We start from the raw sequence: 110,501 nt of genomic DNA on the forward strand, positions 1-110,501 counted from the left end.
CTGGTCTATGCTCTACCCACTAGCTACATGAACATAACAAGGCTTTGCATTCAGCTGCAGCTTCTGAAGGCCATTAAGGCTATGTCTGTTACGGGAATGCTTTCTGCTTTCCAGGTACTGATGTGTAGTTGGGTGGCATCCTTATTTCATCTTGGGAATAAGTGTATTGCATAACTTCATTCCCCTTCCCATGCTCAGATCCCCTGCCTCCCAGCATCCTGGGCATACTGCCCAGGCAAAACTGTGGCACTGATAAACAGAGCAATGGTCTGCACAGTTGGTGGACCAGGACCCCTGTAACGTGCTGCAACATATCAACAGGTAGCTGCAGATGAGTCTGTGGCAGTTAGTACTACAAAAGAACACTTAAACCTCCTCTTTTCTCAAGCACCCCTGCCAACTCTTGCATGTTCAGGCAACCAGAGGGGTGCAACCTTGCTGGCTTAAACAGAAAAGCCATCATCAGAGAAAGAGGATTGAGGGACAGTGTTACATCTGAAGATGGTGTGGACAGGATAGGCTGAGACAGACAGACAGACAAGAAGGGAGAAAAAGCATGGTAGGTAGGGGACAAGAAGGTGACAGCCAGCACGGAGCATTTCAGAACACAAAGCCCAGCATATCTGAATTTCAAATCAAATAGCTGAGAATCCCACTGGCAAAATCAAAGATATTCTAGCATAGAAAAAATGTCACATGCCTTCTTGCAACCCGAGGGTTAAGTGTCTTAGAAAGGCTATTATAAACGAATGCTGCAGCCATTCTAATATAGCAAATCAGAAGCATTATTCCTATGCAACATGGCTATTCAAACAGAAAGTACAGAGCTGGAAGGGGAGCAGAGGGCTTGCCTCTTTCACTTCCTAAGCTTTGAAACTTGTCCTAGCATGGAGCAGACAGAACAGTGTCATGTCCTTGTGTCCAGGCAACTGTGCAAACATATTTCACTTGGGATAAAAGCTGATAGACATTTTTTATTTCTATTTCATGGGAAATGCTGACATTTCAGACCTTACAGTTTTAGCAGAAATTAAAATTTCAAAATGAAATGCAGTTTGTGGGCACTGGTCACCTGCTCACTGAAGCAATATATTTGTTGTGGCTCTCATAAGGGGACAAAACGATCCACGATGAAAACAACTTCCACTGGTCCATACCACTCATACATGCTGGAGCTAGCAGACAACTACTACTGACAAGTTTATCTGGCAATCAAGAAGAAAAAGTGTTTGATGAAGATAAGAGGAGGCACTAACAAAATGTAGAATGAGACTGACTGAAGAACTGAATGCTGCTGTGCATGGCAGTAATTCATCAGTACAATGAAATAGCCCAGGAGAAGCTATTACCTGTCCTGAAGGATGTTTGCAGGATTTTCATCTTCATAAAACCTTGTGTTTGACACCAAACATAAGAAAAGTCAGTGACATATCTAATATCTCTAGTTTTGAAATGTAAATGTTAGCTTCTAAGGAAGAGATACGATGAGGTTTTAGGCTTGTTGATGATATTGATGGGTGGTCCTTGAGAACAGTTCTCTCCTGGCTGCCTTTAAGAAATAGATAAACTCTTACCTAGAGAGAGAACAGCACGCTTACAGCTTAACACAGGGATCTGACTTCTTCGTGATTTGTTTCCTTCTGTGCTGGCATAGAGGTCTGAAATAATGGCACAAACCTTCTGTACTGGGTTTACATGGTATAGTGCTGGCAGTGGTTGGGGCGCTGCAGGGGTGGCCTCTGTGAGAAGACACCAGGAGCTGCCCCCATGTCAGCCACAGCTGGTTCCAGCTTGCTCAAAACCAGATCTGCTGCTGCCCAAAGCTGGGCCCATCGGCCAGGCTGGCGGTGCCTCTGATAAAGCATTTAAGAAAGGGTAAAAAACCACAGTGCAGCAGCTGTGAGAGAGGAGTGAGGAAAAGTGTGAGAGAAACAGCTCTGCAGGCACCCAGGTCAGTGCAGAAGGAGGGGCAGGAGGTGCTCCAGGTGCCAGAGCAGAGATTTCCCCACAGCCCATGGTGAAAACCATGGTGACACAGGTTTTCACCCTGCAGCCCATGGAGGACCCCGTGCAGGAGCAGGTGGACATACCCTGAAGGAAGCTGCAGCCCATGGAGAGCTCATACAGGAGCAGGATCCTGGCAGGGGCTGTGGCAGGGGAGAGGTGCCCATGCAGGAGCACTCTGTTCATGAAGGACTGTACCCGCTGCGAAAGAACCCACACTGGAGTATTTCCTAAAGAACCATAGCCTTTGGGAAGAACTGATATTGAAGAAGTTCATGAAGGTTGTGTCCCATGGGAGGGACCCCACACTGGAGCTGGGGAAAAGAGTGAGAAGGAAGGAGTGGTGGAGAGCAGCTGTTAGGGACTGACCACAGCCTCCATTCCTCATCCATCTGCAACGCTCAGTGGGGAGGTAGAAGAGTCAGGAGCTAAGGAGTGAAGATGAGCCTGGGAAGAAGAGAGGGCTGGAGGGAAGGTGTTTTTATTTTTGTCCTTGTTTTTCACCATCCTACTATATTTTTAACTGTCAATAGATAAAATTAATTTTCTCCAAGTGGAATCTGTTTTGCCCATGACAGTAATTGCGAAGTGATCACCTTGTCTTTTTCTTGACCCACAAGCTTTTCTATCCTGTTTTCTTCCCCTGCCTTGAGGAGTGATGGAGCTGCTGGGTAGGCATCTGGCAGCCAGCCAGGGTCAGCCAGCACACCTTCCACCAACAGATTACAGCTCCCTGTGTACATCGGAAAGCAACATTTTCTCCAAACCGCTAGCTGTTCTCTAAGCGTTACAGAATAACTGTCAGTGTGGTTTTATTCAGTAATAATCGGCAATTAGAGACACAAAAAAGAGTATCAACTTTCTTAGAGCATGAAAGGAAGACGCATGTGCTGTTTATCATTTGTTCCACTTCAGTCATTTTTCTAATGATTTTATAAATACAAACCAGGAACAGCAGGAACAGCTAAAGAGCAGAATGCTGAAGTAAAAACCTAGCACAGATGATATGACTAGGCATTCTCCATCCTATGGCTTGTTTTCTTCTGCTGTAAGTGATGCCTATGTTCCAGTAATATAAGGAAATGAGAATATATCTAACCAGTCAAAGGCAATGGACACTGTATTTAGGATGTATTACTAACTTTTTATATCTATCACTCTGTATCAACACCTACTTGGACCTACCTGTAACTGGATTTAAAAATTCAATGTGTAATTGTGTGTGTGAGTGGAAAAGACTTGGTTTCCCAAGTAGATCAAATGAGCATTACAGAATATATTTTACTTTTCCATTAGCAAAACAGCATGACAGGCAACTTAGTAGGAACTGCTAGTGATCACAATTTAAAAATAAATACCTTAAAGCAAAAAAAATCCCATGAGTTTATTCACGGGGGGTTTTTTTTGTTTGTTTGTTTGTTTGTTTTTAAATGAGAAATTGGCTGGGTTCAGTTTAGAATGCTTCCAGATCTATTTCTTCAAAATGTATTGAATTACTTCCTCCTACAAATCCAAATTCACCACAGATGGTTCATGAACAGTGTGTGATCCTATATTGAAATTCTCAGTTGCTGTTTGGTTTACTTAGGTACATGGGTAACCTTTGAAGTCAGAGAACCACAAATAGATAAAGTCTTAATGAGGCTATTCGTAACACTATGAAGGCTCAGAAATTTGAATGATTTCTGAGAGGACTGTTTTGTTTGTCAAGATTTGGAAATGTGTGGTAAAGAAAATTACCTTCTGTGAGCTTATAGTGTAAACATGAAAGTCTACCAAAACTGCCTGTTCACCTGTTTCTAACTCTTCATTTGCTCCTGTTAAATGATCTTAAATAATATCTAAAAATGCACAGAAATAGTGTTGTTTTAAATGCCATTCAAGCAGTCATCATAATGCTGTTGTAGGATTATAAATTACAAGAGCTTCTGTCCAGAAACTCCTACAGCATTCATGTTTGAAGATGACAGGTTTTATATGTATAAACATCTAAGTAAAAACAAGAACTGTTTTTAAAATTATTTGTTTAAAAACATCTAGCCTATGAATTTTGTTATTGTGTACTATGCATAAAAACATCTTAATCTCAGTCTTCTATAATTTAGAAATGCTGCAGTATCAGCTACTAAAAGCAGGCATGCTGCTATCCTTTTCTTGAATGCAAGACCTTAATTGCATGAAAGTTAAATAAAACATGTGGTTCTTTACCATGACCAGAGCACTTGTCTTTAAAGCTATTATTTGATTTACTGAGATGAAAATAACCATTATAGGACTGGGATGCATTCCTGTCATTGTTCTTAATACAGCAGATATAAAATGCCATACCACTAGACACGGAATTAAAAAGTGACAAGAATGTTACATGAATGCATTTACATTTTGGTGATTATTTTTTTCTTGTTGTTTGGGAAAAAAACCCAAACACACATAATTTTTAAGGTGGAGCAAACACCACAGACAGCCATCCTGATGTGAAGGCTCAGAGCCAGCATATGGAGTGGTCCAGCCCCTCTCCCCTCAATTTCCTCCCTCAGCAGCACAATGCTGCTTTCCCTGGCAGAGGCTCTGGTCCCCCACTGACTCCTCACCCTGGGAACAGGCTCACTAAATCAGCAGCCACAAAAACTGAGTAACTTTCTGCTGGTTTTCTGCACTGGCTTGCTAAGAGGTCAAACAGACAGCAGAGCAAGGGAGAACATCATCGAAGAAAACTGGTAGTGAATAGTGGATTTCACCTTTAAATGGCTGTAAAACATTGGAGTAACAGCCTTTTAACCAAACATGAGCTTATTTTCCCCAGGTATCAAAATAGTTTTTTAAAATAATCCTTTTGTATAGTAATTTTTTATCTGTACCTGTACTAGGAGGTACTGTTAGGCAGCAAAAAATCCTAATCATTCTTGCCTGTCACAGTCCTGCTTTAAGGCAATGAACATCCTAGCTAAAAGGGAAGAGAAACTGAACATCCCTTTTTGTCATTCTGGCTGAAAGAATTAAAAATATTGTCCAAACTGCTTTCCAACATTCCATAGAAAAGCATGAATATAAGCTAATTTTTTGGACTGATGGGCTTCTCTGAACTGGAAACGCAAGGACTAGCAGTTGCCTTAATATGCTAAGGGAGAGACAGCCAGCAAGGAGATGTGATTGTACCCTAAGGGCTCTAAGAAGTAGAGTGTACATTGGAAGATGTGATTTCTACAAAGACAAAACTGGATGTCTGCATAGAAACCGCCTACAGAAGGTAGGTGTATACGATCTTTCTATAGGGTTCAAGGCAACACAGTTGGGCTGTGTTCGGAAGTCATTTAAACCACACTGAAGAAACACTTCATTCGAGATGACAGCTTTTCTCTTTGCACAAAACATCTCATAAGACTACAACTTGAACAACAGCACTGAGCAAAGCATAACGCAAATGAAAGAAAGACAAATTAGTGACTCTTGCCACAGCATTGAGTTTTCCAATGGGAGAAGAATTCTTTTATAAAATAAATGGAAGTATTTTTGCTGTGAAGATGTTTTTCCAAACCCTCTTTCAAATGCAGAATGCAGCTTCCCACTTCCTAAGCACTGTTTCTTGTCAAGGATAAGTGGAATCAGTTTATTTGAGGTAAATGCCCCTTCATTTTCTGACCAGAATGGAAAACTTTGGTGTATAAAACCTGCTTTAAATGTTTGGTGTTGGCGTTAACAAGTATCTTTGCTTGCAGCAGAATACTTCCATAAATGAAAGACAAATTTGAGGGTCAATGCTTTGGTACACTATGTTAATCCAGTGTGTGAACCCTGTAGTTTTATAAACTCATTTTCTAGTTGGCATATATCGAAGTGATGCAGTGAGACAAGATGATGAAAAGACACTGCTGAAATATCTTGATCCTAGAGTAGTTCAGTGACAGCAAACAGAGGAAAAAGAAGAGTTTCATCTGAAACCCTAGAAATTTTTGCAAACCACATATTATTGGCAAGCTCTGAGGGTCCTGTGTATGCATTTTCAGCCAAAGTAACTATAGTAATCTTCTAGAGTTTTAGCGAGATTTTGTTAGAAGAAATGGCATAACTTTTCACATCTCCAGCAAAAATATTGAGGCTAAGTGTGAGAAAAAATAATTAGTGAGCTAGGAGAAGACAGTATATGCTCATTCTCTGTTGTGTGGCATTTTAGTGTGTTTATTTTTTCCTCTGTATCTTCAAAAGAGTCCTAAATCTTGTAAATCAACAATTAGATGATCACTAACATTTAGGTGACATTGAGCTGTCTTCTTGATGAACCTCACAGATTTTATGTATAGGAAACTACTAGTTTCATGAAATGTTTCTGTATTTTGTAGAGGCCATTAAAACTTTGCAATAAAACATTTGTGAAAAATACAGACACTTTACTGATGGATTTGCTAACTGATAGAAATGTAGCTAGCTATTTTGAAGTAAAATGGTAATTCTAAAAAGTACCTTGGTACATTTAGGGTGAAATTATATGTTAGGCTCCCAGTTTATGCTTTGAAGGTGTGTCACACATATTCAAGTTCTTTTAATGGTCCCTTTAGAGTTGCCTTGAGGACCACTTCCTGATGTCCTACTGTGGAACATGTCTTTATGCAGCATTTCATTCTACAGCTCATAATCACTTTGTGTAGTTCTTGCTTGTGCAAAGAACGCCATAGCTGACACCAAAATAATGGTCTATGGAAATAGTACACACAGCAATGGGGGCTGTAAGAGCATTCCCTTAGCTTGCACAAGTTCATTCTAGGCAGTAATTGGTTTAACATAGCACAGTGAGACACTCATAAGTGCATTCTCTTACTATTTTTCTTTTAAATGTACTAAAGAAAACCAGAGGCAAGTAAATAGATTCCTCATTTTACGTGAGAAAGAAGTTGCTCTATTTGATATATCTTTAAGTCCACTTTTGAGTTCTCTTCTAAAAATAACAGGAGATGCTGTAATTATCCTGAAAAGCTTTTTGTAACTACCTGCTTTTCTAAATCTTTTCCCTGGCTGAAACAGAAATGGCCTTGTCTCAGAACAGCTAATGACATGAGTTCCTCCTTTTTCATTTCTAAGCCTGTGACATATAATTTTCCTGTTCATGTAGTATCTAACATTAAGAAGAACCTTAAATAATTGCCTTTTGAAAATGTTGCCCTCTTGCACAAGAAAAAGCTTCAGTCTTCTTGTATAATATTTTCTGCACTCACATCCTGCTTTTGACAACACTTATTCAGTATGGAGAGGAAGAGGAGGCTAAGATGACCATGAATAAATGGAATGAAGCTTGGAAAATATTACTTTTCTCTCAGAGGTAAGTTTCTTGGCTTTGCAATAAGAAAACCTCTTCATGCTGCATACATAAAAATGGTGCTTAGTGACAAGAAGCTCTGATTTGCAGCCCAATACCATTGTTAGAAACACAAAATCCAAGTCCTAAGAAAAGAAGATGGGTTTGGATCCCATGGCCACTTGATTACACTGATCTCATGCACATTTATGATGCTCACTGAATAAAACAGAGTTGACTGGGTTATGTCAAATTCCAGGAAACCCCATATGTCACACACCTGTCAAGCAGAAATTGTGAAGGAACAGTCTCAAATTAAATTAAATATGTTTTAATAAAATTAAAACAGCAGGCATGACAACATTGATTGAATGTCTTATTTCAAGAAGGAATGCTGAAAGAGCTGATGAATGGTTTAAAGAAACATAGTGATGCTATTGCTTCTGCAGCAATTACTGTATTTCTTCTTGAAATGTTATTCATTAGTGCATAAACCCAGGAATTTTTTCAAAACATGAATTTGACTTTTTTTCCCCTTTTAACTGGCAGTGGAGAGAAGCACATCAGTATGACAAGCCATGTTAAAGTTTGTATAGGGGCCCTTTTTACACAAATGGCAAAAAGTTCTTAATTTAAAATGCAGAACATACACAATCTCAAACTGCTGAAAAAATATACAGCAATAAGACGCATGTATTGAAGTAGCTTCCTTAACTTTCTGACCAATGGAAGACATTGCTGAAGTCTCTGTTTTTGGTTGTTTTTTTTTTTATGCAGACCTCCACCAAGTGACAGCTCAAAACCATGATCAAGTTAGCAAAATGTACACTCCTTCTCTCTTCATTATGACTGCAATTATGCTTTTGGAAAATAGCCCAGGGAGTGCTCAACTCAACAGTGAGAATTTCCGTATCTCAGCTTCCTTGACAAAGCTTTCTTTTTTGTTCTCAAATTCTTCCTCTAGCACCTGTGTTATTCAGGAGTGAAATGTAAACAGTTAACCCACAGTAGCTCTCGCTGTTAACAGCCATGGCTGTTTATTAGAAAATTCTTTTCTATTTCATTTCTATTTCTCTTACTGAAAAAAATTTGTTTTAGCAAATTGCATCAATAACCTAGTTTTCTGGTATTTACTGTAAGATTAGATGAAGGTGAGGAGAAATAAAAGCTTGCAGAACACTCTGTTAGGCTACCTGAAGCGAAGGCAAACTAGGTTTTGTTTATTATTAACATTATTGAACTGAACTGTGGTTTTTTGTGCAATTTCTTCACATCCAGAAGATGTTGTGGCTGTGTGAACCGGGATGTCAATAATGTTTAAGTTCCTTGATTTCTGGTGTGTGGAGTTAGCAGTTCCATATCCAGAGAAGAACACTGACTGGAAAACAACTGACCCAGATGACAAGAGAGTTGCCCCAGCACTCTGGAAAAGGGCTATGAGCACTACGAGTCATTCCTAATAAAGCTGCAGCCTGGGACCATAGTTGGGTAATTCTCTACAGTGATGCAAGTGTTACTGATGGAGACTGAACCATAGAATCATTTAGGCTGGAAAAGACCTTTTGAGATCGTATTGTCCAACCGTTAACCCAGGACTGCCAAGTCCATTACTAAACCATGCCACTAAGTACCACATCTATGCGTTTTTTAAACACCACCAGGGATGGTGACTCAACTACCTCCCTGGGCAGCCTGTTCCAATGCTTGACAACCCTTTCAGTAAAGACATTTTTCCTAATATCCAATCTAGACCTCCTCTGGCGCAACTTGAGGCCATTTCCTCTTGTTGCTTGTTACTTCGGAGAAGAGACCGACCCCCACCTCGTTACAACCTCCTTTCAGGTAGTTGTAGAGAGCGAGAAGACCTCTGCTCAGCCTCCTTTTCTTCAGGCTAAGCAATCCCAGTTCCCTCAGCCGCTTCTCGTAAGACTTGTACTCCAGACCCTTCACCAGCTTCACTGCCCTTCTCTGGACACGCTCCAGCACCTCCATGTCCCTCTTGCAGTGAGGGGCCCAAACTGAACACAGCACTCAACGTGCAGCCTCACCAGTGCCCAGCACAGGGGGACGGTCCCATCCCTAGTCCTGCTGGTCACACTGTTTCTGGTACAAGCCAGGGTGCTGCTGGCCTTCTTGGCTATGAAAGAAATATCGAAAGAATACCTTGATTCTAAACAGGACACATATTTCTGTAATCCTGAATTTATAAAGCCCTCAGTTCTTGTGGTCTGTTAGGGATCACAAAGGATGCTTAGTAAGTATGGACTGGTATGGGGCGAGGCTATGGGGCCTCCAGTCTGTAAAAGCGACTGCTTTCTATCCCAACAGAAACACAAAAGGTCTGCAATTTTTCTCAGAAATTCTCCCTGTACTTGAGTATCCCGGTTGGTAACGCTGTATCTGAGCTCTCTGGCTGCTGTGCAAATGGCTATCAGCCCTCCCTTCCACCAGCCCCCAAAATGCCATTTGTAAGATGAAACTGGACAAAATCACATAAATCTGAAGCTGTTGTTCTAAAACTTGAAATTAAACCATGCATTACAGAATATATTCACCTGTGTATCTTTCTTGATAATGATTCACACTGTTATAGAGACCCAATGTGTTATTCTGATAATTACAAACAACATACCTGAGCATTCAAGCGTGGAGTAGGTCTCTTCAATAGCTTTTCCCAAGTCAAAGAATGATGTTGTGAGTACATGTAGCAACCTCAAATTAGCCTTCAAAGGGGTTGTATTTCTATACTAACCAAGTAAACATTGTACCTCCTAAGTATAAACTTCCCAACATACATAGCATTTAGAAGAATACAAGCACTGTAGTTTCTTAAAAACACAGCTCTAGGAATTTGAAGGTAACAAGTAATGTTACATTGCTATTGTGCATAAACTGCAGTTTTTATGCTAAAATTTTACGTGAGAAAGTCAAGCAGGAGGTTTTGCCTGCACGCATTGAAATTCTTTGAAAATGATAAAATTAGATCAGTTTGAAAGTCAGTTACAGCTGTGAAAAAGAAAAGCCTCTGAAGTATTTTCATGTGGCGCACCTCTGTTTACTGCACCAGTTTCAAAACTGTATTTTAATATGCTAGGAAATATAGTAACTGCTAAATTAGTTTTCTTATCTTTCTTAGATGCCTGGTATGCGAACTCTTCAGATGCCTGAGGATGCCTATGAGGGTGAATGGATCATTCTATTCATCTGGATGAATGAAGATGCTGTTTTGCTTGGTTACTATTGAAATTTGGAATATTTCAATTTTTTTCCAAATATTTCGGAATACAAGTAATAATTGCAGCTGTTTGAAAAATCTAGCTCACTTGAACCATTAGAAGCGGTGGTCATAAAGCTTGAGAACTATTGTATGTAGCTGTAGGGAGGGCAGCTACAAGTGCCTTTTATCATACGCTTAAACACTGTTCTCCCCTCTGGACGCTTCCCTCACCCAGCACACGGAACAGGTACAGCTACTATTCGCTAATGGCTGAAAACTCCTAAAACTGTAAATAGGATTTTTTTTCCCTTTCCAAGCCCATTCTGAGACACCACTGAATCTCCTCCCGAGCTGCTAGCTCCACGCAGCCGAGACGGGGCTGAGGAGAAGGGGACGGTGCCGACGGGAAGCGCCGCGCTGCGGGCTGCGCACCCTTCTCCGGCCGCGTCGGAAGGGGACACCCGCGCCGGCGGGCGGGGACCCGGGCGGGCAGCCCGCGCCCCGGGGAGCGGGGACAGAGGGGAGAAGGCCGGCTGCCGGGCCGCTCCCGCTCCGCTCTGCTCCGCCCCGACGGCGGCGGCTCCGGCTCCCGCCCCGCATCCCCGGCACGGCCCCAGCCGGCCGCTTCCCGCCGGCGAGCGGCGCTGCGGGGCGGCTGCTGCCGGAGGGCGGCCGCTGGGGAGCGGCGCGGGGCTCGCCCGGCAGCAGCCGGAGCGGCGCGGGGCGGCGGGGACGGCTGGGCGCCGAGCCCGCCCCGGCCGCTGCGGGCGGGGAAGGGAAGGAAGGGGCGAGGCTGGCTGCCGCAGGGCTGCACCTGCGGGGCCGGGGCCGCTCTGCCCGTGCCCTGCGTGGCTCCGTGCGTGCTCGGCGTGGCGTGTGCGCCCCGAGCCCCAGCCGGGAGCTGAGCCCGGCGCCGGCAGCGGGACCTCACCCCCAGCTCCGCCGAGCTGCGGAGTTGGCATCAGCAGCCCTCGGCCGCCTGGGCGGCGGCGGGGATGCTGCCGAGTCTGTGGATTTTTCTCCTCCTGCCGAGGTTCCCGGTAAGTCTCCCTTTCTTAACAGCAGCTGCTGGGGGCTTCTTTTCCCCGAGAGAAGGGCTGGAGGGAGCGGAGGAGGCGCAGCCTGCGGCGCGGTCCCGACGGCGAGCGAGTGCCGCGACCGGGCGCCGCGCTGGGCCGGTCCGGTCCGGCCGCGGGGCTCTGGCTGCCCTCGCGCCGCGGCTCCTGGCGCTCGTAGCCTGGCGGGAGGCGCTCGCACGTCTTCCCGGCTTTATTTCTTGGTGCTTTCTACCGTGCGGTACCGTGCACACTGAAGGCGGCGGATCGCCCGGCAGCGATGCTGTTTGTGGTGGCGGTTCAGTGGAGGGGGTGAAGGAACGGGCGCGTAATTGTCCCCTCTGTCACTGAGCAGGTGAGCGGATCCGCGGCGCTCAGGTGAAGATGAGCTCCTGTGTGCTGCCTAAATTTTTCTTCCAGGTTTTTGCTTTAAAAAAAAAATAGTCTACTTATTATTACATTTTATTGCGTGACTATAAAAGAAAGGAGTAAATGCTACAGGCTGAGAACCACTTAGAGAAAGTAGTTTGGGTTACCGAGTAGTCATGAGTGCAGCCAGCCACTGTGCATTTCAGCGTGCCGATGCGGGGGTGCACCGCGAGGAACAGTTAGCTGGGGATTCTGCACCCCAGAGCAGAGTTTTGGGAAACCTCGGGGGAGCTGATGAGCGGTCAGCCCCGGGAGTAGCCCTTGACGTGAATGTGAGAAGACAGAGGAGCGGCTGGGCAAATTACCTGCGAGGTGCACAAGTGTTTTGCTCTACGCACTTGGGGTGAGAGTCACAAGGTGCAGTCCACTGCAGTACATGAAACATTCGAAAGCCACTTGCTGTAAAGCCGCTTGGGTCACATTGTTTTGAATGGATCCAAAAGAAAGAAGTGATTGGATTATTGCCTAGAAATGTCACGGTGAGGAAAGGGCTCAAGAGAGGTTTACCAACATCCAGTGTTGGAAATCTGAAGTGGGACATCCTGGGACTAAAAGCAAGATGCAGGGTTTTTAAAAAATAATAGCACTTATTAGACTAATAAGTTTTTTAAGTTTTTCATCATTAAAAAACTTTAAACCAAGGATGTTCATTCTAAAAACAGGTCTATTTTTAACAGGATTTAGTATGGGGAAATCTTATGGGCTATATATAGGGGAGGCTGAAACAAGCGATCATAGTAAACCCCTATTGCCTCTATTAGGTGCATAACTGGGAAAGCTGTGCCATTTCTGAGAGTACACTCTTCAGACACTCTCTGTTTCCTTACCTTTGCTCCCCCAAATTCCTTTATACTGAGAGCAGCCCTGAGAAAAAGGACTTGGGGGTGTTGCTTGACAAGAAGCTTAACATGGCCTGACAATGTGTGCTTGCAGCCCAGAAAGCCAGCTATATTCTGGGCTGCATCAAAACAAATGTGGCCAGCAGGTCGAGGGAGGGGATTCTTCTGCTCTACTCTGCTCTTGTGAGATCCCACCTGGAGTACTGCATTCAGCTGTGGGGCCCCCAACATCAGAAGGACATGGACCTGTTAGGATGACTCCAGAGGAGGGCCAGGAAGATGCTCAGAGGGCTGCAGCACCTCTCCTATGAAGACAGGCTGAGAGAGGTGGGGTTGTTCAGCCTGGAGAAGAGAGGGCTCCGGGGACACCTCACAGCAGCCTCCCAGTGCCTGAAGGGGCTACAGGAAAGCTGGGGAGGGACTTTGTACAAGGGCATGTAGTGACAGGACAAGGGGAGGTGGCTTTAAACTGAAAGAAGGTAGATTTATATTAGCTGTAAGGAAGAGATCCTTCACTGTGAGGGTGGTGAGACACTGGCACAGGCTGCCCAGAGCAGCTGTGGGTGCCCCATCCCTGGCAGCGCTCAAGGCCAGGCTGGATGGGGCTGTCAGCAACCTGGTCTGGTGGAAGGTGTCCCTGCCCATGGTAGGGGGGTTGGAACTAGGTGATCTTTAAGGTCCCTTCCAACCCAAACATTCTATGATTTTATGAAATCAATGGTTAGCCTTTTGCTATATGCTTTTCTGTGTATATCTATATGAATTATTCCCCAAATGCAATTAAATCCAGGGGTCTCTGTGCTTCTGTTTTGCATCTAGGTGATTATAGTGAAGATCTGTAAGGTGAGAGTTGCTGTTCACAGATCTGAGTAGTTTGAGGAATGTGGTTTGTAAGGCTGGAGGTATGGGTACGACTTCCAGACGGTATTAGTGTGATTAAACATTTTAAGTGATTTAACATGTTAACATTTCTAAGCTGTCTCCAGCACTACGCTTACTGTTAAGAAATACTTATTAACACATTTTGACTTCTATAGACTTCATGGTAGTTGAAATCCTAAGTTATTTAACCAAAATTCTATGTGAGTTTTGGGTTGTAGCTGTATGGTTTAAAGTGGAAAAACAGCAGGTATGAAGGATCTCATTAAACAATTTTCTGTGTGACATTGCAGTCATCTAGTTGTTTGCCTGTCTGCAAAACATGTTCTTATTATATGATGTTCTAAATCTCCTTATCAAGAGAGATTGATTTCTTATCTGATGATTAACTGAACTGTCTGTTGGTAAGACATTTGGTCTTGCAGGGTGGGAGGGAGGAAGGGAATCCATTTGATACAGCGATGGCTGAAGGCAGCTGCAGTGCAGGATTGCTCTGTGACTGAGCACTTTGCTTCCCAGTTCTTTATTGCTATTGCCTTGCCTACATTTACTCTGCCTTCTAATCAAACTTCCTTCATACCGGGGTAAACATATTGATGTGTTGTCCCAGAGCCTGGAAACTTAGGAAAGCAGAATAGGTAAGAAAGCTGAAGGAGCTGACCTTGAAGAACAGTGTGGACCTGAGCCTAAGGGCGGTAGGTAGGAGGTATGTATATTTGTGGTAGGCACCGGAAGCTGATGTGTGCATATTTCTTTTTGGATCTTTAGAATAGTTTTTCTCATTTATTTATATAGATTTCATAATTTTTTTTATATATATATATAAAAACATACATGTAAAGTGTGTACCAATGAACATAACATACATGTATGCCAATGAGACCAAACAGCCTGGCTCTGCTGCAAAACAAAGTCTTTTTAAGCCTGTATCTTAGTCTGCCCTGGGTGTGACCAAGTGGACCCATTCTGTGTGGCTTAACATATGCTGGGACACAGCTTCAGAGCAGAATCAATTGCTCAGGAAATGCATTTATCTGGATTTTTTATGGTTACCTCAGCCTGCACTGAAAATTCTGCATAATTCAATTACTACAATCTATACCCTTTATTTTCAGTGTAACTTTTCCCTGGGTGTGCTTTTTGTATTGCTTAGAAATGTAAATGGATATCAGAAATGAAACAAAATTCCATCATGTTTTTTACTGTATTCCACAGATGAGTATTAACAGGAATCTCCTTAAATGAGCATTTTATTTATTTACTTTTAAGGAGTTGCTTTGCATCTTCAGTGCATCTCTGGAATATTTAAATTATCTGGGGCATCCCTCTTGTTGACATACAAGTTCTCTTTTTCAGTTGCTCTGTCTTGGTTCTAGATGAATTTGTCCTAGTGTTTCTTTGTGAGAGATTACCTTTCACCACAGCCATTTCACATGAGGGAGACTGGTTTTAGGAGGGATGGCATTGTACATTGGGGTAATTTGTGATCTGAGTGCAGCTGAGTTTATTAATGTGTCTCCACTGGGACTCTGGTAACTTTTGGATTGGACTAATATTTCACCTGTACAGCCTGGCAAACTGTGGAAGTAGCAGTGTATCAGCAGATGGGAGGAAGACATATTCAGAGCATGAATGTCGCCAAGTTTTTATATAATGTATTACAGGGGTGGGGACAATGCAGGAACTGTATACAGCCCCAGCGCATATCCAGGGGTTGAACAGGAGAGCAGAGCTTGAATGAAATGTTTCTTTTATATGTATGGTATGGAACTTGCAGGGTATTATCTGAATACCATAGAAGCAAATGTCCATGGTGATGGGAACATTGTTTCCGAGGATTCTGTTAGACAGATTTCTGGGAGGAAGCATTGTTTGAAAGCAAGCCATTTGTCATTTGCAGATGTATTTTTCATTTGCAGTTACTATATGGCACAGTTGATGGCTTTTTGAGCACTTGTGTGTGGGTTGAACCTGAACTTGTCTCCTTTACTTCTGAGGGCACTGCAGAACTGTACAAAAGGTCAGACTTGGGAAAAGAAGTACTTTAATTGCTTCTAAAACCTCATTCCTTTTCCTGAATCATGGCACAAAGTCCTTAGTGCCTAATGGGTTGGGGAAGAGAAAAATCAAGTGTATAAGGAACTGAATTCCCATTCTCACAATATTAAACCTGCTCATGATAATAAATAGGCTAATGACGCTAAGGATGGCAAGTGCTTATACATACGTATGACTTCAGGAAGCTAAGAGAAGTGTGCTATACATTCAATTAAATAAAGATATGGTGTGGGAATTAGTGTCCATTCACTGTAGGCACCAGTGCAGCGATGATAGTAACTGCATTATGGAGTGTGTTAACACGGACAGGCAAGAACTTGAACTTTGACTGGGAATGGGGAATCTTCATCCTGTGTAAAGTAATCCAGAAGACTGGTATGTGATGTGAGTATTCTTGAAACCTGTAGGTTTGAAACATATTTGGGTTTTACATGGGAGATTATTAGTAAAAAATTGCAATATGGCTGCCTGCAGTGAAACGTTGCATTGCGGAAGGTACTTTTTCTAACAGCTTTTTCTACACTAGCTGTTGTTTACATAACATTTTTTACTGTTGCCAACTATAAAATAGCTTCTTTGACTTTTGTCATGGTCTGGAGTTAAAGTACAAACATATACTTCTCCAGGAGCATGTCTATTGTGTGGCTCTACAGATATATTTAAAGAAGACTTAGATGGTAGAGTACTGAAAACATCGATTTTGGCATCTTTATCCAGATTAGAGCCCTCTTCATTGTTATTACCAATGTTAAGTTTTAGAGGGGAAAAATAACAAGGCCATAGCTAAGCTTTTAATAGGACTGTAGTTTTTAACCCTGTATGGATTTGAAATCCTTGCTGTGAGAACAGTATGGGAAAGTGGGATGCAGTTAGGAGAAGAAAAATGATTAATGCACTGGACAATAATAATTTATTAGGTAAGACTGAAAACTAATCAGGGAGAAGGCTATACCCTCTTGGTGTTTCCTGCTGTGAAATGATTATCGCAGCAAAGAAAGGTGGAGAAGTATGAGTAACCTTACTCACCCCAGCACCAGCCAGATGACACTCATGTTTGAGCAGGAGTGCCCTGAAAGATGGGTGTGAGGGATTCTGCATGCCATGGTGCTGCTGGTGTATGTGTAAACACTGTGCTTTCGTACAGCCTTTCTAAGTGCAGAACCTGAATGGAGGCCATTTAAGGGAATTTAACTGCACATTCTCCCAGTATTTGGGCTGTCAACATTTCACACTAGATATAAAATGCCTTTGCATTTCCTCTTTTTCCTGAATGTCTTCAGGCAGGGGTTTATTTTGAGTATGATTGTGAGAATCTTGAAAAGAATTGTTTAAACAGTATCATCCATGATAAGGCACAAGTCCCCCTTGATCAAACCTTTTCTTAAGTTTTGTTGTTGTTGTTGTTGTTTTGTTTTGGTTCTTTTTTTTGCGAGACAAGCTCTGATTTAGCAGGAATTCGGAGCTTGCCCTGAAACTGCTTTGAACCATGACCTTCCTTATGATGTTTCATTTCTGTTGTGGAAGGAAGCAGAAACATCCCAACTCTTTGTGGGACATGAGCTTTAAAAGTGCATGTTCTCAATTAAGTGTTTAAATAATGAATTTAAGATTGTTTATATCTGAGTTGAAATTATGAGCTCACTTCTAATTAATTTTGTGCAAACGTTTTAATGTTAGTTTACCGCACCTTGTTTCCAAATATGAGAAGACTGGGTTTGGAAGTAAAAGCAATTAAGACATGATACCTGCAAAAGTCTCCACTGATTTAGTGAGGATAATGCTGAGGATTGCTACAGGTGTTTCTAATGGTGTAATTTTTCAGAATAAAGTTGGATTTTGAGGAAAAGAAATGTTGTAAAGGATTTCTGTTCCTTGTCCATATCCTTCAGCTTCTGACGAGATTGTAGATGGTTTTGATTGACAGTCTACAATGGCCATCTACAATGGCTGTAGATGGTCATCTACAGTGGCCTGACCATTGTCCAAGCCTGGGTGTTGCTCCGGTAGCACCACTGTGTGAGAAAAGGAAATTCAGCTACAGTTTACCTCCCTGCGTGAATCAGGGCTGCACAACATCCAGTAGCAAAACTTGTGAATCAGCACAAGGTGCTGTATTTAAGTTCATCACTTTTCAGAACAGAGTTAAGTGTTGGGCATATTTAGAAAAAAACTACATATTTGATGCTTTTACACTTAAGAGTAAGACCTGTGGTTCAAAGATAGTGATGTAGAATTGTCTTTCAGTTTGCCACCTTCTGAAGATTGCTCTTTCTCTCCCAGACTCAAGATTGAAGGAATTGCTCCTGCATAAAAGCAAAAAAAACCCCAAAAAACCAAAAAGAGCTGTGAGTTTTGTTTTACCTTGCTTTAAAACTCTTTGCCTTCTACGGCTTTACTGAAATGACCTGGCTGAAAGTCCTCTTTCTGAGTAAGTGCAGTCTGTCTTCTGGCTCTTTCCTGTGCCTGCTGCCATCATGAAGGTTCTGGCTTCGTTGAAGCTCTGCACTCATTCACATGTTGGCTTCTAATGAGATTGATCTGAGTCAGTGCTGTTACTACATTATTTTCATTAACTTAATTTTATACATACTGCAGATCAATTCAGAGACTTACTATGTCTGTAGCATGTCACCTTAAAATGTATAGCAATATCACAAATGATGCTTTATTAGTCTGACCTTTCTCCCTTTATTTGAAAAAGTAATGTTAGAAAAGGAATAACTGTCTCTTAACCTTAAATCTGGGCAACATCATATTTCATTCGATACCGAAAACATAGCAATCAGACAATATAGGATAGATTGCAAGTTTGTTTGGGGGCGGGTGTGTGTGTCAATTTGTATCACTAGCACACAAACAGCTGGATTTGAAAACCCCATGAATTAATAAAAAAAGAGAGAACTTCAAGTGCACAAGCTATTTGTGGTAGAATAGTTTATTGTAAGTACTGTGTGTAGTACATAGTTTTTTGATTGCCCTGTGCTCAAAAGCTAGAAGTAATCGAAATCTTGTTTGATACTCTTTGTCTTTTGACTTGATATAATCCTTCTGATTCTGCTTGGAAGTAGATGGCACCTGATGTATAAACTTGCACTTTTTTTGAAGCTGCCTTTATTTTTTACATTCTCCAAAATGCCTCTCTTGACCTTCTGGTTCTTGTTAATGGTGAAGCAATGAGACCAGGTTGAAGTTTATCATTGTGACATTTGAGGAACAGAGGAACGGCAAGAGGAACAGAATGATGTATCACCACAAGGCAGTCTCCTGCAGCTAGGGATGTGACTTTCTGCTTTTTAATAGGGAATTCAAATGACAAAATAACCAGTAACAAGGCAGGGATTGCTAAATATAGCAGAGTTGCTTGCCTTGCTGTTGTCACTGGTTTTGCAGTGGAGATACTTTTCATTTACGTAAGTGTAAGCTGAAGCCAGAGGGAAAAATGACAGAGTAGTTTTTTCCCCCTTCAGGTGTCAGAGTGCTCTGTCCCTCCTGTCGTCTCATTGCATCTGGTGAAGATGCAGTGATGTTTGGCAGAGAAGATGCTGGGGCCTACTGCATGCCCCCAGGTGGCTGGATCACACCACTGACTTTGGGAGGGAGGAAAGCACAACCGTGAAATGGGTCAAGGCAATAAAAGACACTTAGAAGTTCAACATTAGAGTTCAACTACAGAAAGCTGTGGCTTTGTTCAAGAAGAATGAATATGTATATGAACATATACATAGAAAACTCTCTCAGATTGATTCACAAGCAGAAATTTTTTGTTAGGTAACTATGCAAATGTCTTCAGACAGTTATGCTTGAGGACAGCAATGAAGTCATGCTCAGTTATTAGTGCATAAATTATGTGTGAGAGAAGGCTGAAAGCTTTCTTTCCATTACTGCAAATATTCTTGAGCCTTGTTTTCAATGTAAGATCCCTCATTGTTATTTTTTCACTTTTGTCTTTCCTCCCCAAAACAAACAAACAAAAACCACCTGTAAATCGTAAAGGATAAAATACATAGCAAGACAGTCTTTCAGTATTGTAAGCAGATATTTGAACAACATTTGGGGAAAGAAAGCACTAAAACTACATACATGAGGTCTTAGAAGTGTGTTATGTTTGTGTTCCTGGGGATAAATAATTCTGGCATCCTTTTATGGGACTGTAAGGTGTTGTCTTTTATTGTAATGCTAACGTTCATACCCAGATAGCAGGTTTTGGGCAAGAGAGTAGTAGCAGAAGGATTATGCAGTGTCATGTCTCAAGGGGCAATAGGGAATAAGCAGGAGGCCAGTGACAGCAGTCTGGAGTTTTTTGTGGTTTGCCAGTGAACATGGATAGTGGAAAAAACCCATGGTCCAAGTGCATGACCCCCTAAAAATAAGGAGAATCTTTTAGTTGGTCAAAATTAGCATTCAAGCAAATGTTTCTGAATTAGCCAGATGCCATTTACTTTTGTATTATAAAATTTCTGCATCCTTAAATTAAGGTGACCATATTCTTTGCATTGACTATTAATACATTACTACTTTTCTGTTATTATTTAAGGAATCCCACAATGTTGATCCATCCAACTTATTACTGCTGCACCTCTGGTTAATACCTGCTGGAGTTTGAGGATGTTGATTTATAAATACACGGCACAGTACACCATAATTTTGGCTTTCTGCCTGTGGGCTTTGTTGTGCTGCAACAGTATGATCTTCAGTAGTAGAGGCTGACTTCTCTAACTATGTTTAGAAACCCTCTCATATAAAGAAATGTAAATGGAAGATCAGCATGAGACAATGTATAGAAAAAGTTGAGCAGTAACGATCATGACATTGTCATAATGAATTGCTGTGCGGTACTTGAGCTGTCCAGATATCTCTAGAAATAAATGGAAATTTTACCAGTTAAGCTTCTTGGGTAAAAAGGTGCGCAGTGACTCTAGCAGAGGAAGAGCATGCTTTAATGTGCTCAGGGACTGGGCTGGCTTATTGCAGCTGAGACCTTCCCTCCCCTCCCCCCCCCCCCCATTGTAATAAAACATATTCAAGTGTGAGTTTGAGGGAAACTAAGAATGGACCTGAACCCACCTGAACAATATAATGACAATTCTTTTTCCTCCAACAGAGCCATCTCAGTTTATGTTACTGGAGGAGATGGATCCTTGTATGTAAAGCAGTTTAAGCTGGGATCTCTTTTCTCCTGAAGAGTTCTGTCTGGCATAATGGATGAAGGGAGTGCTTTTAGTGTCCTTCCACACACAAATGTACATGGTTAATTCCCTCATGCATGGACACTCATATATGTGCACCCCTACACATCTGGAAATCTGCTGGAGGCTGGTAGTTCTCAAGCTTTATATGAAAATTCAAATTGTGTGAAATTGAGATATGTGCGTGTTCGTGGGGGCAGATTTTAATGACAAGCTTGAAAAATCAAAGTAGGCTTTCCAACATTTCTGGTAGTTCTGAACTGGAACAAAATCTATACAGAATAGGTTTGAGTAGGTTTTATTCTAGAGTGAGTTTAGAACAGAATGATTGTTGCAGTCACAATGGTTGAAACACAGAGAAAATAATTGCCTCAAGCTCTAGCAAAACCAGATCATTTTTCACAGCTCTAGTTTTTTCACCCTTAGAGTCTCTTTTCCAGCCCCCTGTACAATAGTTCTTCACACTCTTATTCCAGTAGAACACCAAGGCTACTTTACCAAAACACTGTTATGCCTTCCCCACACTGAAAGGCTGCAGGTATATGTGTCTGGAGACGTCTCAGGGCAGGGGAAGCTGTGACAAAAGGCAGGTTGCCCGCTTACGGCAGGTGAGCAGTCAGCCAAGCTGAAAACAGCAGAATAGCATTTAAGGTTTACAACCATTAACCATGATATTTTGCAGTGAGGTTTCATGACCTATGCTAAGTGCAGTTTTTCATGTTCTCTGAGAGCAAAGCATAAGCGTGCTCACATTAGGTCAGAAAAAAGGCGCAGTGAGGCTGGTGTTTCTGACTATGAAAGAACAGAAGAAGTGGGGCAAATACCGAATAGCTTCATTTTCCTTCCCACAATTCTCTATAACCCCGTAGCTAAATGGATCCAGTGACCCTGTGCTTCCTCAGTTATGTTTGTATCTGAACTGTTGCAGTTAATAGACCCAACAGAAGTCTAAAAGTTAAAGCAAGAGCTCTACATTTTGTGAAGCCTCCTGAATGCAGTTTCTTTATTGATACCCCAGGGTATTAGTCTTACCTTTCAGTACCTTGCTCTCTCAATCTACCCATTTAATTAACATTTAAACCATTTATAGTATTGACCTAGACAAGAAAGTTATCAAATGCATTATATGTTTTGGTGTGTGGTGTTTCTTCTTTTTGCTAAGCAAATAGTTTCAGCTCTTCCAGAAACCTCAGTTTCATTGCTTAAGGGATGACACAGTTGTTTATGGAGAAGTCTTGAAAGACTGTCCATTCTGATAAGGGTGAGAACAGATGGAATTAATTGCTTAATGTATATTATAAGTGGCATAACCAGCAATTCTTATACATCAGGTTGCCCAATATGTCTTGCATGTTGGGTGTTTTTCATTTTGAATTTATTTTGTGGCTTGGGTGGGATTTTTTCCATCCCATTCCCCCAGAATCAGCGCAAATTTGACCACTGGGAAATTTCTGTCTTCATGTATTTGGTATATCTCTAGCAAGTCTTTATCAAACTTGCAAGAGCTATGCCTTCCTCCACAAGCTTAAAATGTGCTTTTAAGAAGACAGATTGTAACAGCGTCTGCAAAAAGAGAACCCCTGATAGGAAATGCTCCCTATCCTGTTTCTTAAATTTGAAGTCCCTGTCCTACAGCTTGTATATGAATTCGTGAAAATGGAAATCGTTACATCTATGACCAAGTAAATGTGGTGGGATATTTTTCTTGCTTGTTTCGGAAATTTTAGCTAGAACATGTCCCAAAACATCAGTGTGAGTACCATGGAAAATTTCATCTCTGATAGGTAACTTGGCAAATTGTTAGGAAAATGACCTTTCATAATGGAAAAAATACGTGTTAGTTTTAAATGAAGAGGCTTCCTGGCCCACCTAATGTTACATGCAAACCAGGAAAGAAGGGACCCTATTTGCCACAGGAAAATGGAGGACTTCAGCAATTTGACATAACGTGTGCATTTTAATGAGATGTCTGGTATATGCATAATACCAGAGAGCCTCATGATCCTTGATATATTTTCCCTCGAGATAATCTCTTGAGCCAGGAGAAGAGGTTCTCCCTGTATTGGCTAGCAGCTGCAGTATGGAGAATTTCAGAGATTTGCTGTGGTTTGCATGCAGTGGAAACAGTTTCTTCTCAGTAGCAGTCTGCTGTTCCTCTCAGAGGATTATCGCTTTTTTGTATTTTTACGTGGTGAAAGAGATTCTTGTGAGCAGTGGTGGACTGCTGATTAACATGATAAAGTATCACAGAACAAAAGTGTTTGAGAAACTTTTTGAGGATTTTTGGATTTTATAATAATTTAAATGGAAATTACTTATATAGATGGAACTTTAAAAGTTTCTGTAATAAATTACTGACGAGACATGATCTGATTGAAGGGCTAGAGTGAGCCAAATAATACTAAACCTGTCTGATCTTTAAATGCCTTTAAATGAATTGTCGTAAGCTTTGCCTGATACTACAGGAGAAGAGAATACTGGAAAAGCTGATGAAAATTTCCGAGAGCTCAGCCCAAGCAAGATGTCAGAGCCGGTAAATTGACGGATGGATTTTGAGAAGTTTCATGTGTTATGTATTCCCCAGCGTTCTGGTGAACTTGACACTGAGCCCTACTTAACCAGTTCTGCAGCAGCATGGAAAATTAGTAATCTGAGTAATCTGTGTCCAGAAATTAAGTGGTCACTTAGTCCTGATTTTTCATCTACTCCAGGCTAGAGGGCATGTTTCAGTGTCTAAAAGCATTCAGATATTTCTGTTCCTTTTGTCTCCACAGTGGGTTGTGAATGATCTTCTTGTCAGGTGGTTTGTAACAGCAGTAAGATCTGCATTCAGTACATCTAGGATCAGTGGATTCATATATTAAACCAATTTTATTCCACGCCTAGAGACCTGGAAATCTAACTGTGCCTCTCCTTTTGCCTTCATGGGTAGGTCTTCCCTGTTTCCAAACATTTGGACTGAGTGTAAACAACTAAGCTGTTTTTTAAATTTAAACACAGTATTTTTCAGTATCCTGGCTTACTCCCTTCACAAACAATGAGGAGAACATCCGACGGGTGAGATCATCTCCCATTCAGCTCCTCAGTGATTAGCCAGCGACAGCCTCTGGCTCAGTCTGCCTGTAGTCCCAGAAAAATGCTAGTCTGACTCAGTGAAACAAACTGAGTTTTGCTCACATGTGGGCAAGGTGTCCTTGGCCCAGGCCACCTCCAGACCTCTGCTTTCTCTTCTTCTGATGTGCAGGCTTGTGTCTGTTGTTGTGTCATGGGAATGCATACCTCTGTCTTGAGCCATGGGATGGATGCTTCCTGTGCACACCAGGTTGTTTGGAAGGATTGGATCTGCACAAGGAAACTACATCTGGGGATTTGGCTTCCTAGTGGGCTACGAGGTGCAGCACAACAGATTTTATCCTCCCCTATTATCTCATCTGCCCGGTGTGTGATGAGCTGACTAGCTGCATTTACTCATGCAAGTTCACAAGTTGAGGGAAAGCACTTGCATTACTATGAAGGAGAAATAACGGTAAGGGAGCCCAAGGTGGGAGCTGAATGACTCTTATACATGAGATTTGACAGGTCTGCATCTCTGATGGTAAAGTTCCCCTCAAAAAAGGTTGCTGCTACTGAGAAATAAGGTCATGGCTATAAAGTAGTAACTTTTTGTGGGAATTCATGTTGCACCTGCATTCAAGCTGCATGCAGAAAATGTGATTTTTCAGGTGACACTGGAAGAACTGTGGGCAAGACTTGCATAAGAGGCTTAACTGTGGTTTGGTTTTTCATTAACGTAATGAATTGAATCTTAGAATAACCTTTTGTACTGATGCATGTGAAACTAAAAAATTAATTCTCTGAGGTTTTAAGCAGTGCCTGTAGCCCATTGCAGTGGTGGGCCATTGAAATCCTGTCGTAGCTTGAAAAAAAGTAAAAATATATCACCACCTCTCTGTGTGCACACCAGTCCTGCAGAGTTTGTTTGTTTATTTATTAATTTTTGCATCTGGTTGAACTTTCATTATCTTTGTGCATTCAGTCTTTTGGTGTACCGCTAGCAACATTGAACTACACAGTAGAGAGAGACCATCCACTCATTTTCCACAGATTAGTGACCATTACTGTAGTATAATTAAACTTTGTGTATCTCTCTATTAGTTTATCACATCTACTGGGTAACAGAGCGAAAATACATCAGAGTTAGTTTATCGTGTCTTGGTCATAAAATCCAATGATCTAAAGATTGATCCTTTTCATAGGAAAGTACATTTCAGCCTGTGCCCCTTTTCCTTCCCCCCACTATGCATTGGAGAAAGTGCCCAAGATCTAATTTAATTCAAGGAAGGCTTAAACTTTTGTTGTTGCTTGATGAAGTAGTATCCCCTGCTTGAATGCCAAGTTTCCTTATGGCAGGAAACCTTACTGAGGGTGTTATATGCAAACAGCTCTGCATCCTGTGGTCTCTCCACAAATGCTTGAATTCATACTGTGTGTGACCTATGGACTGGCATAACTGCACCGCAGAGCTGCGTGAGCAAACGGGCTGCTAAACAATACTGAATTCGGTTAGAAAGTTCTTCCATCTGCCATTCTGTATTGTTTGGAAATGTACCGTGCTTCCATTTTTAAGAGACTATTCAGTATGGCAACAGGTAGTTTATTTATAAATTTAAGATGTGAAGGAGTGGAGGGAGGAAGGCTGAGGCCAAATATATTTGCTAAAAAGAGTTTCTAGGACTCATCATTTAAGAGGGGAAGGAACTGCCCTTTCTATAGGTGATCTAATTTATTATTTGAGTAAATTCTTGCAGTAATGGATTAAAGTACTAAAGACAATTTTGTCTTCAGATACTATTTTTAACAAGTATGTAACACTGAATGACCCCTATAGAGAGAGTCTAGGTTCATAAAAGGGGTCAGGACAGCCTCTGTTCTTGTTGGGGTTGGTCTGTAGTTTTTTGGATTGAGTTTGAAACAGCTGAGAAGTAAAAGGTTCAATAATTTGTTACTAAGCACACAGTCCCCTCAGATTGGAGGGGAATATTTTATCTTTTGATCTGCTTTTAATAGCCTGAGGTGTGTTCTTTACGAGGGTCTGCTTTTCGTTCAGTAGATCATGTGTGACAAAGGCAAAGCTATGTTGCTTGTTGTTAGCTTCTGGTTATATTGTCTGCTTTCAAACAGCAGTTTGAAACTGTAGTGTGTTAGCTAGATTTTACTGCCTCATCATGAGCATTATATGCCCTAATAACATTCGATCTAATTTTGAATTTTTGGGGTTTGATTTTGCATCCTTTTAAAAAAAGCTTATAAAAACAAAAGCTTATAGAAACTTATATTCCTTAATGTCTTCCAAGAAGATGTCATCTCACAGCTGGAAAAGCCATTTAGTTTCTGGGAATGGTTTTCTTAGTGTCTTGCCATCCCTTTGTTGGAAATGCTTAGATTTACAATAGTGCTTCTGCTTTTAAACAAATGTTGCAGAGAACAGTTTCAAATTTCCCGTTGGTTTTAGGTGCTCTTTTGAATTTGAATATAGAAACATAATCATGTTGCTTATAACCAGTTTTCCAGTTCATCAGTTTACATGTGTCACTATCGCTTTATATTGAACAGAATTAATTCTCTACAGCTCTGTAATGGTGTATGTGTGCACATATATAAAAATATGTAATGGATAAATTGATTTCTTTTCCCATGAAAAAAGATGTTTTGTGCCTTTTTGGAGGGCATTGGGAAGACTTTGCAAGGAAAGAAGAGGATAAGCGAATGGCTCTTGTTCTCTGTAACAAGGTGAAGTACTTTACTTCAGGGCCTGACACAAAGGTGCTGGGAGTCCGTAAGTTTCATTAAAATCATATGGGATTATGGATGCTCAATATACTTCAAAAATGAGGCTGTCTGTAACTGGAGTGTCCAGCTTCCAAGGTACATTAAATTACCAAAGTAGTTCCCTTCCACATAAGTCCTGTCATTAACTTAAAGGATTTTTACTTTTCTATCTAAAACTTAAGATAATAAATCAAAAATACTATTTAGATCAGTGTTTGTAAGGCACTTGGATACATATGTACAATATGGTAGGAAAAGTTGAGTCTTTTATTAATTGTGCATTCAGGAGTGAGAAAATGTGCCACAAATGAGGCATGGGCTATGTACGGAATGGTGAAATTTTGGGCATTTACCTTGCCTTTATCTTTCCTGTCTTGAATGGAACAGGAGTCCTATGGAAAATAACATTTGCGATTGCGTATTTTTAAAACTTTCTCATATTGCTAAATGAGGGGAATAAAAATTGATACGTTTTTAAGGTGTTGAACAGCTGAAAGTCTAAACAAGCTGAAGGCTGTGCCTAAGACTTTATGGCTTAGGGTGTTTTATTTTGTTTCTTGAAGAATTCCAGGAATAGCATCCACAATACAGCAACAATGGCCTTAGGGGTTTTGTGCACGCACACAAGCTTAGTTGCTAGGGTTGGAATAGTTTTGATATTCACAAGTGGTAAAGGCAGGAATTGTTATGGAATATTAACTTGGGATGACCAGAAGGTGTTTTTGTCAAGACCTTTTTTTTGTTTGCATTTATTTACCCTGGTTTCTGGGAACATTACTTTAGGGGCATTAAATCTATCAGAAAAATACGTGTGTTTGAGTATGCTGATTTGCAATAATGATAAAGGAAAATAAAGATGTAGATAGAGTCAAAATCATAGGCTTTTCCAAAATTGGGGGTGGCTTGTTCTTCTGTCATAAAATAACAGGCTTTCAGTCCTGACATGTTCTTCCTCTGAAGTCTCTGAGGGGACCCAAATGGTTGTCAGTACCCAATAGTCTACATGTGGAAACACGGGGCAGTATTTGCTGGTGAGTGGTGTTTCAGTACCAATGGACCGGGAAGATCACTTGATCTAGTATTGTAATAACTCACAGAAAAAATTCTGTCTTTTTCCTCAGCCATCTGGGTTTACCATGTAGGGAGACATTTTTTTCTAGATTTTCTCAGAAGATAAGCTATTCTGCCCCAGACAAGGGGCATGCATGAATCCTTTTGAGAATGCCTGCTAGGTTGAAGAGCCTGAGCGATGTGCAACAGCAAGCTGATACACTATTAAATGTAGGGAAAGTAACAAAACCTACCCCAAATCTCTATGCTCCAAGTCAGTGGTCAAATAGATAAATCTTACTAACCTTTCAACAGTCCCAAGCTAAAACTGTCCTTATCACTCCTGTATACTCCCTGAGGTCGTCTATTAAACTATAAGTTGCTGCACATGATATCTAAGAAGAAATGCCTAACTGTGGAACATGAATATCCCACATTTTACCGGTGGGAAAAAATGTAACTCTAATCACACTGAGAAATTATTAACCAGGCTTTCATAAATGTATCCTTAGCTTCTAAAACCTGTATTGGTGAATAAGCAACTTGGCTTTACAGGTCGTGATGGGCTGATTGCTGTAGGTTGGCATGAGGCAGCCACAGTGGCAAGGGGTACTGCTATTAGCCTCTCCTGACTGTGTCCCCGTCATCTCGGAGAGATGTGCTCTCCTGGTGACGACACACGGCCACCATTCCTTCCATGCTGGCAAACTTGGCTGCCTACTGTGTGTACGCTGGACCGTCTCAGAGATGACGTGTCCATCTCTGAAAGACCTTTCATATATTTCCTACTAGAACTGTGCCTCCACTGTGCTTTCCAGCTCAAACACAGACCAGTGAGTAGTTTCACATAATGATAGGTTGTGGTATCGTTCCAAGTGGCACAAGCTGGCTGTATTGCAAATGCAATCAAAAGGCCAGAACATTTACTATGCAGATTGCTGGAGTAAATCTTGGCCAAAAGGAGGCAGAAAGCTGCTACAGAAAGGTCAAGTTATGATTAATATCCTGTGAATGCAGCTCCGCACAGTCTTTCCCCTGAATAATTTATCTTGTAATTTCACCTAAAAGCTAGTGTCCCAATAAGATGTTGCCTGTGCCCACCACCTGTTCTTCACAAAGCTTGAAAGAGTAGCTCTAGGATGGATAGAAAGTCTGGAATCCCACATTCAGGTTCTTGAACTCTTTTGCTTCTAGCATCACTGGAATTACACATCTAGCTGGAAAGAGGGAGAGAGGTATCAGGTATGGTAACAAAGGTAGTCTGAAGTGAAGATAAATGGTTAAGGATTTGTTTATGTTTGAGTAGGAGCTGCTTCTTGAGGGCTTCTGTGTCCTCCTGCTGTTTGTGCAGCACCCGCTAGTATCACTTTATGGAATTGCCTTGTCAGGTCATGGCCAGAAGGGTAGATAAGAAAGCTTTGATCCTTTTCTTATAGTCAGCATAAAGTATCATAGTGTAGTGTTTGATAGGTAGCCTTTAAGTCTGGAAAATTCGGATTGCTAGCAAAGACTGCTTGAGGCCTTGGGTCTCATAAGGTATTTCTGCAATGGAAATCTGTATCTTCTGTCATGTCCTATAAAGCTATTTTTAGCAGTTACATCTGCTTCCTTCTAGTTTGGAGCACTTCCCACACTGATCCATTGTGCTTTGAACTTCACTCCTCCAGCTCTGTGCCTGGCTGCTGCCTGCTAGCCACTTTTGAAGACCACTGCCAAATCTTTGCTGTTGCTTTTTGTGCAAACTAGACTGAAGCCAGACAGCCTGTTCAGCACTGGCAACTTCAGCTGCATGCCCTTTTCCCAGGAGACATGCACCTGAGGCACTGCACGGGCTCTTCCGAGAAGGCAGAGAGTTTTAAAACAACGAAGAAAACCATCCCAGATGTTCTCTTCCTTTGATGAGCAGAAGGAACCTGTCACTTTGCCTGTCGTACAGTGTATGTAAAAGGATGCCGATCCTGTGTGTGCTCCTGTCAAGCAGTCTATATAGGTTTTTGCTGAAGTTTCTCATTGGATTCATTGGGGTCCTAGTAAGATCAGGTGGCAGCACACAGTTCTTCTCTCGCTGATCTAAGTTCTGGTCCTCAGCCATAGATGATATGCATGGCTGCTCCCCACAGACCGTGTGCTATTACTTTGAGCTGTCTTGGATAGATATCTCTGTTACAAATCTCAACTTGGGAAGCAGAAGGAAGCCTCCACATATTCCGTACCTCCTCTGCCCTGCTGAAAGTGATCCTCAGGACTCTGGTAGCTGATGCGCAACCCAGTCTTCAGATGGCAGCGCAACCTGTGAAAGTGAGAGTACATTTTCTAACTGGATTTTGGTGAGGGTTCTTCCTGCCTGCTGCGAGAATTTTGGAAACTGATATGCTTACAGACAGAGACTTTCCAGTCATGCTCATTTTGAGGTAGGCACACAGGGGCAACATGCTGATGTATTTCATGGTAAGGTTTAAACCACCTTTATTTGCTGTTTGTAGAGAAAAACATTGTAGCATTTTATTTAATGAAAAACAAAACAAGGCAACACTCCAAGCTCATCTCACTTTCTGATTAAGCTGTTTATATCCTCTGGTAGGTTTCTGGACAGGTGGCTTTGTGAATAGCTCATTTTATACTGTAAATGAGAAGCAGGATAATTTTGCTCACATTTTGTATGCCTGCACTTGAGGTAGTTGTGCTGCATCCCCTTCACGGTCAGTGGAAAGAAATGGATGTCACTAGACAAAGATTCCTCTGTCCTTTTCTAAAATCTTCTCGTGAATATGAGGTGAGTCATGCCCTAGAAATGCCTGTTTCTCTCCATTGCTTATAGAGTGGGGCTCGATGACTGGGTCAGAATAAGTAAGAGAGCTGATAGAATAGAATCATAGGATGGTTTGAGTTGGCAGAGACCTTGAAAAATCACCTAGTCCAACATCCACCTCTGTCCCCCTGCCTTGGGCAGATGTCTCTCCTAAAGTTTTTTTACGCCTCTGTAGAGATGTCATATACTGTATGGTAACATACCTTTCGTGTGCATGAAAACAGACTTATTTCTTTTCATTAAAATCTGAATCCAGTTCCTTTGCTAAATCAAATAGAAAGCTATTATCATGCGTAGCGGAGGATGAGTGTTATTACACCATACTGTTTTTGCAGAAAGACAAACAAGCACTTAGCATCTAACGGGCTGAAATAATCGAGAACTGGATTTCTCACCTTCTACGCACACACACACATGACATACACACATTTCCTCATTCAAAGCACTCACATGCAAGGTACGGGTTTCCTTCTCCCCAGACCCAGAGGGCATATCACTGGCTTGGTGGATGCTTTTCCAAATGGCTGCTCTTCTAAATGCTAGTTCCCTTTTCTCTGGCTGCAGCCTGGCTGCAGTTCCTCAGCAATCTTCCTGCAGCCCCCTTGCAAAATGCAGATATATTTTAATTTTTCTTCAGTCATGAAGAAAGCAAAGTCAATGACAGAATTTTACCTAGTGGACTAAACTTCCGATTGATAGTCATGAGCTTTTCTGCAAATTGAAATATTTGATAAATTCAAAGCATCTTCTTTGGAGTACTCTTAATTCAGCACAGTAGTGAAAACATTTGAACTTGAAGACTTACAAACAATTTTTTATTGACATTTTTGAAGAATCCTCACCCATTTCTGTAGAACATACCTGCTTCTGTTTTCTATAAGAAATTTGTGTTGGGGGGAGGAAAAACAACCAAGCAAACCTACTAATGTTTCAGTGAATAATTTGCTGCAGCTAAAAGAAACAGATACTTTTTTGTGAGAACATCTGATTAAATAATGAAAATAATCCTCTTGGTTTATCACACTTTTTCTGTTTTAAGTAGGGTGAAGCTTCCTGTGATAGTGCTGCAGTACAGAGCACTGCCTCAGGGATCTCTCACACAGTCAGTCACACATGACGGCTGCTGTCCAGAGCAGCCTCCAGTCCCGGTGAACAGGGGATGGGGTGTTTAAGGAGGATGGAGACAGGCCATAACCAGATCACAGAGCACCAGCTGCTGACCAGTAACAGAGATGATAATGGCTTCAGGTGTCCTGTGTGTGTTAGTTCATTCCTGTCCCACGCATCCTGGTGTCAAATGCAATCATGTCAAAACTTTGCATGTACTAATTTAAGTTCTCCTAAACTCACTGTGTTGGTAGTTGTAAGAAATGCTAGCCGTTAGAAAGAAGGATTGGGACACTTGCTGGCATTGTACTTGCTTTCTATTTTTAAGAGAACTCAATATCAAGAAGTGATTTCTTGCTCCAAAATGCCAAGCCTGTGTTAATGTGGGGAATATACCACAAAGTATAGAGACACAGGGCTCTTAACTTAAAAAGTATTAAGTATAACTTAAAAAGTATTAACGTAAAGTTCAGTACTGAATGAATACTGCCTTCATACACGCTGTGACTATGCAGTAAGACTGAGATGACTCAAGCCCTAAGTCATATTTTCATGGATGATTTAACATTGTACAGATTTTTTTTGCTTAACAATAGCAAAAATCTTTTTTCTTCCTTCGTTCGTTGGTTCAGTTCTGTTTGGCTTGTTTAATTTTGCAAGCTGACGCATTGAATTTTATTTCCATTCTTACCCTGGGAGGGTATAATCTTTTCTGATTAAATGCTCAGCCAGGAAATTGAACCACGTTTACTCAATGATGAGTAAAACAAAAGGAAAAAGTTGCCACCCTGTTGTGTCATTCTTCCCCCTCCTTGCCTCCTGTTTGTAAGTATGTTAGCTAAAGCAGTGTAATATAGAGAAGATTATTAAATATTTGTTTATTCCAAAGCATCACCTAAGAGTTAAATTCTCTCATTTCATTGTTTTGTAGGATCTCTGGGGAGGTTGTGCTTGTGTTCACAGCTGTCTGGTGTACTCTACCTTTGGTCTGTTCTGCACTTGCGTCCCTGCCTGCATGGATGCTGCCTTTCTCCCAGCATAGTGCACTTGAAAAATAACATGAGGTTGTCGGGGTAGCAGCCAAACAGTATACTCAGCAGGGAGTTACAGTGGGCAGTGGTGTTCTGTGTTGCATGTGGTATGTAACCTGACCATTTGGGCAGCTGTGTGAGCCTAAAATTCTATAGCAAGGAAACAGAAAATGTCATTTTTATTTTTCTAAAAATGCTTTTTCATGTTACTTGAAGATTTTTGTAAGGGTTGAAAAACAAACAGGTCTCCGCCTGTAGTAGGAGCATGGTGTAATGAATGCTTAGGCTGGCTGCACTGAGCTTAGTCTTAGCTGTCTTATTTGTATTATCAGGCATGTTAATTTATTGTTTTTTTACCCAGTAAGGTGGAATACTTCATAGACTCCATAAGCTTTAACATTATTGGTTTTGTCCTCAAACACATGATTTTTGAAATGTTATTACACTAGTGCTAGAAACTAGATACAGCTTGCAGGCATTGACTGTGGCTGGAGAGAGATCTGCAGTCCTGCAGGTATATGACAATTTTGCCAAGACATTACCAGAAAGCTGGAATTGTGCCTGACCTAAAAAATAAACTGCTTCTGAATCCATTGTTTCTGTTTGATTAATGAATCTCAGTTTTTCTGATTATTATGAAGTCAAACACACTTATACTACGTGTCTTAGGTAGACTTACAGAATTAGAGTTTCAGCTTTTCTCTCGGCTTTTGTTAATTCCAGTGCACTGATACACATTTGTGTGATGGTATTCTGTGCTTTTAATGTCTCTTCAGACAATGAGGCTGCCACTCATACGTGGCCCTTGCTTTAATGCAATATAAGAATTGCCAGTTCATAAATTTTCCTGTTCCTCTATCTAAAGATCTTTGAAATTTGTTCTTAACCAAATAATCTGCTTACTATTTGCACTGTAATACTGACTAGAGCTCTCACTCAGTCTAACCCGTGTGCCATTAACTGAGATCACATTCAACAAATCTGGTTTGATTTTCTCTTTTTGCCACTTGATTTCAGTGTCTTGAGTTGCTCTTCCTTACCTTGCAAATTTACTGGTTTTGTGCAACAAGTATTTCCAGGTGCTTCAGTACCTCCTGGCCCTTAGTTTGCATACCTGGGCGTGTGTACTCTGCAAACACATCATTGAGAAGTGAAGCTGGTTTTTCTTGCTCCTGTATACCGTATTCTGCAAGCAGTATGCTTAAGTTAAAACAGAAAGAGACACAAGCTGGCCATTACATCTCAACATGGCAAGCTTTACAATTGGTACAGGTTCTTGGTATGATAAAAAACTTTATATGTCTTTCTGCCATTTTATTAGACTTAATGTTGGCAGTCTTTCCCTTCCTTCCCCCGTATTAAGCTTGCATACAGCTGTGCATCTCAGAAAAGATAAAAGATAACTATGAACATGGACCATGTTTTGGTGGTTGCCTAATGATGTCTTACTTTTGAATTTTATTTCAGTCTGCCATGTGAATCAACTCAGCATACACGAGACTTGTGTGTTTTAAGCAGCACATATGTGAAATGTGCTTCTTTTCATTTGAGTGCCAAAGCTGGGTGCGTTGGGCCAAAATCACCAGTCTGTGATACACAGCGTGAGCACTCAGCTGGGAGGTGGGAACTGTGGCCTCCTGAAGCATGTGTAAGAGGCAGCAGTGCCATCAGTCCTGCTCCTGCTGAGTTTCCAACTGGGCTGTTGTCCCTTATGCAGCTTTGGTTTGGGCAGTGGTTGGTGCCTTTTCAGATGATAGATCCCAGCTTCTTATGTGATAAAAGTCAATTACAGTGCACCATGCCATGCTGCATTTGGCTACTGTTGGTGCCTGTCCCGGAAACTCCCATGCTAGTAAATATGTGTAGTGCAGGCTACATTTCTCTGCTGGCAAAGAATTTCCCACCAGCAGTAGGTGAAGGCTCTGTCACTCAAGCGATGTGAAGTGGTGCCGTGATTCCCATGCCACTGCAGTCAGCGCACGTGGAAAATGCTGCCTCTGTTGCTGAGTCACTAAATTGTTCCACATACTGGCTTCTGGCTAAGTAAACATAATGGCTTAGCGGTGGGAGCAATTTCTTGCATCAAAGAATTTGATAATAGCACCATTGAAGAAAAGAGGATAATTCCTCTCCCTTCATCTCGCTTCCTTTTGGCTCTGCCCCGTGAGAGCAGGATGCTTCTCCTGCTTGCTGAGGACATGGGGGAGAAATGAGGGGAAAACATTCTGGAGTGCAGATGAAGGTGTTGGTTTGCTGGGTTTGGCAGGATACATGCGGCAGTGACAGCAATGCTCGCTGCACCTGTGGTAACTACAAGTGTCTCTGATGGCAGTGGATTCATTGTGTGTCCTGTAGCTCTTACCTAATATCCCTCACAACGATTCCATTTGGAGGGTGCTGTATTTCTAATTCTTACAAGCAGCTGGCTATGCTAGCAGTTAGCAAAAATAAATGGTATGTTCTTCCTCACTGTAATGCTTTTTCTCTTTTTCTCTCCCCTCCCCCCCACCCCCCCCCCCCCCACCCCACCCCCACCCCCCCCTTAAACAAGCCTTAAGTAATTCTTTTGTCTTAGGAGGGTGAGCAAATACTCTCTGGATAGGTGTGCTACCTATATACAGTGGATGCAGGTATACTGCAGCATAAACTGCACCTTACTATTCACTTGTGTCTAATTTTGCTGTCATGTGCTAGTAAGAGTCTGTTATTTCTAATGCATCTTCTCTGAACAATAGCTTCAGAGAGGAAGACTACATTCAAGAAATCCCTTTCTACAGGGATAAGAGAAGTGGGGAAAGCACATGGATAGTCCCAGTGAGCAGTTTTACTCCTTTCCATGAGGCAAGAGAATGCAACCACATACTTGAGAGGCTTACTGTCTTGCACTTGAGTCACTTCACTCATTCCTCCTCCATTACTACTTCCTTTGCAAGTATAACATTAGATCATTGTTTTACTCTGACTTAAGAAATTAGTGCTCTATCTACATACTGAATGTAGATTAGAACTAAGCTCATTCTTTTAGAGGGCTTTGCATTTTTCCTGTGTGTTCTAATTTGCATTTTAGTGCTCTTCAATTGCTCTGTTGAGTGAAATCTTCACTCAGTTTAGGATGAAAACAACTACATTTCCTAACCAGCCACAGGGCTGCTTAATAAAACATCAAAAGTCTCTTAAAAGGAACATTGTTGCTTTCTAAAAGCTAGCTGGCTGGTTTTGTTTTTAAACCCTAGGTGGGTTCATAATTCAACTTTTGTCAGCTAATTCATTCTTGACTATTTACAGAGAGAGACAAAAGTAGTGCAGGAAAGGAGAAGAGCAAATTTTCCTGTTAAATCTTAATGTGAAATACAAATCTGGTCTCTAATCATGTGTTCTCTAAAGCAGTCTTTAGTGGTAGCTTATTAAAAAAAATATCTCATTACTTATTACTCTCCTTTTCTATAGAGCAAGGATTCCTGCTGGGTTAACAACTATGTGTATAACGGAGATGCCCACCACTTGCCCTGCATATATGGGTGCTAAACCAGATGGTTTCCTGCTGTGAGGCAGGTGATGCTTTGGTATGTCTTGTACCAGCACATGGCAGAATGAAGGCAGTGTTACCAGCGTCAGCACAAAATTTGTCTAATCAGACAGGAGTGAAGTAGGATGCAGGGACAAGGGGTTTTTGACTAGACCTGAGTCACGTAGGGTAAAGATGCCTGCACTATTTTCAGTCCTGAAAGACAGCCTTGCAAGAGTATTATTATCTAAGAAGTGGGAAAACTCGGCTTATGCAAAAGTTAACTGCTGCTAGTGCTTCAGCTGGCTTGGGGCAGAGTACTGCCTCAGCAGAGGTCACGAGTGTAATGTGTTTGGAAGGGATCTTGTCTGAACAAATATGAGCTTCTCTTGAGATAGTGGCTGAAGCTTCAGCAGCTAGGCCGTGGCTGGCTAGGAAATCTATTGCTTTTGAGTAGCAATTTCATAGTGCAGAAGAAAATGTGGGAGGTGAGTCTGAATCTTAATGTCAATTAGCTGGTTAGTACACTTATGTTAGATAGCCTGCGGATGGAGAAACTGTCTATCTCAGCATCAGATACGTTGCTGCAGTTACGTGCTCAGTGTTGTGCTGGGAATTGTGCTTCCCCAGCAAGGCAATGAGGGAAATTTGAGGATGCTGGGGTTTAAGGCTGTTATTGGTGGGTTTTATGCCTTGCTAATGCTGAGTATGAGATCATTAAGCAGGCTGCTGTCCCGGCTCTTTAGGCAAATATTTTTGCGAATTCACAAGATATTTTAACCTACCTAGAGCTGGTTGAACACATAAGCAGGTAAAATGGCATTTTATGACAGTTGCTAAATCCCACTGTTACTTGACAAAGGCAGTTAAAACCCGCAAGATTTTTGTCATAAATAAGACTAAAGGATCTATTCCCAGGTCTGTTCCATAAAAATTAGAATTGTGATTAGAATAAAACTTCAGTTGATTATAGTCTTTCTCTAAGAATAGATTTTACTACAAACATCTTTCTGTTAATGTGGGTAACATGAATCTAATTTGGGTCTATCTGTCTATTTGGTAAACATAATATTCTGCATTATTCTCTATACTGCAAACTCTAACATAGTTTCTGTTGTCTTTACAAACAAGACTGTAATAATTTCTATTCAAAATTCACATAGTTCACCTAAAAGGTTGACAGTCAGCATGACATACCAGAATTTTGTGGACTGGACCACTGTCCAGAGAATCTCCTCTGGTGTTTCTAAGCCAGTTTCATCTGGCAAGGAAGCCAGTGGTAACTCAGAGATCAGCTGCAATGTCAGGTTGTGCCTGTGGGCAGTGAGAATAATTCTTCCATTCTCCCCTTTGTTAACCTCTCGCATGCTTCCTCCACTCTTCATGCCTTCAAACCTCTTTCCACCATCTCTGGTGCTAACCCCTATATCTAACTTCCACATCTATTGCTGAGCATAACCAGGGGCCAGTGTTGATTTGTGGCTCAGAAAGATCTCTGTTCGTGTGGGATTTAGATCCCACCTGCTTTCTGTCTGCAAGTGTTGCCTCTGCTTCCAGTGGTGTGTGTTCTGTGGTTTAGGATTTTCTCACTGGTGAAAGCTGTAAGAAACTTAATGGAATCATCTTTCAGCTCATCTACATCTGGCATAGGAATGTGTAACACCCTCTTAAATTTTAAGTCCATCTATTGGTCAGTTTGTGAACTTATCACCCTTACCAGTGCTTAGTTCTGCTCTGGAGTCTACATGTTTGACCCTATGCTCAAGATGGCTGCTCCAGGTGGCAAATGAAATAACTGGATTCCCAGTTATGGCATGTCACCTTAGTAATTTTGGATTTCATATGTGTCTCCCTGTATTGATAGAAAAATCTTCCAGGACAAGCAAGGATAGGCGATATGCTTAACCAAAGAGAATTTTTGTGGCTTTCAGATATTGTGATAGGACTACTAACCTCTTCAGAGTTAAAAGAAACAAGCTCAGAAAATGTGGCCAGATGTCAAGTTAATTATTTGAACTGTTTTTTTCTCTGCCCTGGATTCCCAATACCAGAATACATCTTACAAAGTAGAGTGTTCTTGTCAGCCTCCATATCGTACCACTGCACTGTTTTTCTGCAAGAGCCCTAGTTACCTGTATCACATCGTCAAGACAGTAATGGTGCTGTCAGTGACCACTTTTAACACTTTTGTTGTTTTACATTTCTTGTATTGCTCATTCTTTCTCCATAACCTTAGTTTTCCATTTTTCAATAACACTTGGCACTCTTTCTCAGTTAAAAAAAAAAAAAAAAAAAGCCTGTCAGAATAATGCTGTGTGTCACCTACGCTACCCCTGTGAGGAAAACTTGTGAACAGAAGTTTGGAGCACCTTGACCAGCCAAGTAACTTAGCTTGTCCTCCAACGGCTGAACTTGGCTCTGTGGGATTTATGCCAATGGCCATGCTCCACAGCCTACCGATGTTAGGATCTGTATGGGCTGAAAGTACCGTTTTCACCAGACATTTTGCTAGGCAGTTCAAGAAAGAAGCTAGCCTGGGTAGAACAAAGTATAATTCACATGTTGGATTTCATCCTTTCACTTACAAGTAACTTGGCCTTATGGCAGTCATAGAAACAACATTTTCAAGAATTTAAGAATAAACATAATGGTCCAGTGTTTGAGTTTCTTTGTATGAAATAAACACAGAGAACTAAACTATTTTTTCTCCATGTGTGTTTTTATTATTTGACTTTTATATATGTAAGATAGCAACCTAGCCAGAAGTAGTAGTCTGTGGTTTTTTTCCTGACTTTCAGTAATAGTAAGTTCATAATTGGCAATCCTGACTTGTATTTCTGCCTTGCATTGATTTGTTGTGTGCTTTCAGTTCATGTGTGACCTTTGTCCCATTTTCTTACTTGATGAATGTGACACTGATCGTTGGATCTGTATTACAGAAACAGTAAGATTTATATTACTGCTTTATTAGGAATAAAATAGGTAAAAATATTTATATGACAGCTATATATACTTCATGATTTTTTTTATTAATTTGATTCGATTAATTAATTAAATATTAACTGGAACAGGTTACAAAATATCAGAAATTCCCATGCTCATGTAAAACTAACATAAGAAAAAATCTCCTTTGAACTTGAATTGTGATATTTGTATCCTTTACTAATAAATAGTCAGATAACAGAGGCAATGGGGTGTTTCAGAACTCATATTCTGAAGTAGTTGGTGAAAAGCAACACAAGAATTTCACTTGATGTCATTGGCAACAGTAGTTGCTGCTTCAGTGGATGTTAGGAAGAGAAACAAAAGGATATCCTGTCTTATATCCATAGTTGTGTTAGACTGTGAATGCTACTCCTTCAATTCTCTGTGCTAGTTATCTTTGTCAAAACCTTTCCAAACTGTTGAAAGCTAGGGAAGCAAGGGCTGCTTTAAAAAAAATTAAAAAAATATTGAATTTCTTAAAAGCTGCTTTAGAAGAACAAAAACCAGCCATGCATAATGTAAAATAAATATGAATTAAAGCATATATGCTCACATATATATTTGCACTTACATATGATGATGTGGATGCATTTTTTGTGTATAAATGGGTTAATGTTTGTATACTGTGTATTATATGTGTATGCTTCAACACACAATGTGCATCTGTTCACACATCTTAATTTTTTTAAGGGAAAGTGTCTTGGAGGTCATGCCTTGTTTTGATATGAAATTCTATGTTTACTTATGAGATTGTGAGGGCTGGATGTTCCAACCAGTTAATTAGAAATTTTAGATGTTTTCCAAGTAGCTTCCTGGCGACCCTTTCCAAATAAGGTCAAGTTTAGAGCTGCAATATGGACTAGGGTGTCTCTTCTGGTTTTGTTTGACAGTGGGTTTCTGTTCAGAAATGACCAAAAAAAAGAAGAAAAAAAAAAAAGAAAAAAAAAGTTAAATTTGTCTTCTGGGTAGCTCCATTGTAATAAGTCACTGTAAGTTCTAGCTGTATTTACCGGAAGGGAATGGGCATTTCTAGAACATGTCATCCTAAATTGTCTGCAGTAAGTGGATAAATAACTCCTTGAAAGTTCCTATTTCTCTGTGTTGACAGTGAAGAGAGTATAATGGATGACTTGCAGAGGTGCAGATGTGTAATTGTTTTGAAGTGTCTTACCCGTAGTACTGTCCTCTGAAGCCCTTCCACTTGTTAATTTTTACTTTTCCTTTAAAGCAATCTCAGGCAAATGAGTAGAATCATTTCTCCCCCTCACCAGCATGCTTAGTACTGTTAGGATGGAAGTATTACAGGGTGAATATAGTCATTTAAATGTATTGCAGTAGGAAGATAATTGCAGAGCCCTTGTGGGAGTATAATAATCAAGCATGAGTGAGTAAATAAACAACAACATAGAAAACGTGACATATAAGTAGCCTGTGAGATAACCTGGCAGTCTGCAAGCCGTTCTTTGGTGGCTTTCAAACAGTTATTAGATTAAGCTTTTCTCAAGTCAGACCGTGATAGTAATGCCAAAATCACCTACACTTGTTTGTTTTGACTTTCAGGTAGTTTGAAAAAAATATGCCCGGCTATCTTCTGGCTCCAAACTGCAATTATGCCAGAAAGTTTATTCTGCAGATGCTTGTGAATGGATCCTGAAGACCAGCAGTGTGCCAGTGAGCGTCGGCCACGACACAAGAGCATTCGCTAGCCAGGAAAATGACGAGCTTTCTTGAGGAAGAAACAAAGAAGAAACCTTAATTTCTTGCATAGTTGGAAGGCAAAGCAATAGAATCTTGACTCTTGGTTAACTTAAAGAAACATTTTTCAAAAATACCTCTGGACTGCGTGGATCTTTGATGCAAACGTGCCTTTGGACGTGTGCAAATAAATCATTGGAAGAATCAATTGGGCAAAGGAGTCATTGAAAGAGTGGCTGCTGAAGAATCATGACAAAGCACTTGGAGATCATCAATTTGTCATTTTTGCTGGAACATGAAAGGGAAACAATATTGGGAGTATTGAAGAGAGATGAGTATCTGAAAAGAGTTGAAGATAAAAGGATAAGGTAACCCTTTTTATTACTGTTCTTAAAAATATGGTCCATGGTACAGATATTTTTGTGGTACCCAGTGAAGATTTTCTAGATGCCTCAGGAGAAGGATGAATGTTGGGAGGTGGCACAGTTAATTACAATCAAAGTCAAGTGTTAAAAAGGAAGCTGCTTGCTAGTTTGGCCCTCTGTAAAAAAACCCTTGTGTTTGTTGCTTCAAGGCGAAAGAGTAAGAAAAAGTGTGAAAATACACAGCAGAGGTTTTAAAATTTGAGATTCTGTAGATTTTAAATTTTGAGATGGAAGGCTTTAGTAAGGCTCTTGAACTTTCTTCCTCTGAGAGGAGGTACATGCTTTGTGCCTCCAGAGCTGCAGGAGGGGAAGTTTGGAAGGTGTCACAGGGAGAGAAAGTAGGCGCCTGCCTCTGTGCACCGGCCCGTGCAACACGGGGCAAAGGTGAGATAGTGACCTTTTTCTCTCTGTTGCAGTGTTTACAGAATAGGGAGGAGGAGGGACGCTTCATTTTTCAAATGTCTTAGATTTACTAATAAATAAATAAAACTAAATATCTCAGGTATAGATCTGAAAAGTCATTGATGGGAGAAGTAGAGACTCAAGGTGTTAATACAGAGTCCATGTGTTCTTTTCTGAGGGGAAAAAAAGGTAAAAGTCAAAATTCAAAGAACAATGTGTGGAGGCAGGCTGAGAGTCAGCTATTTTAGATGACTCAGAGTGGGTTAGTTATCGGTTCTGCAAAGGTTCATATGCTTTTCCAGTATGTTGCTGTTGTTACTTCCTCTCGCTTCTCCCCACTGCCCTCTTAAACTTTTATACAGTGCTGGTTCTGAGAAATGGGCTTAGCGTGGATGTATGCAGCACTTGGTGTTGACAAGGCTGCTGAGTGTCATGGATGACAAAGGGAAGATTTTGAGCCTTTGCTGGTTTCTGTTCATGTATTCCAAGGCCAGACTGCATTGCTCTTCCCATTGAGCTGCTAAAAAGCATTTTAGACACAGTGCCTTGCAGAGACGCACGCTCAGCGCTTGCTGAGGCTTTTTTGTCTAAAACTATTACTTGGAAATCCATGCAGAGTTAACCTCCTGTTTTGGAAGTCTTTCTACCTTAAGAGAACCAAGTCTAAGTGCAATGCCTCTATTGGTGTGCAGCCCATTTAACTGCAGAATATTGTGGCTCATCTAAATGGAGTGGGCTAAAACTGGTTGCTGCTTCTGTTGCAAGACTGGAAGGAAAGATGTTTCTTTATGGCGGTGTGGGCAAATTAATCATTTCATCTCCTTGATGATTTGTCAGATGAAGAAGAAAACAGATGGAGCACTGTTTGTTCCAGGCATTGTGCTCTGTTTTGTAATAGGTTAAACATTTCAAAGTCAGTATTTCAGTTTTCTAAGGTGGTGGCCTTGGAAACGTGACATGTCAGTAGTCATCGATCAAATGCATGGGTATGAAGTGCAATGGTGTATCAGACCACTAGTGTCCCAACCCCTCAGAAAGCTTTCTTTTCTACTACTGTCATTTCCCAGCCTCAAGTGGAAAGCTGAAACTCCTGAGGTTTTGTGGGTTTGGTTTCTTTTTGTTCTTTTGTTCTTTGTTGTTTAGGGGTTTTGTTGTTTTGTTGTTTGTTTTTTTGTTTTGGTTTTTTTTTTTTTTTTATATGATGCCTTACACCCTCTAATCTTCTGCTTTTTTTTGGCACTACTGGAAGTCACTCTGCCAAATGTACTGTTTGAGAACCCAAGACACCTGTGAGGATGCAGTTCAGTAAAGTGGCAGGCAGTATTGCCTAATCTGTGTTTTGGTACAAATGGAAAGAGCACCCTAAGAAAAGGCTGAAAATGAAGTTAATCTAATGCCAATTAGGGTAACGAATGATGCAATGTGATGCTTATGCATACTTCTAGCACCTATATATGAACCAATTGTTTTTTAATTCAGAGTATATTTGGAGAATTGCCACTAGACCATACTGTGCTTGATAATGGTGGAATGTAGTCTATAAAAGACTGCTGAGATGTACAAACTGTAAAGAATTGGGTGGGTAACTGCTCCCTAGGAGACTTCATAATTTTTTGTTTCTGAATACAGCCTGGCAAGGATATCTTTAATTATGTCTTATAAGTATACTTCAGAGGAACATTTGTTGTCTTTGGAATTCCATTTGGTACAATCTGTTATATATTATATCGAAGTACTTTGCAGAAGAACAAGTCCCTTTGTATTTATTTTCAAGTCATTTTTCATGCTGGCAAGATGCTTACTTCTACATTGTACTGAAAAAATTTTATTAGTCTGTTCCACTCTTTCTGAATCTACCTTGATATTTCTTTTCTGTTCCTTGTTCATCTTCAAAAGCCATCATAACTTGAAAGGATCTTTCTGTTAAACATGAAAGCAACAGTAAGTGTAGGAGGATGTCCTAATAATGAAATTGTTAAGAGTTATTTCCACTAATACGGCTCATGCTTGTGTTCTGGAGTGCAGTTGGCTATTCTTGTATTTTTACTTGACGTACAAATATTTCACCTACATGTGAGAGAAACATGTAAGGCAGCAAGTGCTCTTTCTGTGGTCTAGTTTTAATAATACAAATAAGGAACCTGCTTAATAAATATTAGGGTATATGTTCTTAACTTTAAGTGTGCATCTTGTGTGACTGGAAATTTGCTTTGAATATTGATTTAAAGCTGTTAGTAGATTATTTGTGCAAATAACTTACAGTGTTCTAAACATTGCTCTATGATGTTTTTTATGTTGGCCAAATGACCATCATGATTATTTTCAAATGTTAAGTTTATTTAGATGAAATAATTAAATTACATAGAGCTAGAATAGCTAAAAATAGTGAACTTGACCATATTGAAGGTGAAAACGTAGGGTTTTTTTTAACATGTGAGTTGCTGGGAGAAGCTTGCATCCAGGTGATGTCAGTCAAGGCATTCTAAACTGAATGGTTTGGGCTGAAACGTGTCTTCTTCCTTACTTCCCCATCCTTCTACTATTTCACTATTACAAAATAGTTTTATTCTTTTAGGACCCTTTTTAGGCAAACCTGTATCACATTTAATATGCAGCGTCACAAGTTATTAATCATTCCTAAATTGAAAGCATGTATTTGCCAGAAGAGGGGTGTACCACATACGAGGTGTGTTTCATCTAACTGTTGTTTATTTGTTTCAGTTCCAGCAGCAGCCCCACTGCATCCTTCCTAGCTGTGGCGTTACACAGGGAGCTGGGTCTGATAGTCATAGCATTTTGCATTTGAAGCTAGCTCTTCATCTCAACCTCATGCTATCACAGAGCAAACACACAATACACACTTACTGCTGATGTATATTGCTCTCTTTCCTTGACTATTTTCCTAGACACCATTTAAAACACAAAGGTTCTTCTCATTCTTTACCAGGCAAAGCTGTAAACATCGTGGTTTTAGAAGAGGAGATACCAGCATAATAATTGTTGAACTGAGAAAGAGAAGGAAAGCGCCTGTTTCTTCCAAGGATAAGGCTTTTAGTGAATTATTACTTGAATCATTCCCTCAGCGTTTAGGTTGCCAAAGGCTGTATAAGAACTGCACCAGCCCCAGATGTGTTTTGACAAGGAAAGCTGGCGTTCCTGTCTTTTCAGTTAACTAAAATGGTATCTCCTTAGAGGTCTGAAGAGATCCATAGAAGCAATTTAGGGTATTAACTTCATTACAGTATAGGAGAAACTGTTAGCATGGATACCACCATGTGGTAACTACGGGCAAGTACTTTAGAAAAAAAAAATTGAGTAACGGGAATGTGAAATTGACTTATCTACTGAGTATACATTTGGACTTGTTTATAAGCACAAAATGATTTCAAGACAGCATATAGTATGGTATATGATCTGTGTTTTTACGAGGCTGCCTATAAATATTTGAAGAAAGAGCCCTTATGTTAAAACATATTGCTTATCCATACGTGTATGGGAAGTTGGGAAGCTGCTTATCTGGCAGCTATCTCATTTGCCAAGTGGATTTAACACTTTGTTATTCCTTCAACCAGAGACTTTTCCATCAAAAGTGGTTACTTTGCCAGTACTCTAAGCGTAGAGATGCCTATTTTGCTCTGCAGTGTTCTTCAAAAATGAAGATCCTCTATTGATGAAAGAATTTCTGATGGTGACTAATTCTCATACCCTGGGTACAATTTGATCTATCAAAGACTAGTGAGAAGCTAATAAGCAATATGCATTTTATTTTTTTCTAAATCTTAGTAACAGATTTAGATGAGACGATAAGGGAGTTACTCAGAAAAAGTTCTGTCTGTGAAAGTTTGTCATTGTTGTAATATTCCAATATAACTTCAGTTCCATTGCCTCCGATCCTTCTGTTCGCTGGGCTCTGTTCTGCCATTCATTATGTCAGTTCTCTTTTCCTTTGCAAATTCATTCTTTGCCTTTGCCTGTATCCTTTTGTTGTCACGATATACCCCCCTATTCAAATATTCTTAAGACAGTTTTCATTGTACAGATCTGTTACATAAGCAAAATGTGAATATCTGTGCTTATAAAATAAGAACCTGAAAAATACTTCAGCTACTCAAATGGCTAAATTTTACAATGCAAGGAGAGCTCGATGGAAATTTGTAATAGCCCATCCCTTTGTGAACTGTCAATATTTACTGTTACTTTCCACATACTGTGTTAGACAGTGGAGGGAATCCGGCTAAGTTTGGAGGAGGTATTGGGAATCAGTCTGGAAAGGAGTTTCCATTCTCTTTCAGCTTCCAGAAGTATGTTGATACCAGTTCCTGCACAGAAAAATTCTCTAGTATCTAAATTAGCAGCTGCACATCTTCAGAAGGAGTATGTGTCACTTATCTGTGTAGGAAGCGGAACTTTGTTAACAGCACATGCAAGACTGGAGCAATTTCATATATTTAAGCTTTTTACTGGCTGAAGTCTTTAATTATAGTTGGTTAAAGACAAGTTTTTGATTTTTTTTAGTGTAATTTTTATGACTCTGAACTCTGAAAATTTAGAATGTGAAAATGAAATTAAGAATACCTGATGCATTTTAAGATGAAAAAGGTTTTTGAAATGGGAAGAAAGAAGGTGTAGGAGAAATTTGAAAATCAAACTGAGGAATCGTGTGTGCCATTGCATTTCACAGTGGTTTTTCAAACAAGAGAGAGGAGATGAGGTAGAAAAAATTTTCAGAATAAAAAGCTTTCCAAAATCCTAGTGAAATGAAAAAAGAATAAGAAAATCAGTTTGGTATTAAAAAAAAAAAAAATTACCTGACTGAAAATGGATCGTGCTTACAGTTAGAGGCATTCTATGTCTCTCGTGCCTCAGAAGATAACATTCGTTCAGGTGAATGGCTTGGGCAGCGAGTGTCTTGCCTCTTGCAGCAGTATAACTATTCTACTTTTCTGTATTGGGGGGAATAAATGTTTTCTAGGGTAAAACATGCTATTAAGAAAAAAATGGATCTGTTAAGATTTGTCATTGCTTCTTTCTGTTTGCAGGATTATCAGGGTTTGGGAATGGTCCATCTCTGGAGGCTGCATTTGTGAGGGAATGAGCGCCTTTGCCTGCCTCATAACTTTCAGTGTCAGTAGGGAAGAATCAGACCGTTTTAGGGCCTCTTTTTGTGCCTCTTGCAGGTGGTGGGCAATGTGCCAAGAGCCATGACTGCTTGCTGCTCCTTGGTTTGTGTTTTGTAGAATTGTGGCCCTTGCTGTCTGCATTTTTTCATTTTTTCCCTCATCTTTTCAAGGCATCATGTTTTCATATTTATTTGTTAGAGGGACTTAGTCTAGGATCTGAGTAATTTCTCAAATTTGGTGTTGGCTGTCCTTTTTTTCTCCCTGCTTGGATATCTTATGTGGGCTTTATAGACCCCATTCAGAAAGGCTTAGACTAAGTCATTCAGTGTTACCTGGATTACTAGTTAGAATGGAGCTCTCCTCCAATGCACTTAACATATTTTCAGAGACAGTAGAGGGATCTTAATATAAATTCACAGTTAGAGGAATGGTTAAATATTCTTCTGTCCCTGGCAGTCACAAATTTCTTTTTAATAGCTATCTTCTATCAAACAGCTGTTGTAATAAATAGTTTAGAAACCTCAGTGTATGATAAGATCCTTTTTCTCCAGCAGCATATTAATTTGGCTTCTGCTGAGTTTATTTTCATATTACTAGGAGAGGATTGATAAAGATTAATTCTCGTTCAGTATTTGAGATTAAATATATCTAACTGCATTAATTGCATTCCTTTAAAATTAAGATTTCAAATCTTAGAATGACAAAAGGGAATTGGGTGTTTATAATGCAGCTGGTTCCTCTCTTGGGGGATAAAGAGTAGTGGCTACATGCTGTACTTATTATCCCTTTTCAATATTGTGTAACTAGTGCAGATAGGCTGTGCTTGTTTGGAGGCTGTTACGATGATAGATTTTTTTTTTCAGATGACTCACCCACCTTCTCCTCCTCTTCCTGGCCCTTGAGACATTTCATTTTTTATTTTCTTAAGATCAGAACATATTTGTTACAGTCAATCAGTGGTTCAATTCAACAAATAGTATAGGGAATCCCAAAAGAAAGCTCATATCCAGTATATCTGTCTGTATATTGTTTGCTTGCTGGTTTAATTTTCTGGTTTATTTGTTTGATTAAATGAGTGGAGAAGCTGTGGGTTGATTTATTTTATCTCAGTTCCCTGAAAGTCATCAAAGGCAGCTCTGTATTAAAAAACATGAAAACAAACACTTTTCAGAATTCATGCTGTTAGCAGATCAACTATCATCTGATAAGAATTCAAGATTTTGTATCACATAGGCAGTGGAAAATAGTGTTGCAATCACCACTACTAGGTAGTAGGAATAATGCCTTTTTAATGTCAAAATAATACTGGTAAGTTTTTCAGCATGTTGATCTCTAAGCAAGCTTTTGTATAAAAATGCACTGTTTATTGGTTTGGGTTGATAGAGATTTCCTTATTTAAAATTTGAACTATTTAATATGCAGACTTTGTGCCCAATGATGCTGCTAATTAAGCACAAAAGACTGTGATAGTTGCAGGGAGGAGGGAGAGGGCTGGAATGGAAGAGGTTCAGTGAAGATTTTCTTTCAACATTAGACACCTGGATGCAGCTGGAGTTCCTGAAATGCAATGGGTCACTGTTGATTTTATTTTTTTTAAGTAAAAATTAACCACTGGAAATAAATCTGGTACAAAAAATGAGCCTTTGCTAGTTCTTAGTATTTTAACCCTTTTAAGATTTGAGGATTAACAATATTCATCTTCTGAGTTACTGTGACACTTGGGCAAGGTTCAGGTGGTTGTTCTACATGCAGATGTTCCAGTCCCAAAAAAAGCTGGGACCCAATCGCATGGTGTTCACATGGGACACAATCCCATGGTGACACATTAAAGGACCAGAAAATCACTGGGAGTAGTCAGCACAGCTTTACGAAGGGGAAGTTATGCTTGACCAATTTGATAAACTTCTGTGATGGAAATGACTGTCTTGGTAGATGAGGGGAGGGCAGTGGGTATTGTCTGCTTAGACTTCGGGGAAGTCTCCCATAAGATCCTCATAGATAAGCTGCTGCTGGGCTCCTTAGTGTAAGAGAGATGTGAGTATACTAGAAAGGGTCCCATGAAGGGCCATGAATATGACTAAGTGACTGGAGCATCTCTCATATGAGGAAAAGCTGAGAGAGCTGGGACTGTTCAGCCTAGAGAAGGGAAGGCTTAGGGGGATCTTATTTATATGTATATATATATAAAGACCTGAAGGGAAGGTGCAAAGAGGATGGAACCAGGCTCTATTCAGTGATGTCCAGAGGCAGTGGGCACAAATTGAAACACAGGAGGTTCCACCTGAACATCAGGAAACACTTTTTCACTGTGAAGGTGACTGAGCCCTGGCACAGCTTGTCCTGGTAATTTGTGGAGTCTCCATCCCTGGAGATAATCAAAAGCTGTCTAGGCATGGTCCTGGGCAGCTGGGTCTTAGTGGCCCTGCTTCAGCAAGGGGCTTGGACCAGATGACCTCCAGAGGTCCCTTCCAGCCTCAGCCGTTCTGTGATTCTGTGACATACTGGAGCAAGTACAGTGAAGGCAGACAAAGATGATTAAGGGCTTGGAGCATCTTATCGGGAGAGATTGAGATAGCTGGGACTGTTCTGCCTAGAGAAGAGAAGGTTCAGGGGGATCTTATCAATGTGTATGAATGCCTAATGGGCATTAAAGAAGATGGAACCAGACTTTTCTGAGTGACGTCCAGTGAATGGGCAAGAGTCAGTGAGCACAAACTGAACTACAGGAAATTGCATCTGAACAGAAGAAAAAAATGTTTTTTATTGTGAGGGTGGTTAAACACTGGATGAGCCTGCTCAGAGAGATTGCAGAATGTCCATGTTTCAAATAGCTGAAAGAATCCAGGGCGACCTGATATAGCTTACTGCGCTTTGGAGCAGGAGGGTTGGACCAGATTGGTCTCAAGAGATTCCTTCCAACCCTTCCTCAACTGTCCTATGATTTTGTGTTGTGGACTTCAGCACTGAAAAGATGAAGCTTGTGCAGGGAAGGAGCTTGTGCTTCAAGCAGTTGGGAAGTTCTGGCAGTGTATTTTAAAATAATACTTCACTGGGGGCAGCATTCAGGGCTTTACTGAATGCTGGTTTTAGAATGAAGCATGTGACAGTGGGTGCGTTTATTTGTAGAAAAACTTCCAAAGACCTTAGCAACACTCGGGACAGTACACTGTAAAAGTAGTTCTTGCAGATGCTCTTCATACCCTAATGCTGTGACTTACCTTAGAGAATTTTCAGTATTAATAACTTAAACACATTCTTATTTAGAACCAACTATTTTATTGAAAAGATATGGCTGTATGATGAGAAATAATATTTATCTGAGAAATTGGGTGAGCCCAGGTGTATTTATTTGACTACACTTCTCTAATTTTTGTGCCACAGAAATGTTTCCCCTCTCCTTTCTTGTGTTTCAGGGAATCTAGAAGGACTTGTAGCATTCAGTTGCTTATCTTGAACTCTTCTGCTTACAATTTCTCCTTTCTGACTGAATTACCAATACTCTGTTCATAGCAATCTGGTCCAGCTAGCTGAAAACAATGTCTGTGCTCCAGCTGAAATGTCTCAATGTTAACAGCTTATATCATGCTGTCAGAAGCCCTCAGACTTTGTTGTGTTTTTCTTAGTCCACAGTGCCTGAATTCTCTTATGTTTCATTGTGAATGAGGGAAGGGAAGAGGAAAGCCTGTCCCTTCTGGTTGCAAAGAGAAGCTTGAACATATCCAGGGAACTGAATATGATGTTTTAAATTTTTGGTATCATTTTAGTATTGAATCAATCATATGACTCAGAGGGGAGAGGATTTTGAAATTATTAAAAATTTCCAAGATTTTCAAATGCCTAAGTTGACATTATTGTGGATTGGTGACCCCCTGAAACTCTGGTAAGAGGCAGGTAAACAATGAGAGAACATTTTGTGCACAGAGTGTTTAAGGCTGATCTGCTGTCTTCTTCTCCAGAGTCTACGTTGTCTCCCCAGTACTAGTGAGCTGGTTTTGCTGCTGAAGGAGACTCGGAACAAACAAGCCGATGGAAAGGGGGGAAAGTAGGCTGTGGTGGGCTGACCTTGGCTGGCTGCCAGACACCCACCAAGCTGCTCCCTTCCTGACCAGGACAGCAGCAGAAAATAGGGTGAAAAAACTCGTGGATCAAGATAATGACAGGCCAATTGCTTATCACTTGGGGAAAATGTATTTAACTTGTTGCCACTAAAAAAAAAAGTAGGATTCAGAGAAACAAGGACAAGACTGAAAATACCTTCTCCTCAATACCCCACTTCGCAGGCTCAACTTCACTCCTTTGTTCCAGAGACTTCTTTCTCCTCCTCTGCCCCAAGTCGTGCAGGGGAATGGGGAGTGAGGGTCAATTCATAACGCTTGTTCTCTGCTGCTCCTTCCTGCTCACACTTGAAACCCCTGTTTCAACATAGGTCCTTTCCACAGGGGTATAGTCCTTCAGGAAAACTGCCTCTGTCTGGGTCCCCCATGGGATGCAGTTCTTGCCAGGAGCCTGCTCCAGCGGGAGCTCTCCACAGACTGCAGCTTCCTTCAGGGCATGCTCACCTGCTCCAGCATGGGATCCTCCATGGGCTGCAGGGTGGATATCTGCTCCAGTATGGTCCCTTATGGGCTGCAGGGAGACAACTGACTTCACTATGATCTCTGCAGGCTGTAGGGGAATCTCTGCTTTGGCAGCTGGAGCACCTCCTCTTGCTCCTTCTTCACTGACTTCATGTCTGCAGGGCTATTTCACATTTTCCTCACTCCCCTGTCTCAGCTGCTGTGCAGCATTTTCCCCCCTTTCTTAAATGTGTGATGACAGAAGTGCCACCAGTATCGATGATGGGCTCAGCATTGGCCAGTGGTGGGTCTGATTTGGAGGTAGCTGGAACCGGCTCTGCCTGAAGAGGCACAGCCCCAATTTCATCTCACAGAGGCCACCCCTGAAGACCCCCAACTGCCAAAACCTTGCTATGCAAACCCAGTACAGATGCAGAGATAGTTTTGTGGGGGCAAGCTGAGTATAGCTGAATCTATTAGTGCTTGCCTGTTGTGTGTAGACATAAACCATAGCTGTCACCTCTGTATCAGTAACTTAGACCAACTGTTTGAGCTGACCTATGAGAAGTGAGTAGGAAAAGTGAAGCGACTGAGGTGCCAAAGAGGCCACATGGAAGTAAGGAGCAGTCCCAGAACTCCAGTTGTGCCGCGTGTCTTTTTCTACTGTCAGCTCACAGGGAGAAGGTAGAACAGAAATTGGTGCGTGCAACTGAAGGTGGTGATCCATGTGGCAGGTGCAAACTGGATCTGCCCTTTCTCTTCTTTTTCATGGGTCCACATTTTCCGTGCTTGAAAGTCTCCTGACAGCAGCATCCCCCATTGCAGCTCTAAGCCCTGTTCATTGCGTGGACCCAGCACAGAGGCAAGTGGATGACTTAGGCATCTTCAGGAAGACAAAAAGTAGGTGAGAGGGACAGAAACACTAAGTATTGGCCAGATTAAGAATTCCTGATGAAGAAGGACATTCAGCTGTGACAGGGGATTCTTGGGGGTAAACCTGGAAAGTGCTGCAATACCTCTCAATGTGTGAAAACACGATCCAATCTTAAATTTTCCTAAGATCAGTTGGTACTAAAAGTGGCTCTGCTAAAATAAAAGGGCCATGTAGCACAGTACTTTGACAAATTCACATTGCTGAGAGGGGAGACAGTAAATCAAGTGTTTTGTGAATGTTGTTTGATATTTAGTGAAATGTAAGTGAGCATAACCTCAGGGGTAATTAGATGTCTTCACAAACATTGAAGGGTGTATTTGTTACTCAAATGGATAAGTGCGGTATCTCTTTAAAAATACCGTGGTCGAGGGTGCTCTGGTAGCAGGGTGTTGGTTTGGGGTTGGGTTTTTTTCCCTTAGCTCTCAGTCCAGAAGCAGCAGATTAATTGACTTTTGCTGTTTGAAGGCAGGCTTGTTTAGGAGGTAGATCCAAGGAGGGGGCAGCAAACCTGGTGACCATCTGCCTTCCCTGTGCCTAATGGCAATATTGCAGTTCACTTGGTAGTTTCTGTAGTGTAGGTCACTCGCCTGCATTTGGAACTGGCTGATTGACAGAAGAAAATGGATATATACCTGTAACTAAGTGTATCTCTGCAGGACGTAGGCAGATGTAAGATGTGATTGATAAACTGCCAGACCAGTTAGCGAAGTGCCAAGAAAAGCTGTGAGGCCTGGGCAGATTTTGAAAGCTATGGCATGAGAGCAAGGCTGTTTGGAGTGAACATGGGAGAAGGGTGCAAAGCAGAATCAAGAAATCGCTTTTGGACAGAGGCCAGCAGAGGAAAACGCTTGACAGGATTTGTAGTCACTGCCTGGAGGGATTGGACAGACCCTTTTTCAAAAGCTGTCAGAGGTTGAGCATCTGCAGGCCAGGTGGCTGCAGAGCAGCTGCTGTTCATGGCATCCCAGTGGGAAGCAAAATGCTAGCCTTTTAGCGAGGCAGCGTATCCACAAACAACCTAATTCTGTCAGAGCTTAGTCCCTGGTGGCTTAAGCAATGTTCCCAGTCTTCTTCACTGGGCTGCAACCTATTATCTTTTATTGGTTTTATCTTCCCAGCGGTCTTCTTTTGACATCTTTTGATTGATCTTTAGGTGAAGCCAGTAGCCAGTTTTGTTTTTCTTTTTAAATCCCCCTTAAATCATATATGTGTATGCAGAGAATGTGATTTCAGTGAGTCCGAGTGCTTCATGGTAGAGGGACTCTGGAGTCTCTTGGCTGATGGCAGTGCATGAAAGAGAGTGTAAGGAAGGGTGAAGTAACGGGGACACAGCAACACTTGGGCATGTAAAACTGAGAGAACTTAGCAGCTGCTGAGCTGGGCCCCTGAGGAGGAGGTATTCTGGGGTAGGGTGGAGTGCAGGAGGGGTTTGAAAGGATGGAGCAGGGGTTATCAGGGAGTCAGGAAAGTCAGATGGGCATAGAAAACTGCCTCTCCTGTCATCCTTCCTTACTCTTTCTCTTAAAATTCCTTTTTTTTTTGCTGTTGGAAATACAGTAGTTACCTCTCACGGCTATTTTCTCATTAAGGACCCAACTCATGCACCATTGAAATTGCAGCCTTCAAAATCTGTTCGTAAATGCAAATATTTTTATCCTGCAGAGTCAGTTGCAGAACTAGTAATCCACAAGTCACGTTATTTATACTGACATTCTCCTTTTTTTTCTTTTTTTCTAATTGTAACATCACACCATGACACCACTATCTATTTTGATGTTTTGGTTTGGGATTTCTTAGGCTTTGAATAGCCAGTGCAAAATTGCATATGTGTTCCTAGCTAACTCTATGTTGGCATAGTATGAAATGCACACTAATTACAGGAAAGATTTTCTCCTTTTCCTTCTGTGGATGCACAGGATAGTCCCAGTTTTAAGCTGCTGTCAACCTGGGCTCAGCATGACTTGAATTATTGATGAGGGACAAGCAAAGATGGTTTACCAATTGTGCAGAACTGTTCAGCTGTCTGCAGTTACTTATAGTGATCTACCAAAGGATTTTCTTGACTGCATGTCTGAGATGGAGGATAGATTTATTCTTCTTTGTCCTACGTGTGTCAAAAAATACAGCAAATATTAAAAAAAATAATAATTGTATCGTACTTATTTGTGTCTTGTAGTTTTTAGCACTAAATCTCACTTGTTAAAAAGTTACAAATCACTGAGATGTATCTCCAAATTAAAAGATTTTATTTTCTTACTTCTAGGAAACTGAAAAATGAGCTTCTGGAAATGAGGAGGAAAGGTGGAAACCGTCATTGTCAACAGGACAACAGCAGGGTCTGTGTTCGCTGTCAGAAAAACCTGGGCTTAATCTTTGATAGAGGAGACCTGTGCCAAACCTGCAAACTTCGAGTTTGCCATAAGTGTCGTGTTGTAGGAACTGATGGACAGTGGAAGTGCTCGGTGTGTGCCAAGATTGCGTAAGTTGTGCAGCTTTCATAATTACGTTTAGGGATTACCACGATGTAAATAATTTTGTGCTGATGCTACTGTTTTACATCTCCTTAGCACAAAAGCATATGCATAGCAAGTACACAAGGGAAGAGGCTTATCTGGTGGTTTTATTTGCTGCACGATCTTGCAGTATCTTTTTTCCCAGTTCCAACGCGCTTGCTTCATGAAGAAAGCTGCAAGCATCACAGGTACTAAGCTGTTGGTGGGAAGTATTCTGAAAATGATAGAAAATCAGTTACAAGCAGGGACAGGTCTATTAGCATTCTGAAGATATAAATGTAAAAATCAAATAATTCAAAATTAACAAAACAGAATTAAGTACAAGTGAGGTCTGTATGTTCTGATTGACATGATAGGTGGATTTGTAAGGAAAGAGATGTAAAAACTGTGAGTCCAAGCACTTCAGTCCATGTTTCTATCCCTTTTTTCCCCCCCGTGTTTATAGTAACTGAATATCTCTGCGTGAAGAGAGAGGGCTGTATTTATAATGTCTGTTAGTGAGTGTTCTAAAGTAAATTGTGCTATGGTGGGAGGTAAAACAAAAGGTGATTAGCGCATTTCTCTCAGTTGGAATATGGAGCATGGGGAATGGAGGGAGGAGGAGGGTAGCAGATCACGGTGCTGAAAAGCAGAGAGTCAGTATTCTAACACAGGATATCAAGGGGATAAACAGAAAGATATTTACTTGGTGTGTGCTTGGAAGAATTATTCACTTGATTGATATGGTAATATGGGTTTTTGCAGCTTGACTTGGTAAGATAACTATGAAGGAAAGGGGAAATGTTATTGTGGAACACAACTTGGTTATATATCCTGATGTAAGAACTGGGTGGTATAAGAAAAAGACGTGATAAAATAATCATGTTAAAGGGGGGAAAAATCAGAGTAATTTCAGAGGGACTTCTTTTACAGATCATCATGAGACCAATGAGACCAGGAAGATAAGACTTTTTGTAAATTCTATCAGCGAGTGAACTCAAATAGCTAGCTACATCAGGCTTTGGCTACCTAGAAAGTGAAAAATTAATACAGCTGAACATGGCCTTTAGAGTTTGTGTCTTCTAATTTAGCTTTGGAAGGTTGACATCTATTTTGTGCTAGATGCCTTAACCTTCTCTGCAGCCAGTGGGCCACATCCAGATGACTATGTCTCACCTCTTGAGATGAAACATGTAAAAGTTCTTGATTTTGTGAAATGGTTTTAAATTGGTAGAGGCCTGGCTCTGCTCCTTATCATTTACTTCAGCTGGTTCCTGAGATGATCTCAGTGCAGTGCCTTTCAGAAACCGTGGGGTGCAAGTGAAATGACCGAGTCAAGAATGGCAAACACAATACTACGCTTCAAAAATGAAGAAAGGAAGAATGGAGGGATTTGTTGACCCTGTCAAGTTACCTTTAATTTCTCTAAAAATGCTGAAACAAATGATTGCTGTGCTGTTTGAAAGCCAGGAGAAGAGGACAAGGCAATGATTAAGAGCTGGCTTGAGAACAAATAATGTCAAAATCAATTTAATTTCTTCCTTTGATAGGGTGACAGACCTTGTGAATAGAGGAGGATCTGTTGATATCTTACAGCTTGACTTCTGATACTTTCTCTTGTGCCATTCTAATATGCTAATAAACAAGGGGAGCTATGCCCTGGAATAAATTCTGTCAGTGTGATTGCAGAACTGCCTGGAAAATTATAAAGCTCCATTCTCAGAGTAGTTATGGACATTTTGTTGTCAAAAAAACCCCAACAACCAAAAACCCAAACCAACCAAAAACCAACAACAACGAAAAAAATGCAGGCAGTGGTATAGTGCAGAACATTTTCTGGCTTTTCACTGTTAAGTATTTTAGTTAAGGACTTTGATGCAGCAGATGAGTTTGCCAGTTACACCTGCAGGTGACACAAAGCTGAGAGATACTGTAGGCATCCTGAAGGACAGGATTAGAATTCATAGGGATGCTTACAATTTAGAGAAGTGGTTTGAAGGAAGAGCATATGGTGGCTCCCTACGGGTATGTGGAAGTACTACATTTGGGCAAAAATGCAGCTGCAGAAATATAGAATGGGGATAAAAAGAACATATGCAGCTGTTCCTTAGGAAAAGATCTGGGTATTGTACTGAATGAAAAGCTGAACATGATTCAACAGTATTTTCCATGGTAGAAAATTCCAGCATCACACAGGGATGTGCAAGCAGAAGTATAGCCTGTAAAATACATGATGCAATACTGTTTTATGTAGAGTACCTGCCCGGTTTTGTGCAGCACACTTCGTGTTGGCCAGTTGGAAAAAGTTCAGCAGAAAATAAGGATCACAAGCCTAGCACACCGTATGTCTAGAGTAATGGAAGGAGTCAGAAGTTGATATAGTTAAGATATAAAGAATCACTAACAGAGGCTGAAAGAAAAGCAGTGATTAAATCGACCTATTGAATAAGTTCACTAAGATATAGCAAGCTTTATGAGGCACCTGGGATATAATAGACAAGAGAAGTGGGGTAACGGAACGTCGCAGTCAAAAACATATAGCGCAGAGAACAAATGAAGTTCTATAAGAACAAGTAGTGCACATGTTCCCCAAGAAAGTTCCGCTGAAGTTCACCAACTTGTTGACCACCAGGGGTCTCGAAAGACCCCCAGCAACGAAGCGTGCATACAGAAGTGCCTTATGCATATGCAAATCATTTCAGGGAATAGTTGCTATGTATATTAGATTTTGGGGAAGTATGATGAATATGTATGTTTTGCTGTAATAAATTGAGGAATGCTGGTCAGGTAGGTGCGTGTGATTTGAGATAATAATCTCTATGTGCCCAGTGCTGCAATAAGAATGCCTGCCTTCTAAACTTACAAAATGACATCTAGAGGGTTTTCTCTTTGGCGTTTTTCTGGTATCAGAGTGTTTGGCCTAGGCAAGAGAAGGCTGAAAATAACTGAGTTTGAAATCAACAAAAGGTAGCTGCATCGAGGACTTACAGGCTGTTCTATGAACTCACTTTGGACAGGAAAAGTAAAGTGATACTTAAATTGCAGTGAAAGGATTTTGGTTACATGTTATGAATATTGATATAACTTGGAAAGGATGCAGAATCTTGTTTTAAAAACAGGTTGGATAAACCTCTCTCATGAGAGATCTCATATCATGGAATGATATGAGTAAAGATGATCCTGTTTTGGGGCTAAAAGATGGATGAAGTGATATAACTTCTCAAAACATATGCCACATCTACTTGTGATTGTGCTGCAATTCTGTACGCCAAGAAGTGGTCTTAGCAGTCATCTTGGAAATTAATTCTGGTTGAAGCCTGCCTTGGTTCTGACAAACTGTGGTATAATTTGCTTGCAAAGTGCTAGACTTGGCAAGTGCTAAAGTTTTGTAGAGGTTGGGTATCTATATTAAATTAAAATATCTCTTTTCCTTTTTGTTCCTATGCAGTGTTTTTGCAGGACTGTAGTGACAGTTAATGATCTGTAAAATGCCTTTTATGCTGCTGGGAGTACACAGAGATGATATCTTCTGTGTGGGCAGCCTAGAGATAGAAGTTTGAGATAGGTATTTCAGTGAAATCACTGTGCATAGTTCTAATTTAAATTCATTCAGTTCTGCTTTCCTCTCTCTCAAGTGAGAAATGCAGGGATAATCGGGATTTTTAGGCTTTTTGAATTACATTTGAAGGAGGAGCTGGTTAAGTTAATGCAAATAGTCTTTGGCAAGATTAAAAGGCAGTAGACAAGGAAAAGAAAATAGGAATCCAGAGTTAAGAGACAGTTGTGCTGTATAAGTAGCAAACAAAAGGCAAGAGAAGGGGAAAAATCTTTTAGCTCTGTAGCATTGATCTGCATAAAGTGTTTGTGTCTGTCAAATTGGATTGTTTCATCACACTAGTGGCTTTGCAAAAAGTGTTAGGAAACTTTTTTTTTCCCCCCTTCTCCTTTTCTTTTAGCAACCTGAACCTCTCTGAGTGAGGCTAGGTTAATGTCCGTATCTGTAATGACTCTGGCACCTGCTATGCTGTTCCATTTTCAGAGCCAGGTTATGCTGTTATAATGTATATGTATGTTGTCATACATACTGTGAGACCCTTAAGTGGCTTTCATGAACTCTTCCCAGTTTTGGTGCTGTACTGTTTTTTGTCTGGTCTTGGTGATATGCTACTTCTTGTCTGTTCTCCCAAAATTATCCTCAGAAATGCCTATTAAGTGCCACTGGAGGAGATGGTGATAGTAGTAACCTGTACAAGTCCTGTTATATAGTCATCAATTATACCTGCAGGAATATGTTCAGAAGCAAGTTTTTCAGAACTGTTGGAAAGCCTACTGCATTACATCTGGTGTCAGCGAAGCGGGTCTGGTACTGGGTGTTGAGTATGTTCCTTCAAAGAGAGGTTGACAAGTATTACAGAAATTACTGCAGGAACTCCTTGAATTACACAGATAACCCAAACTAATTGCTGAAACAAAGAACTTCTTATGTCAATAAAAGAAAATACAGGTAATATCAGCCAACTTCTGCCTGGTGATTCATTTCACGCATTTTGACCTTTCCTTCCTTCTGAGCCTGTCCACTTATAGCATAGGAGTTTGGGATACCTTTAGTACAGCAGAAGGACATTCTGTCATATAGCCTGGGATCAAATGTTATCATTGCTTTAACATTTATGGTGGTTTATGCCCAGCTACCAAAAAATCAAAAAAACCCAATGGTGACAAACTACAAGTAGGCTGACTTTGACCTGAGGAGGTAATTTCAAGATGTTCATTTGTTAAGGATATAGTGAAAGGATTTGTTAAGGATATTGTTTTCTGAACAAATTTTTAAAAAATCACATGGTAGCCTCATCGTAGCTGTAGGGGTGAGATATCAGTTTATTTAATAATACAATCTGTCTGTTCATCTGTCAAGAACATCATCTGGCAACAAGTGACTCTGACTTCTCACCTCCAAAATAATCTTTAAGCCATTTCATCCGCCATTTCTCCAAAGACTTGCTTCTGGTGATGGGGAAGCTCATCACAACATATCAATTGCATTCTAAAACACTTTCAAAAAGAGAATTAGCAAATTTGAGGAAAGACATTTAAATGTCAATAGTGAAAGATGTTCAACAGTATTTTTAAGTGTAACGAACTGAGGTTTACATATAAATTGTCTTAAAATTTACAGTTACTGGAAAAGGATATTGCCCTTGAATGTCCCTAAAGAGAAAGTTAGTAGATTTTTTTTTCCCCATGGGAGTTATTACCAGCTAGAATACAAAGTTGCAATATAAAGCATTTAAAGGTCAGGAAGGGTTAGAGCTAAGTCTTCTGCCGAATTCTTAGTTCTGCAGTTACTGAGGGCAGACCAAAATAGTTTTTATGCAACTGTTTGATGGTCACATTGTTGTAGTATTTGATGAAGTAAATGTAGCAATGCACTTGATGAAAGAGGAAGCTTTCTGCTCCATTCCCTGCATACAGGGAACTGATGTCATCAGGAACTTTCAAACATAGTTGCTAAAAGAAAACCTTTCCATTAAGGTTACTTTTCCCCCCTGAATCTTCTTAAAATGTGCTTAAAATTCTGCATCTAAAATGATCAATAGGTTGAGGGAAATCAAGTTCTTCAAGCAGCCTGCTGACAAGCTGATTTTGCATCTTGGTGCTGTCTGTGTTTCTTATTACGAATGTGTCTAGATATCTGCAAACAATGCCTTCATTTTGATTGAGTTCTTCAGCCTCGGTGGCCCAAGTTATTACAGCAGAACAAAACAGTAATGAGAAATTTTTGTTCATCTTTGAAATAATTGTGTTGTCTTGAAGTGTCATGAAAATTCATCAGTACCTTAGTAACATTTATTCCCATTAGGAGCCTAAAAATAAGGGCATTTCAAATGGTTTAGTATGCAAATGCTTTTCAGATTTCTTACAATTTCTTTTTATTTTAGAAATTTCTAAGCAAGTTTGCCTTCTTTTAACTGGGTCAAATTTTTCTATTTAATAGCCTTACAACATAATAAAAATTCTCTGGAGTTAATTTATGTTACAGAAATACTGTATGGAATTGAATACATACAAAGATGAGTGTGTATGTTTTGGTATGTTCATGTATAGACTGCATTTTATTCAGCCTTTGGTCTTGGCATTTTTTCCAGATTTTTCTCCCAAGGTGAAAGTAAGGTAACTTGAGGAACAGGAGAGGGAAAGGAAGCTAGGCTAAATCTCTTCCCTCTGCTGTGAATGCGGGTTAGGCTGGATGACCAAATGGATAGTGAAACTGTTTTACCAATCTGGGTTTTTTTCCCCAAATAAATGATTGAAAGTAACAATTGAGACTTTCCATCTTAAATGGAATTTTTATAGTTGGGCATTTAATCATGAAATGTCTTGCAAAAATGAGAGTGGAAAATAACAGGCTGAGTTTTTGGCAGGGATAGGCCACAGGTTATGTTCCATTTGTAAACTAAACAGCGTCTTAGTGAGGTTAATCCATTTAGTATGGGATCATAGAGGGAGAAGGAGCACGGAACCATGATGTACTCCCTCTCACATGAAGACATGAGTAGGTGGATCAGTAATTAATGTATGAGGACTTTAGCAGATACCTAAAGTATTTGGTACTAAACCTAGCTACTTGCACGTGATTTTTCTTTACAGTTTTCCTAGCCATTTTGAGTATAGGAAAGAGCAATCATGCAAAAATTGCTGCTATTACAATTCATAACAGTCTTCCTTCTTTCTAAAGCTACTGGATTCAGCATCTGTTGCACACCTTAGAAGGCCAATCTAAACACTGCTTTGGTCGAACACATACTTATTTTTTACTTTGTGTATGCTACGTGCTGAGAAAAGAAAGTTAAGAAAATGCATGCACATACTGTGATTTTTAGTCAGTATAGACCTTGGACCCATTTTAAAACCAGCAAAACCCAGACCTGAAAGCACTGATTTGATGTACTGTTGAGTAAATGCCCTTGCTTCTTTTGCCACTGAAACAGATATTTAGATGGGAAGAGTTCATTTAAGTCCTGCATCAGAAATAGAAGAAAGATGTACTATATCAGTAGGAAAGGTAGTCTCCCCTTGTCATAATTATAAATGCATGAAAATAAAGTTATTATAAGACTGTTTAGGTCTCGCTTTTCAATTTTTGATTCAGAATGTCAAATGCAATTAAGAAATTCAAACTCCAAGTCAGAGACTTAGGCGATCATTTAATCTGAATTCATTTCTATTTCTGTGTAGAACAAAAATTATTTTAATAGGTGCTCCTGACATGTATGAATGATTAAGCTAACGTGAACACTAGTCTTCGTGTGAATTGTTCAGTACACGTGAAAAAACATCTAATACTAGCGCCCTAGAAAATCAAAGCTGCAAAGCTTAGTAGTTTTCCCTGATTTCTTTAGAATGTGATATTTTTTGTAGAGGTGATCTGCTGGGTAAGGATGTTTTTGCTGAAGAGGGCTGCCAGCTGAAGGATCCCAACATTGACAGCAACATTGGTGATAAGAAGGATGAAGGTCTGAAGTGAAAGCTGAGGCCTCTCGATTTCTTTCACGCGATGCTTGCAATGGGTGGTTATTGATGGCTGTTGGCTTTTTCCCTTTTGCTGTGGATAACAGGATTGGCTAGAGAAGTGAAACATTTGACTAAGACAAGGCCATACTCCCTTTATTTGCTGTGTTTCATGCCTCGCTTGAGGGAGTCGTCTGTGTTTTACCTCAAACCTGGTTCTCTTCGTGAAATCAGAGCAGAATGGGTGTGGGCATCCTCAAAGTAGCCCTGCCAAGGAGTTGGCACCTCACTTTAAAATATGGATCTTATTACTGCTTAATAAGGTCAGTCTGATGAATGAGATGGGCAGTTCAGTTTGCCATCATTAGCTGAACCAGCACACTGTTCAGCTCCATCACTGTAGTGGCTGTCATGCTCCCTTGCCCACTTGTGCCTGCAAAAGGGTTTGATCGCATCCTCCCCTTTCTTTGGGGGTCCAGTTTGTGTTTGCCAGAGCACACGGCAATGATCCTGAACTTCCTTGGCCAAGTAAGAGGGCACCAGCTACGTAATTAGGGGGTATTTAATGGTGGCAGGTTACAGCCTGCAGAGAGAGATTATTAAGAGAAGTAGGTTGCTTATTTATCCTTTGCCAGAACATACAGGGGTCAACTGTTGTTGCCCAGACTAACCTATCTCTTCCCTGCACAGCTTTATGCAGCTGCGAGGAAGATGAGTATGGGGCTAGCAGCTACTATTACAAGGAGATGACAAGAGCAAGAGAAAGTCCTTCTGCACAGTAATCCTTCCTCACTCCCAGCCTGGTGCCAGACCTTCCCATCTTGCAGCCTGCTTTGGTCCCAGAGGGGAGGTGTAGGAGATGTTGTTCAAATGGCATGGGATGGAGTGGGGATGGAGAGAGGGAGACTGATGGTGAGCTCTAAGCTTGCGGGTGACCTATATTGTACCACAGTGAAGTGGAGGAGCAGAGGAAGGCTCTTTCCCAGGGAAGGATGCTGGGGGAGGACCTCCTCCCTCCACCAGCAGCACTGCCACTGATCCTTCCTTGCACAGCCCAGCAGCCCTCCATCCTCTTCCTTCCTGGCTTCCTCCCACAGCTGCCCCAACCATCTATCCCTTAGCTGCAGCTCCTTTGATCACTCCAGGGCCCATGCTCCTCCTTGAGCCCTTGGTCTTGCTACTGCAGGGCTGAATCTCCACATCAGATTATAAGACTAATATATGGTAAAACAAGCAGACACACTGGTCTCAGCTACTGTCCTGCCCAGGCTGAGGTCCTCTGGGCACTAGTGAATCAGACGGTACCAGACAGGTTTTCTTTCCCTCATCGCTGTTCACATCTGGCTAGAAGAAGTAGGAGATGGCTCCATGGGGACCCCGTAGCAGAGGGCTGGGCTGCCCCTCCATGAACTGCAGCAGCCCAGGCAGGTGGCACAAGTTGGGGTCAGGTGTGGAAATAATTGCAAGTTTTTGCTTGTAAGAGCCTGTAGCTTTGCATGGGGCAGCTCCCCCTCCCACTGCTGGAACCCTAGGGTAGGTCATGTCATCTCCTTCAGGTTGTCCTGTGCTTGGAGGAGTGTGAAGGTGCTTATCTGGGTAGTGAGGTGGGGAGTGCCCTGTCTGGCCTTGATCAAGTTAAACATTACTGGTAAGATACTGGAGATGAGTAAAATCTCTATCCAAGAGGAAAATGGCACTTGTGGAGTTTTATGGTCAAACCTGGGAGTAACTGAGGGGGAAAAAAAGTGAATGAACCATGCAGTTCATATTGCAATGTGATACATAATTTATATTGCAGTGGAATATGATGGTGTAGTCAAAGGCCTGAAAGGTTTATGGTTTGATAGAAAATATTAAACTTGCTGTAAATCTTGGTATAAAAATAACTGCACAGAGAAGTGCCTGCTGTAAATGAATTGTGAAAATACACATTCAAAGAAAAAATGTTTTTCATACTAGCCGGACTGTGCATAGATTCTAATGCAGTGAATCCTTTCCAGTGTTTGTGTCTAACAATAGTAATTTTAAAATTCTGAGCGGAAACGTAGAGATTTTGTTAATGCCTCGCATAATGATGGATTGTGGTGATGAATTATAGAGGGTTTTGTCAGTAGTAGTCTGCAACAACAAGATAAGGCAATAATCTTTAATTTCTATGCTTGTGGGCATGTTTTGGATTTTGATTTTTTTTTTTAATGACTCATGCAAAGGTGCATGATTCATTAGTAGGTTAGGAAGAACTGGTGATGTTAGGGTCTTTTTACCAATGGCAGGATCCTATTCTGTGATTTTTAGTATTTTCTCAAGTAAGACTCTCCATTCAGGCATGACTCAAAAGTAATTTAATAGTGAAGATATTGATCAGTGCTCTAAATACATCTGTAGTAATTTTCACGCCCAAGAGACTAGATGATTTCTTTTTTGGTATGGGTTTGAAATTAAGTTTCCTTATTGAACAGTAAGCAGGAACATGTCTGGAGCTAGATCAGTTTTAAAATTTTTTGGTTTTTTTTTTTAGTTTGTTTATTTGCTTTTTATTTGAGTATTCATGATTAGTAGCTTTTTGCCATCAACTGTATGTAGTGAGGCACTAGAGATGGTGATGCTTGACCATAATGAAACCGATTCAGGAAAAGGCTAATGATCAGCATAAAAATATACCTATGGAAAACAGCAATGCTGGTTAGGTCAGCTAAGAGAATTGAAACCAGAACAAGCAGCGTTATCCAGAACAGTACAAAGACAAAAATTCATTGCTCTGAACCTCTGACACATAGCTAATTCATAACAGCATTGTCATGTGAAGAAACTACGTATAGTGGCAGCATATGAAACTCAGAGATGAAAAATATATATAGGCCTGCAGCAACCTATATATAGGTTATATAAATATGTATGTGTGTAAGTCCATGAACTGCTGACATGGCTGGCAGGAGCTGGGGGGTGGGGGGGGTCTCCCTCCATCCACTGTTGTTTCTACATTTCTTGCAGATTTTAAGAGATATTGAAAACTGTGAGGTTGAGTAGTTCACTATCTAAAGGACTAGGGAGATGGTATATTACGTGTTTTCTACAGAAATTTGGTAGTTTTTTGCGAACTGAATTTGTGTACTGAAAATTGTTTTTCATTCACAAAGCAAGATGATATTTTTCTGCTACATGCCCTGCTGTCCCAAGCTTTGCAATCTATCTTTTCACTTTTTATTTTGAACTGTGCAAATGTTGTCCAGAGTTTGTGAGCCTGATGGCTGGATGATGACCTAAAGGTTTAAGCAGGAGTTTTGGTTGGCCAAATTTGTTAATGAACATATATCTCTGACTTTTTTCTTTCCCCTCATATAGACAGCTACGGATAGTCACAGGAGAATGGTTTTTCGAAGAGAGAGCAAAGCGCTTCAAACAATCAAATCTTCTTGGAACTGATGTTGTCAGACAGTCTATCTTACGCAGATTCCCAGGTAGGGACCACAAGAGACAGATAGGCTCTTGCTTAATACATTCAAATCTTGTTTCCAGAGTGTTTGACTTGTATTGTATTTTATTCTCCACTGTTGAATATGTAAGTATAATTAGCATTTTAATCTTAATTGATTTCATATTTGGGTATTACTGTGCAGTGACTTGTGAATGATTAATATATATGAAAGGTAAGGTGAATAAATATTTCTGTGTAAAGAGCTACTTAAAATATCACTGTCCAAACAGGTGGACAGTATTATTCAGCTGCAAATCCAGCAGCTGAGGCTCTAAAAGTTCATTCTCAGTTTCTGCCAGAAAGTTTGTCTGTATGCAGAGATCTAAAACCAGCCATTTTTTTACTGTAGCTCTCTTATTTGTGATGGTGGTATGTAAAAGGTATTCCATTTTTCTTCTTCAACTCTGAATAAGAAAGATAAATGCTAACTCCTGTGCTGTATGCTGGAACATGGGCATCCTCCAGACTACTTGGTACTTCTCAATTCTCTCTTGACTTTCCTTTTGCCTCCAGTAAATTGCACCTGCACTTTTAGGTACAGTAACCAGTTTGGCTGTCTTGACCCTGCACAGCAAAAGTACCACGTCTGCAAGCTGCTGATGGTACCTTGCATGGTATCACAGGGTCACTGGTTTAAAAAACAGGAGTTTTGCCTGAATGCTGATACTTCTGTCTTCACTTAACTACATTACTCTGCACACAGAAGCTGTTACTGACGTAGTCTGTTTTCAGATGTAGCATTTATCAGTTTCAGTAGGAAGGTGATGGGCATGGTTATTTTGTAGGGGGAGGGACTGTATTTACTGTCATTGGAAAAATGCCTGCTGCAAATACACTGCTTGGCAAAACGCTGATCTTGCCAATATTGCTGTGCTTCGGAAGCTGTCAGACCAGCAAATATCTTAATGGTCTTTGGGTTTTGATATTATGCAGCCTGTCAAACTGGGTATTTTGTGATTTGTTACTTTGTTATTTGATAGGTATATTAAAATGCATTTAAGCCATTTTTCCCACACCTTGCTCCTAGTTGAACAATGTAATTAGGAAAGCATTGTTTCATTTAACACAGGAAATACAGTATGCCACAAAATTATATTTCAGGTCGTTTGTCTAGTAAATGATGTCAGTGATAAATTTGGAAGTGTAGTTAAAGACAAGAGATGATAATGAGAAACATTTCAAGCTATTTAAAGGTTTGTTCCCTTTTTCAAAAGGAAAAGCCAAAGAACCCCCCAATTTTTTTCATGACACTAGCATTGGTTTTATCTAATATTGAAAAATGGAAAACCTATTTTTCTAGGTTGTTTGACATATGCTGCATTTTTTGTGCAAACATTAACTTTTTTGTTCCTTCCTCCTCCCATGAAGACACAGTTTCCAGTAAGGATGAAGGAAGAACATTTAAAGATCAACCCCAAGAGAATGAAGAAAAAAGGCCAGATGGATCAGTCTGCTCCACAAATGGGCATAAATCAATCTTCAGTGGACCTAGAAAGATAGGGTAAAACCTTTTCTTTGGGAAACTGGTAAATCGGGTAACAGCTGCAGATGGTTGGATGGATTTTCTTTTGAGTTCCTCCAGTGTTCCACATCAGTCTCAAACTTCCCAGGGTTAGAAACAGCCTTCGTTTAAAAGCATACTTACTATAATTAGACTGCTGTTTCCTAGGAATTGCAGCAGTAATTACTCTTCAGCTATAAAGGTAGCAGAAAAAAGGCAATTTTACTCCTGGATTTTTCTTGTTTATACTCGGAAGTAACAGTGTGTCCCTAAAGGCAGGCTCGCTGAAGAAGCAAATGCAAAAAGTAGTATTTGGAGGACCTGGTTTTTATGTATACTAGTTGTTTCTGCTAACAAGTCAATTTTCCTTTAGCTTCCATAGCAAATGCAATTTAACAGTCAAGCAGTGCCCCTTTTCTCTGTGTGACAATGAATAAACAGGTATGTTGCTGGTCATCTTGCAGTCTGTGACACGTGTAACCCAATTTTGGCTATGCCCTTAGAGGAGTTCTTACTTACTCTCAGGGGACATGGACAGATACATTCACTCTAGGGCTGCACGAGTGGTATCTGGGCCTAACTTGAGGCTATTGGGCGAGTGGGAAGAAAAATCAGATGAACATTCATAACATTGTTTCCATATCATTGGAAAACTTTGTTTCTGTTGGAAGACAAAAGACATTTTGTTATGGGTCTTAAATATAGGGTAGGTAGCTTTCTACAGGTTTTTTTTACTTCTGAGGAGAGCTGAGTATGGAATTACTTATTCCAGTGACTCCAGAAGTTAACATGAATGATTTATGTCTCTTTAATATTGGGGAAAAGAGCATCAGAATGCCTCTGGCTTCTCAAATTAAGGTGAAGAAAGAACCAGCTTAGGGAGTCTAGTAGAACAGGACTTAGATGTTGCTATAAATCATGCTAATTGGTAGCTATATTAAAAGTGCATTGAAGTTTACTTTTCTAATCCTCGTTCAATTTAAATCCTTTGTGCAAATCTATTAGTCATATTCCCCTATGAGGAATAATTATTTTTTTGTAATTGTCTGTTTATTTTAGTGGTGTTCAGACTTTTTTCAGTTTGTGGTCTGAAATGTTTTCTGGTGGTGACACTCCCCATAAAGGAAATCTAATCCTACAAGAATTAGGCTTGCTTCCAAGTAGTTCATTATTCCTCCTCCTCTTTCCTTGTTCCTTTCTTCCTAAGGTTCCACATTCATTTATCTTATGAGTGGATTTGTTTTAGCAAAGCTATTTTGTGGCCAACTGCTGCTGACACTTAGTGTCATGGGATGACTTAACAATCTATTGTTGTTTGTAAGTCTGTGAAGAATACTGCTACTTTTCAAAACTTTATTTCATTGCTTTCATTTCTGTCTTTTTAGGCCACACGTTGCAGGGTAAGGGGGTGATGCTATGTTTTTGGGAAACAGAGCGTTTGGGGAATTGATACATATAATTCTAGAAATTGCGAAGCAATCTTGAAGAGAAAATACATATAGTGTAATTTGCTAAGGGAAAAGACACGTACTTAGTAAAAAGTAATTTGCTGTGTATAAACTGCAAAAAAACAAGGACAGAGGGGAATTTTCATAAAAGACACTTCTTGTTCAAAGCTCGAAGTGCCCATGTCGAGTAGGAGGGATTTTTTAATAATTGTGTCTTAAAAAGCAGTTTATAGCAAATATGATGCTTTTTTTGTTCATATGAATCAGTTTAATAACCAGATTTGGTGCTCTATTGACCTTTGTATTCAGAGTTGTCCATAGGTCAGACAGATTAAATTAATAAAATGCACATGCCATGATATTGCAGTCAGGCTGCTGTTTCCTGGGAAAAAACCTTACAACTTTTAAAATCTTTTATTGCTTGTTTCATCAGGAAGGTAATTAGGGTGGTTACCAAAGGAGAAATTACAAATGCAAAGGATGAAGGTGAAAGAAACACGGGCTCAGAAGCTGAAACCCAAAGTCTGCGCAGTGGCAAGTCAACACCTTGCTCTGAGAGGTGAGGAGCAGAAATGTGGTAAAGCTCATGCCGGGATGGACCTAAGGGTGTGTGCCAGTCCTCTGCTTTGCGTTGTGTTTTTGAATGCTCAGCTTCAGTAGTAGCTGAGAAGCAGAGCTTATGGTTAAAAAAAAACAAACCACAACAAAAAATCAAAAAACAAAACTAACAAAAAAATCCCTACCCAACCCCCCTAAAAATTATCTCCATCTATCTTCCTTTTCTCTCCTTGTGTTCAGCTGGTGATTGTTGTTGGTACAATCTCCTTTGGTTTTTGAGGCCTTTAATTGATGAACTGTGTTCATGTTACAGAACTGAGGCCCTTTGTTCCAAAGTGTTTTGTCAGTAATGACATGTTAATTGATTGTAATTTATATTTTCTTCTTCAAAGGCTCTGTTTGCCCTTCTTTTCCATGATTATTGTCCCAGTTATTTCTAATAAAATTCCATTTATTCTTCTGGGCTTAAGACATCTCAGTTATTGCCTCTGATGGCATTATAAAATGCCAAGTGCAACATTATTCTCAGGTCCCACCTCCAAAATGAAGCAAAAAATAGCTCACATTTTTCTTGTTCAGTTGAATAATCTATACTGGGTGTAGACCCGCATTCTTTTCTCAGGTGCACACACCTAGAAATTTTACAATCTGGATTGAAAAATTATAATAATTTGCTGTGAGATCAAATAGAGATTTCTAGCTCTAAATCAGTGATTCTGGGAGACTCCAAATAGATATATAGGAACACAGGATATCAGATAAAATGAACATCGTGAAGTTTAATTCACCCACAGATGAGCCTTCTTGTTTAAGCAAGAGCTTGCTTCCCTTTGTTACCTACAATTCAAAACCCCATTTGCTGGACATTCTGCAACATGCCCCAAGTTGATGATGACAATCTTCTTGAAAGTTGGCAATTTGATTTTTTAATTTTTTTTTCCTCTGATGCTGCCATACATACTAGCTGAATCAGCTTTATAGCTGGTTTTCTTCTTTAATTCATACGCAGGTTACTAAGGGTTTGGGTTGGTGGGGTTTTTTTGACTAAGCTAATTAGGCCTTCTGTATCTAGCCAGATGCCTACCCAACTTTTATGAGACCAGGAGTAGTATTTTTGCTGTTTTTCTGGATTTGTTTTGCTTTTCATTGAATAGAGATGAGTGAAGGATCTGAGACAAAACCTCAGGAATCTGGTGTCTGGGCTGCTTAACACTAAGGTTATGCAGATTTCTCTAAGAATTTAACAAAATAAGGACAAAAAGGATGCTTGTGAGAGATCTCTGTGGCTGTTTTGATGTGCCAGACTGCAAGAAAGTTATCATGTAGTTAACCATAAATGAAGCAAAATAATTTTGTCCATGTGGTAGAATTCAGTACCTGATACAAGCTTTGCATACAGACATAGAAGGATAGAATGAAATAGTCAATAAAAATAACCTTTCTGTTTGATTTGCTTTGCTTGACTTTCACATAAATCATCCATTTCTAGCTTTTGCCCAGAGCCAGGGTGTGGGATTTATTAAATTAGGGGTATGAGGTAGTTATAGCAGGTTCCTTCACTACCTGTCATCTCATCCTCTCCTGGCCAAATCGGTGTCTTTTGTCAAAGTACATAGTAACCTGGCTGCATTGCCAGGACATGTTTTATTCTGGGGGGTGGGGGAAGCTGAATTATTCTACTGTCTATGGAAGATGTGGCACTTTCTAAATATTAGTTTGTGGGAGGATTGAGGAGCAGCTTACATTTCTTAGTAGAGGGATGAAAATTCCTGTCTTGTATGCATAGTTAAATACTTAATTATGTATCTGAGGATGTTTGCTTTAGTTCATCTGTTGCCAATTTAGAAAACTGAGTAGTAGTTATTAAAAAATTAATAGCAAAGCTTCCCAGACTACCCTCCATAATAGTTTCAAGTTTCAAATTAAAAGAATATAACAGCTTGTGACACTGTAGCTGTCCTAGACTTTCCTGCATATTTCTGATTTTTGTAATTGCCCTCATCTTTTTAGCTACATTGCCAAAACTGGTAACATTTCACCTACCAGCAGGGAAACCAAGAGAGAAATTTTATTCTTTCTAAACAATTTTGTTTAAAAGAAGGTGTACTGAGCTGTCAACAGGGGAGTCCCAAGCGATGAGTTCATCTCTTCAGCTGGTTCATTTCTATTCCAGTAAAAATGTTTACTGATTTTGCAGCTGACCAGACTGGGAGGCTGCATCGGGATACTTCCAGGGGAAATAATATAGGCATTTCAGGTTCATCTACACAGGCACACTCCCCTATTGTACTGAGGTCTTGTGTACCACATGGAAGTGCCTGGCATAGTCACCTTGTAACAACATCTTTTATTTGTTGTCTACTTAATGTTTGTATAAAATGTGTTGAACCTCTCTCTAATAACAACTGAAGTAAGGGCAAAGTACAGAAGAGGTCTGTTTAGCACGTTCAATGTGCAAGTGCTCAGTCTGACTGATGACCCCTGCAGAACCCCTTGTAACATGTTTTTCAATCTTTTATTCCAGCCTGCTATTGCTTCTGAACACTTCTCTTGATTTACATTAGTTTACACAGTGAGGGAAAAAAAATATCTGTAACAACATTTTTTGTAATGGGAAGTCACAACAATCCATCAAAAGTGGTGTGACATGCAATAAAAATCCAGGTTTTCTACATTTTGGCTGCTTTCCATACACTAGCAGATTTGGAAATTAAGGTGTGTGCATCTAAGTCTGATAGCTTTGATAAAATATAGATGACAGCCAGTAACCTTGATTTTTCTGACTTTGCAGCAGCAAAGACACATCTTTGTGGGAACAGCTAGGACTAAAATTCAACCACAACACGTTTAGTAGGATTTGTTGATCACTAGCTCATCAAATTAAAAAGTAGTAGTGTGTGTATATGAAGTGCACATGCATAAGAGCATGTTTATTATGCATTATCTACTGTTTCCAATGTACAAAATTAGATAGTAATGGTTAAAAATGTTACCATATGCTCAATAAAAGACAAAAATGGGGTTGCACAACATTCGTAGACAGTCCTGGTGTTCAGAGTTTTCCTTTGTTTTCCTTGTTTTCAATAACTCCACCAACATGGATTCAGAGCCTGTGCTCACTGCTCAATGTAGTGGTGAGACAGGAGATGTTGTGTTTCAGAGTGTTTTTTTCTCAGTTCAACAGTAGTTCTGATTAAAATTTCCATTGTAGTAGAGAAGATTTTTACTGCACTTACTCTAAACATGATATGCCACCCTAAACCAAGTGAAGGTCAAATTCAGCTCCTATCCAGTACAATGAAGATGTCTGCAAATCTGAAATATTTATTAAGCAAGCCTCTTTTGGCTGAAAATATGCTGTAAGTTCCAAAACATTTCTGCAGTAAATTTGCACTACTGTTTTCCTCAGACACTGTATTTTCCATATGAAAAGGGTACAATTCCTTTATCAATTCCTATTTACCAGTAATTATTTTTTTAAGGCAGTAAGGAGGATTATATGCAGAACTGTTACTGTCCTGCAAGACTTTTTGAGATTTCTCTGAGCTGTAAAGAAAAATTAAGAAGTTTGAACTGATGTTTCTGGAGAAAGAATAGATCAGCCAAGAACTTGTATTTTTACTGCAAATCAGATTTCAAATGAAAGTAGAACTTTAACTGGAAATGTGTTGCAGTACTTGCAAAAATAATCTTCATTGTTCAAAAAGGTCACAAAAAGTGCAACAGCATACCCTTTCTCACACTCAGTGTTCACATGGACTAATCAGTATTTTCTAATAGAAAATGTCCCATGGAAAAATTTCTGCCCATTGTAGTACTAGACAGCAATTGGGTTCTGGTATGTTGATCACAAATGCTTTTTTGTCACTTTTACAAACATGAAACCTGGCAAAAAAACCCTTGTCCAGCTTTCCTAGCTTTCTAAGCTGGTCGAAAGAATTGGTTAGTTTGGGCCAAGAGTCATTATTGCAATATAAATAGGACAGTGAGCAAGCTGTTCTTCTGTAGAGGACAGAGAGCTGATAGCCAAGGGTTTAGACTTTGTGGTGATAGTGCTGGCATTAACATTCGATGCAGAAGTGGTCAGAACTGTCCTGTCACCGTAGTTTTCCTTTAAACCAAGGAGCAGCCTGCTAGGAAGTTCACACAAGTTGTTGCACCGACTGTGGGGATGGGAATGCAGTGCAAACTGAACGTGGATGAATGCAGCTTCTGCAGCCTGGACAGGAGCTGCCCATTTGGGCTATTTGCAGTTCTGGTAGAAGTGCTGAAAATACCTGTATGTATAAAGTAATTGTAATTCACTTTTGCCTCTGTTTTTCTTTCCAGGTGAGCATTCCCTTGCAGAGGATCACACAGTTCATACAGGGCAATGCTATTCTAGTAAACTGTTACCATGGTTGTTTTCTTGCAGTGGTTTGCTAAGCTGGTTGCCTCGGTTTGCTCAAAGCAATAATGCTTTAATACTCTTCTCTCCGTCCCAGAGGGAGTGCTGCTTTGCTGAACAGCAGCGATGCAGAGACCACTGCAGCCCATCTGAGAGGGGCTGTGGGTCCTGTGAACAGAGGCAACGTTTCCACACCTTCCCTCCCAAGGTCTCTGGCGCTCAGCATGCGCAGCATGACTGCAGATTATAGCAGGGTAAGTACAGCGGTGTAGAGCTGGCACCAAAGAGGATGACTTGGCTGGTATCTGCCCTGTTAAATTGATTTGTAGCTGAGAAAGGACAAGCCTGATGGAGGAGATTTTGTTTCTTCGTTAATTCTGCAGGGACCAGTGAAGATGTCTACTAGAACAGTATTTGTCGTGCTCTATCAGTGACGTGGCTTTGGTTTGGCAGACATTTTTCTTTTGTTTAAAAATCACTGTTAATGTCCAGCACTACATAATAAGTTACAGATTCTGAACTGGGAAGCACAAGGGATGGGAGTAAGCATTTTTGGTGCACCAGGGCCTTGAAGAAGTGCTGTGAACTGAGGATGTGCCTTTCAGGCATGCAGGGTCCAGCATGCTCCCACTGACTAAGTCTAAGGGAAACTTGGCAAGCTCAGCACTTGCAGAAGATCAGGCCATATTGATTTTAGGCTTTTCTGGATTTGGACATTGGGCTCTGCATAATTTATGGTGCATCACAAAATGTGTGCTAGGTGCTTTATCAAAACGAGAGGTGGGATTCCTCTCAGCTGCTGTTAAGCCTCACGCTGTGTAGGTGGCCACGTCTGAGCTAGCTGCCTCAGCTGCTCTGTAACAAGCAGGAAGATGTGGTTCATGTCGCCAGCAGCAGGCACTCTCCATTTCCAGGCAGCCTGGCTGTGCGCAGACATGCACATGCTGAATTCGTTTCAGTCACCCTCCTTAAGAAATAAGGATGATTGCACCAGCGAGTTATTCTAAGTTGCGGTGACTTAAGTGTACAATGAAAGCAAAATTTATAGTTGGACATAATGCCGTTTTACTGTTAATGTTTAGAAAACAGTAGATGAGCATTTGAGTGCATCAGTCTTTTTCTAACTTCCGAATACTTAGTCTAATATATTGCCTTTCCTAATAAAAAATAAATTAGTATATATGAAGGGCAGTTTGGGGAGCTGTAAATAAAATATTTGTTGTTTCGTTTATATTCTTGTTGGTGCACAGACCAACTGGATTTCAAGTGCATTAGATTTGGTTGAAAAAGGCCAATCCATTTAATTTAGATGGAGTTAGTCATTGGCTATTCCTTTACAGGAAGGCAAAAAGCCATAATATCAAGCATATTGGCTTTATTTGAGGGGTTATTCTGGCATAATTTGATTAGTTCAAGTCCATTTGGTTTTACTCTGGCTGAAATCATTATGCTGGTATAAAACTAATAGGTTTTACCTTCTTTTTTTTTTTTTTTTAATTTCCAAGCTAAGTGAACTTTTAATAATTTGAGTGTTTTATTCCCCTCCTTTCACTCCTGATGCCACTGCTCTGATTCTTCAGTTGCAAATTCAGAATATACGCATGAATCACATCTTTGTGCAAATTTTATACATGATCTGTGCTAAGCAAAGCAGATTAGATTGTAATCTAAATATATTCAGTAATAGAGTGCATGCTAAAGGAGCTTTGGAGTTCTGGGAGCTGATAGAAATCATGCTTTTGTAGACTGATAGTGAATAAGCTCACTTTTTGTATTTATGGGATGTGCATTTTTCTTATTGCACAGGACACAGGCTTAGAGAATGGCATGATTATTCCAGCAAGTGAAAGTGTGCCTGAAGATTTAGTAAAGAAGCACTGTAGGAAAGCATCTGGAACACCTTCCATAGCAGTTTCTAGGGTATCTTTGTCATCAGGCAAGTATCAAGTATTTTCCTTCTTTCTGCCAGCCTTTCTCATCAGAGGATTGTTCCTATTCTTGTGACTTTGTTCCTTTTGTTTTTAAAGCACATTGAAAGATCAGGTGTAAGTTTCATAAATTTGTACATATTAATTCTGAAAATTCATCCCTTTTACTAACCAAGTTTATACTACTTCACAAGTTTTACATTTGAAAAAATGTTAATCCTAAACCCAGTAATGTTGGCATGATGTAAGTATTAGGTAAATCACATGGTCTTGGAATTGTTACAAGATTTCATAATTGATGTTGTTAAATCATTCTCTGTGTGGTCAGCTGTATAAAATACTACCTATCTGCAATCGGTATAAAATACTACTGTGCTGCTGCCATATTTCACACCTACTTTGCCCAGAAGCAAATTTGGGAAACAATGAGCTGTCAGAGGACAAGTCCCTTACAGATGTCATGTCATTTCATTTTTATACGTGATGCACTGAACCAGACAAGTAATCTGTAATTTACCTGATTTCATTGGAAGCTATTAGGTAAATGAGGCTTGCACAGGAAGGTGCTGTCAGAGCCACTTGGCCACAGTGGGTGGACATCCTCCTCCTCCTCCTCCTCCTACCTGCAACAGGAGGCAGGAGTGCCCAGCACTCTTCTGCTTCTCCCAGGCACATGGGCAGCGTCTTACAGGGCTGACAGAGTGGGTTCAGACTTACAAGTTGCCTTCTGAAACACAGCAGGGTTCACTTAATTTCAGCTGAATTTATTCCAAAGCAGAAACCTAGTGGCATATCCCACAGAGCTAATCAAAGGAGATAATATTCTTCACCTTAGATTTTTTGACTTGAAAGCTTCAGTTTCTTTGAGAGCATTGTACAGTGCAGCTCCAGGCAGAGGTGTTACAGGCTGGTACTTCTTTATGAAGTGAAAATTCTATTTCTGCTCCTTATGAAATAAAGGTTTTCCTAGCAGAAAAGAACTGGCCTTGTGTTACCAAAGCAGATGGGTGCTGAGCAAAATTGCAGGCAACCTGGGAATGGGCATCAGGCGTTTCATTGTCTCCTTGTTGGAGGATCTCAAAGGCCATTAAGCTCAGGAGAGTGACCTTTCCCATCACATCAGCTATAGCCCAAGTAGAAGATGAACAATTAAAAACTTTCCAGATTCCTACCTGCAGGATCTAGAAGTATTCTCTTCCCCCTCTTTCTTTCTCAAAATATGGAAGAGCCACAGAAAAGATTTGTGCGGGGAAGACTAAGAAAATCTTTCTCCAAGACATCTAACATGTCTTATGCCTACAGAGTGGATGAGAGGTCTGCAGTACTGAAAGAAACTTGTGCAGGTCATGAGACTTTTTGCTTCCTCCTCCTTTCTGCACAAAGAGCACCAGAAATGGCAGACGTACTTGCTGTGTCCATCTGCATCCCCAGTTGCTTAATTCTGAAGCAGACACTGGGGAGAGTTTGGTGGCAGTGGGAGATGTGATCATCACTGCAAACACTTGGACCATGAGTTTTACAATATTCCAGGCTGATGGGCCTACCAGAGAAAGTCAAAAGCTTGATCTCTAGTATCATCCACAGGAGAAAATTACAGCAGATAAATAGTGCAGGGAGAAAATTGTTGGCCAGAAGACTGAGCAGTATCAGAAAACATATTTTTCCATTTATCATACTGATGTTCAGTTGTCATGGAGTTTGTGACAGATACCTAAAATACTGTTTTGATGTTTTTTTCTTAAAAAACAGTTGGGTTTGAGACAACACTTTTAAAAGTGTGGAAGATGGAACATAATATTTTTGTACAAATTATAGCAAATTTTTAAATTGTTTTTATTTTCCAGATCGTAGCCGATCTGAGATAGATTTGAGTGAATCTCTCTCTGAAGGAAATGAGGACACTCTGAGCATAAGAAGCAAATCTGTACCTAGTGCCTTAGATCAGGAACTGGTGAGTTATAAACATGCAAATGTGTATCTGGTGGAAATCCTGGTTGTTCAGACTTATGAAATCAGCACTGTATGTATATCTATGTAAAATATAAGTAATGCAGAGCATTATCTCAGGGATATTTAATGGGTTTTTAAACAGCTTCATCTTCTGAGTATGTTTGCTATAGAATGGTTCCAATGAATAATCATGGTTACAGATTATTACTGCTTTGCTGGTTTTTGATTTCACAGGTGAAAGAAATCTGGCCTGAAAATAAATTTCAGACACTATATATTTATTACACATGTTCCAAAGTTCTGTTGATTCATACTTTCTTAGATTTTAATTTTGATGTTGAAAAATACTATACTTTAAAGGCTTTAATCTTTGTCTGGCTTTGATTTTCCCCTTACACATATATATTTTCATCAAAAGAAGCCGTAACTTTCTGTTCTGACACTGTTCCTCGCCTCTTCTTCCTGTTCACTGTTTTCTCCCATACATCTCTATGTCTTTTTCTGTGTATTCTATAGGCTGCTTTTCCTGAAGTGATTCACAACTTCCCCCTTCTCTTATGCACATATTCAAAACACACAAGTTGCAGATGTGCATCAATGCTATAAAAGAATTTCCAAGCTTGTTAAATATGCATGAGGGGTAAAAAAAGAAGAGTCATTTAAATAGTTCCTCATCTAATCATGGTTTGTTCTGAAGTTTCCAAATGTGTGCTTGTAGCTTACAAAAACCCTAACCCTCTGTGTTATGGTTTATGGATTTTGTCTAATGTCACAGTCCTTCCCAACCATCTGCTCTTCTCAGAAGAGCATTGGCCATGGGAGATGTCTCCCCTTCTTGTACCATTTAATACTTGTGTCTCGGTGGAAAACCACCATGTTGAGATTCCCAGCTGTTTCTTGGATTGTAAGCACTCAGAGTTTGCCTGCAGCAGTTTTGTTTGTGTTAATTTTTAAGGAAATAAAAAAAGTCCTTCCTGTATGTCAGGTTTCTGTGGAAGAAAAACTTCAAAAAATAAGTGTTTTATTTTATAATTGTGATAAAGAAAAAGAATGTGGTTTTGATTAAGAAGCTGGAAAATATTGCAGAAGAAAAGCGTAAAATAAGAAAATACAGACTTTAAATATCTTTATATCAGTTTTCTGCTCTAATTGTACAGGGTGTGGTAGTTATCATTTGGGGATTTCTCTGAGGCAGGTGTCAGAGATGCCAAGCCCAGAGTGGTTTTCTGTTCTTTGATTTTTGTCTTCCTCTTATTCAGAGGTGGCTTTTTTCTTTTTTTTTTTCTTTTTCTTTCTTGCTGACTGGATGAAATTTCAGATTGCATCTCAGCAGCTCTCTAGCTTCTTTGCTAAACATCAGAGACCTCTCTTGTGGCATAACCTTGATTCAGTTGCTCTGGCATCTGAGTGCCAATTCCCTTTTAAACTGCATTCATAACAGGGGTCATAGATCTCTGATTCTACCCATATCCTTGCTTGCTCTGTCTTATGAAATCGATCGATTTAATTCATTAGCTTTAGTGTTACCATATTTTTTAGGGTAATTTGACTCACAGGAGTCTTCAGAGTCTTTCCCTATGTTCATTAAGTACGCAGTGTTTTGAGATAAAAGTTGTATTCCTGCTGGAATTTATTTGGTGCTTGACAGAAAAGGCAAAAAGAAAGATCCGATGAAGGGTAAAAAAAGCTTCTGCAGCCTGAGAAAAGTTATACCTCCTTTTCTCCTGGCCAACTGGTGGAGCTAGCTGAAGTACTTCAGTCTCTGATTCCTGAGTGATGGGAGCTGTGACAGCAGTGGTGGGAGATGCCACATGTCAATAGGATGTGCAGATTGCTGGAATTTATCAGCTGAAAGGGTGGGAATAGGTTTTTAGCTGCTTTGCTCCCAGCTTTATCAGGAAAACCTATTACACATACAGAGAGATCAGCTGGAAAATTGAATGCGTATTTTGCTTCTCTAACTTAACATTGCTTTTGACAGTGAAGAGACAACCCCCAGAAACCCACGAACTGCAGTACATATTTATCAAGGAGTATCAAGGGGAATCAGTTAAATCTTGTGTTGTGTTCGTGTGTGAACAGTCTATCTGGAGGGTTGTGTTGAATTCCTGACCAAGTAGTGTTCATTACATGCTCAGCTGCTTTATTGGAAGTAATTGGGTAATGTGTGTCTTAGAACCCCCACTGGAGACGATGAGATTAATGTCCTACTAGCTCTAACTTTAATAAGCTGGTAACACTAACCAGTTACATAGTTGCAGTTTCGTAACACCTCCTGAGAAACATAATCATTGTGGTGCAAAATGAATAAAGAGCATAGGCTGACTTATTTATTTATTTATTTATGTTAGTTTTAGATATCCGATTGCAGACAGAAGATGGTAGTCAGCTAGCTGTCGTTAGGACTCTTACTGAAGCCCTTAATGTTTGAGTGTCTAGACCTGAAACACCCCAGTCTGAAGATGTTGTCTTTTTGAGTGTCTAGACCTGAAACACCCCAGTCTGAAGATGTTGTCTTTTTTTTCTCCCTTGTATTTAATTATTCAGCAACAAAAATGTAGCACTGTTTATGTTAAAGTCCACAGGTATGTATACAACAATATAAAGGAAAGATTTTTGCATGTGTTACCAGAATTGCTTCTTCCTGTCGTATGGGAAAGGAAAACAAATTTTGTTTTAAACTTGAGTACATCACCTGAATTCTGAAGTCAATGAGGAGAGTAGAAGTGAAGGGTGGGGCATTTTGTTTTTATTTTAGGGGATTTTTTGTTTTTACTTTTGAAGATTCAGCTCTCAATCTGTCTCCCTGATACAGTTTTCTCTGTTGTGCCTGGGTCTCCAAGGAATTCTTCCTTAGAGTATAAAATATCTGTGACTTCTTTTTTTCTATGGGGTGGTAACAGTGCCCTGAATAGATTAGAAAGAGAAGAGACCAGCAGAGGAAGCTTATTCTAAGAACATGAAGCTAAGGGGAATGTTTGCTTCAGTATGTACATTTTGGTCCTGAATAAAGCGATGACTTGTCCTGGTTTTCCTCTGCCTAATACTAGATATGCAGTTACAATTGGAAAACAGTAATAGAAAATTTTGCATCACTTTCAACTGGTTTTATTTCAGTCACTGGAGCAGAGAAGTGATGTACCAGATGGTTTTATGCATACTAATGACAAATGCTCTGCAGATCTTTACATAAACTGTGACAGTTCAACTCTCCAGCAGCTTTTCTTCTCTGCTTTTTTCCTGATTAGCGTAGAAGTCTTTGAGACTCCCGAGTTTGAATACAGTTCTTCTCTGTTTAGTTTAAGAGAGTGAAAGTAACTAAGCAATAAAGAATGAGGTAGGTCGCCATGTAAGACTTTTATAGCTGCAAAGCAGGTATAAGGAAGCTGAACATTTGACTTCTGTTAAACTTCTGTTAAAACTAAAAGCAGTCTTTCAAAATACCTACCATAAGGTTTATGATTGCTTGAAATTTCCAACCTATGCTTAATAGGATATCTATCTGTTGGGGGTTTTTTCCCTGTAACTTTTACTTAAAGTTATCAGTCCTATTAGGACTATCAAGCAGATTATTTTTATTTTTAGATTTTACTGCTGTGTTAAAAAATGAATATTTTTTTTCTGTATATGGGCTAAAGATGTTACAGTCCAGTCTTATTAAAACTCAGGCATGTATATGAAACTGTGTAATTACTGATTTTTTTTCTCCATTTTTTAAATTATTAAAATAATACAGGAATTTAATTATTTTTAAAATATGCACATCAACTGGGGTTTTTGTTTACCCCTCAAATATATTGTGTGTATGATGGCAGGACAAGTTTCTTCCTATTTGGAATAATAACCCAGGGCTTTCAGCACCACCTGTTAGAAAGTGGTTCTATGTTAATGATTGTGTGCACAAAATTGTTGCCTGTCACCAAAGGCAGCATGAAAGGGTGCAAGTGTAATGCAAATTGTGTGCTTGCTCATTTGTGTGTGACTGATATAAATGCGGACCATCATTGGAAAACTGGATTGTAAAGAATATGTCTTGTAAAAACATGGAACCTGGACTGTAACCAAGAAGTCAGTCATCTAACAGCTTCTGGCTACAAATGTCTTCAGGTAAACCAGTGTATCTGTGATCCCCTGGCCCCTGGTAGCAGACCTTAATTCACTCATTTCTTTTGTTAAGGTTTGAAAAATTCTCACCATGTCCCTTTAAGATTTCCAAACCTGAACTCCTGAATGCAAAGAGTAGTAAGGTAGAATAAGGTAGTTCACATGAGATTGTTAGTAGGCATGGGAGTGGGTTTTGTTTATGTGCATGGTTGTTGGCCATGCAAAGGTATGCACCTCCAGAATAAGATATAAAGTATGTGTGTCGAGTTTTTCAGTTCTTAATAAATTGAACCCTGAAACTGTAACACTTGTCTTTTCTCCTTATGCTGTGTGCCTGTAAAAAGATGTGGAAAATGTAAATCACAATTCCTCTAGAGATTAGAATTTTGAGTGCATCCTGCACAGTCTTCCTAAAATGGAAAATACAGGAAACAAAACTAAGCAACAGAAGCTGACCAAATACAGAGCAGAACACGATGACTAAAATGCTTGTTTTTCATTTAGGATTATCTGGATGAAACAGAAGAAGACATTGATGACGTAGTGGCTTCTCGTTATTCAAGGAAACATGGACAATTGACAAGTGGATTATCAACAGTAAGATCTCAAGTAGAAAACATATGCTTTGTCCTTCCACAAAAGACCATTTGTTCCTCCAAAAAGGAGTTCTAACTTCATACCGCTTAGCAGCAGATTGTCTTTCATCCTGCACTTGAGAAACATCCTTTAACATTTAGATAGTTTTTCTATTATATTTTTAATGTTGTTCAAAGCTAAAATGCTGTTCTCTGCAGCACATGGAAAGATAAATCATTCATACTCATCAGCAGATTTCCTCACATGCTCAGGTTACAAGCAAGCTCACATTTGGAGAAGGCAAACCAGGTGTTTGCAGTGTGTGACTGCTCAGCTTTGCAGAGGAGCACTTTATCTTAATTTACTTGAAATAAAGAGAACAAGGCTGTGGTGGGATCTTCCATCTCAAACCACTTTCTGATTGTTCAGGTTCTTGGGACACAAATACTTGTCTGTTTTGTTCGCATAAATACCACTCTGTGGCATCATTGTCCATCTTCCAGCTTAGCTTCTCTCATTCTTCGTGACATGATTGCTATGCCAGCCACATCTGAAAAGTATTTCTCTTTACAGTGAGAAGGGAGATACTTGGGGATGTTTGTTGGTGACAACTTTTCTACCTTCTGCAATAATTAAAGTATTTTTCTGTTATATGCTTTTGTTTCTTGTCATACCCACAAACTACATACTGTAAATCAGATGTCTGAGTCTTGCAGTTGTCTCAAGTGTTGCAACTTAATGATGGTTTTAAAAAGGATAGCTGCATTTTCAGGTTGTAACAGGTACTTGAGATGCAGCAAAACTGGTGTAACAAGCCTTATGCAGTTCATTATGCAGTCTTATTCTCTGGGAAAGAAAATGGGTGATAAAAGCTTTTACCATGTCTCATTTATGACTAAGTGCTGTGTACCCCAGTTTTGGGATCTGACACTTAGGATGTGGGCAACTGAAAGCATCTTCAGAAAAGTGGCGGAGCCCTCTCTGGCCACTCTTCTTCATGACTTCTGCCTAAGAATAGCTCTGGTCAGCACACAGAGTATCAGAAAACTGCAACAAATTCCAAGTAGAAGGTGAGAGAGTTGAAAAGGATGAGGAGAGATGAGAAGTCTGCATGCTAAAAGGGAAGAGAAAATTTGGTCCGTGACAGTAACCAATGAACTGTCCTTTCTAGACTGCATCCACATTAGTCCCCATGCAAGCAGGGCCCGGGGAATGCTGCTGAAGTTCTTGATCCCAAGGAGATGGAGTAGGCTGAATCCAAGCTTGGCTTACCTGGGGAGGAGAAAGGGCTAAGAAAATTGCCATCACAGGGTATTTCGGTATCTTACATTTGGCCACATCCAGACCCTTTTCACTTCTGATCTATGTAGTTCACAGAAAGACTGTTACAGCAGCGTTGTGTGGCACCGCACACCAAACCAGACCTGAGCAAAAGTGGCCTGTTGACACTGGTCTAATTAGACCCACTTACCCAAGGATAACTATTACTCGTTGTCTCCAATACTTTTTGTTCCCATGGATTTTATAGACAAAATTATTTTTATTTCCTCTGAATATTGATACGAGGTTGCAGGTGCTTAAGTGCTTTCTGTGTTTAGGCCACTAGTTGAGGAACTGCGCTTAGAGAGCCTTCCCTCTCAGTGCTGTAGGCAGCCTTCTGCCTGTGCATTGGGTTTTGTCCTTTGCTGTAGATTTCTCTTTGACCTTTTTCTTAGGCAGAGCACAGCTTTTCCAGAGCTGTAGGTCTAAGATAATCTCACGTCTGAATGCTCTCGTTTCTCTGTATTCACCATGACATGTTTTTTAGTGTCACTGCATGCTATATTAATGGCCAAGTTGTGAATGGTAAGCTGCTTCTCCCTGTGAAAGCAGGCTAATTTTACAGGTTTTGGTGGGTTTTGTTCCCATTAAGTGTGTGTTACTGATGTTTCCCCTCTTTCTTACTTTTTTGCCTTTACTCTGCTTGGCTGAAGCCTTTCAGCCTTCTGCAGTGTATTGATTTTTTTTCATCTACTTACCTGTCAAATAACTGTGTACTATTAAGTCACATTGAAATAATGTTATTAATGAACAGTAGGCTTTAACTGCATGGATTTCTTTTTTTGTTTTTTTCAAATGTAAGAATTTAAAGGATAGCATGGGTACTCTGATAGCAAGTATTTGAGTTAAAGGAAGAAATATTTCAAAGGGTAAAGAAACTTGAAATCTACCTGTAACATGAGTAAGCAAAAATGAAAATGGAAAGTGACATTGAACAGGAACTGTATCTCAGCATTAGAGTATTTTTCTTTGTGTTTTCCTAAAGCTAACACATGAACTTTGTGTTTAGTTTTCCCTGCATCCTTCACCAGTTCCTCTCCCAAGCATATTAATGTGTCATTGTCAAGACCCATCAAATCAGTGAGACTGAATTCTTCCAGTGCCTTACTGCAGCGATAAGATATGATGCAAAACAAGTATAATTCTTGGTGAGCTACTAAAATGAGGGTCTGCATCCTTCATATGTGGTGGCCGTTTACTACTTACGAAGCTGGAAAATGAGTAGATTTCTTAAGGTCATTACATTTAGCATATGTAATGTCCAGTGTAAATGCCACAGAACAGGGTCTGTGGGAGAAGAAAGTCAAGTATATTAAATACTTCCACTAAATTTGTGTTACTTTGTTTGGAGTTTGCAAGCAATTCAGAAACTGTGCTTACATAAATTCTAGGCTCAGTGGTCATTTATTTGTTCAGGACTTTCAGGGTTTTTTTACCCCAATCATTTATCCCTTGCTGCCCACTTACCTAAAGATCAAGAAAAAGAGTATTTGGATTCAGCAGGGAACAACTCATCCACCTCCTGGTGTTGGTATAACCTTGTTTGTTTTCTGAAGTGGGCACAAAAATTTTACTTTTCTGTTACAGGGATAATTTTGTAGCATATACTGTTCACCAAGGGTGTCCAAAGATGCCCATTTTCACATATGATTTAGGTGAAATGCATAAATGATAAAGACTGGGATTTAGCTTGAGGCATATTAGGAACAGGAGGAAATATGATGAATTTGTTTGTGTGTGTTCATAATGCTCTAGTAATTTTAACGAGTCCTGTTCATGGAATTTCAGCCAATTATGCAAAGGATTAAAAGGACAAGCATTTTTCTTTTTTCTTTTTCTTTTCTTTCTTTTTTTTTTTTTTTTAAAGGAAGGATAAAGAAGGCCAGCAGAAATAATAAAAAAAAAAACCCAGCACTTTTTTTTGCCTTTTATTATTCCTATATGACATATAAAATTAACTTTATGGGTAATGATTGCTTGTTCTGTTTTTTCATGTCTGTCATTAAATTATTGACACAGGCCTGCTTATTCCTCCAGCTTTCTGTGCTGCAGGGCCGTTAGGCGAGGTGCTGGGAGAGTTGAGTTTTGTCACAGACCAATTCTTTTTGTGTGGCTCTTCCCCTTGACTGTGCTCTTCCTTCCTTCCTTCCTTCCAGCAGCTGGAAGAAAGCGGATCAATGTGTAGTTTCCCTTGAGGTCTCTAATAGAGATTTCTGGATACTGCAGTAGCAAGCAGAGGGATGAAAATATTTCCCCCCATATTCTATTTGTTCCCAAACAAGCATCATGTTTCAATATTTGTGTGCATTTTTCATTATTCTTACAAACTCCACAGATAAATGGATTTTTTACAAGGGTGCTGATTCTACCAATATATGAATGCTTAGCTTTTGACTGACTTAAGTGAGGATTGTCTTCATGCAGATGTGAAGACAAATCCAAATACAAACCGATACAAATCCAAATCTGCTGAGCTGGTGTTCTAAAATGTAATTTGTTTATTTTGAAACAGCCGATACTTCATTTCTGTTTAATTACCTTGAGCTCTGTGTCCTTCAATACTTGAAGTATATGGAAAACAGCACTTCTCTGATTTGCTGGTAGCTTTTTCTTGCTTGCTATGGCTTTGCAGTACAAACTCCCTTTACTTGTCTGTGTAGGTAAAGATTTACTTATTGCACTTACTCTTTCTTATTGCAGCTATCTAATGGTCTTTTCTCTTGATCTTTTGCACTGCCTTCTTTAAAGAACTCCACAGAAGGCTCTGACAGAAAATGGATGTATTTAAATGTGCCTGAAACAGATGGTGATACTGTGAGTTCTCCTGAATCCTCTGCTTAGCTTACTTTTAAGGTTTCTCTCTCTTTTCTCTCTTTTTGCTGAAGACTGTACCTGTGTGTCTTGCAAGGTTCCTATGTGTTAGAATTTAGATGGTTTTATATGTTTTTGAGCTCAGTGACTCAAAGGAAAACATGCATCAGATTTCTCGAATGCCTTTAGTTCTGGCAACATGCATATTGCTCTGGTTTTCTTTAAAAATATTTAATTCTTTCATAATTGCAATCTTTTGGAAGAGGAAATCCTCATAGCAATACTCTGCATGGTATGAGTGAAAAAAAGAAATTGAGGAATTACATGTTTATGTTGCAGTGGAAAATTTAGTGGGATTATTGCTAAAGTTTTTTGGCTTTAGGAAAATTGCAGAAATGGTGGATATTGAATTTTGCTCATTATTGTAGAATTGCTAGTGAGAGGTGGGTGTCACTTTAAACAAATATGGTTTTATACCATCTAATATTACAGGGAACCTCCTTATAACTTTTTCTAATGGTTCTATCAGCAGCTGCCTTATGAGACTCAGTAAAAATTAGGTGGACAAGTGAGCCAGACAGGTGATATTTTTTCTGCTTGGAACTTACGTGAGCTTACAGTTTATGTAGCCCGTCTGCTCTTCAGTTCATGCATGAATTAAATGGTGGTAATTTAGATTTAGTCATGTTTATAAATAGGCTTCAGTCCTGCACGGGAAAACATCAACTGTCTAGACATTTAAGCTATCATTAATTATAGTTCTCATTCCCTTTCACATCAAATGGTGGTATTCTTGTTCCACGAAATAATCTGTTTTCATAGCAAGTCCTAACAAGTGTGATAATATTGCAAGGCTGTAGCTGCACAAAACCCCCAGATTCTGGAAAAGAGTAATTTTTTAAGCCTCTAAGACCTTTTTCTCTCCCCCTCCAGACTAGCATTAACAGCATGCTGAGTGTATATAGTGAAACTGGTGACTATGGCAACGTGAAGGTCAGTGGTGAAATCCTTCTCAACATCAACTACAGCTACAAAACAGGTGCCCTCAATATCCTGGTGAAAAGTTGCAGAAACCTGGCTCTTGCAGATGAGAAGAAGCAGAGGACTGATCCGTAAGCACAAAGAAGAATTTCCTTAAACTCTGCTAGTGGTGTCCTCCACCATGTCACGTGCTGTATTCTGGGGTTGCTGTATGAGCCCGAGAATTCATAGGATCCAGTTGCTACAAGGCAGCATTCTGATGATAGCTGGGTTTGGATTCCCTGTGGGAAATGCATTTTCAGTATGTTTCTTAGGGCAACATGTGCCTGTTCTGGGGAAAAAATAAGATTATTTGAATTATCAACCTGTTTGGTAGTAAAAGGGAAAAAATATGAAGGAATAGGGAGGTTGAAATTATTTCTTCTAGAATCAAAACTAAAGTATGTAAGAGGAGTAATGTTTGGGAGGGATGGGGGGATAGAGGTAACTTTGGTTTCATGCATCCATAGATTCACTTTGCAAAGACCTTGTTTTCTGAGCTTCTCATTATAGTTTTCAGTATAATATGTAAATTCTGTCATGAGGAAGCAATAATTAGTATCTCTAATCATGTGTAATCCTATAGTATGTAGGGTATGAAGTTCTTCACTCTCACATACTACAAAAGGGAAAGTGTTAGCAAAGCTTTCTGCATTTCTGAGGATAAGTAAATTAATTTAGCTCTGCCTTTTGTTATTCTGATCCTATCTGACTAACATTGCTATGTTTGTAGATAAAGACAAAACCTTTCCATGTTTCACACATTCTGTGTTACGTATGTATGTTGTTTAGACTGCAAAAATTAATTTCCACATACGTGTTGCTGATGTAGCGATGTCAGGTCCTTGCTCAAACTGATCATTTTTATTCCTTACTAATAATTTCCTACTTGATCTGCAGATATGTCAAAGCATACCTTCTGCCTGATAAGTCCCGCCAAAGTAAACGCAAGACCAAAATTAAAAGTAACAGCACCAATCCAGAATTTAATGAAACACTGAAGGTGAGAACACTGTCTCTCTCTCAGGCTGGGATGAATGTTCGACTTGTGCTTATAGGCATTTTCTATATGTGTTCCAGTATGGGAATTAGAATTTGGAAGAGATGCCTCAAAAGGGAAGGTATTTAAGCAAAAACTTCTAGCCTATGAGTTGTAAGTTCTGGCTTTCAGCATTGAGGAGTGTTTTTCTTTGGTTCTCCTCTTTGCAGGTAAAACTTGTATTAGTTTCCATAGATCTCTTTCAAAACTTATGTTCCCGTCTAACCTGAGCTCAGATTTGTTAAAAGCACCTTAAAGATTTCGTATACCCTAAGTTAGCAACTAATGCTGCAGTAAAGCTAGTTTAAAGCTTCCCATCTAACTGATTTTTAAGGTAAATTAAATTTTTCCCATAAGATCTGAATTTCTCTGGAGGCTTTAATTTATTTTTAAAGCAGAACTGACTTTGGTAAGAAAATGCCAACAACAGTTTCACTACCTGCCTTCCTAAAGAGCTGTGGTGAAGTTAATTTTCTGTTGCAAAAGGCAATGACATTAATTTCTTGAGGCCTGGTGGAGCACAATGCCCAGGCTCTTCCTCTCCTTGCTGTTTACCCACATCCACTACAGAGGGTGAATTTTTTTGAGCTCCTCACAAGCATCTTACTCACCACCTCAGCTCTGTGGTGCAGGTGGGAAGGGCAGAGTGTCTGCCCAGTTCCCTGCCTGTCTGGTACCTGGACTGCAAGGCTCCTGGTGATTCCCCATGATTATCCTTCCTGGCAATTGATGAGAGTTATCCCAGCAGGCTGTCATGAGGCCTGAAACTTTTTAGTTTGTCCTGACATTTGGTTTTTTTCTCTTTTGTAATTTCAGCGATGTTTTAAATAACTTTCTTAAACTAGAGGCTAAAAGATGTTCCCTGGCCAGTATACTTGGCTTAACGTGGCTACAAAACCATTCTGCAGATGCACACACTTGGTCTGGCCAGACTGCTTGCCAAGGGAAAGTCTCTTGTATAGCCTCATTTTTAAATGGTTTGTAGTAAAGTTAAGACTTGCCTGAACTGGAAAAAAAAGGTGTTAAGACTATTTAGCAAGGAACGTAGTACTGAACATGTTTGTTGGTAGAAAACTTGCTGAGGATGGCACCTGGCAGCTTGCTAAAAATGCGAATTGTAACAGAGGGCTTGCTTGAATTGTGGGTAGGTAAGCAAGAGCTGCATCTGTTCATCCCAAGTGTAACTACTGTTAAAAGAAGAAAAGAAAAATAATTAAATCTGTCTGTATCTTCCCTCTTTGACTTTTATCCCATTGTTGCTAAATACGGCATCTCTCACAGTGGAATTGTTGGCATCTAGGATTAAGCTTTGCAGACATATCTGTACACAAATAGCCTACTTGTGTGGCTGGCCAACTGACCTGTTTCAGCTTTTGGAGAATACGTGTCTGTGTCCAGACGTTATTCCTGATGCAAAAAAGAAGACATCTGGGTCTCTTCAGCTAACACTAGGAGAAGGGTGACTTTCAGGGAATTAATAGGCCTTTTGCTAAAAGCAGTGTGTGCAGAGCTAGATTTCCAGATGTTTATAATTTTCTGTGTATTTGCTAAAATACAGTGTTTCTTCAGAGGAGTTTTTTAATAGCCCAGCAGTGGTTCTTAAGACTGATACACTTGGTGCATGCTTTGCAGATGCAGTTTTACTTGTTCTTAGAACAATTTTTTGTAAGTTACAAAGATACAATTGAAAAGGAGATAACACTATTTCTAGGAAGTAGTGTATAGCGGACTCTTTTTCAGGGTGAAAGAACCAGTGGGGGTTTCTTCTTACGAACTAAACTTGGATGTCGAACTGCTTCTTTTACATAGACTTATAAGAAATGAGCAGGTTCATAGTTTTAAGCGTCACAATTTACTTTATAGTCATAAATACCCAGTAAGTAATACAGAAAAAACACAATTATGATAGTAACAATTACCACTGTATGTATACTGCAAAGAAGAGAGTTAGATTTAACATTGTGAGTTTTCTGGCTAGATCAATCTTGTTTGCAAAGAAAACAAATCTTTCATGCTTCATTTGTTAGCTGCTGTGGGCTTTGTGAAATTGAGCTAGAGCTATAAAAGGCTCCATGGAAACTATTATTTCTGCTTATTCTGAGAGTTTCTTTTACTTTTTTTCTGTTGGTAGTATGTCATCAGTCACACACAGCTAGAAACCAGGACCCTGCAGCTTTCTGTCTGGCACTATGACAGATTCGGACGCAACAGCTTCCTTGGGGAGGTGGAAATTCCATTCGATTCCTGGAACTTCGAAAATCAGTGTGATGAGTGGTTTGTGCTCCAGCCCAAGGTAAGAGTTTTCAGGGGCCAGTGAATGTGCTGTGTAGCGAAATTACCAAGGCTTAGTTATTTTTCCTTTGGAATGTGTTTATAAAATGGGACTTTATGAGTGTCTAATATGGTAATAAAAATAATACCTTTGTTCTTTATTCAATCGAATCATATTGGATTTAAAGTCTTTATGAAAACGGTAGACATGACTGGCTACTTAAAAACAAACAGAACCCCCACCTTTTAATAAAGTATAAGTTCATCTCGTAATAAAGCGCAGTGGAAAAATGACCTAGTTAAGAAATTACTTTTTAAGAATAGTACATAAAACAAGGGACTTTCCTACCACTCCCCTTACTGAACCCTTAACAATTTATTAAAGAAATAGACCTTTTTTGGTTTCAGTTTTAAGTGCTTTACACCTTTCAGCTGTGACAAAATGACTTCTTAACCTCTTATTCACCTTAACTAGGAAGGTACAAGATAAAGCTTCTCAGCAGGCAAATCAATTGGTCTCTGAAACAAGATTGTCATTGCACTTAACTAAGGATAGGACGACTTCTGTGTCTAGGGCACACTCAAAAATAAACACTTTTGCCAAAGCAGGAAGAGGTTCAAAATGCTATTGTAAGCTAGAGGATTAAAGGCTCCTGCCTTGCTTGCAGCCAGAATCCCCAGGCATTCCAGTGGCTTAGACTGCCGTTTCAGAAAGAGTGTTTTTCTTGTTGCAGAAAAATCCAAGGCTGTACCGTAAGCGATGTGGAGATTGACTCAGATGACTTGTTTGCTCTGTGTTCCTTATATTTAAGGAAATAGTGTTACATTTCAGATTTCAGGAGGGTGTGTTTGATTTGTGCCTTTCTCTCAGATGGGAAATGGATGTGACTGCTGTATAATTGATTGCTAGGTATAGTGCTAAGTGGGGCCTACATCTAAACTGTCACAAATTTATATTTTAGTAATTAATTTGCCAGAAGATACATAAGGAAATTGGTCTCTTCTTTGAACACTTACATACTTCACACTTTATAAGTGGCAAGGAGGATCATTCCGAGTTTTCTAGTTCAGCTTTGTTAATAAGGGCTACCGTGACCACCAGCCCTTCCTTCATGGTCCAGGCAAAGTGAGACCAGGACAAGAAAGTGGCAAACATGTTTCAGTCAACACTGTGTCCAGGCCAAAATTATACTGTCCTCCTTACAAGCTTACTTCATGTAAATTGCTTTCGTTGGGTTCCCTTGAAGTAGAAGAAATGTCTACTAATGTCTAATAATCGCTGTCATAGCTCTGGCTGGTGTCAGATGTTGCTATTATACGGTACCCACCAGTCTACAACAAGAAGATACACATCCAGTATTTGTTTTGCTTGCAGTTTTTGCGCAATGTGGGTCTCAAACTGAGCTTCTTCTCATACAGTAGTTTCTTTTCATCTCATGTCAGTCTTAGGGGATTTGTGTGTGTATGGGTGGTTTCTTTTAATCCTAAGGGGAAGAGAAAAAAATAAAAAAGATAGTCACGAAGCTTTCCTGCTCAGGAAAAAAGTAACGAGGCACTAAGCGTTTAAACCATTCCAGCTGGAAGGTGCTGTCTGATTATTTCCAAACCCATTAAAAGGATTTTTAAATGAGTTCTTTTTTACCAAAGAAAGCAAAGACAGAATTGGTCTCTGCCTCCTAAGTTGTTGTAAATAATGTTTCTAAATTTAAACTGCTGCTAAGATTTTTGATCAGCAAAGGTAATAATATCAATTATTGCATTTTGATTTTTTTTTAAAAAAAGCTCAGGTTAATACACATGCAAATCACATGCTGTTCTCTCATATGAACTGCCCGATAGAGACAGGAATGGCGGTGAAATTCCCCAGGTTTTATTACACTTTACTTGTCATTTAGCTGCTTTAGTGAAAAGGTTGGAGACTTTAAGACCTACTTCTGTGAGCATTGAATGTCTGTTTTCAAGAGGAGTGTGATTAAATCAGAAAAAGATAAAATAGTTCTATTGTTAAAGAGGGGGCAGAGTCTAGCGCCCTGTTATGTATATGGGTTTGGCAAGGAGGTTGACAAATTGTTCCTGACGTAAGAACTTATACCATCGCTTGTCCACCAGTAGAACAGAAAAAAATAATATTTGCTGCCTTCATGGGAAACCTGATCCTAAACTTGCATAGTTTAGACCACAAGTGAGCTGTCTGACTGGCAAGATTTAGATGGTGTGCAAAGTATTCCACAGCCATTTACCACAGGTTTTCTTTTGTCCTCTGTTGAGCAACTGGCATCAGACACTGGTGGAGATAGCACTGTTTGAGAGTCATTGCAGGAATGCCTGTTTTTGAGTCACAAAAGGGCCGTGTTATCACTAAAACTGCTTTGTTCCCTGTCCCATCCTTAGCTCCATTAAACATGGTTAGTGCCTTAGCCTGGAGTCTGATATGAAGGCAATGATGACTCTGTGCGTATTGCTGTATGTATTTCTGGTGGATTTTTTTTTGGTTCAGTTTTCTCATGATAATAGACTTTTGACTTCTCCTGGGGAGTCAGGAAACAAGCTGAATGCATCTCAGAGAAATACTGTCACAGATCAGACATTCATCTATAAGCAGTTCTTTAAAGGCTTGTGTGGTACCTTGGAGTGTGTCTTACAACACTTGAGGGTCCTCTCCCTTTATACATATGCTTTTTCTGCTGTTATAGACATCAGGAAGATTTGTTTGTTTGTACCCAAACCAAAGCACTGGAGCATGTACAGAAATGCAAGCATCTGAGGTAGTTCCACCTCCTTTAGTGACATCACTGAGTGAGGTTAGCATATGCCTGAGTTTTTCATAGACCTGATCTCTAATGTAAACGTGCAAGACACATTTTTTCACTGCACTCTATTTTTCTAGAAATCAGTTTGAAGTGGCATAACATGTTATCCCTGTGTTGTTGTATCTTTTGTTTTTAAAATGTAGTTTCCCACTTCGTAAAATGTGAATGGAAATTCAGCACACATCAGTGAAGGCCTGATGTTCATCAAGGATGTTCTGAAGCACACTGAATGCATTTTTTCTGACCAAGATTCAAACATTTATAAAACAAAAATATACAGAAATAGTAGCTGTGTAGAAAAGGAGAAAGACATTGGGAATAACAGTTTTCAATATTTTTTTTCTATTTCAGAGCTATGCTCTGCTCTCTTCCCTTGCGTTTGTTCCCCACACCTCTGTTGCAAGAGTGACTCAGGAATGACTCCTCTAAAATACATGAAACTGATTATGGTTTAAAATACTGATTGGAGGAAATGAGGGCTGAATGTCAGCTTAAATTAGCTACAGCTTATATGTCCAGAAATAAGTTTGAGGGTTTTTTCTGTTTGTTTGCTTCACTTATTCATGTTAAGATATCTCTCTCCTTTGTGTGTTCACTGAACAGTGTCTAATGCCACGTTCTTCTGGGAGCTTGCATTCCCTGGCTCACAGTTTTCTGAAATATGATTGCATTCAGTCTGGAATGTCTAATTATCTGAAAGTGGCTTGGTATGTTTAAGAAGTGTACTGTATCAGTACAACAAAATTAAAATCAAAAGGTGAAAGATTAACCGTAGCTGGATTTCTGGGGGTTTTGTTTGTTTTTTTTTCTTTTCAGGTGGAGGTTGTGACAGATGTTGGGCTTCAATATAAAGGAGAACTGACAGTTGTTTTACGTTACATTCCCCCAGACAGAAACCTAATGCTTCCTCTAGGGCAGTTTCAAGGTAAAACAAACATTAATGGCAGCATATGACAACATCCCTCTGAGTATTAAAAATCCTCGTCTAGGGTGAAGTAATGGTATTACTGAAGATTGAAATCATACTTAAATATGCTAGTTGTCTTTATTTGTGGAAATTTTGAACTGTGAGTATTTTCCTCCTGCTCCATCCTCTTCTCTTACGTTGATCTTAAGGAGAGAGAAGTGTGCAGTCAAGTGTTGATGCATGGCTGTGACCTAATTAAAAAAAATGCAGACATTAGATAACATGATTGAGGGCAGCCACATAGAAATGAATAGTCTGTAACATAGTCTGTGGGTTCTTTGTTCAGCTAGTTATATACAGCATATAACTGATCAAAATAATAACTTCACTTAGTTCTTTGTGCTTAATTGTCCTTAAGCATACCTATTTCCTCATTTTCACTTTTTTTTTTTTTACACTGTTTTCTTTGCTCTGTTTTACTGTATTACTGCTGTAATTCAGTCCTGTGAAATATTATTTTAATTCTTTAGGGTGAGCCATTCTTTTCATCAGCAATGAATAGGGGAAAACAGTTACTAACTTTTCACATTGTAGTAGCATGAAGCACAGCAATCATCTGAAGTGAAGGCAATCACTGGGTAGCACCTGAGTGTATATGTATATACCAGACACAGATATAGCACTGTCTTAATAGCACTGTCTTAGTGATGGTATTGCTTGTTAGCATTAGAATTTGATAGATATATGACGACCTTTTTTTTTTTTTTTTTTTTTTGGACAGTTGACATTCCCTCCAGTAATTCCAAGGTTTTCTCTCTTAAGAGCTGATGTCTAAAAAGTGCAGATAATCACTATCTGCATTTTTTTAAATTAGTACGTTTTAACATCACTCCTGATCTTTTTTTTCTGATTTTTTTAGCCTTAATGAGTGTGTACAATCCCTGCTGATAAGCCTTTTAGAATCTGCAGCAGCAGCAAGTACATGTGTCCTCATGCTGCTGTTTGAAAGCAGTAGGGTGTCAGTGAGCACTGGTCCTTTGTCATGGTCTCTGAGGAGCAGTGCATCCTTACACACAGAATACTTCTGGTGTATTTCTACATTTTAAGCTTTGGGACAGAGTTTTTTATACCTTTCTTGTGGTGTAGGGCTGCCTTAACATCAGTGGTGGAAGTGGATTCTGAAAAGAGGGTAAGACATACAGGACATGCAGTTCTTTGCGTTCAGCATAGTAATCCACAAATACTTACCAGACAGTACTTCAGATGGGGCACCCTATTGTGTCCAGCAAGGACTAGCTAGTTACATGGTCAAGTTCTTTATCATATATGGAGTGATTTTTCTGCCTCAGCCTTATTAGTTTCTCTACCCGTAGAGAATTAGAATCTCCTTATAAGTAATACTTTAATCCCATCGCATTAGATGATTTTTAAAAATCTAGGAAAGACAATCTACATTGCCTACAGCCTTGCAATGTATATATAATTTCTGATGATGATGTTGCAACTCTGTTGTATGTATAGGAAAGAAGACCTTTAAAAAAGGAAAAAAGGGAGACTCTCACATGCCATCTGGAGGTATATTAGAAGTCCTCATCAAAGAAGCAAAGAATTTAACAGCAGTGAAATCAGGAGGCACATCCGACACATTCGTGAAAGGGTTTGTGGGGTTTTTTTTCTCACCATTTTTTTAATGGCTGCACTGAATCACATTTTGGCTGACCCATTTTTTTTCAATATGCCTGTATATGTGTGTATGGAGTGTCAGTCCTGAAAAGCAACTGGCACCTTGAAATAGTATGCTGAAGAGAAGAATGCTGTGGAATAAGGGCAGAGAGGTACGACTTGGCCCAGCGGTTAAATACAATTGTATTTACATACCACTCAGTCAAGAAACAGAACTGTTCATACATAAGTATCCAGTGTGCTGATGTGCATGCTGTTATAGAATATAATGTTTAGAAAAGAAAACATTTCCACTGAGTTGGTAGAGAGAGGTAGGTGAATATTCATCACTCCTGAAGGCAAGAAATTGTAAATTAGGGCTCTCACACTGGAGATGATACCTGATCTGATGGTGGCATTTACATTTTCAGTAAATTGAAACTGTACATATTTTTTAATAAGAGGAATAACCAGACTAGTCCTGAATAAGAAACTTATTTTCAGGAAGATAGAAGTCTGTTTGGATTCCCTGGAAAACTGCAAATAGCACCTATAAAAGCTGGCACGCTCCATCAAGTTGAGCTTCTTTCTAATGGATGTCACCTGAAACATACAGAAAAAGAAAACTGATTAAGTGTGTGAGGAAATTCTGTTTTGATTCCAGTAAATATGCTAAGTGAGAAAAGAGTTTTCTCACTTAAACTATACATAGTTTTGGGTTGGGTTTTTTTCGTAGTGCTTAATTGGGAAAGCTCTTTGGCATGCAGCACAGTGTCAAGGCGCACATTTAAACCCTGAGGATTCCAAGGAAGTTTGTCACTGATTTCAAACATAGTGTCTTAACTCTAATTGTGTCTTGTTAACGTTTAATATTCTTTGACAGAAGATGTTTAAAACTTCTGCTCTGATGGCTTTCAGGTTTGATTTTGAAGATGTATAATTTTGAAAAGTTTAAGGTCTGTGTCATGTGCCTGTATGCATGTGGATACATAAAAATATACAGAGTATGACATATATGCACCTTTTTATTAGATAAGCAACATTTTGTGTCAGACAGTCAAAATCCAAACTATACAGAAAATGTTACATTTAGAATATACCTGTTTTGAATAAAATGACCATAATCCTGCATACCTCATTATACTGGATTTTTCATAAATGTAAGTTATATGTTAAAAGTGTTACATTTAGGAAAAAACAGATAACTTAAAGCGTTTCTCTTTACCAGTTTTTGCTCTTATTGCTAGCTTTCAGAACCGCTGACTTTTAGATATGCTGTAGTTCATTAGTAATGATTTGAGCATTGTTACTAAATGGAGATCATAGAAAACATCCCAGCTTTAATGCCTTGGAGGAGCCAACAAAATTTATCTTGATGTTGTAGTGTGATTCAAACTATCACTAAGCTCATAGACGTCATGCAGAAAAAGTTTGAGCTGTTCTTCCTATGCATTTGTTCTCCCATGCCATGTTTCTTTTCCTAACATGTGTGAAGGCATTTCCTTTTACTGAAAACAGACTGTCTGATACCCCTGCAGCTCACTCCCACCTGGAGGTCGCAAGAGACTTCAGGGAGAAAATGTTGTCAAAGTTTTTTTACATTAGCAGTAGCAAAGTGGGGCAAATAATTCTTCGGACTATAATTAGTTAGTGGTGTCAGCTACTGCTGACGTGGATCATTCAGTACAGTGCAACAGGACCCTGTTTACCTTGGACTGCTCGTCTGCCATGTGTCATGGCCAAATGCACAATCAAGTTGCCATGAACCAGTTGAGATGCTGCAGTGGTCTAAGCTGCACTGTTAGCTTGAGGTAATCTGGCATAGATTAGCCCACAGTTAGCCTACTGTAGTAACTAGCTCATGTTTATTGTCAAGTAAAAGCCTGCACAGGAATCCTGATCGAGGCCTAGTGATGCAATTTGTCTGTATGTCTGACCCCTTAGTGTTTATGTGCGACCACATAGTTACTGCATTAGCTTTGCTGAAGGAGAAGGTACAGACTATGAAAATTTGTAGAGACCTCTGATTTTCAACTAGAGTATTAAATTCTTCTAGTTTCACTAAAGGAATTCTCCAGTGAACGTGAAGTGTGAAGAACCTGTCAGACTTCACAGCTTTTGTGTTTCTGCACTGAATGGGGCTTTAGGCAACTCAAATTAATGATGCAAAGCTGCTGAAGTTCCTTCCTTATCAGTCATTTTCATTTCTTTCTGGAGGACCTCGTGTCCTGCTTTGGGAAGGACACTGGATAAGGTGATTCCAGAGGCTCCTTCTATCCAGTGTTTTTATGATTCTGTCCATATTTATCCTCACTGAATTAAAAAGATGGTGGTTAAGACCCAAGACTTGGGGCAAGGAGACCTAATTCAAGTTTCTGCTGGTGATAACTGATGAACAAACCGAAGAACAAACGGAGCACAAATGTGAAATATGCACTTCAAGTACATGCTAGATATATTAACAGTGGGAAGTTGGGGTCCTGATCCCATTTAAGCCTCTATATGATTGTAATTATATGTTAATATTATGTGACAATCACTCTACATACTCAGTTTTCCTTTTCTGTATCTCCCAGATACCTACTCCCAGATGACAGCAAAGCTACAAAACACAAAACTCCCATAATAAGAAAGAGTGTGAACCCCCAGTGGAATCATACCTTTGCTTTCAGTGGCTTGAATTCAAGGGATCTACATAACGTCTGCCTAGAGCTGACTGTGTGGGACAAGGAGTCGCTCTCCAGTAACATTTTCTTGGGAGGTGTCCGTTTGAGCACTGGAAATGGTAAGGACCCATCTGACTCATGATTGCTTTCCTTATGCTGCTTTCTTTCCTCACCCCACATGATTCGTGTATATGGACAGAAATGTTACTGAGCATATGGCAAGTATGTGGGAACTTGGGGCAGTAGACAAGGGAGAGAAGACATGTAATCTGTAGATTAGTTCTTTCCTCCATTGAGTGAGACACAGAAATTTGGTGCCCAGTTGTATTTCTGCACAGTCTAGAACAACTGGGAATACCTTGGAAGTGTTTCTTAGCATCCTGGTGAGAAGGAGGAGACTACTTATGTCCAGCAACAGCCTTTCTGCTGACAAAGGTGTGATCTGGAAGAGGCATGAATCCGTTCCTCCTCTGTTAGGACAAAGTTTCTTGTGGTGCAGAGTGGGGAGGTTTATGTGCCTCTGTCCATGTGCCACAAAGTTTAATGACAAGCTGGTGCTCTCCAGGAGCCACCTGTTTTCAGTGTAACTCCCTGTATAGGTGGTGTAAAGCGCTTATCATCTTTCTTATACACTCTTGGAGCGAATGAGCAAGGATGTTAAATAACTGCTTACTAACATGGAGAAATACCTCGTGTTTTTATAATTGCCAGGTGTAAGTAATGGTAAGGAGGTCGACTGGATGGACTCTCAAGGGGAAGAGCAGCACCTCTGGCAGAAGATGATTGACAGTCCGGGAGCTCCCGTGGAGGGGATATTAATGCTGAGATCCAGCATGGGAAAACGCAGACTCTGAAAGACTTTAACTACTGAGGGGTACCACAGGTACTCCTGACCTCGGTGGTGTTCAGGCTTTCGTCACTTTGCCCATTTGAAAGTGGGAAAGTTGTTGTACTCTTTGCCTTGGAGATTAAGGCTCCAAGTGAGATTTTAATGCATTCTGCACTTTCATGCGCATGTTTTTAACCCAGGCTCCTTGTACGGATTATGTTTTACCTGAAGCCAGTGAGAATATGACCTCGTACAGAGATCGGACTGGCTTTCTCTGTCCCTTCTGGTGACTGGTGTGCAGCTGATGAACACCTCTGCCTATGGGGAGCACAAAGTCAGAAAATTCTCTAGTTAGTAATTTTGTAAGTAATGCCTGGCTTACGTATCTCCTTCTGGGTCAAAGATGGCCTAGGAGACAGCAGTGATACCATACAAGCAGATCCAGGGCAAGTCTGTGCTTTGGCACTTGAAAGATAAGAAGCCATAATGTTGTGAAGGATAAGAAACAACGTTCCTTTCTCATGTTTGCTTGTTGGGCTGTGCAGGGTGGCAGGCTTGGCACCGGGCAGCTCCCCAAGGAAGGCCAATGCACTGTGCTGCACACTAGAAATAGGCAGCAGGTGAGCTGGTGTACGGTGCTGGTGTCCTGGCATTCTCTGGGTTAGTTTAGTGCACCGTATAAAAGGCAGACTTGGTTCAATGTAATCAAAGAGCCTCTAATGAAAATAAATCATAACAAATCCCCAGTTTCCAGAACTACATGGCATTACTGTGTTTTTCATTCAGCTGACAGCTCTAGCCAAGACCTTCTGATGCCATACAGAGGGAGTATGTTCACATGCCTGTCCCCATCTCATACATCGCTGAGATGAGACACATACTGCGTTTGGAGACAGTTATCTGAGACCTTCATTCAACAGATCATGTAGCAAAGTGACGTGTAAAGCACAGGCCAGACTGATTTGCACAACCGTGGAATTTTCTCTGAATGTGCTGGGATTCAAACACATGCCCATTCACATTAATTATTAACCAGAGTAGGTCTTTTTTTCTCCTGAATATCCCCCTGCAACTTAACAGTAGATTTAATGATAAGAGTGAGGTTTGGCCAATTCAATCATTAATCTTATTAACTGTGACAATTGTTCAACAGTAATTCTGCTACTTGGTTTCCTAAAGTGATTTTACACCTGCTTAAATCCACCAACCTTTGGGGACTTACACAGGTCATCTGTGAAGAGCATACTGTTTTGAATAGTTGTTGTGGGCTACTCCTACCGTAATGAGGTAAGATTATAATCTTTTTTCAAGGACAGCACATGTCTGCTTGCAAGATTGGATGATAATGTAATTGTGTGGCATGTCATTGCTCAGGGTATAAGACAAAGGAAGATCAGCAAACTGACTGAACAACATTTCTTCAGAATTTTCCAGAATTAGAAAGCTTCCTACTTGAACTGGTAAATTAATCTGTAGCCATTCTACCTTTTTTATTCTTCTCCTCAAATGTTTTATTTTTGGAAGTAGTATTAGTACTAAGGAAACAAATTGAAATATATGGAAATATAATCCTTACATAGATTACTGGAAAACCCCCAAAATTTCAAAGAATGTATCATTCCCTGTAGATCAAAACATCAGTATTCAAAAGATTTCTGCGAAGAACAAAGACCATAAAATCTGATTTTTTTTGAGATACAAATGTTGTTCTTCACAATCAGAACCTGCAAGAAATCTAGACTGAACAACAGAATATGAATAGCCAGAGTAACGACAGCTGGAAATTTGATATCTCTAGCTGTTTTAGTGTACAATTATGTACATGTATTTAAAGCTGAATCCAAAACCTTAAAATGTGATGTCCATTCCTTTTTTTTTTAGGATATTGTATACTGGTTTTGGTTTGAGTGGCTTGCAACTGTGGGGAAGGTTACAAGCAGTCTTTTAAAATCCTAATACTAACAGATAATTTTGTTGTTGTTAAAAACAGTATCTTAGTTTTAATAAAACAGTTTGTTTCATTGTGAATATTTTCTGATATGACTTTAAAAAATCATTGGAGGTACTGCTTTGCCCAGTTTGAGATCCACAATTTTCAGAAATTACCAAGTCCTCTTTGAAAATAAAATTCCCTTGGAGAATCTGTTTGGGAACCAGAAGTCAGTACTTGCTCAAGGAAACTGACTTTATTTTCCTTCTTTATCAATTCTTCATTTTCTCTGAAGTTCTGCTCAAATTGGGCACTGGAGCAAGTGTAGTCTAGTTTTAGCTGGCTTTTCATTTTATGCCACAGATGCTGTGAACTGATAAATCAGAGCACAAATATCAAGCACATACATTTATGACCATTTTCTTATCATAGTAGTCTTCCTTTAAGTATTAGGTTTGGGTTGTTGGGTTTTTTTGTATCAGTATCCCCAGTGAAACCAAACATAACTTTTGCCACCTGAACTATCCCTCCCTCTAACAGAACTGGTCTGAATTTTCTTGGTTGTTTGTACTGCAAACCTTTATTTATTTTGGGAATAATAATATTATATTGACATAGAGGAACAAGCTTGATTTTTCACTTCCTGGAAGTTGATTCAAAAAGGTAAAGCTTATTAAATCTAAAGAAAATGATTCTTCAGGGCAAAATTCCAGCTAGAGTTGTAGAGGAGCACTGGGCAATTGGATAGTTCTGTTTTATTTCATTTTGACGGTGAAAATGGGAAAAATAATAAGAACACAAAAAATCCTCTGAAGTGGGACACCAAAATGGACACCTTTTTTCTTGCAAAATTGAAAACCTTAAAATAATTTTGAACTGAACCAAACCATTTATTTTTACATGGAGTACAAGAGTTTGTCTAATTTTTGAACAGTATTTTCTAACCACCTAAGCATGAACAATTTAGCTAAATCAAGTCTTGCTTTGAAAGGAAAGTCTGTGCTTTACTACATCTTCTGCCTATTTTGGTCCTATGGTAGAGTTTGTGGTGAATGGACTTGCCTGGGAAGTGCCACCCAGCTCATACGCAGGCTTTTAAATTCTGCTTTTTCCTTCCAAATGGCCAAAACTTCACTCTAGGCCTGCACCTGAAATTATAGACCTGGCTATGAATAGGCTGTAGTTGTCAACTGCAGTTCAGTATATGAAAGGAACACTTTCACCTGAGAAGTGGTTTCAGCCAAGGCGGTTGTGTTTGCCGTTGATAGGATTTGGAGTATTACGGTGGAATTACCTTCTAGGTTAGCTGTGACAATTCTGAATTATGGTAGCATATAATAGGTATCACACTCTGCCTCAAATGAGCCTTGGAGGGATGATGAGCATCATATCAATACTAGAGCAATTTGGAAAGCTTTGCTTTTCTATGATGTTATTGGCACATTTGTAGGAAACATCTGATTTGTGGAAAATGTCTCATTTAATTGTATCTCTTACATCTTTGTTCTCTTCCTTTACAAAATTGATTTATGGTTTGGAAAAAGCACAAGATGATTAACTGCAGATGTGATTTCTTGTTTCCCAGATATTTGAATTAATTGCCTATAATTGTGCATCATCATGTACTGTGTGTTACTAGGCTGAACAAAAAGACACAAAGCCAGGAATTAGGCCAAAGCCTTCCTTTTGTATATGTATGTTTATGGTATTGAAGACACATGAATGGTTTAGTCAAGGTTAATTTTTAGGAGAAAATAGCCACAATTTTAATATTGATTCATAAACTGCTGTCCTGAGTAAACAGACACAGCAGAGCTGATATTTCTAAAGTATTTTTCCACACAGACTTGAATAACTGAAGATGCGTCAGTGGTGAAGAAATCTTCTCTGCATTGCACAGTGTATTTTAGTCTGATACATATTTTTCTAGCAAGGTAACTACAGGGCTTTCATCACTATTTCTTCCCCCTTGTGATCAGATTTTGAGGGTTTGACCCATTAAAGAAGAGTAAAAGTGCAACTTTTACTGTAAAATGTCAAGTGGGGACAGTAAATAAATCTTTAGACAGTGTGGTTATTGCCAGCATCCACCAAAAAGAGCTGATGCTGAGGGCTCTCCAAGTTCTGCCATCAGACTTTAGTATCCAGCCCTGCTCTCCAGAAGTTTCTCTGCTCACTTTATCAGCTATATGGGGGCTTTAGGCTTCTAGATGTTGATGCTCTCACTCACATGCTTAGATGCCAAAAGCAGGTCAAAATACGTTTGAAATGGCCTCCCCATCTCCTCCACCTGCATTGTTTTACATTTGAGCAAGGGTGGGAGGAAAGCTGCAAAGCCTCTGAGGGATTCTGTTGCCATCTTCCTGTGTTGGAAATCCAAGTATCATTGCCTTCCTTGAATGCCTTTTTAGATGCCACATTTTGATCCTTCTTTCCCAACTGGATGCTTTAGCAGATGGTTTACGAGAGAAGGCATCGGGATGATGAGCATGTTTTGATCATGATGCATTAGACTGGAAGCTTATTCTTCTGTGCATCTTCCAATGCAGATTATGCTAAGGTAGCATGAAAGAAGCATTTTTTTATTTTATTTTATCTTTCTTGTCCTGCCTGGTTAGGCCCTGCCAAGTGCATTTATTCAAAGTTGTAGTCTGCAAAACATCAGCTAAACTGTAACACCAGAGCAGCCATTGAGCATCCACTGGTGCTAATTGATAAGAAGAGGTAACAGGAAGGTTGCATTTAGACTGGCAGAATTTTGGTTTCTTGAGGGATATGCACATTGCCCAGCTTCAGGCACATAAAGTTTGCAGTGTGCTCTGTAGAGTCAGTGAAGAGAAAGGCTGCTTGGATCTCTTACACCTTCAAAACAGAGCTGAGTCCTATTTCCACAGCTGTCTAGTTTGTGGATTCACATAAGATAGTAAGGGTTGTACCTGTATCTTTGTAAGGGTCCCTCTTTCCTTCACCCCTCACTTCAGTTCTGCAACCCTCACCAGAATGTTCTACCTGAATCTGGATACACCAGTATCTGGAAGGAGGCAGCATGCAGCAATTAAGTGATAGTCCCACTTATTTTCACCTATATGAGGCAAAACCTGAAATTTTACTTCCCTAACATACAGTACTGATTTTCAGCACTTTGCAACAATGGCAGAAGTAATTATCTCATGAGAGCTGGTCTATGCGCTTTGTCACCTCTTTTTTTTTTTTTTTTAATAGTTTCTAGAAAAATACAATTATTTATTTATTTTTATTAACCCTAGAGAAATGGTGTTAGAACATGTGATGAATTCCAAAATAGGATGCAGACTTCTATTTGTAGTGGTGTTTTTTACTATAGCCCAGCAGGAGATACTGAGAAGCACGCTAGCAGAACCTTAGCACTGTGTGCCATGAATTTCCTGCCTGGTAATTTCATGTTTTGCAAATGCTGTTTGAGAAGTGGCATTAATACAGTGTTAATTATACTGTGTATATTGACACTGACACCGGAAGGTGAATCTCAGCTTGCTTTTTAGGTGTGTTTTAGGTTGCTTTTGAAACTTACCCTTGCTGCATCTTGGGCCTTTATTTAGATTAGTTATTTCAGCAGGTCTACTTTGTGGCAGTAATATATATATATATATATATATATATATCTGTGTGCTACTACTCCTGACAGCTCCGTGTGTATTTTTGAGGATAGTTCTAATTATTAAGGTTTGCCTACAGCCAAGTGTAGTCATTCATTGTAGCAATTAAGTGAATGTCACGTATCCCTCGTTCTGCCTTTGTTCTGCTTAAGATCTGTTGCTAGCTCTTTGTTTAATTATTCTGCTGGACATGAACAGTATTAGCGGTATGTTAAGTTCTACCCAAGTTTAGACAAAACAAAATGTTTCCTGCCCAGAACATTTTTGTACTACTGTGCACTGTACGTTCAGTTTTGTGGACAAAGGTGGCTGGTAATACATTTGCAGCTGTTGTCAAGATTACTGTTCTATCTGTTAAATTAAAATACTAAAACTTTGCTGTGTCCTGTCTCTCCTAAAATGCATTACAGCAAGCTATAAGAATGTCTCCCAGGAATATCCCACATTATCTCACTGAGGTAAAGACATTACTTCACTTACATGTGATGAATAATGCAAGAGGCCTGGCCTATCTTCAGAGGTGGGATGCCATTGAAAGTGTCACGCTCTCTGCTTTTTTGTTTGTCCTAATTTCTACACTTCATGTGTTTTTAAGCTATTTTTTATTTCACAAGCATTAAACCTGTTTTAACATGCAATTCTAAGAATAAGGGAAATGCAGCATTCTCTTCCCTCTTGCTAGACAATTATTTCACGTGTGGCTTAACCCTGCATGTTCAGGTCCTCCCTTCCATCTCTGAGTCTCCCACCTCTTCCCTAGTTCGAGCTCCTGCCCACCTGAAAGTCCAGGTATGTTCAAATTGCAACTTTTCTGTAATTACTGGTCCTGATTTATTTATTTATTTTAAAGAAAAAGCAAAAAGCATTTGAACACTCAATTTACACTTTCAGCTGAGTCACGTTCACTTGAATTTACCGCTGAGGGCTCTCTTCCATCTTCTTTTGGTTCTCTAGTTGCCTGGGTTTTTGGGGTCTTCCTGTCCCTTCCCAACTGCCTGAGGAACTAGGAGGTAAATAATGCTCCTGGGCTCTGGGTCTGTGCTTGCCTCGGCTTGCTTTGCAGGACTTTGAAAGTCTGGCTCGGTCCGTTGGGTTCCTGCACCCAGGTTAAGGGGAGACCATCTCCGTGGGATTTGCTGGTCTCTTGGTGTGATTTGGGCACAGACAGCTGGCTCGTTTGCCCTCACACCACTCCCGTCTAGCTTGTCTCCATGCTGGCTCTGGCCTTTGTGGAGGTGGGAGGTCAAACACCCATAAACTGGAAGGCAGCTGCAGGGGGAAGAGCCCTCCTGCCTTTTCTTCACTCCCTGTACCTTTGCTGGGACTGTTCTTAAGGATTCGCTTGGGGGGACTAGAAGACACTTCTATAACTTCTGTACAATTGAACTGCAGTTTCTCCTCCCCTTCTCTATGAGGTGACAGATGAGAAGTTCTCCTTGTAAATCTGAAGTATGGACTAACCTAATAATTCAAATGCAGGTCTTGGTTATGTCCTGCTTTCAGCTGGGATGGAGTTACCCTCTTAGGAGCTAGTATGGTGCTGTGTTTTGGCTTTGCTGTGAGACTTTTCAGTTCCTCAGGCCGTGCTTGCAAAAAGGCTGGAGGGGCACAAGGAATGGGGAGAGGACACAGCCAGGCCAGCTGACCCGAACTACCCAAAGAGGCATTCCATACCGTGGGACACCGTGCCTGGTATATGTATGTACCTGGGGGGTGGCCAGGGAGGGCAGGTCACTGCTGGGGCACTGGCCGGGCATCGGTCGGCAGGCGGTGAGCAGTTGCCTTGTGCACCATGTGGTCCTTTCTTCCTTTCCCTCTGGATTTTATTCTTTCCCTTCCCCTTTTCATCATAACTGTTATTGCCATCATTGTTGTTATTGCCCTTTCATTTTTATTCTGTTTCAACTATTAAATTGTTCTTATCTCAACCCTCAAGTTTTACATTCCTTTCCAACTCTCCTCCCCATCCCTCTGGGCCGGGGGCAGTGAGTGAGCGGCTGCGTGGGGCTTGGTTGCCGGCCGGGGTTAAACCACGACAGGTTACTTCTTGGGTGCATGGATGGCAATGGCAGACACGGTGGTAACCAGATGTGCACCAGCACACTCTGCAGTGACAATGGCTTTCCCATCTGTTCCCCTTGCATTTTACAGGGTGTGCAGCAGCTGGATCACCGCTTGAGAGGCCAGAGAAATGCACGTGCTATCCACAGCTGCCAATGTCCTCGCTGGCTCCTTTGGCCCCAGCAGCCTTGCTGCTCTCTGCCTTCCAGTGTCTGCAGATGCTTTCCCACTCTTCCCGTCACTGAGCTGCCATAAAAATATCCTCCAGCCACAAACGGGGAGAGAGAAATGGGCAGCAGCTACCAGCTGAGAGGAGCAGTGCCATCCGCTGATGGTGTGAAGTGCTCGCTCCCTTCTCCCTTTTCTGTGGACATAACAGCGCCGAGACTGAGGTGAGTGGCTGGAAGTCATCTAGCGCTCAGATTGCACAGTCTAAGCTCCATTATTTCACCACCTCAATTTAAAAAGTGGGTTGTGAACGTAAGAGCATTTAAATGTACTTCAGGTTACTTTTTAGTCTCTGATTTTTCATTAATTATGTGATGCAGGCTGACTCATGCTCTTATGTAAGTACTGAGCTATAACGAAGCTGCATGTTGTAGTCATTTAGTGCAGAGCTGTAAGGGTCATCGGTGTTTTCATTAAAACATAATGCTTTCTGTCCCAGAGGGGACGGTTTGAACTTCAGGAATAGCGATGTGTGACTTCAGTCTTTCCTCTGCAGATACAGAGGAGGTGTGTGATGGCAGGGGTTGTTCTCATCAAATTAGGTGGATTCTTGGGTAGGATCTGGGGAAAATCAGGCCACTCACAAAATTGCTTTGTGCTCATGAGAAACTGATGCCTCCCACAACTTATCCCAGTAGTTTTGTCTGCAAAAGACGTTGTGTCACAGAAACATGAACTCTTTTCTTGTCTAAAATGATTGAAATCTTTTTGCTTCTTTTCAAAAATTGAAAAGTGTCTCCAGACTGATGTAGTAACCCCCAGCCTGTGGCTGTATCCACACACTGTGATCTGTCACACCTCCTGCAACGAACAGCCCGGAGGTGGGAGTGGAAAGGACAAGACTCATGGCAGGTCTTGCTTCTTTGAACCAGCCTGTAATCCTCCCAACTAAATTTCATGTTTCAAACAGGATTTGCATTTTGAACAGCAGTGGTAGGATTAGACCTATGGCAAGAAAAGCCATGTTGGTAGCACAACAAAGATTCCAGCGGGATGAATTACTGGAATGTATTTGAATATTTGGAATTTATTTGAATATAAAAATGCTGTGCTAAAGCGAGAAATACTAAGTCCCTTGTTAAATCACTCCTTTCCCAAAAGGCCGATCTGCAACATCCCTGCAAACCATATACGCAGGCTGATTTGACTCCAAAACAGAGATGGCACATCATGTTTTTCACTGTTCCCCACAAAAATGTACAACAGAAAATGCCAGAAACCTTGTATTACTAATCAAGAACAGCTTTCCTTAATCACAAGATTTTAATAGATGTTCTGTGTAGAACTATAACTAGTAATCCAATCACTCATGCACTCTCCTCCACTTAATTCAGTTTCCTGTAACAGCCCAGTGATTGCAATCGCTTTCCTGATTGCAGCAATTGTAAAGCCCCTCCTGTTCACCCAGTCACGAGAGATGACTGGATGCACTGATTCTGTAACTACATCAAAATGGAGCACCTGCAGATGGGAACTGCAGCAATACAGTAGAAAAATCAGACCCATTAGAGATTTTTTTAATTTTTTTAAATTTTAAATCATTGGAGATTAGTTGGTGTGCTTTTCAATGAAGAAAGTGAGGGGGAGAAAACCCCTGTCCACCAGTGCATTCGTGCAATAAGCATATGCATGCTGAAGAACCTGAGCCAGAGAACTGTGACCACAGGTACGTGTATGTATGTGTCCTCAGGCTGCCTCAGTTCCATGTGCAACACTTAAGGCATGAAGCGATCTGGTGTGCCCAGCTATGTCTAGTTTTCTTAACCACTGGTGTTAGGCAGCAGAGGAAAGGAACTTGCGGTACCCCTGTGTCCATCAGCATGCCAGCTGTTATCCTCCTTGCTCCTTTATAGCGGGTCCAGGTTTTACTTTCTTTTTTGTCTGGTCAGGTCAGGAACAGAAATGCTATTTCTGTGATTTTTTATTATTATTATTTTTATTTATTTTTTTCAGTCACCAGTTCTGTCCTTGCATCTCGCTCCTAACGGCAACACTCAGAAAGTTCCATCAGGGCTTCCTTGCTCTCTGGTTGCTCATCCTTGCACACCTGCCACCACCACCTGCGGAGTCCAGGGTGTATCTGTATCTATCTTCTTTGCCTCTGGCACCAGCACTGCAGGGAGCCCTCACCTGGGCTGTGCCATGCTTTCCTACCTACACTTTAGTGTTTAGTAACAGTGTCCTAACACTCTCAGAAGCAGACCACCCTGTTCAGAAGACAAGGCTTACTACCACCCACCCACTCCCTGATGCTGTCACATTTCAGTCCACAAATTAGCTTTTTGCTAGCTAGTGTCACAGTTGACTTCCCTCTTTTCACATTCATCCCCACATTAATTCACTTGCAGGAATGGTCTTTTTAAAAGGGATTTTCTAATTTCAGCAGCTGTGAGAGACAAAATTCTGGTAAGGATTACTTTCAAGATGCTGCTAAACTGTTCCTCTGCTGAGTGTAAAATTAAAAAAATCTATCTTACAGTCAAAGACAAGCAGTTGGCTGAAAAAACAGGGCTGTGCTCGAGTGACAAGAATGAACAGCACAGACACTGAAGTGCTGATTTTTAGGCACATCAACTTACACATCATACATATCCTGTAAACAGGTATCCAAAGCTGTAAGTCACAATTTTCACTCCTTTGATGCTTATATTCTTCATGCAGGATGTATATTCTTCACAGTGGATTGGCAAGTTTGTGGGCTCTAATAAAACAATAGAAAACTCCTTCCTTTTTTGATTGCCTCCTATCATTTTTTATTAAGCAGGGAATATTTTTGTTAATTTGTAAGAAAGCGATAACCTGCAAACAAATATTTTCACAGATCTGGAAATGACAAATGCTTGATGAAATTTCTCTGGGGTTAATGTTTCCCTGCCACGAAATGAACAGCCTGGCTGTCTCCAAGATCAAGAGGGAACAGAATTCTGCTACCCCAAGCCTGTTGACTAAAGCAGAAGCCTATCAGGTAAGAGTGTATTTTTC

General features: G+C 40.1%; 1 protein-coding gene across 2 annotated transcripts; it reads left to right on the forward strand.

Moving 5' to 3' along the window:
• Positions 1-11,183: 11,183 nt before the first annotated feature.
• Positions 11,184-105,613, forward strand: SYTL5 (synaptotagmin like 5). Of its 2 annotated transcripts, XM_055802834.1 has the most exons (18): positions 11,184-11,548; positions 40,831-41,333; positions 54,666-54,881; positions 65,746-65,861; positions 67,247-67,379; positions 69,261-69,386; positions 73,870-74,026; positions 75,579-75,708; positions 77,545-77,651; positions 82,259-82,351; positions 86,399-86,464; positions 87,395-87,573; positions 88,382-88,484; positions 90,652-90,813; positions 94,418-94,526; positions 96,030-96,165; positions 98,747-98,955; positions 99,548-105,613. In XM_055802834.1, exons 2-18 carry the CDS (start codon positions 41,215-41,217, stop codon positions 99,688-99,690), a joined length of 2,304 nt encoding a protein of 767 aa, XP_055658809.1. In that variant the 5' UTR covers positions 11,184-11,548; positions 40,831-41,214; the 3' UTR covers positions 99,691-105,613. The 2 variants fall into 2 exon arrangements, with proteins under 2 accessions (XP_055658809.1, XP_055658810.1); XM_055802835.1 differs by lacking the exon at positions 86,399-86,464 and having other exon boundaries at positions 11,185-11,548.
• Positions 105,614-110,501: the final 4,888 nt, after the last annotated feature.

Source organism: Falco peregrinus, chromosome 4 (assembly GCF_023634155.1).
Source record: "Falco peregrinus isolate bFalPer1 chromosome 4, bFalPer1.pri, whole genome shotgun sequence".
Taxonomy (NCBI): Eukaryota; Metazoa; Chordata; class Aves; order Falconiformes; family Falconidae; genus Falco; species Falco peregrinus.

Coding starts and splice junctions, on each gene's coding strand:
- SYTL5 (XM_055802834.1), top strand. CDS start 41,215: ATGACAAAGCACTTGGAGATCATCAATTTGTCATTTTTGCTGGAACAT. Junction 75,709..77,544: donor TAGGGTATCTTTGTCATCAG/GCAAGTATCAAG, acceptor TTTATTTTCCAG/ATCGTAGCCGATCTGAGATA. Junction 88,485..90,651: donor AATTTAATGAAACACTGAAG/GTGAGAACACTG, acceptor TTCTGTTGGTAG/TATGTCATCAGTCACACACA.